The sequence below is a fragment of the Falco biarmicus genome, chromosome 2 (genome assembly GCF_023638135.1).
Source record: "Falco biarmicus isolate bFalBia1 chromosome 2, bFalBia1.pri, whole genome shotgun sequence".
Classification (NCBI taxonomy): Eukaryota; Metazoa; Chordata; class Aves; order Falconiformes; family Falconidae; genus Falco; species Falco biarmicus.
In genome coordinates, this window is record NC_079289.1 from 23,167,501 (window position 1) to 23,284,478 (window position 116,978).

The 116,978-nt window shown below is 48.2% G+C and overlaps 3 protein-coding genes across 4 annotated transcripts; 1 reads left to right on the plus strand and 2 right to left on the minus strand.

Annotated features, from left to right (window-relative positions):
- Positions 1-30,507: 30,507 nt before the first annotated feature.
- On the plus strand, positions 30,508-34,681 carry PDX1 (pancreatic and duodenal homeobox 1). The gene is made up of 2 exons (XM_056329209.1): positions 30,508-30,915; positions 33,963-34,681. Exons 1-2 carry the CDS (start codon positions 30,519-30,521, stop codon positions 34,349-34,351), a joined length of 786 nt encoding a protein of 261 aa, XP_056185184.1. The 5' UTR covers positions 30,508-30,518; the 3' UTR covers positions 34,352-34,681.
- Positions 34,682-35,085: 404 nt separating this feature from the next.
- Positions 35,086-58,787, minus strand: CDX2 (caudal type homeobox 2). Its single transcript, XM_056327743.1, has 5 exons — positions 58,077-58,787; positions 55,709-55,854; positions 55,391-55,552; positions 35,730-35,836; positions 35,086-35,278 (listed from the first exon to the last, which is right to left on the minus strand). The coding sequence occupies exons 1-5, from the start codon at positions 58,567-58,569 to the stop codon at positions 35,086-35,088; spliced, it is 1,101 nt and encodes a 366-aa protein (XP_056183718.1). The 5' UTR covers positions 58,570-58,787.
- Positions 58,788-67,699: 8,912 nt separating this feature from the next.
- FLT3 (fms related receptor tyrosine kinase 3) lies at positions 67,700-114,970 on the minus strand. 2 transcript variants are annotated; one of them, XM_056328903.1, is made up of 24 exons: positions 114,321-114,970; positions 100,610-100,734; positions 98,778-98,980; positions 97,914-97,993; positions 95,503-95,620; positions 93,071-93,207; positions 92,338-92,477; positions 92,103-92,256; positions 87,244-87,409; positions 83,193-83,299; positions 81,949-82,060; positions 80,208-80,386; positions 78,673-78,785; positions 78,445-78,577; positions 78,251-78,355; positions 76,243-76,353; positions 74,043-74,196; positions 73,553-73,683; positions 73,042-73,166; positions 72,554-72,676; positions 71,802-71,913; positions 71,619-71,718; positions 70,186-70,291; positions 67,700-69,200 (listed from the first exon to the last, which is right to left on the minus strand). In XM_056328903.1, the coding sequence occupies exons 1-24, from the start codon at positions 114,373-114,375 to the stop codon at positions 69,078-69,080; spliced, it is 3,012 nt and encodes a 1,003-aa protein (XP_056184878.1). In that variant the 5' UTR covers positions 114,376-114,970; the 3' UTR covers positions 67,700-69,077. The 2 variants fall into 2 exon arrangements, with proteins under 2 accessions (XP_056184878.1, XP_056184877.1); XM_056328902.1 differs by having other exon boundaries at positions 97,878-97,993; positions 114,321-114,969.
- Positions 114,971-116,978: the final 2,008 nt, after the last annotated feature.

Genomic DNA, 116,978 nt, shown 5'->3' on the forward strand with positions numbered 1-116,978 from the left:
TGATCGATCGTGACCTTGTACCCGCAACATTTATCAGCCCCGGAGCCGTGAACTTCAGTTTGCTCGTTTTCCTTGAACGTGGCACCCCTGCCTGCAGCACGGAGGTGCCGCCCGCGAGCGGCCGAGCCCCCCGGGGCTGCCCCGTCCCGTCGGGGCGGCGCGTCCCGTCGGGCCCCGCCGCCGCTTCTCCGGGCATGGCCGGGCGGCCCTCGCGTCTCACACAAACACCCACCCGCTCGCTCCTCTCTGGTAGTATCAGTGGTGACGCCGGAGAGAAAAGTTCATTTGGCTAATTTCACTTCCCTCCCTCCCCCCCCCCCGCCCCTTTTTTTTTTCCCCCCCTTTTTTCCATCATTAAATCTGCACCTGCAATGTCAGGGGGTCAGCAGATAATAAAATGTGGCACCTTTGAAACTGCTCAGCCACGTGAAAACCGCTGTAATTGATCAGATTAATTCCATGAAGCACAAATTATAGGCACAACTGGGTGGGGGGCGAGGGGGGGACCGAGGCAGCCCGGGGGGCAGGGGCAGAGCGAGGCACTGCTCTGGGAAGCTGCAACCGATCTGAGTGCTTTATTTATTTATTTGTAGGCCTGATTTTTACTGGGGGGGGGTGGGGGGTGGGGTGGGGTGGGTGGGCGCGCTTCTGGCCCAGCACTGAGCAAGCGCTTGTATCAGACACCCGTGCACACACACGGAGCCTCCAGCCATTGTGAGCTTTTTTGACCTGATAAATGCGCTTGGCTGGCATCAAATAGTCCAGCTTTGACCGTTCCCATTTAAATATGTGAATTAGTCATGAAGCATGACACAGCTTGGTGAACTTGCTAAATTGCTGGACTCTATAGGAGCAAGGGCGGGGAGGGGGGGGACGGGGACGGGGACGAGACGGCAGAGAAAACCATTCAGGGTCCTGCCTTAGGCAGGGAGGTGAGGGCCGCGGGGCCGCGCAGGGCAGGGCCGGGGCTGCAGAGCGGGTCCCACCCTGACCCCCGGAGCCCTCCCCCCCAGGGCGCTCCCCGGGCCCGGTGTCCCTCTGTGGCCTGAAGGCAGCGTGGCCCGAGGGCCGGCCGGGCTCTGCCCCCGGGAGCGCCCAGGCTTGGGCACCGCCTGCCCTGCCCGTCTCAGGGGCTGCCTCCTCGGGGAAGGTTTCGGACGCGTTCCCCTTCGGGGCTCTTTAGGCGGGGCCGGGGGTGCTCTCAGCCACCACCCCACCCCCGGCGGGACAGAGAGGCGGCACACAGCTCCGAAAGGAGAAGGGTGGGGGTGGGGTGTAAGCAGCCGGTTCCCGGGCAGCACAGAGGTGGAGGCGGCGGGGGAGATGAAGGCCACCCGGAGCGGCGATGGCGCGGCTGCCTGGATCGGACACATCCCCAGCGGCGCCTGCACTGCTTCCCGAGCAGGCGTCACTCCCTGCTCAACAGCCGTGCGACTCCCCCCACCCCCGCGCACCCCCCGCCCTGCCCGCCCCGTCGGGCGGCGGCACCGCACCGCGCCGCCAACCGTGGGGCCGCAGCGCCCCCTGGCGGCAACGGGAGGCTGTGCCGCGCTCCAGGGGCGGCCCCGCAAGGCTGCGGCAGCGCGGGCGCGGCGGGTCCCGCGGCGCGGAGCCACCGCCTCCCTGACGCCCCTTGTCCCCCCGTGGCGCAGGAGCACGCGCACACCGATGCGTGGGCGCTTGTGCGTGGGGCCGCGCGTCAACACGCTGTGAAAACCGCCGCAGGGCAACTTCAAAGCACCGTCAGGTCACACGGGGTTCGCCCTTGGAGGAAAGCCACCAGCCTGTCGTCGGCAGAGTTGAGGGCAGTGAGGTGTGCGCTGCGACACCAGCCAGACAGCGGCTGTCCTCTCTGGTGGCCAAGACAGGCAAGGGCCAGCCCTGCAGATGCCTCGCAGCCCCACCACGGGGTCCTGGGCTGCCGGGGGTCTGTGCCCTGCCAGCTGTGCCCACCCCACGAGCTGCCGTTGGAAGGTTACAAGAAGCTGTAAATAGTGGATCATGCTCCTTCCAGAGGAACCTCCAAGATAAAGTACCGTGATTTGAAAAGCGATGCTTGTCCCTCTGAAGAGGAGCAGGAGACATTCTCCAGCACGTTGTTCTGCAGCAGGGTGGCAAGATTTGTCCTTGGGGTTTAGGTACGAAGGAGTCAGTGCCAGTCATGCTTTTTCCACAGGATGGTTCAAAACTCTCACGTTCCTTCAGGTCCAGGTGCTTTTTCACCAGAAGGATGTGTTACACCTGTGAGCCCGGGCTAACACAGAAGGTAAACTTCTTGTGGCAGGGCAGAAATGTCCACAGGAGGGTTAGGCAGCGTTTAGCTATCAGTCAGGCAGCTCAGTAGGACCAGAAAAGATGGGAGCATCTCTCAGGTCTCATGAAGGTCTCTGTAACAGTGGCCAGGAGGGCTGCTCTGTTCTGTTTTCTCTTTAATTTTGGCTGTTTGACCCTGCATTAACTTAGAAGAGGCTCTGGGAAGACCAGGAGCTGTCTGGGACAGCTGGCAGCTCAGTAGGATCAGTTACTCCCATTTCTTCAGCACGCACAGGAAGTCTCTGGAGCACTTAAGAGTGCTAAGCATTACTACTTAAATCCCACTGAAATCTGGGTTAAGTGTGACCATAGACGTAGCCCTAAATACTGGTAGGCTTAAGGCAAGGCGTAATGCTGCAGCTGAGCATTGCTAGCTGCTGCTGAATCACCATCCCCCTTATCCCTAAAATCAGTGACACTCCAGGGCTGGGTACCTGATCTAATATAAGCTCTATTGAAAAGAGATTAAAGAGCTATCTAGGGCTCTGTTATATATCTGTAAACTATTGGCAAAGCATGGAAGGATGTTAGGGGACAATGGGAGCTGGGGTGATTAATCCTGCAGTAAGAAAGGTGTGAGCATCAGCATAGCCTAGCACACATAATGACTCTGGATAAAGAAGCCACACACCTTATGTGCATGAAGGGGTCGTGATTCAAGAGAGATAGACTGTCTATACTAATATGACATCAAGTCTTCAAAAGTAAAACAACTTCAGAATGCTAAGATTTTCAGACATGCTCAGCGCTGGCCACACTTGAGTTTCAGCAGAATGAACAAAACCTGTGCTGCTTTCTACAGCAGCTGATTGAAAATAAGGCTGGAAAAGGTCAGACAACACTATTTTGAGAGCAGGGCTTAAATCAAAACCAAGCTAATATGCTGCCAATTCATCATTTGTTGTTGTTGTTTCAAAGTTGTTTAGCCTATTTAAACTCAAAGAAATTGTGCCAATGTCCAGACAAACCTATTTGGAAATGAAATGTCAACACAAGGTCTATAACAGGTTGAAATTTAGGGTGGGAGGAAAGAGGAGATTGATTTATTATCTGAATGTGAGTGGAATTTGGCAACTAGAATGGTGTTTGGGGCACACCTAGGACTCATGGTTATTTTGCCCTTCCTCTACCACTGCAGACTTGAAAATCCAAAAAAATAGTTAAGAAGTGACCCCACTGAAGGCTCACCATGATGGATTCACAATAGCTTTGAATGATCCCAGTGGAAGTTTCCCCTCTGGACTCCTGCTCACATACTGAGAGTGGCAGGAAGCTTCCCCCTTATTCCAAATATTTGCTTTATTTCAGAAAACAGCACATTCCAATTTCCCATGGCTTGTTTTATGTAGTTGCCACTTCCCTTGGACTGTGTCCCTGCATGGGACGACCTTTGCCAACTGGCCGATAGCATGTAACCCCTTTTGAGCACACAGCATGCAGAAGAAGGGATGATCTGCCCCTCCTTGCCTTGCAGAGTCTCTGCCATGCCATGACAAGGGTTTCTGAGGCTCTGTGTTCACATGTCCTTCCCCCATGTGCACCCCATGACCATGCAGGCACTGCAGCAGGTTCCCCACTCCACTCTGGAGCTTCTCCCTCTTACTCCACAAAGCAGCCCTCACGAGCTGTCTGATGGTTGAGCACATCTTGGACTTGCTGCATCTCTTACCCCTGCCCCAGCCAGAGCCAACTCTGGTACATCATGGGAAGGGCTGACGAGAGCTGTGGGTCTTGCAACTGTGGGTCAAGCATGTCTGGAGATGCCTGAGAAGACCCCTCCATTCTCTCAAGCTGCTAGTTCATTGCCCTGGTTTCAGCTGGGATAGGATTAGTTTTCCTCTTAGTAGCTTGTGCAGGGCTGTGTTTTGGATTTGACATGAGAACAGTGTTGATAACACACGGATGGTTTTAGTTGTTGCCTGGTAATGTCTATTTTAAGCCAAGGACTTTTCAGTTTCTCAGCCCCGGCCAGTGAGAAGGATGGAGGGGCATGGGAAATTGGGAGGGGACACAGCCAGGGCAGCTGAGCCAAACTACGCAAAGGGATATTCCATACCATAGGATGTCATGCTGAATGTATAAGCTGGGGGAAGAAGAAGAAAGCCAGGGGCAGGGGGACATTTGGCATTGTGGCGTTTGTCTTTCCAAGTAGCCATTAGGCATGCTGGAGCCCGGCTTTCCTGGGGATGGCTGAACACCTGCCTGCCCATGGGCACTGGGGAATGGATTCCTTGTTTTGCTTTGTTTGCGTGCGCGGCTTCTGCTTTACCTGTTGAACTGTCTTTATCTCAGCCCATGAGTTTTCTAACTTTTACTCTTCCGATTCTCTCCCCCATCCCACGGAGGGGGGAGTGAGCGAGCGACTGTGTGGGGCTGAGTTGCCAGCCAGGGTTAAACCACGACATTCATGTGTTCAGGTTTTCCTCCTTGGAAACTTAGGGACCATATAGGCATTCCTTTAAAAAAAAGGAAAATCAAATTTAAAAAAAACCCTGAAATTCCAGTGGATGACCTGAGTCAGAGGCACAGTCCATAGCACACACTGGCTGTGACCTTGTAGCCCTTGTCAAGACCCCAAGGTTAACATGTCCCCATTCAGCACCATCTTTTAATCCAGTGGTCTCCAAATATTTTTGATCACAACCTCCATCAGTAAAAAAATTTTTGAACATGGACTCCCAGTCTTTGTATATTTATTTATGAATTATGTACATGTGCTACTGTATTAATATATTATATATGTTATAAAACATGCACAAAATTAGGAATTAAAAAAGATCAATTAAAGATTAAATTAACACGGCTCTTAAAATTTAATTTTATTTTATTTATTAATGGCACAAAAACCCCTTTTCTTCCCACAACCCAACAGATTCTTTTGCCCACACCCCACTTCAGGTACCACCACTTTAGCCTGTTGTATGTCACTTACAGGACCCCCCACAACCCTGGCACTGATAGCAGAATTGAGGTTCAGGGATCACATGAAATGAAGAGCCATCAGTCTCATGTCCCTTTAGATATGTTTACCTGACACAGCCTGCAGCCAGTTGGCTCAGTTCAGATTCAGTGTATTGTAGTGCAAAGCATGATCCCTGTTTATGGCAGTGGGAATTCATGTACACATCAGTTGTGGGACAGATTCCCAGGATCTCCTCCTCCAGTATGGGATGTCCTAGCATTCATTTGCAAAAGCAAAGGTGCACAAGGATCACAGTGTCATCTTGAGGTGACTACTCAGCCGATGTCAAGAACCAAAAAATCAGGTGTCACATCCATCAGTAGGACCTCTGCTGCCAGGCATGGCCACCTAAGCTCAGGGAATGGCAGTGTTCATAATTTGAGCAACCAACTCTGTCTCTAAGCCTGCTTAGTCTCTATTATTTCCCATCTGGTGACTCACAGAAAACGACATCAAAGTGACAAAGCACTGGTTGGCTCCGGAGGTAATACCATGTATTTAGCCTCTTTAAATTAGGAAATGGCAACAGTGCCACAGGAGCTGTCATTTCTTGTTGTGTTACTGAAGAGGATACAAACCCAAGAATGTTTCACTGTTGTGAAGACAGATGATGGAAATTTGTGGAGATTTCAAGACATGGCAAAGAGCAAGCAAAAACAAACCAGTGCAACTTGGGGTTGGAATGGAGGAGTTTACCATGGCAGTGGGAGGGTGATGGAGGGCACATCTCTGATGCATGGACAGTGAAAAAGGGTACCAGACTTCAGCAGGGTCTAAAAGAACCTGCCACCTGCTACTGGGCATAGGATGAATTTCCAGCAGCTCTATATTTTCAGATTAGGAGAAAATTCTAATCAATTTTCACAGTGTGTTAAGACATACGAGCTCCTGGGATAGAACAGGTACAAGTGGACTTACCAGATTTGGCAAACAGAGCAGTAGTGAGATGTGGAAGAAACTCTGCAAGCCCAGGTAACAGCGTGCTGCCTCTAGAGACTTCAGAGCATCACTTACCATTGTCAGAGAATTTGAAATGATGTGCTGCAGTAATGCCATGTTTTTACAATTGCCATTGTTATAGCTCACCAGCAAAGGAGGTTGTAGGGAACCAGTCCTTTAAAGGTTTCTGTTTCATGAGTTAGGAGGGTCTTAGAAGTTACCTGCTCTGTCAGGAGCATGTCCTAGCATGGTCACTGACTGTGCCTCTGGTGGGGACAGCAGGGCTGGAGCAGAAGCACATGCCTCTGCAGTTCTGAGCCTGGTTGTGCTGTCACTTCTCCCTCTGGGAGGAGGGAAGCTGGGAGAGAGAGGGCTTGGCTGTTTTCGGCTGAAAAGCAGTGAAGAAGGAAAAGATAATAAATTAATTCCCTGGCTTTTCTTTTTTTCACAGGACAAGAGAAAGGCAGTGGAAAGAGCAATCCTAGCCATGAGCCCTGCTGACCAGCACTGGTAGGAGATTCCAGCCTCTCCCTTTCTGTTCCTCTGGAGCAAACACCCCTGTTACGTGTTTTTGTGTTTAGACAGCAGTGCCACACACAACCCCTTCTCCTTACTGACCTCCTGACCTACACTCAGCTGTAGTAGCCTTTTCCTCACTCTGAAATAACTTCATTTAAAACATAGCGATGACACCTGGGCTGTTCTTCACTGGTGCAGAAGTTGTAGGCTGATTTTCAGACTTGTCTGTGAAGCAAAATTTTCCACCCTTTCTCTGGGTCTTTGGATCTTTCACAGAACTATCCTTGTGCTGTAGCAAGGTTGACTTGGATATACTGTACAGCTCCTGAGTTCATTTCCATCTCTGTAGCACTGTGAACTCTGTATACAGCAATTAGCTCATCCCACAGCTTACATGCGTACATTGCTTTGGGCTATTTGAGTTCTGTGTCATATGCATAAGCATCATCCCTACCTCTTGTTCTCCACTGCGTTCATAACCCCTGTTCTTTGTTCATTTGTCAATGCCACTATTTTCGTGCTGAAGTCTCGGAGGCTGGTGGGAATGGCACTGACGTTGGAGAACATTCTTTGGCAGCAAAAGTGCTGGGAAGTTTCTGGGAACAGTGGTGTCCTTGTGTGGCCACCTCCCAATGGATTTGCATGCTGCTATAATGAGGATGAACAATAAGCTGCTGCTTGTCATTAAAAATGTCCTGGGTCCATCCAAGGAGAGAAGATTGGGAAGCAGGCAACCCTGGTAATTTTAACTTCTGCTTTGAACAAGAGAATGAAGAGAAGATAGTTGTCAAAAGACATAAAATTAAAAGAGAACATTCATTGAGTATCCTCTCTCTATAAGCATAAATAGTAGTATTACTACAATAACACTACTGTAGTAGTATTATTCTGCACTGAAGGTCCACGGTTTAGTGGTGGACTTAGAGCTAGGTTAACAGTTGGACTCAATCTTAAAGGTTTTTTCTAACCTAAACGATTCTATGATTATGTGTTCTAAAGATTATAATTAAATAAGCAGTGAATAGCTCATCTTACACAGGCAGGCCTTGGAAAAGCTTGACATAAAAGATCTGCTATAAAACTATGTCAAAGGAAAGGTAACATAAGGAAGCTGTAAGAGATTTGTATCTTAACTATAAAGAAGCTGGATACTTTACTCTGTACCCTGGCCACAGCTGTTTATGTTGCAGTTAACCCACATCTCCAAGCACAGGTTTAGGTGCTCATGTCTGCCCCACCTGATGCAAGAGTATTCACTGCACAGCCCACAACATCACTGTGTCCTCTCTTTTTGCACATGCCAGCTGGTGTCCCTGCAAGGGCATAGCTCACTGTTCTTTGCACTGGGACACTCTTAGACTGGCACAATTAACTGAACCTTCTGTGAAACATTTCTCTCCTTCTACGATGAATTGTGGGAAAATCATGGAAGGTCTCCCACCCCTTGAATGAATCAGCCTGTGCTCATGTAATAAAAGCAGGTGGCTCTGGGCACATTAGCACAAGTGTTTTCACCACTGCAGTCAAGTAAAAAGACTGACACTGGCATAGCAAAGAGCTCTGGAGGGCTGATCAGCCTTCTTGTAATTCTTAACTCAGCAGCGTGATATAAATTGCTAAATACAGGCTAGGGAAAGACCCCTGCTTGGCCACACTACTTAGCTGTTACCTCCTTCCGTGTTGCTGTTGTGGCCCTGCAAAGGGAAAGGTTAGTGCACTGCAGGGTGGGCAACAAGCCATTTGGTGCCATTTGATTTTACCAGATGTCACTCCCTGGCCCTTTTTCATTAAACAGTACAAATATGGTCTTAATCACCCTCGCTGATAGCTACTGCCTTATAGCCCACACTGTCTGTCCTCCCTTTGGCTGGAGGACACATTGACATGGTAGATGAAAGTTTGCTCCTGAACCTCAAAAGTTCGAATTCCCCCTTGATATACAAGTGTAAACACTCTCTGAGGTCAGATTTCTGTTAGCATCATGGACTGTGGATGCAATGATGAAGGGAAAATGATGCTCTAGAGGACCTCCCATGCTGCCGTACACTGTCGTCTTCCAAGCTGTGTTAAATTACTTACTGAAAAACACGCCCCCCTCTTCCACCTCGCCCAAGGCAAGGGCAGTGATGCAAGACCCAAGTTATTCCCAAATGCAGGGCTCGGACCCCGTCCTGCAGTCACATGCACTGTTTAGGGCTGCAGCACACTCCCTGGCAGTTTTGCCCCGTGCCAGCTAGCCTGGACATGGTTCAGAAGCAGCACAGAACTGTTCCCCGTGGCTGCTATGGATGAACGACCCGCTCTGGGGTGGAAAAGACTTTAGTTGTATAAATGTGAGCAGCAGCCCGCCACTCACTTCCCCAGGTCAGACAAGAGATACCGACCCATTTGATTTACTGGTATAGATGTCACCTATGAGTCCCAGTTAAGTCCAGAAGATTCAGAGGACACGTGTTGAGATGGGGTAAGGCATGACTGCAAATTGATAGAGCAATTCTTTATGTTTAAGGTATCTAAGGATGGAGGCTTGCCCCACCTCAGCGTGTTTCTCCTCTCAGCTCTGTGCTCCATCCCCCACAAGTTAGGAGACTTACTAATCATGCTGTGGATGACGAGTCAAAAGCACTCCAACACAGGTCAGTGGAAATGTGCACATATTACTACTGAGCAGGAGTGAAGGTTGAAGCAGCCAAACTAGAAGAAAACAAATGGAACCATCCAGCACACATCTCACTAAAACTTTCAGATGCAGATTGCGTGCCAATAAAGACATCTGAGGCTATAGTCAATACAGATCAAATAACACCACCTTAGATGCCTTTTGTTGGTTGAATCCACCTGGCCTGGTAAATATGCTGTCTTATGTATGCAGTATCACCTTGGCACTAAATGATTTATTGTCCTCTGGGTTTCATTTATAAAACTGACAAAGTCTGGGCTGATAAATGCTGATCTATGTTAAATTCAACCAGCTTATGATAAAAGTTGCTTGCCAAGTGGCGACAGCTGGCCGCCTCAGTAAACACACCATGTAGCTACCTTCACCCCTGAGGAATGTTAATTGCTATTTGATATAATAAAGCATGTTTAAGGTCCAAAGGAAAGAGGCAAGGAGGTTAAACTCAACAGATATATAATGCTACCAGTCATAATATCTATCACTTAAAATTTAGTATCAAGTAGCAAACCAGCTAATACCTGCTTCAGCTAAGCCTGCCAGGGTACTGATAACAGTTGTGAATGGATGTGAGATAATTATGATCATGATGCTGCCAGATTTACAGTACAGCATTGCTGAAGTGTCATCAAGACGGCTGTGGAAGGAAGAAAACATCTTATGCGGAGGTGAGGTCAGTACTGCACTGTACTACTAAGTTCCTCTGGATATGTCTACACTGGCCAAAGCCTGGTTTGAACTGTAGCTCACAGACAGTGCACCCCCATCCCTAGTCCTGGATGTGCTCACCAAATCCGGGCACTGAATGACTCTGTCAGTACTTGATGTTGGTCCATGTTGCAGGCACAAGCACTCTCAGGTCCATGCTGAGAGATGGCAGGAGTTGCAGCTTTTCCTTGCCTTGTCCCACATCTCACTACAAATTTATGCCTGACATGGGCTTCACTCCAGGCAGGTTGGGCCTGGGGCAAGCTGGAGCTTGTGAGTGGACTTGGGTCCATACTCAAGTGCCAAAGGAGTAATGACAAGTAATGTAACTGGGGAAACGCACAGAGCTTGAGAGCACCAAAAGCCATTTCAAACCTGGTATAAAAGTGTGAAGAAGGGCTTGTGTTCAAGAAAGTCTGCCTGTTTCTTCCCAAGGCTTCCACTGGGCTAATTAAAGTCAATGCCTCTCCCACAAAATTTGCCCCATTTACAATACTGAACCTTTGGGCTTGTACAGTGCTAAGAACAACAAGACACTGGAAGCCTTCACTGTAACATAAATCATGAAATAGTAATATATAAAACCATAATGTTGGCATTTCTGGCTCTGGAAAATGTTCATAGTATGATTTATGACCCTTCCTTGCACAGAATAGCAACTATTTTATGAATCAGTAGTTCTGTCAGAGCTCTAATACGATGGCTGTCATTGATTTAAAACAAGCCTTTGCATTACCACCCCATGGCAATCTGGTTGCTGTGAGTAACCTGGATGTTTTCAGGGAACTCGAGTTCCATTTGAACGCTTTTTCCTGGGCTGAAGGAAGGACAAAGGACTATAGGCTGGGATAACATATAAACAACTTGTTTATAAGAATGGGACATGGTAACAACCGAAATATTTCGGAGCCAGTAAGGAGGGCACTTAGTTGCCTAAATCTTAATTCTCAGGGCCATCTTAGATGTCTAAGATACACAAGACATCCACACATGGCTAGCAAAGATAACACAGGTCCTACAGGGAACTGCCCTATTGCAAAGCAATGACTGGAGACCCAGCAGGATATCCCAAAGCAGCCCACACAGCACCTATGTTTAGGCAACTAAATCTCCCACAACCCATTTTGTATTTTTGTGTTGCTTTGTTCTTGCTCAGGCAGATTCCCCCTCCAAAGAGCTGTCCCCTTCCCTTTGCAAGGGCACAATTGAAGCCAGAGTTCTGGGAGCCTGGAGGGATTCAGCGGTTCCGGGTGTGGGAACGGCTGTTCAGCCAGGAGACAGATTGTGTTAACCCCTGCTGAAAAGTCTTCCAGAGCACAGTGGCCTGGCTTGGGAGTGCTCTTTTTCCCTCTGGAGCGGTCCTGTCTGCAATTCATTTAATAGAAGATTCTTCTGTGGTTTTCTTCCAGCCATGCTGTGCAGAGGGTAAATGTGCCTCACACATGTAGGAAGGGACAAACCTGTGTTAGACCCTGCTGAACTTTACTGGAGAAAATGTATTGAATCCTGGGAACAGATGTCACATCTTTTTTCCATTGCCAAACTTCAGGACCAAGAACGGAGCCCTCCCTGGGGCTGTGGGGGGGAGCTGCTCCCCCGCGGGCTCCGTGGGCTGGGGGCACAGCCTGCCCCGCCGGGGGCTGCCCCGCGGGCTGGGGGAGCCGCTGCTGCGGCGCCCGGAGCCCCCCGGCCCCTCCGCACCGCCCGGGGCTGCGGGGCTGCTGCGCTCACACAGTCTCGCTCATTTCTTCAACTGCAATTGCCAAAGATTTTTCCCCCTTCTTAAATGATTCTGTGTTATCACAGAGGGACTAGCTCTGTTGGACATAGGGGAAGCTTCTAGCACCTTCTCACAGAAGCCACTCCCCTACCAAAACTTTGCCACACAAACACAACACAAGTGGGCAATGTCAAACATGACCTATCGGTGGTGGAGTGATCAATAGGCCATCATCTCGTCAAACAATGAACTTCAGTCATATGAATGAGGATCAGAATGAATGGAAACCCCAGCATCCAGGCTATCTTGAAGAGCTAACTTGGTTATCTCCTCTGTTCTCTTAGGAGAGCACTTGGTAACTTTTGGTGTGGATATTTCTTCTGGAGGAAAATAGAAAACACTCACTTGAGAAAGGTTGGAAAGATACAGAAGCTCAGTCCTCCCGCAGCAGGACCTGTTTGATGTGGATGCTGGGACATGTGTGACCATTATGGCTTGAGCTGTGCTTCACACCAGGCCAAGCTTTCAGATAACAGTGGGTGTTCTGAGACCTTGTCCTGTTTGCTGGGAGTTGTTGGCCTGCTGCTGCAGAGCCCTGCAGCCCTCCAGCTGAGGTCATGCCCTGGTGTTGTGCCATCTTTCATAACTGCTGCCTTTTCTGCCTTCAAAGCCCTCCTTAACATCATGGGACTGCACCAGACAACACCACGTAATCAGTCGGCCTGGGGAGAAGACCCCCATGGAGAGAGGTGCAGTAGAAATGTGCCTTCACTAGCCATCTAGCCACAGCCCTGCGCAGCTACTTGCTGGGTGGCTTTTGCCTAGATGACGGCCTTTACTGTTTCAGTAGGAGCCACCACCTTTCGGCACTTTTGAGGACCATAATGTGTTGTGAAGTGACCTCATGCAGAGCAGAGGTCTGAGCTGAGAGCACATTGAGGCAGCCTGTGCCCAGATAGGCACCACTCCAGGTGCCAAAGCCACCCAGCACCCCAGTGCCTCTGCCACAGGAAGAGAAAAACACCATGTGCCTCTGATACAGACAGTTAAGGGGCTGGTGAACAGCCACCACCCCACAGGTTTTCATCTGGATATGTGGATCCAGGATCTTCACCTCAGGAAAGCATTTTGAACCCCTGGTCTGTGTTTCTTTGCACAGCTGCCAGAAATAGCTCTCAGTTTTATCAGAAAAATCACAAACCAAACAAATCCCATGGTAGGAACCAGTGGGGATTTCATACCATGTTATTCCAGGTGCCTACAAGATCTGAGCTAGATGCCCCTGGCTCTTGGGGCAATGGCATTCACCTGAAAATGTCAGGAACTACATCCCTTATGCCTGTTTCTCTCTGTTGATTCTGAAAAGAGCATGAGAAGACTGGATTGTGTACATCTTTTGGCCAGATGAATTGCAACAGATCTATCTGGATAGCTTGTATTGCACCTACTTTCTGGGGCCTACAGCAGCAGATAGATGGATGGGCTCTTTAGGTAGGTAGGTAGACAGATAAGTACTCCAATGTCCTATTTACCTCCTTACTGTTTAGCTATTTTCAAAATATATGTAGGTACACATACACACACATATTTATACATCAGTGATGTGACTATCTGTTGTACAAATACATAATGTTGCAAGTGTAGCTCATTCCTATTTTTCACCAGTTGTGTCATGGAATAACTGACCTGGCTGCTAGAACTAGTGTCTTAATTTTTTCCACAGATGACATTTTCTATATGATGGAATTTTTTAGATTTCATGCTAGCAAAATGCATGGATTTGGACTGAGCTTTGAGAAGCATATTCCACAAATTTCTGCACTGCAGAATAATGCCTGGAGGTCTCTCAGGTCAGGTGACTTCTGGCAAATCTGGCTGGGGACATTGAGACCCTCTGCTCTATACCCCTGGCAAAGATTCTGGAGAAACAGGTGCGTAAAACACCGCCATCAGTCATTCAGTGTGCCTGTGTGGACAGGTGATGACAATGGAGTTGCAGTAAGGAGAGCCACCGAGGTCACACTCCCTTCTTGCCACATTTACTGAAGATGAGAGGCCAAGAGGACCCGTGCAGGCAGCTGATGAGGGGTGCTAGCTCAGCAGCTCCCTCCTGCTCTGAGCATCTGGCTGAAAGCCCTCAACATACCCAACACTATCCTGAGCTCTAACCCGCTTTTTTGATGGCCAGTGAAGGTTTTCCTACTCCAACTGACCTGGGCATGTAGCTCATCTCCTGAAGAAGAAAACTTGAGCAATGGCCCACTCAAGGTGTCTGTCAGGAAGGAAAGCTCATTCCTGCTTGTTCCCGGCTTGTGGTTTGACACTCATCTGCAAGCAAGGACATGGGAGTTTGCTCCCTTTCCAGTTGACCTGCAGACCAAGTGTCCAATGTCCTTGGTAAGTGCTGCAGCCAGCCTCCCCTCTTCAGAGACTATTCCGCTTCAAACACAGCGATGGCAGCTGTGCTGACAGATCCCTGCTGTTCCTTTACGGCATGGCCCAAGCAACTTCCTACTCCATAGGTGTGAGCAGCTGCCTGTGCTGCTGAGCTCACAAGACTCCCTGCCATTTCTGGACAGACCCAAGCCACTCACTAAGAACCATCCCTGAGTATCTCCCTCTCTCCATTGACTCTATAGTAAGTTTAGGTACTTGGAGTGACTCTTCTGGGGCCAGAGCGTCTTCCTCTGAAGTGTTTCTGAAGAAATGAAAGGCCTGCAGTGACCTACGTCCACTGAAAAGTTTCTTCTCTTGCACTGTCATAGCACAGATCAGAATCTTGCCCGTTGGAGATGCCAAGATTCACATGATCTGAGAAGCTACAAAGTCCCAACACTTTCTCCGATTAGTTTAAACTCAAACATCTAGAGGTTTTCACTTAGATTTTACTATCTCTTTTGCTGTTTCAAAGCTTCACTCCATGACATTTCCAAGGAACAAGGAACATCCACATCCTCAGAGCTGTAGGTGTTGCCTTTTGGAGGAAAATGTAATGATATTTTTAGGAGGAAACATTTTCAAAGTGATAGGAGGACAGAAGCAATGCAACATACACAGCCAGGCATGCTTTGGCAAAGACAGAGAGGGAAGATAACTTGTCAGTGTCACCCACTGCCTTGCAAACCCATCACTGTCAAAAGACAGTAGCTAGCAGCATGGCTAGTCCTGCCTAAAGTGGAAAGAAAGAGAATGTGTTTTTAATAGACCTGACGTGTCAGTAGCAACAGTTAAAAGGAAAAAATGAAGTATGCGTGTCCTTCTGTCTTAAAATAGTATCTGCAGGTATCTGCAGGTTGTAGTGCTAGAGAGCAGAAGGTTACAGAAGATGCCATTTTGTCATGACTAGAGAAAGAATTCTTCTGACATCTAAATTTTCAGCTTGGTTTTCTCCTCCCTCTGAAGTTTCAAAAAAAAATTACTGCTATGCACTAATATATGTCACTGATATGGTTGTTCAGAATGGTGCCAGTGGGGTCTAAGCACGATGTAAGGCAACTCACAGTACTCAAAGATAGGGTTGATTACTGTGACCAGCTCACAAAGGCTTGCACAAAATGCTCTGGAAAATTTTTTTTCAATTGAAAATGGGATTCTGGTTACACCTTTTTTTTTGAGAATGTGCTTGCATTTCTATTTCAGGGAAAGCAGTTCCTCTTCTAGTAGACATTTTCAGGTTTTGCTGTTGAGAATCCTGAGCCAAATGCTTCTGGATTGAAAATCTGAGAGCTTGAGGGTTACTTTTTGATGAAAAGAAATAAACATTTTTTAAAGAATAACCACCTTCAAATATTGTGTTCAGAGCTACTGTCTGATCTGATCATCTTACCAGGCTGTTAGGAGGTAAAAATCCCAATCTCTAGTTTGTATATGAAGTTTGTGGGATTTGCAATAGTGTATCATTTAGCAAATAACAGCACCTGGAAAGATTCTTGCACTTGAAATGAGGTGATCTAGGATTTTAGCGTTACTGGAGATGTTTCCATTGTAACAAGTTGTGTATTTTTACATGTTGAAATGGCTCTCCTCAAATGTCTTTAACTGAAAATCACTGACAGTACATCATTTACCTGTCTGTCAGCATCTGACAGTAAAAACATTGCTAATAAGCCAACAAGCATTTTTATACTTCACTGCTCTTTCAGTTAATAATAAGCCAGTCTGGGTCACAATTGTGCAGAGGCCTTGAGGCTCCAAACCCCTAAACTGAAATGGCGGTCACAGAGTTTGCAAGACTGACAGATGAGAGTGAAAGGGATAAGGGAGCACAGAGAAATAATAAGGTAATATTTGTTTTCTGCTTGGAATATTTTTAATTGTCGTTGACCTATTTTCAAGAAGCTGTCCCAATTCACGTCTAGTCCAGGTCTATCCCCTTCCCCCCCTTCCCACCTCATGTGACTTAACCATAAACCTGAGTTTCTGTACATGGAAAAGAGGTCTTGCCCATATCTGAGAAAGGGTTGGCAAGCGCACTTGTCAGGGCTTTGTATGAGGGAAGATGCTTACATACCCTGCTGCCTGCATGTCTTCCTGGAGGGAAGCTGGATCCTGTACAAGGACATGTACCTGCCTGCACCTCCCAGTGTGGACCAGCCCCAGGCACCTACATGAGGCAATTCTGGTCAGACTGATGGTGGTTGAGACCCACCTCTTCTGCCTCTCAGTGACAGTAAGGCAGACACCTCTGGCTGTGCTAGCTACTCTCAGCTCCCCTCACTGCCAGTGGGAGACACCACCTCCTGGTATGTGTTCGTCTGTCCTGTTTGGAATACTGGCTTCACCAGAAGACAGCTGAAACCTAATGGCCCTGTCTACTGTTTATAAAGTGGGTTAGGACGACTAGCTCAGATGGAAAACTGCATACTGGGAATGTTGAGGGATGTGAGGGCATAGAAACAGTCGCACAAGTAAGGTTGAATATCCCCCCTGTTGGGTGTCCACTACCCAGCAGTGGCCAGAAGATGCCTAGGAAAGAGGAGATGAGCAGAATAGCCACCTAGGGATACCCCAGGACACTTTCCTTGGTGTGGGAGCTTCCTTGGCTGCACTGAAATACTTCTTCACTTGACTGTTTGTCCTGGGGAGACCCGCAGTTAGGTAAGATAAATGCCACGCTGAGTTACTTCTGTTGCTTAAAATGTCTGTGCAGCAGGCAGAGAAGCTGGCTGGGGATCTGGGTCAGAGCCTTCTCAGGCAGCAGGGCTTTGAGTCAGCAGTCCCATCTATCCAGAGGGTTTTAGCTCCAGCCCTGCCCCAGTGGCAGGTGGGTTTTGTGTCCTATAACAGGCTCTGGGTCCACCATTATTTTTTTACCGACAATATCTCCTTTTCCAACCCGTTCTTCAGAGTTAAAAATCTCCAGCCCTTCTTTGATTTTTATCTCTCTACTGTCACTGAATGCTTTACAGACTATTTTCCTATAGCACCTCCAGGGTGACCTTCCTATCACCTTCAGACAGGTTGCCCCTTAGTCACACCTCCTGTCCCCACCAGTGCCAGATTTGGCTCAGGTGGCTCTAGAGTGCTCATCTTAAAGACCTTAACTGAGATTTCTGGCCACCAGGCTCATCAGCTGCAGCCTTAACCCCCACTGTTTCTAACATTAGCAACTTCTTTAACAAGTGTCATCGAATTCATGCATCCAGGTACAGTCTTGTCTTTTCTGTACTCATTGAACACTCGGCAAGCAAAATATATCTGTAATGATTAATTACAGTTGTACACAACTTTCAAAGCTTGGATTTATATGTGGGAAAAAAAAAAAAGGCTTGATAGCCTGCAAAATTAAATTTGCCAAGCCTTATACCAAGCACCTTTTCTTTGCCCATAAATGCAAGTTTCATCTTGCTGTCCCAGCCACCGAAAGCTCTAGGGCAGCAGAGTGACTTTGAGCATGGAGATATGCAGCCAAGTAGTTCCCAGCATCACTACTGATTCAGGCAACCAGGGACCACCTTCCTAGTGCTGAGTAACCCTAGCCATACCCAAATCCCTAAGGATATGGCTCTGGTAGTCCCTGTCAAACAAGAACCTACTCACTGGTGATTTTAAAGGTTGCTTTCCTATCTGTGATGATGGAGAGAGTTGCTCACTGTCAGCAGTCTGCTAAAAACCAGCACCTGAGATGGCCACCTATTTACACATGATAGCTGCCCCTCCAAGGGGGCTGCGGTAACGGGTCTTCTTCCCAGCACACCGTGCCAAACCTCCACTAGGAAAGCAGATGGCAAAGAGAGGAAGCTTTGGCTGACTCCAGGAGCATCTTGGACACACCACTCCCTGCTGGGAGTAGGCTGGAGTTTTCATCCAGCTTTGACATCCCAGGCAGAGGCAGCCCCTGCCCTTGGCAGCACTGGGGCTGAGGGCTGCACACTAGTACAAGAGGCAGAGCTCGGCTCTGCCAGCATTCCTACCATGCCCCAGCGAATCAGACGATGCTATATGCATGAGTGAGAGCATGCATGAGAGCCTGCTGCTTGCTGCCTACTCCGTGGGTGCAAGGAAATGTCTATAGGTGAGAAGTAAAGGCTCGGACCACTCTTCAGCCCAAGGCCTTGGCTTGACAGCACATCCCAGAGACAACAGGCACAGGATCTGACCTGGCTGATCACAGCAGACTCTTTTTTACTGCTTGGGAAAAATACCCAACCAACAACAAAAAAACCTCTCTTCAAGGAAATCCAGGAGCAAAGGCTGGTGCATCAACTTGCTCCAAGGACACCTTTCCACAGCAGAATGGACTTGTGCCTGATCCTTGTGCAGGTCAGCCAGTGTTTCTCATGTCCATGCAGGGAAGTCTATGGAAGGAGACCCCCCTCTGTGCCTAGTCACACAGGTACTGTGGGTGCCAGGGTTGGGGGGATGGTATTTGGGAGGAGCCCAGGTTCCTTGGTGGCTTAATTGATTTTAGACAACCTGTGAACTTCTGTGTTGTTTCCTGAAGCAATAAACAGCTCTGTCTTCCCCAACTCTATATATGGAAATGTTCTTTGCCTTCCTTTTTACCCAAGCCACTCCTAAGGCTATGTGTTGCTCACATCCTCCTTCTCCTGCCAGGGCCACATGAGTGAGCCTGTGATTTATGTGCCGTGTCCGGTGGCTGCCTGGCTGTTGCAGGACACAGGCAAGATCTAGGGAGAGGCACGAGGCATGTTATCCCTGATTTCTTTCATCCCATAATGCAGCAGCACTCCCAGAGGGGGTTTACTCCTGGCACAGTAGAGACAGCCACCGCACATGGAAGTTTCTGTACATTGCCCAGCTGTGGACAGATGTTGGGGTGCCAGACAGCTGGTGCAGGCAGGGGACTGCATTATTCAGAAACATCCTGGAGCATGGGAAGAGCTTCCCAGACAACTGGTGACAGAAATCAAAGTAGCTGAAAAGTTGCTATCAGCTGAGAGCTGGCTGTCCCAGGTTGTCTCAGATCAATAGCTACCTGGTGCAATACTAGCTGTGAGCTCTGATGATATGGGATGTTTGCCATGTAACAAATAGAGTGGTTTACTCCAGGGCAGTGACCTAAACGAGGGTCTGAAACAGCAGCTGTTTTTCATAGAACATGCTGCAGGCATCTCCTGTAGCACACAAACACATCTCCTGCAGAGGAGATCCTCCTCCAAGACTCAGTGAGTCGTGAAGGGAAGCTTGTGGCAAACTTGCATGGGACAGCTACATGTCACAGACAGGGAACTTTTCTGACCTTACCCCAAGCACACAAATGTTCTCTAAGGACAGCTGAGCTCAGCATTACCTTGTGAGAACCCTCTTTGCTTCCATAGGCTCAATGGATGAGACTGACACCCTGACTACCGAGCAGCTGACAAATGGAGATTTCATGGGGGCTGAATATATGCCAGTGGCAAGATGGTAAGACATTTGGCCAGCGGGTGCCAGGAGGATGCTCTTTTCTGATGGCAGAGAGGCTAATGCTGGCTGCCTGGTATGGTGTGCCCTCTGTAAGGAGCAGGCAAGAGTTTTGCTTGGCTCTCCTGACACCATGTCGAGCAGCCAGCCTGACTCAGGCTCCAGGCCCAGTCCTGAGTGCCTGTGGGGTGGAAAGCAGGTGAGTGAGGGATATGAGAGTGGCCTGATACACCTCAATATGTGCCTCACCCAGGCGTGTGGAGCAGGGAATGGGAGAATACACACCTTGCACATCGAGGCTTGTGTTTGTACCAGGCTATTGCTGTGACAATGGCAGTATTTAGGAAGGGGTTAAGCACTCTGGGCACAACCTCCTGCCACTTCCTTCCCTCCAAGCGCCAAAGCATGAGAGTGCTACCCATGCCTCTTCATAGCAGATAATACCAAGTTACAACAACAAGACACATAGGCGGGAATTTGCTCAGATAACTACAGATGTCCAAGCCTGAGTTAGCTGGTCTCTTTGCGGCAGGTGAAGATTCATGCACTAAACACGTTGCATCCATCTGCCTGGTGCCCATGTCAAGCCAGCAATTAGCAGAGGCCCTTTGCCTTTCCTGAGCGTGCCTTGAACGTTGTCTCCAAAGGGCTTGGCTGGCTGCCTCATCTGCCCAAGAAGGAAAAACCTAGTGGAAAAAACTTGTGGCTTTGCCATCTGCAGCTGGCGCCCCCCCGGACCCCAGCCCTGTTGCTCCCACCAAGGGGGGGATTAAAACCTTCACAGGTGTGTGCTGGGACCACACACAGACCTAGGCAAAAAAGGAGGCACTGGCAAGGCAGTGTCATGGAGGCAGAGGGACTTTGTGCCAGGATCTGGTTTGAGAGGAGTGACTGAGGTGGGAAGCAGCACGTGGCGCAGGTGAAAACCACTGGATGGCAAGAGGCAGAACGGGCAGTTTTGCTTTGCTGAATACTAATTTGGACTCCTCCTCCCCTTGGACTCACAGATTGTCTAAGTCTATCTTGATAAAAAAGGGATGAGAATCTTGGGTGAAGCCACAGAAAAGGGCACAGAGGGTGTTTGTTGTGTGGCCTCACCTCTGGAAGAGATTGTTTACTTCAACATCCCTTCCAATACTCCTGCTCAGCTCCCACAAGGGCATCAGAGCCCTGGAGACTGCTGACCCCACACGTCATGGCTCCAGAGGGGAAGGAAATCCTTGGACCTGTTTCCACATCCACCCACAGATAATGCTTTATCTTGGGAAAAGTATTAAATCCATCCAGGCTTTGAAAACACAGTGATATCAAATCTGAATTTAAAACAATTTATGCATTGACCATCATAACATTTTAATGGGGGAAAAAATACACAGTTGTTTCAAGCTTGAAGAGTCTAAGTAGTATGGTTTTGTATAAATAGCTGACACGTTATTTGTTTATCAGGCAATCTACTTTTTTATATTGTTTGTCAGGCTATATAATTTTAGGTGAAAGCTTTTTAGCATGCTACACCTGCTAGAAGAACTTCCTTTATGTACAGGTTTCTGCTCCAATGTGCATAGAAAATAGACCAATAATTGCCTTCTTACCCCCTCTTGCACTGCTAACCAAAACCTGGCTACTCCATAAAATTTGACAACCATATTAATGGCGCCGCTGCACAAATGAGTTGAGCACTAAAGTAGCTGATTTCATTTGAGGTTCACAAGAGCGTCATTTAGTTTAAGAGGCCGATTTTGGCAACTGTAGCACTCATTTATTCAATTGGAGGTTTCCTAAGCACAATGGGATGAGCAGTGATCTTTTCATAGGACACCAGCCAAGGGTGGGAGACCTGGAGTCTTTCACTGACATTATTTCCTGGGGCAGGTGCCTTCCTTCCCCTGAGCCTTGATCTGTGCTGGGTCTTTGGACTGGGCATTACTCCAAGAGGAGGCAGTTGGGACCACATAGCCCTGATGGCTGTTGAGCTTCTGAAAGCTTCTTTACTACAGCTTGATATCTCTTTCTTCAGCTGCTATGATGAAATTAGTCTCACCAAGGTTTAATGCCATGTGGCTTTTACTGACTCTGAAAAACTGTTGTAGATGCAAGATAGGAGAACAGCCTTAAATCAAAGGATCCAATGGTAATGCCTGGTTGGAAACCCGGTGGCTTGGTGTTGCTCTGTTGAAGCCCACCACATGGCATTTTAAATTTTAAAACCCAGTGGAGCCTCTCACCACTGGCTCAAGTGTTAATCCGTTCCTTGGCAGAGCAGACACCACCTGTGTCAAGAGTCATCGCAGGGCAGCCAAGGGCTTTTATAAATTCAAATGAACTGAGAGTAACCAGACTGGAATTTCTTCTTCTTCCCTCTGTCTTTCCATATTACTCCAGCTCGACCACCTCTCTAATTCCTTGCTAAGAGTCCAGAGATGCCCTTCCGAGGATCCAATGCCCAATGCATTCCTTACCAGCCAGGAGAGACTCTTCCCATCCAATGCTCCCTCAATGGACAAGACCAATGAGTCTCCTAAATCACACCAAGTATTTTCTGACCACCACTTTTTAAAACCTCCTGTTATTCCTAGGGCTTGGACCAAACACCGAGTTAATGATTACTGGGTGGAGTTTCACTGGTTAGTTTGAGGAAACAGCCTTTTCCAGCCTTCTGGACACCTGAGGCAGGACATTTAATCAATGTCTTTGTCCTTGTCAGCTGATGCATTAAATCAGGTAGTGTTTAGGTACATAAAATCATTCATTTCAAGCTCTGACACTGTGCTTTCCAGTATGCAGGTAAGGAGTGATAAAATCTACATGCATTGTTAAGAGAATGAAAATCTAGTCAAGCTTTCAGTTAAATTTATACCCGTTATGTGTGTACAGTTCATCATCACTCCATAAAGATACTGATTGTTTTTCTGCTCTGCTATGAAATTGTGGGTTTAAACCACAGTTTTTCAAACTTGAAATTTGCAATTTAATTTTTTTAATTTAATTTGCAAATGTTATACAGCTATAAATATATAAGCACTGACCAGAAATAGTATACAAAGATGAGGAAAAAATATATAAATAAGCGACCAGGAAATACTAGATGGAAAGACAATTAAGAAAGTTATGATGGAGAAAGAGAAAGCGAAAGAAAAAGCAAGTGAAAGAGAAAGTGGGGGAAGGGAAGGCAAAGCAAGGCAAGTGCAAGGCAAGGAGCAAGAAAGGCGAGCAGAAGAATGTTGCAGATAAGCGGAAATATTCAAGGCTGCATGGATCCTTAACATGACTAAATTGCACTGCAAGCATTATATTCTAAATAAATAAGCAAACCAATAGATGTTACACTGCACAATATTAAGATTATTTTATAGACACAGGGAAAACAGTGGTCATTGCATGAGCAAATGAGCAATCCATATTGTTTAATTGCTTCTGCTTAGTTTTGTGTTTGTGAATTATCTGTGAGAAAGTTCTAGTTTCGAGAGGTAAAAAGTTTTCAGAGGGCAGATGTCTCTTAGTTTTAAAAATATGGTTTATTTAAATATTGAGAATTCAATCTGTGTTAATAACTGATCGGACATGTAAGGTGTAGATACATTTCTATTACCTTGTTGGACAAACATAAGAATTTGGCCCATTGCAGTGTATTACACAGGCAAGGAAATACAAGCAAGGAAGTTGACTGCAGTTTCAATTGATGCTGCTGTCTGCGTACTCTGTGAGATGGTATTTTCTCTCCTGCCATCCCCGTTTCTTCCCAGGACTCTGATTTATAACATGTTATAGAAAGCCCAGTTAAACCAATTCTGCATTTGTTCTACTTTCTCTCCTGGGAATCCTTGAGTCCAAGACTTATTCACTGCTCAGAGGACAGGACGATGGTTTTCCCACAGGCTCCTTCCTAGCGCTTCCCTCTGTGGGCTCTGACAGGTTCACAGCACCTCCAGGGCTGATGTGATACCAGTTTACAGAAAGTTGAATGAAATCTGGTGCCCTGATTTTCAAATGGTTTTCAATAATCGCATAACCATGTAAATACCTTCTGAAATCCACATTAGATCAAGTGGCATTAAGTTAAAAAGTCTCCAGTAATTCTTAGTGTCTAGTTGAAGTGCTCAGAAGTGCTACTGGACCCACCAGCTGAAGAAAAGCCTGTGTGGGCAGCAGTGGAGGGGGTCAAGACATTTCCAGAGCCCAGTTCTGGTGGCACTGGGTGTTCACAACCAGACTCCTCAAAAGCTTCCCCTTCTTCTGGGAGCACCTCAAGCTGCTGCAGGCCAGTCACCTGGAAAAGCAAGGCATTTGCAGCTGGAAACCCTTTCTGGCAAGTTCAACCCAAAAGATTCATCAGGGTTGTGATCTCCCTTTGGTGAGACCTTCTGGAGCACCCAGCAGAGCTGCTCAGGTCCTGCTTCCCACCTGGGCAGAGGGCTGGTGAGAGCACACCCTCCTCCTCCTCCTCGGGCTCCTACATCCGTGTTTCTCCCTGTGGGCAGGGACAGGGGAGAGGGAAAAGGTCAGGCTGGTGTATTCCTGGGTCTCACCCAGAGCTGAGCTGAGAGCGTGCCCAAATCCAGAAATTCAAACACTTTCCTCTGAAGAGTGAGCATCTTACGTGTCCTCTGCATAAATCACCTTCCTCCTGCATGCTTCCCAGGGCTGGAGGATGGAGCGTTAGGAACATCTGCCAGCTTTTCAACTCCTAGGCTCAAAACCACAACTGCAATGCAGCGAGCTCTTGTTCGGTCTTGAGGCCCGGGGCAGTGATCTGCTTGCTGTGGAAAGAAGTTGTAAAGGGCTTTAGCTGCTAAGAGTTAGGACGTATCAGTGGAGCCTGTGTGATGTGCAGCAGTTCAGAGTTTGGCTAAACGTAGGCAGCTCTGCACAGGAGAAATTGGTCTGGAGGGACATTACTGTTGGACAACATCCCAGCAGGACTTCTAACATGCTTAAATCCAGCAAAGAACCACAGCAGCGAAGAAAACAGGGCAGGAAAATTCTGTGTAGGGTTTTTCTCTCCAGATGTCAGCTATTCCACTCCTCTACTCCAGTTTGGGATCAGCCATATATCCATTGCTCTTGTTTTCAGAGACTTACAGAGGCAGTGACTCCACACCCTCCCCACACAGCCAGTTCCAGTGTGTCAGTGTTTCCCAGATTCATCTTCATGCTGGTCCAAACAATTTTAAGGAAAGTTTCCCTACATGTTTGGTGAGAGGCGGAGATACAGAATGGAAAATTTCAGCCCAAATGGCTGAAATCCGACAAAGTGACAAGGGACAAACAAGAGGAGAGGGCTATGGTGAGAACTGCCAGGTGCCACCTGCATGGCCAGGCTCCAGCTGAGCCCAAAACCTGACCTGCCCCGAAGAGCCTGGGATCTACGGGAAACATCAAGCAGCAAGAGATGTGAGGAGGAGTTGTCTCTGGGTCATAGTTCTGCCCTGAATTCCTCTATCTGTAACTATCTGAATATATATAGAGAGATAGTGATATTTTTTTTCTACTCTTATCTGGTATAATAAACATGAAGTGAAAAACAGAAAGCTGTGGGAGGCAAAGAAACATGAAAATCCTGTGTTTTCAGTGGAAAGGTTCACAGTATTTTGAAGTAATTCCTCAACTCATCTTAAAAAGCAATTAAATTGTGCTTCCCTGGTGCTAGGCAATATTCCTACCAGAAAATGAAATTATGAATCTCAAGGGAGATGGGAAGAAAATTAGAAGGTCTAAAAGAGTAAGTGTGAAAAGGCACTATGCACTTAAGATCCTGTCCTACTCTCAGCCTTTTCCAAAGTAACTTTCCTATATGTTTCCTGGACAAGGTCTTATTCAAGATGGCTTATGTAAACATGTCTTTCTGCAGTTCAGGATGTGTCCCACACCTACAGTGTGAAAAGGCTGATGTGTGGTGGGAAGAGCAAACTGAAGTCGCCATGTGTGAATGCAGAATCACTCAGAGACCAAAAAGGCTTCTTGCCAAGAAAAAAAAAAAGCTGATGAACCAGTGTTACTTTAAGGCAGGTGGAATAGTTCGTGCTCTTGTTTTTATCGTTACTGCTAAGAGGGAAAGACAGCTTTGTTTTCACATGGTTATTGATTATTAACCAGCTTTGTGAAAGGTTACCTTTTTGCTAGATACAGTCATGGGAGGGGGTTAAAAATCAATCCCTGGGAAAGCTCTGTTTCCCAGTCAACTTCTCCTTCTCCGGCTGCTGGCCCTTGCCATGGATACAGTTTCCCTGTGTTGGTTTGAGCACAGCTGGGAGAGGAAAAGAGATTATTTTGAGTATGTTCCACTCACCTTAAATACTTCTTTTCTGTCTAAATGTGGATTGCAGAAAAGCAATTGAGCACTGATAAATCATTAAATGTTATGCAGATACAGAAAATCAAGCCATATCACTACAAGGAAGTGTGATTAATATTCCTTACTATTTTATGCTCTAGTTAGACTGGGAGGTGGGAGGAATGATGAAACTACCATCAGTTATAACGGGAAAGGGAGAAAATTAAGTAGGGGTTCACAAATTATTTGCATTGAAAGGCAAACAAAATGCTACTGCCACCTTTCCTAGGGGGAAAAAAACCTACTGTGTCCAGATGGTTTTACATTTCACTGATCTCAGCAGCCTGCAAAGAAGTCTGTCAGACACTACTGGGGAAGAAGTGGACAAGACTTTCAAAATACAGTGGCTCACATTAAGCTCTTAAATCAGGGGTCCTCAAACTACGGCCTGCGGGCTGGATACGGCCCCCAGGGTCCTCAATCCGGCCCCCGGTATTTACAGAACCCCCTGCCCCCCCCCCCCCCCCCCGCCGGGGGTTGGGGGGGGAAACCAAGCAGCCACAGATGACTGCCTGCCACTGCATCCGCAACGCCACCCCCCTGGTTAAAAAATTTGAGGACCCCTGTCTTAAATTAACCATTTAAAGGTAAGATAATTGAAAACACCACTGGATTTCAAGATGCGTGTTGTATATGTTGGCATACATTTTAAAGCCACATAAATATGACATTAGGTATGTGGCTTTGCTTTCCAGACCCCTGGGCACTCAGACAGATTCGTATTATATTGTAAAGTTTTAGGCTTCATATAATATGGAATAAGAGTTAACTGTGCAGACAATCTCTTCTCTGTCAGGCATACACCAGGCTAGAGGAATATAGTCAGATATAAACAAATCCTTTAAAACCCACTTGATTCTAATACGATAATTCAAGTATTGCAGTGTGGTTATTGTGTGATCTTATTGCAGGATGGCAACAGCTGAGAACCTGCAACATTTGTTACTGGTGCTTGAATATCTGAATTCTTGCACTTGTGTTGAGGATAATTACAACCTGCCTGTTCTACTTAACATTGCTACAATCACCATCATACTTCAGTTACTGATACAGACTCATGGATTAGATTTTGTTTAATCTCTTGGAATAACAAATTTGCTATAAGGATTTACCTTCTAAGTAGATCATCACAGCAACTTTAACGCACCTCAAAGGAGTAAAGTGCCATGAGAGGAAACAACCTAGATCCACCGAGGTTGTTCTCAGCATGAGCTACAGCTGTGTTAGTGGTTGTGTGACTGTGCTCATGAATCAGATACAGTGCAGAGCTGGAAGTGTGAGCTTTCCAGCTCCATGGATGAAGCTGGGTAATTTAAACATGGCAGCCATAAATATCCCCAAGATCTTTAGGGGCTTCTACGGTCTATAAAAACTTCCTACCATAAGTATAGGACCTCCAGCTGAACTGCAGCATACACCCAGCCAGGCTTTAAGGTGAGGGAGAATCTACCCAACCTGCTGTTAATTTGTTGTAGTGTACAAGATGTCCCTTACTTTGCTTTTCTTTGCTTTCAATGCTTAAAACTCTGTTGTACATTTATCAGTGGAAATAAATGTGTTTGTATCAGCTGTCTTCTCTTTCCATGGTTACCTATAGACTGAGGATGGCCAAGTTTCTTGTTACTCCAAGCCTGCCAAAACCACAGACTTGGAGAGGTGGCACAGGGGAAGTTCTCAGCTGGCAGATGACAATGTGTGTGCAGGAGTCCCTGGGCTCACTGTTCAAAGTGTTAGGTGCTTGCTGCTGGCCTGGTAGGATCCACATATGAGCTAGATAGGCAACATCACACCATTTTATTTCTTACATCGTGCCTACCCATCTCAAGGCTCTTCTAGCTGGAGCATTAGGACTGATGAAACGCAGCCAGGTGCAAGGCCAGCAAAGGGTGGCAGTGCCTCATACAGTGGCAGTTAATCTGAGGAACACTTTGCCGCAGAGGGGTGGGAGGCATAAGGTTTACATAAGGTTTTCAGGAGACTTAAAGTGTGGAAGAATCAGCTGAGGACTACAACACCTGCACGGCTCAGGAAATCCCTGGAGCAGAAAATTCTGGGAGTCTTGGAGAAGATCTGTGTGGGGGTTCTCATGTGCACACTCTGCTGCAACTGCCCGAGGCGATTCATGTGGACATAATTTAGGGAAAGGGTAAGGGGTCACTGGACTTTTGCCTTGAGTCAGCACAGCACTGTCTGCAGAGCCTGGTTCTGGGGCAAAGGAAGCCATTCCCATCACTCCCACCTGCCTCCTCCATCACCCGCAGCACAGGGAATCCACAGCTGTGGCGGGGCTCTTCAGCCAGACCTCAGTGACTGCATCCCAGGAAGATGAGGCAGGCAGCAGTGATCCCTGGGCTTGGGCTCCAGCTGGGCTCAGGTCCCCAGCCTGTGGCCCCCCAGCTGCTGGTCACTAGCACCCCCGGGGCCCAGCCAGGGTCACCCGTGCCAGGATGCCCAGTGGGGCCCTTTTCCTGCACTGCAGCTTGCTGCCTTGTTGTTAGCATGGCAAAGCGTCCCTTATCGCTTGCTCACGCAGGCAGAATGGAAGAGAATTAGCTCTAAATTATACGAAATTCATTTGCTTTAGAGGGAGAAGTGTTTGTTCTATTTAGAAATGTTCGTTATAGAAAGAGGACCGCATTAAGACACCAGGTAATGGTCCTCCCTGGAGATGAATCAATTTGCTCTGGGTTTTATGGCCTCATGTTTGTTTGTCCGTGCCCGTGGAAAACCTGGGGCTGTAAATGATCCGGGGAGAAGATCTGTGGGGAAGGGGCTGGGGATGCTAGTCTGGGGTCGGTGCAGAAGGAGTCTCCGGATCAGACACCCATGCCTGCAAGGGACCGCAGGGGAGGCACAGCAGCCCCGTGGGTGCTGGGCCGGGGGTGACCACCGACAAGGGAGCCCGCCTGGCTCAGCGCATCCCCCCCGGCCGCACACCGTCTGGGATCCCCGGGCAGAGTGGTACCCCCCCGGCATGCCAGGGGACAGAGAGGGAGGGCGCTGGGCGGGGGGAGCGCGAGCAGCGGCGATGTCTATCGGTAATTCCTGCTAATAAAATACTTTTTCACTATCCGCACTATAATTGGTTTACAGCCCTTTTTGTTTATTTATCCATAAGAGGTGCTGTTAAATGGCTTGGGAAAGCAATCGCTTAATGGCTCAGTATTGAATCAAAGGCTCAGTGTGCTTTCTGAGGGATGGGGTCCCGCGTGGGTTCAGAGCAGAAACTCATTTAAAATGTCATGATGGGGGTGGGTTTATGATCCCACGGAACGGGCGCGGGAGCCAGGTACCGGGAGCCTCCTGCCCCACCAGCTCAGGGGGTGCACCGCCACCGGCCAAGCCGAGCCGAGCCGAGCCGGGCCGGGTCGAGCCGCCCGCACGCGGGCCCGCCGCGCTGCTCCCTGCGGCCGCCCTAGACGGAGCCGCGGGTGTGTGCCCCGACGGCGAGGCCGGAGCCCCGGTGCCGGGGGAAGGGGCGGCGGGAGGCAGCGGCCCGCGGGCGGGTAGGGAGCGTGCCTGCCCCCCAGGCGGCCAGAGCGGCGGCCGGGCCGGGCGCAGGGAGGCAGGGAAGTGATCTTTGTCCCTTTCGGTAGCTCTCCGCCTCCTCATAGCCTCGTCACCAAGTCAACCGGCACCAGCTCGGAGCAGATTATCTCCGAGGGTCAACACATTGCAGCCCAAGCCGCGGGGAAGGCTCCCAAATTTACCTCTTGGGCAAACAATCTGCTGCCTATCGCTCGCTCTGGTGATAGCATTGTGGTCCCCACCGGCCGCATCCCCACCCCGGGCAGAGGGGGAGCGGGCAGAAAGCCGACCCTCCTTGCCTGCTCCCAGGGCTCGGGCACGCGGGTCCCCCCGAGGGGGCGGCCCCCTGGCGCACCATGTCCGTCTGCGAACACCCGCATCCCTGGCCGAGGTGCCCCCGCAGCCAAAAGTGCCCCGATGTCAAACCCCTCCAGAAGCCGTGTCCCCCTCTCTGCCCGCCCCGCCCCCCCCCCCCCCCGCCCCAAAGGTTTTCCTCTCCGGGCCGTTGCCAAGGCGGGGGGCTGGGGGATGAGCAGCCCGCGGGCAAGCGGGGCGGGAAGCTAAAAAGCGGGTTTAGGGGCCATCCCTCCCGCAGAGCCCGGCACGTCGGGGCAATCCCCCCACCGCCCTGCCCGGCCCCTCAGCCCCTCTCCTCGGGGCTCCTGGCCCAAAAGCAGGGAGCGGCACCCCTTGGCAGGGTCGGGGGGGTCCAGGTCCTGCCCGGCTAAGGCGAACGGGGTCGCGGGGCCGGGGCCACCCCGGGTGGCGCCTTACGGGTCGCGCCCCGCCCAGGAGGGCCGAGGGAGGTCTCACGTGGGGGAGCGGCGCCTATGGGGAGGCGGCGGGGCACGGCGGGGAGGCGAGCTGTCAAAGCGGCATCCCGGGCGCCGGGAGCGGGAGCAGCCCTATGTGTCCCTAAGTTGGAAGACCCCACCCCACCCCGGCCCTGCTCGCCATGAACACCGACGAGCAGTATTACGCCTCGGCGCAGCTCTACAAGGAGTCGTGTGCGTTTCAGAGAGCCCAGGCGCAGGATTACAACCCCAGCCCCCCCGCCTGCCTGTACATGGGCAGGCAGCAGCAGGCTCCTTACCCCAGCGCCTTAGGGGCTCTCGAGCAAGGCAGCCCGCCAGACATTTCACCTTACGAGGTGCCCCCCATCACGGAGGATGCCGGGGTCTCCCACCTTCATCACCATCACCACCACCACCCTCATCTTCCTCCTCCCCACCAAGACACGCTGCCTTTCGCAGACGGGGCGGACACGGGGGCGATAGAGGAGCCCCGAGCGCAGGTGCCTTTCGCCTGGATGAAGTCCACCAAATCGCACGCCTGGAAGGGACAGTGGACCGGTAAGCCCCGCCGCCTCCCTCTGCCTCTGCCCCGCCGCTGCTTTCTCCACCGGCGGTCAGGAGCCCTCCCCTGCACCGGTCCTGCTCCCGCCGCTCGGCTGTAGCGTGGAGGGGTCCTGGAGGGTCGCTGCCCCGGGCCGCTCCTTCCCAGCCCCTCAAAGACCCACTGCTGTGGAGCTGCTACCGTCGGGTTGAACGCTGGGGTGGGAGCCGGCCCTCCGGTCCCCGACGGCGGGCTCGCCACTCCCCGCGCTGCCCAAGCCCTGAGCAACAATTAACGAATTAATTTTCACCAATTAACTAATGGTCGCCAAGTCGGGGCGAGGTGCAAACGCCTGCCGGGCGCGGCTGCCTCGCCGAGCAGGGGGTGGCCGCTCCGCCGGCGCGGTGGGCTCCCCGCGGGGGTCCGCGCAGGGCGAGGCGGGGGGCGCGGAGACCCCGGCGAGGTGGAGCGGGGGGAGGCGGCAGGCAGGGCTACAGGGGCAGGGCACGGCACCAGGTACCCGCCGAACAGCACCCGGTACCCCGAGGCAGCCGAACAGCCCCTCTCCGCTGTCTCTCGGCTCTCCCCGGTGCCCGGGGTGCAGAGCCCCTCTCCCCTTCTGGCCCCTCATTCCCACCCCCTCCTGCTTCCCGGTGGGTTTTAGCCGTAAGTGCACCTTCTCGAGTGAAAACCCAGGGCAGGGGAAACAATGCACAAACGAAACAGAGCTGCCAGCGAGGGGAAGAAACTCTATCTGGGCAAAAAGTTCCGCTGCCCAACAATATTTCTGTCTCTGCCTGCACAATGTTATCGTGTCCTGCGCCTTTGTCACGCCTATACGGCAAATATTATACCAATGGCTTTGTTCAAATAGACAGTTGAAAAAAGGACCGGAGTATTAAAATCACCGCGAAATAGTTTGGGAATTGCACGGAGCAGACGGAGGGGGAAGGCAGGACAGGCGGCGGTGCACGGTCCCCGCGGAGGCGCAGCCGCCGGGAAGGGGAGAGGAGCGCTGCCCCACGCCGCGGGCCCGGCGGCAAACTGAGCCGGAGGGGTGGGCGTGAGTGGGGGGAAAATCAAATCCTTTTCCTTGGGTTGAATAAATTCTGGGAATAAAAAAAGTAAAAGAGAGAAAGGAAAAAAAAAAAAAAAGAAAGAAAAAAAAAGAAGTTAAAGCCAAACTCTAGAACTACCTTTTTTTTTTTCTTCTCTGTCTCCTGTACCCGAGGAATGACAAAACCATCAGCAAAACGAAACTTTTCCCGTAAAGGCCGAAAACTCTTCCCAGTTCTTCCCAGCTCTGCCGGGAGGTCCAGGCGAGGGCCGTGCAGCAGGTGACACGGTGCGTGTCACCGGGCTGCTGCTACCGCGGGTGCGCTGTGCGCGCCCGCGCAGCGAGAGGGGCGCAGCGGTATACATTGCAAACGGTACCGCCTCAGGTTTCATTTTGCATGGAAACCCTTGGGATTTAGGCGTCCGTGGATGCTGCGGGGCTTCGCGTTGTTACCGCCAGGGAAAGGCGCCCAGAGAGGCCGCGGCCGAGCCCGGCCCGGTGCCACCCGCCGTGCCCGGCTGCGGGGGTCGCCGTGCCCGGGGGCTACTGGCCGGCTGCGGGCGCTCGCCCGTCCCGCGGGCCTCCCACCAGCCCCGGCTGCTCCGCCCGCCCGGTAGCACTTGTTTACTCCACCATAACAGAACAACTTTTTCACATCCGTACAGAAACATACCTGTATATACATAGGTTTATACTTGCAAACTTTTTTATGCATATACATGTCTTTTAATATATATTTTAATACATATACACATCGGTGTATCTACATAGGTTTGTATTTATAAACATTTTAATGTATCCATGTATTTTAATATATATTTAAATATATATATATACACACACACAAGTTTATATACATAGGTTTGTATTTATAAACATTATATATATATAAAATCATGGGAATCGGTAGATGAGAGGCGGGAAAGCCCGCGTAGCACCCTTCAAATGGCTGTTTCAACCTGGCTGTTCCAACCACCGCTCCCTGCGGATGGTGCCGCCACCGAACCCGTACCCAGCCGGGCTCCCGGCGCTGCCAGCAGCAGCCGTGGGTTCCAGCGCCCACCCCAGCCCCCTCGCTGCCCCGCCGGTGCCACCCGCGCCCCTGTACCCACGCAGGACGGCAGCTGGGAATGGCGATCCCGACGCTGTTTCCGAGAATGACAAACCCAAGGTCCCACCAACCTGGCGGAACGCAGGGGCTGCGCTTCCGGCCCCGGGGGTCCCGGCGGCCGCGAAAGGGCCCAAGCCTCCGCGAGCCCAGGGCTGCAGGGTGGCGATATCCCGGGAGAAACACCCTAAATCCTGTTCCACTAGGCTTCCCCCCAGCTTTTGGCGGCCTGTGCCGCCGGGTGCCCGCGGCAAGGCCTCGTCGGGGAGAGCCGCCCGCCGTGCCCGGCGCTCCTCGCCGCGCCCCCCGTGGGACCTCGCCGGACCCGCTGCCGGGCTGGCTTCTCCAATGGGTCTTTTACTGGAGAGGTGAGATTTTTTTAAAATTACTTTTTGGCTTTAATTCTGTTTTTTGGTTGCTTGTGCGTGTGTTAGCACACAGAGAACTAATTTTTTTAAATTATTGTTTTGGCTTGAGGTTTCTTTTGTTTTCTAGTTTTTTTCCTTTTTTTCCCTTTTTTTTTTTTTTCTTTTTTTCTTTTTTTTTTTTTTTTTTACACGAATCTGAGCAATTGCCAGGCCCTGGACCCAGGAGTCATTCGGAGCTTTCGGTGACACTCGACCAGTGGCTCTTGAGCATCTCTCCCGGCTCGAGGGATGGCGCTTCCCTGAAAGCTTCGACCAAATTGTTTAAAAGACAAAAATGAATTATTATAGCGTAAAATGGCAGCAGTCGTGACTGCCGCCACCAGCAACGTCTCACTCCGAGGCCACCCCCTCGCCCCGCTTGCTTACCCCCGCGTGTCCTCTGCACCGCGCAGGGGTGCGGGGACATGCCTCCCCCCCCGCAGCCCGAGGGGGCGGCCGGGCGGGCCGGGGCTGACTCTCCCTTCTCTCCAGGGGGGTCCTACGTGGTGGAGCCCGAGGAGAACAAGCGGACGAGGACAGCGTACACCCGGGCGCAGCTGCTGGAGCTGGAAAAGGAGTTTCTCTTTAACAAGTACATCTCCAGGCCGCGGCGGGTGGAGCTGGCTGTCATGTTGAACTTGACCGAGAGGCACATCAAGATCTGGTTCCAGAACCGGCGGATGAAATGGAAGAAGGAAGAAGACAAAAAGCGAGGGGCGGGCAACAGCAATGTCCCCGAGCAAGACTGTGTGGTGTCCTCCGGGGAGCTCCAGGGCAAGGAGGATCTGCAGCCATGCCCGCCTGGGAACCTGCCCTCGGGGGCTTCCAGGGACCTGCTCGCCCCCAGCCTCGCCCCCAGAAGGCAGCAGGACTCTCGGTGAGCCGCGGGGAGCCCCACGCCCCGGGCCGAGGAAGAGGACGGGACCGGGGAGAGAGCCGAGGGGCTGGCGCCGGCCTCCCGCCTCCGTGCCGTGCCGTGCCCGACCCTCGCTCGCCTTCCCCTTGGGAAACTCGGTGCCACCGCTCCGAAACTCCCGTACCGCAAAAATTACACGAAAGGTGTTCAGGCCCCGCCAAGCGAGGCTCGCTGCGGGCCGCAGGGCACCTCTCCCGCTCTCCCCGGGCACCCCGCGCCGCTGCCGACACTACGGGGCAGCTTCCCCCGGGGAAGGCGGGTGTCGGGCGACCACCGACGGTGTGTGCAGCCCTGGGTACACAGAGCCGTCTGGACACCGAAGGAGAAGCGAGTGCACGCCGCCTTACCGCTGACGGCCGCCTCGCCGGGGTGCGGGTCCCACCGTGCCCAGCGCGACACAAGCGCGGACGCGGAACCCAGCGCCCCAGACCGCCCCGAGGCTGACACCCCGCCGGCCCCGTCCCTTCTAGGCCCTTCTGTAGGCTCTACCGAAGGCTGCCCCAGGACTACTTACTCACGTCTTTGGAAACTGGAACCTGGTTTATTTCCTTTTCTTTTGCCTTTGGGAAAAAAAAAAAAGAAAAAAAAAGGAAAAAAAAAGAAAAAAAGGAAAAAAAAAAAAGAAAAAAACCCAAACTAAAACAAAACAAAAGAGCCCGAGTGTCCTGCGGGCAGGATTTGTGTCCCCCGATAACCGGCTCACCGTGACCGGCACAGGTAGCCGGACCCTCCGCCGGGCTCCGCCAGCGCCTGCGGCAGACGCTGCGATGCGGACCGCGGCTCCGCGGCCGTCGGGGCTCCGCGGCGGGGGCTCCGCAGCGCGCAGGGCTGCGCTCGCCTGCCCGACGGGTGGGGGCAAGCCCGGAGATGCGTCAGAAAATCCGCGGGTGATCTCCGGGAAGAGCGCAGAGGCAGATTAGGCTGCGAGCCGAGAGCGGGACGTGTTTTGGGAGGCAGGTCTGGTCCCAGCGACATTTCTCTTTAGGGACGAGCTCCTGCCTCCCTTCCACCTCTTCTACAAGCTCGGACCCTTCCTCGGAGAGAAGCAATTTCCCTGCAGCAGAAGCTCCCGGCCCGGTGCGGCTCTCTGCATTTTTTTTCTCTGCAGACCTGGCTTTACATCCCAGCAGAGGTGGGGGGCCAGCCGGCCCCCGAGGCGCTGCGGTGCCTTTTTCCAGGTGACATTTTTGGGCCCGAGCCCGGCGTGCAAAAGAGCCTGGCTCCTCCGGGCTGGAGCGGGGCGAGGGGGCTGGCCGGGGGCTTCCCTGCGGGGAGCCGGGCAACCAGGGCTCTGCCACCCGCCGTCCCGGAGCCAGCCCGCCTTCCCTGCAGCCGCTGCCCGCCTGTCGCCAGAAACATCTGCCTTGTCGCGACAACGGCGACAGTGGGTATTTTGTACAAGGGAAACGAGCTGTTCAGGCGGCCACCTCGAAGAGGGTCGGAAATTCAGCTGAGTGGGGGAAAAAAAATCACGCTCAAACGAGAAACAGAAAATAGCGGGTGGAAGGAAGCAGGAGCCGATGGGGTTTGCTGTGGGACAGGAGGATCGTCCTCCCCCCCTCGACGGGGAGGCTCCGGACCTGCCCCCGGCAGCTGCAACCCCTCCAGCATCCTTCGAGGACCGCCACAGTCCCTGCCGCGCTGCTGGTCCGGGAGAGCCACGGGAGGGGGAAGAGAAGGAGGAGGGTCTGTGCCCCCCTGGCTAGAGAATGATCCCAGTCCCTCGGTTGAAAGCGAGGGGGAAGAAACGAAGTTAACTTGCCACAGCTCTTTGGGGTTTTCCATTTTACATGAGACTTTAAACAATAAGGTGGAGACTTGAGCCGAAGACGTAATTCGCCTATTGCTTTTCTTTCCTTTGGGGGCATTAAGATGTGTGTGCAAACATGGACATTTCTGGTCATTTATTCCTGCAAGTTGCCTGAGAAATTTATCATCCAAACCTGTATATCCTTATTCATCAAAACGCAGTCAATGAGTGAGAACTTTACCAATGATTATACGAGCAAAATTCAAATAAAACTGTTCTGCTTAAGAAGCAAAGCACCGTATTAATTAAAGTAACATTTCTCAAACTTTTTTGGGTCATAAACCCATTTTTAAACCTCAGCTTTTCTCATCAATATTTATTAGCATCAACCTGTCACTAGTAACACGCAGTGGAACAATTTCTGTGTACTTTTCACAAGGTCTGGCACTGAAATTGCACTATGGGAGCTACTATAAAAATAGATCCAGCTGCAGATATTGTGCTAAGATTCATACAGTGCATTGCCCTGGGTAAACAGCATATCCAGTGGCTGAAATTTTGCCTGTCCTTTCTCTAGTATAACATGTTCGGTTTCGATTTTTTCCATGCTCTGCTGTGAAAACGGAGAAGTTGCAGAACTGATACGAATTGTTTGACCACGGTGCCAAGGTATTTTTATGAGTGGACGTAGAATCAGACCTGCATGGTTTAGTTCTAATGAATGAAGTATTTTTCTTCAAAGAATTGACGTAGTTAATGGGTTTAGCACTTTTACATTTTTTTTCTTTCCTTTTTCATCCTTTTTACAACCACATAAATGGGAAAATTAGCATTACCTGAATCAAGACAGCTTTGGGACCTTGTAAAGGTAAAGGTTCACGGTAACCTTCACCTGGCAGAGCAGCCAGCCCTGCACTGTGCTGGGGAAAGGCAAGGCTGACATGGAGACTTATAAGGCTGCTAGAGTTCTTGTGCCATGTCATTTCACCAAGAACAGTTGTCCAGACTTTTTTGTTGTAAATTTTTCCTAGGAGATACAGTCACTTATGAAATAGTTCATAATTTATATTTAATCACCTTTAACCTTAGGCTAGGGTTAGGGTTTCCACAAGACATTCTAAAAATCCTGGCTTTTAAAACTAGGCAAGAGATTAAAAGCATGATATATCTTTTTATTTCCTTCTCAGGCAATATTCAAGTCACTTAGACATGTATGGGAGAGGTGTGTGCTCAAGAATCATATGAATTCAGTGTTAATTATTTTAAAGGAAAGCTGAGCAAGATTCAGGGTGATTTTTCTCTCCCTTCGGGCAGCTGGCACAGGCATCCACAGCACCAGAAACTATGGAGACATCGGTTCTACCTATAGCTCCAGGGAAAGACAGTGAGGCTGCAGGTCTTGATGCAGCTTTGCACAGGCAACACCTTTACTGCTCCTGCTTTGCTCAGGTACATCCCCTGGTACTGCAGCAAAAGCTTCCTTCTCTGCTTCTGCACCACCGAGATACTGACTGTTATTACATGAAGGACCACGAGGCAGGGAATGTTTAACGCTGCCTTCTTTCTCCAAGCAGGGCTGAGCATCGAATGTGAACAGTGCACAGCTAAGCAAACCCTGGCCAGGAGCTGGGAGCTGCTGTCACACGCAGGCCAGATCCTGCTCCAAAATGATGGTTGGTTTGCTGCTGTCAGAAAAGCTGCATCCAGCAGCCCCTCTTGGGGCTGTGCTACCACCACGCTTTGGCTGAGGCTGGGGCAGAGAAACAGGAGCTCATGCACACCCTGTGCTAACCCTGCTTTACCTCCCATGTACAAGACTATGTCCCAGAACCCTGCAGTGCTGACCATATGAAAGGTAGGCTTGGGAGTCTGTGCTTGCCTCCATCATTAAAAACCCATATATTTGCCTGAAAATCCCTTCAGGTATGAAAAATTATGCCCATAAATCAATTCCGAAAGCAGTGATTTAACCTAAAGTGTGAAAGTCTTTCCAGTCTGACACTGAAGCCTGCTACCTCCCACGCTGTGGTTGCTGCTGCTGCCATGACCACAGCCGAGGAGAGATGTTGCAGGCTGAGAGAAGAAACGTTGCTCTGGAAGGTTTCAGTGCTTTGAAGTGCAACCAGGGATGGAATGACAGCCCTGCAATGACCAGCAAAGCAGGGTCTGTCAGGCTGGACAATGCACCTTACAATCCAGCCTCCACATGGGGCAGAGTTGGCTGGGACTTAAGCGTTATGTTTAGAGTCTTACTTTGGAAATAGAAAAATGTCATTGGGATCCCTTCACTCTTGATGATTTATAGGGTTATTCTTATGAGAGGTTTTCCTATAAGTGTAGGGAACCCACGCACACACGTGGCTTCCAATAATCTGTGACTTTGAAAGGCAGTTCCCTTCCTGCTTTCTTCTACCCCGGACAAGGATAAGAATGACCATATCTTCAAGGATATTTTTATAGCAGTCAGGAACGTGTCTGGTTTAGCACCTAGGGAGGACAATGAAATGTGGAAAATCTGCAGTGTCCATTTTAGTAGTGAATACTACCTACTTTCACTTATCTACTACTTAATTCCATTTACCATTTATCCTCATTGCTGCTGCCCACTGGCTTCCAGCACCCTTTACAGTACCTTTCTGTGCACCTTGCAAGCACTGATGTGCCCCAGCAGCACTTTAGCTGTGAGCACAAAGAATGATGGAGCAAAGAAGTAAGTGCATGGAGGGAAGGCTTCTCCTAGTCTCTGCCTTTCTCTGTCACTTCTCCTCCTACCACTTGTCCTGATATGCAGTTCCTCTGTTCCCCAGTGCTTCTGGGATCACAACACGGGGACAAATAAAACACAGAGAAAATGAGCTGAGTCCTTCTCTTTCCCGAGCATACCTTGGTGATGAGTCAGGCCTGGCCAGCTTCGTTCATGGAGCAGGTAAACCAAACACATGGCTCCTCTACTATTAGGCCTAGTGCACTTGCTGCCTTGTATCAGGGCTTGTTCCAGGAACTGTTTGCTTCCAGCTGTAGCACCGCTGGAAGGAGGAAAGGCTGCAGTTGTGCTGCCTCTGACCGAGGTAACTTTAGGAGGAACCCCATGTCCACAGGAGCCTTGATGCCTGGCTCCATACACCAGGATCCACTGGACAGAAGAGGCAGGTGCCTTGGAAAACAGCCATATTCTTCACTGATGACCCAAAAATTGGGAAGGAAGAAACTTGAAAGATGAGGGTGAGCTGGACCAACAGCTAAGAACAGAAGCGTCTCAAGCAGGTGTAGAGCATCCCACTTGGAAAGCATTGGCAAAGAGAGGGTTTCTAGGCTTCATTTCATGGCAGAGCTGATCTAGCTATGATGAGCTGGTGCCAGTGGCAGCTTTATGTCCTCCCTGTTCTTTGACCCAGAACCAGGGGGAGAAAAGCATCTGCTCAAAGAAGCCTTGGCACAGTATGCTTAAGATTAAAGAGTAAAACACTTTTAGCAGGCTTGGAAAGCAAAGGGTATGATGGTTGTGTCTCCACTTGCAGGGCTAGACTTGATAGTGGAGACTGGAAAAGAGCTGTCTCCATGAGTGACTCGTAGCATGCTGGTATTTTGTTTGAGCAGAGGCCATGTGTGCCATTATATATTTAGCTGTGCCTGTTTTGGACATTCCCTGCAGACCTCAAAGTACTGAGCAGAGGCAGGCAGTGTTTAATGACTTCACCGGCATAAGAAGAAGCCAGAACCAGGAAAGGGAGCTCCCTTCAGAGAGAACAGAGGGCACCCACAAAACCATGCCAGGAGACCAAGCTGTCTCAGGACCAGAGTGGAGCTAGGGGAGGCATACCAGCTCCTGGACTGCACAGAGACCTGTGTTTGAACACCACTTCCCTTGGCCCAAATCCTTCTCCAGAGAAAAGCAAACAGTTACCTGCTGGGAGCCTTAGCTGGGTGCGGCATCGCAGGGCTCCAGAGTCATGTTTGGAACTCAGCCCTTCCTGGAGAGGAGCTTGTACCTCTCTGTAGCAAGCGGTAGTGAAGCTACTGGCTTTTCACTACACTTCAGCACAACTTTTCAGGTTCCCCCTGCTTCAAAATATGTGTCTCTCACTCCCTACCAAGCTTCCAGCAGTGAAAGCTGATCTGTCATCTGGTATGCCCTCTCTCCTTTTCTGCTGCTAACCCTTTGTTGGTGAGTCAGTATTTGGCTAAGGGTGAGACTGTGTGAGGTGACATTGCTCAAGATAAGCCAGCAAAATAGCAAGTCCTGGGTTTTTTAGTCCACTCTGTAAGCTGAATTTTTATCCCAAGAATGAAAATTACCAGAGAAGGGGAAAAGGGGGAACTCCCTTTACTTTTAAGGCATCAAATCCTTTGCTCTGGAATGGATGTGGTAAAACTAGTTGTGACAGTCACAGCTGGTTCCTGAAGTTGTGATTGGAAACCTGCTCATAGCTTCACCCTCTGTTGCCACATCATTGATGGTTTGGTCATATTCATCCCACAGACCTTATTGAGACAGTTTCACTTCAGATAGGAAGAGGTACATCTGATGGCAGGTGTGCAAGACAGCATTTTGAGCTGTGCATGAGATTAAGTGGGCATAAAGGCAGAGAAAAGGACCATAACATGTAGAGCCACATGATCCTTACATGGGAATGAAAGGGATTTCCTAGAAGCATCCCCAAAGGAGCAAAAAGAGAACTGAAACTGGAACCACTGAGGTTTCCACTCTATCCTTCTGCCCAAAGCAGGATCACTCCAGACATGTTGCTCTGTCTTCTTCGCTAAGGCCACACATTCACAAAACCACAGATTTCCCAATCTTCTTCTGTTCCAGTGCATCTTTATTCCTACTATGAGTGCATTTTCCTAACATCCAACCAGTCTCTGTTGCAGTTATAGCTTATGGTTTCTTGTCCTCTGAGCAAGGAGAAGACAGCATATTTCCCTTCTCTTTAAATCAGCATCCCAAGAAGCCAAAGGATAAGATGAATTTTCTAAGCAACTTGTGGCTTATCAGAGACTTATTAAAGACGTGGCAAGAACAGTTTCCCAAGAGCTCAAAAAGCAGAAACTGGAGAGGGTGGGCCTACAGGGCAAGTAGAGGAACAGTGGTGAGAGGCAACACTGTCAACGGCTGGACAGGCAGAAGGATGAGGTGGCACTGAAAACAGGAGGGGTCAGAAGAGGTGCAAGTGAAGGCTGAAGCTATTTGGTTTGTTATGGGAAGAAGCCAGAGGGAGACATTGATGGAGAAGGGTGAAGAAAAGGTAACTGATGTAGTGCCAAGACCTTAACAACTACAGGATTATGACGCCAATGAGCTTATTAGCTGGGAATGCCGTTCTGCTTCTAGGAAACAAGTCATGATATAGAAACCAGGTACTTTGTGTGTTTTACTTAGCTGTTAATTGCAGCTTGCACGTTTCCTGTGGAAGCCTAATCCCCCCCCCGCCCCTCCCCGTGATGTGATGGAGTTTGCTTACCCATCTCCATGTTCCTCCTGGCCCTTACACTAAGGGAAAGTGTTAGGATTCCAGCAGAGATTTGCATTTCTTGCAGTTTCTCTGCACTAGTGATTATCACTGTTAGATGCAGGGTTTGTTCCAACTGTGCCTGGTTGGAAATTTGTCCCTGTACAAATCAGGTACACACAGCTTGCCCAGGGCTCTAAATAAAGCTATTTTTGGCAAAACATCTCATAGACCTGCCCCACAGTTCCTGGGAAAAATCATCCCAATTGGTTTAGATGCAGGCACTGGAAATTGTAAAGAGAACCGCAGAGATGTGGGAGATAAAAATCCATTTGGGGTGGCAGATTTATGTCCTGTTCCAGCTAAGTTCCTTTTGCTCCTATGCCTGCTTTTATCCCATCCTTTCAACTTGGCCCTGAGAAGTGAGGTAAGCCACACACCAGCGCTGCTCATGGAAGATTTGAAAAATCCTGCCCTCCCAGAGGAGTCCCAGCAATTAGATGACAGAGGGCTGGGAGCAGTGATAGCTTGCTGGAAAATCTTAGTGTCCACGCTTCTGCTCCCGATGTGGTCACTAGATATGTCAGGGCTTCATTCTTCACTGGCTATAAACCTGCAAACACCGGGGAGAGGCGGGGGGAGGGGGGAAGAGCAGGGACAGGGTGGCTCAGACGGGGGAGAGCTTTTACAAGTTAAGGTCAGGACGAAGGAAGAGACAAGCTGACACCTGCAGGCCATGACAGCATCAAGCTGGGGAAGTGAGACCGAGGGAGATGTGGGGTTTCTTCTGCATGCTTGTGTGATGCTAGCCTGGCTCTGTGCCTGGTTATGGAGCCAGGACTGGGAGATGGAGGAGGATGCAGCATGAGCTAAAAGCCAGCCAGAGGGAGAGCAACTGGAGAGACAGCACTTCCCTCCATGGCACAGGGAAGGAGCTGGGACTGGGAGCCAGGAAGGTGGCAGAGGAGAAGAGGCACAATTTGCTTTCAAGCCCTCTCTCTCCTTCAGGGCTGCACGGAATGAAGCATGGGCAGAAAGCAGTGATGCAGCTGGAGTAACTGTCAGGCAAGGGCAGAGTTGGGGAGCAGCAATGGATGGGAAGGAGCCAGAAAGCCATCACATCCCAGTCTGTGCATCCAGTGGCATGTCACGTTAGTCTGAAGTGCTAGTGCTTACCTGACAGCCTGTGAAGTGCTTGGAGGGCACTCCCATTCCTCTAAGCCCTCCTAACTCCTCTGCTGGATGTTAGTCATGTTTCTGGCCCAGGGAGACTTCTGCTTAGGGACAAACCCATAAGAGGTAAAAAAAGATGTGTTGGAAGCCTCAGGTACCTTCAGAGCTCCTTGTGGAAAGTGAGGTCAGGGAAGAGGGATGTTTGCTGTGCAGCCTTGAGTTTCCTCCACTGGTGCAGCCTCTGTGTGGGGATTCTGAAAGAGGGAAATGTTGCAACTTCAGCATGCAGGAGTGGGTCTCAAGTCCATGTGTATGAGAAGAAAATGAACTGCCCAATCCTTGCGAGTCCTGTTTTCCAAGCATTTGTGTATATAACCATGATGCTGCACTTCTGACATTTCTTTTTATATTTGGCTTTACAAAGAATCATAGGGCTTATCCTGTATTGCAGAGTGCTGTGAAAAAAACCAAAGGCATTTCTCTGAGGAGTTTATATTTAAATTTGGCCATAAGAGCAGACTGAGAGGAAATACAGTAAGTTTTAGAAACAAGGACATGGCTGCAAGGAGAACTGTCCTGTGCCTGTTGTGGGAGGGCTGCAATGACAAGAAGAAATGTGGATGGACCAGATGCCTTGAGACCCTTCTTTACAGCGAGACAAGTGAGGAACAGTGAAAAGAGTCAGAAGAAATTGCCTCGAGAGGCTGTAAGAGTCTCCCCACTAGACAGTTTGAAAAGCAGATTAGGCGCAGCCCTGTCAGCAATGTCATGACTACAGTCAGTGTAACCAAGGAAAAGGGGCTTGGATGAAGTGAGCCCTTGAAAGTGCTCCAGTTCTATTTTTGAGGAGTCCCTTTGCCATCGCCTTCACTTCCCCTCACCAGTACTGTCCTGTTTGAAACTGGGGTAATACATTTATTTAGTTAGGGCATGTACTAGTTCAGCCCTCTCCTCACTGTCAGTCCCTTGCCTTGCCCTGCTGAAGAACTTCCTTGCCTTGCTTAAGTTTCCTTATGAGGCTCAACACACCTTGGCTGTTGGCCACCTTTGTTTCCCTGATGACACTTCAGCAGATACCCTCCCTTGGCCCGTAATCTCCACATCTTCTGCCATCTCTTACACGGTCCCTGCTGCATCCCAATATGCTCTCTGAAGCCATCATTTACCCAGTGTAGAGAGGCGTCCTGGACGAAATGGGGCTAAGGGGAATTTGATGAAAGAGAGCCTTCAGGCAGGCAGAGACTGTTCCAAGTGAGGGCATGGCAGAGGCGTAAAGCCAAGATCCAGCAAAGGAGGTCTAGGCCATGGTCCAAAGTTAACTGCAGCCAACGGGAGTGATTTGAATGGGATTTGGATCAGACTCTTGGAGGGCAGCTGTGAAGGAGTATACCAGGGCTATAACGTGTGAGGAGATCTGAGGATAGGAAAGTGAGGAGGAGGAGGGATTTATTCAGCCATTCAAGCATGGTTTATGTAGGACGTATAATGGCTTTCTTTAGTGCCACCAGGGCTCTCCAGATGGTGCCACAGACATCTGCAGGTTCTGCTCCATGGGGTTGTGTTTTACATGACAGCAACAGCTGATGTACTGCAACGGCAATAAGTATTTGAAAAAGGAAAAAACCAAATAAACAAAAAAAAATCCCAAAACTGCAGAGGAAGGGGGACAAGTGGAATTGTACTTGGTGCTGCTGTGCTGCTCGGTGGGAAATGGATGCTGAGCAGTTTCAAAACTCCTCCTGTTGATCCCTGGTGGCACAAGCCCGGGGAAGGGAGGGTGGGTGTGCCAACGGGGGCGACTCCTCTCGCGATCAAGGCAACGATGCGGCCCCGAGGAGGTCCCGTGTTCCTGCCAGCTCTGATCCCTGCTGCTCCCTTCTGCAGGAGGGATGCCCATGACAGTGATCCAGCGGCGCACGCTGGGGCTGGCAGAACGCAACCGGGGCCCGTGAGATCCCCTTGCGGAGAGCACCGCTGCCTGCGCCCCGAGCCCGGAGCGGGCGGGGCCGCACCGCCGCGCAACGAGACCCTCGCCGCGCCCGGGCCGCCACCGCCACCGCCACCGCCGGCCGCCTCCCGCGGCGACACTGCCACCTGCCGGCCGCACCGCCACACCGCGGCCCGGCCGGGCCCGCGCTGCCCCGCTGGTAACCAGCGGTCCCGGGCGGCCTGGCTGTCTTTTACTTCCTCCCTCCCTCCCTCCCTCCCTCCCTTTCCTTCTTCTTCCTTTCTTCCTCTCTTCCTTTCTCCCTTCCTGTCTTTCTCTTTTTCTTTCTTTCTTTCTTCCTTCCTTCCTTTCTCTCTTTCTTCCTGCTTTCCTTCCTTTATTGATTTATTTCTTTCTTCCTTCCTCACTTCCTGCCTTTCCTCCTTTTCTTTCTTTCCCTCTCTTGCTACCTTCCTTTCTTCTTTCCTTTCTTTCTTTCTACCTTCCTTCCTTTCCTTCTTTCTTTCTTCCTTCCTTTCTTTCTTCCTTTCCTCCTTCCTTCCCTCCTTCCTTTCCTTTCTTTCCTTCTTTATTTCTTTCTACCTTCCTTTCCTTTCTTTCCTTCTTCCCTCCTTCCTTCCTTTCTTTCCTTTCTTATTCCTTCCTCTCTTCCTTCCTTTCCTTCTTTCTTCCTTTATTTCTTTTTTCCTTTCTTCCTTTCTTCCTTCTTTTCTTCCTTTCCTCCCTTCCTTTCCTTCTTTCCTTCTTTCTTTCCTCCTTCCTTTTCTTCCTTTCTTCCCTCCTCCCTTCCTTTCCTTTCTTTCCTTCTTTCTTTCTTCCTTCTTTTCTTCCTTTCTTCCCTCCTTCCTTCCTTTCCTTTCTTTCCTTCTTTCTTTCCTCCTTCCTTCTTTTCTTCCTTTCTTCCCTCCTTCCTTCCTTTCCTTTCTTTCCTTCTTTCTTTCTTCCTTCCTTCCTTTCCTTTCTACTTCCTTCCCTTCCCTTTCTTCCCTTTCCTTTCTTCTTTCTTTCCTCTTTCCTTCATTCCTTCCTCTCTCTTTCTGTCACTCAGACCCCCCTGACTTACTGCCCAGAACCCACCCACCGGGCAGCTGCAGAGCAGTAGTGTCTCTGCAGGGGGAGAAGTGAAGGAGGCAGGCAAATGGCAAAGCAGAAGAGGGCTGGGCAATGCAGGCAGCGAGCAGAAGGTATTTGCTGAGCAGCGCAGGGACCACAGCTGGATTTTGCTGCAGATTGGAAGTGGCCAGCTGTGGTCCCAGACCTTCCTGATGCAAAAAGCACAGGCTCCTGGAGTGTGGCCCAAGCCCATTCCAGCCCCACAGCACAGAGAAGCTGCAACGAGAACAGTTTTGGCTATGAAGAAGCATGTAGCAATTCTGCTGGAAGCCCTTGCTTCTCACGTTGCTCTTGGTCAGTGTGCCAGCAGGTTGGAGTTGGCAGACGTGTGATGGCAGCTGTCCTCATCCTGCCAATTTAGACCCACCAACTCCACAGGCTCAGTTCTGGGCAACTTCTCGGCAATTACAGCAGAAATCAGTACTATAAGTTCAGCACAGATGGAGCGTCTACCCCAGTTCTGCTGCTTTTGCCTTCCTGCTGAGGAAGTAAACACAAAGGAGTAGATCTCCTGGAACATATGAGTAAGTGTGTTCACATCTCCAGGTATCCAGCACTTCTTTCAAAAGCATGAGAAGGAATGCATTTCCTGAACTGCCTTATGTGACTTCTGACATTCCATCTACACCCATAAGTTGAGCATACACCAGACAACTCCTCAGCGCTGAGGCCAGCTGTCACCAAATGGCCCATATGCAGATAACTTCACCTGTTACCCTCTAGGACAGGCTGGTTGCACCCAAACTGTGTCCCAGGAACAGTCCCTTGCTTGTACTAACTCTCAAACCATGCCCAGGAGTTCCTTGGGCAACCAAGGGCTGGCTGTGGATCATATACTATGCATTTACCAACCCAGCTGGTTAAGCTGCAGTGCCCAGGAATATTTCCTGGCACTTTTGAACTTATTAGGACACATGTAGGAATCCACCCTGACCTTTGCTTCTGTGGCTTATCAAGTGGGCATCTTGATGGCAGCAAGGAAGATTTCTGTCATCTCAGCAGGTTCTGGATGACTTCAGAAAATTTCCATGAGAGTGAAAAGATGCCACAACATTGACCTCGACTCTGTGAGACAAGTACTCTGCTCTCGAGTTTTGATGCCGCAGAGTGCCAGAGCAGTGAGCAGCTGGGAGCCAGCCCGAGAGCCTCTAAACCAGGACTGACTTGAATGGGAAGAGCACTGCTGTAGGGATCTGAGCACGTGCTGACTTGGGAGAAAGTAGTGTCTCATGTCTTTCATAAAATGATATACTCACAAAAGAAAAATATACTGAGCGAGATTAACCATCAGGACTGTTGCTTGAAACATTTAAAGTCAGATAAAACCACATCGCTGATTCCTCCAGCATGAATCATCGGTTTGTGCTGACGTGCTCTTAACAGTTCACACCAGCCCTTGCTTTTCCCTGGGCTGTCAGGAAGGGAGCCGTGGGCTAAGCAGGCTGGGTGGCCACAGAAGGGAGTGGCATTGTGGCCCACGGTGAGGGACCTCTCTGCAAAGCAGCAGTGGCTGCTGGGCTGTCACTCTCTTTTTTTGGTGGGATCTGCAGGCTGCTGTGGTGCATTGACTTATGTCCCTCTCAGCAGAGTCTCCCTTTGCTCTGGACTTCAGAGCAAATCACAGACTGGTCAGGGCTTCCCACTGACCAGAGGGACCTCATGGGGCACAGGCAGCTGCCAGGTCAGAGCAAGTGGCACTACTGCCTGGGCTGCTGCCTGCATGAGCTGGGCCTGGGCTCCATCTCGGCAGGGAGGCAGCAAGTAGCTGAGGGAAGGGGAGCTGGGCATCCCCCTGCCCCCAGGGACACTTGACATTGCAGCCCCAGCTCTTCCCTTTCCTGCAGCAGAAGTGGCCTCACTTGTGGTATTTGAGACAGGAAAATTCCCTCTTGCCTTTTGTTTTTCATTCTACACTTGAATTTTGCTGTCTCATGCGTAAGGGGCTGGCACCAGGATACTGGTGAGATGGCAGCTCCCGGCCCATGGAGGAGATAGGATCACTTCCCTAGGCCAAGAGGGAAGGAGGTGGGTTTTCAGGTGCCCGTGGCAAGATACCTGGGGAGGGATGTGCATGGGAGGAGGCTGAATCCCCCCAGCCCCTGGACCACCATGGACTTCGCTGGGGCTGCTGAGCCCTCGCTGGGGCTGCTGAGCCCTCGCTGTGTCAGCCCTGGCTGCCCCTGCTCAGGCAGCTGCTTTCATTGGACCAATGTCGAGGCTGGTTTTTGAGGCTGTTTTTTTTTCACCCCCGTTCAGGTGCATGAGCCCACAGGCAAAGAGATAACATAGGGCATGTTTTACTGGCAGGAGCCGTCGGCAGAGGCCAAGCCTCTGAGGATGGAAAACACCTTTGAAGCCACAATGGGAGCTTGGAGAGGGAGTGACTGAGAAAGAGAGGTCCAAACGGTTGCTCTGGCTTTGGAAGAGCAAGGTGTTGTTACTGGGAACAGAAAAAGGATCACATTTCTAGATTGAAGACCTGGAGGAAGAAATACACCTCTGATAAGAGAAAGTCGTTTCTTCTTCTGAGTCACTACATTCCTGGGAGTAGTTGTGCAAGATGTTTTTAGAGACCCCTTTTCAGCTCACTGTGGTTACCTCTACATCTACAGATGCACATAAGCATCTTGATGAAGATCAAAGATGATCTAAAAAATGACCATTATCACCAGAGAAACAATATACTGCACTTACTATATATGAAAAATGAGTAGTTTGATTGCTTCCTATTATTGGAATTTATGATTCAAAAAGAAGCACATTTTTACTTTAAACTAGAATAACAATTATTTGGTATTGCTGATAGGAAGTGATTCTCACTGAGAGCTAATGTAAATCCCATCTCATGTTCTTAAATTCTACAAATAAAAATGACAACAACAAAAAAATCCCTAGATTAGATGAGGACTGGAACTTCCCTAAAATGTAGTTGAAAGCTTGGGTTATCTTTAAAATTACTGCAATAGTTAACTGTTACACTGTCACAGCACTCTCCAAACTAGCCAGCTGCAACAAGGTCTTTTACCATCTCATACCAACATACTCTTCATGCCAGCCCCTCTGCTGCCTTCTCCTAGTCTCTCCTCTTCCAGGGCATGTGTTCTCTCTCTGCTTCCTCCTCTCCCTTCCTCAGCTCCTCTCCCTTCCTCAGCTCCTCTCCCTTCCTCAGCTCCTCTCCCTTCCTCAGCTCCTCTCCCTTCCTTGGCTGCCCAACCCCTCAACAGAACCAGCCACAGCTGCACCTTATCTACATCAGCCAACCCACCGCCCCTGAAGCCAGCCCACAGTTGTATATTATCAATGCTAATTAACCCAGCTTCGTTCCTCTACATTACACAGCTCTTTATATCGCTCCTGACAATCTCCATGAGAGGTATTGGCTTATTTTTAAACTGTGGAAAAAGGAAGAAGCATTTTGGATGCTAGTGCCTCTTCACTACTGCTTGATGTAGGAGCTTAAATGCCTTTGGAGGCTCAGGTAGCCTCTGGTGTCCATGTCTTGCCTGTCTTCCACTCAAGATGCCTAAATGCAGAATTGTGATCTTAAAAATCCTGAGACCCACCTGATCAAGAAGGTTGGTGTTCTACAAGGCCTTGCTTACAAGCAAGCCCTTGCTGGAAGCCCTAACTGGCCTTTCTGTACTCGGGGAGGCAAGGGACTAAGCAAGTCTTGTAGCCCTGAGAGATTTTGCTGTCTGCATGGCCAGACCATGGCATGGAAAAATTAGACCACAAGCAATCTCGGTTTCCAGGGCTGAAAGCTCGTCTTATTTACCTGTAGAGGAAGGGACATTCTGCAGTGAGGAGCATCCCTTTCCAAAGAATGCTGCAGATAAGGCAGCTTTTCTGTCACAAAGGTCTTCAGCTTTATGCAAGCTATCTGGAGGATGGGCTGTGACTCTGTGGAAAGCAGCAGGGCGTATCAGGGGAACAGGATCTGACTCAAAAGCAAAACTACATGAGCTTGCGACAGCTGCCAAAAAATAGCTGGCTGACTAAGAGAAGAAGAATGCTGAGAACAGGAAAGGTCCATGTGCTCTTTTTGGCTTGTTCTTTTCTTTTGCAAGAGCAGTACACAAGGGCTTTGTTTCCAACCCTGCCTGTTACAGCTGGGTACCGGAGTGTCAGGAGGCAGATAGTGAATCCAGACATTACATGTGACATCTGTCTAGATGCTTTCAGTCCAGCTCAAGTGCTAGGGATCAGCAGGTTGGAAATGAGCAGTTAGAAGTTTAAATTAAAGGAGGGTAGATTTAGATTAGATATAAGGAAGAAATTTTTTTACAGTGAGGGTGGTGAAACATTGGAACAGGTTGCCCTGAGAGGTGGTAGATGCCACATCCCTGGGAATATTCAAGGCCAGGTTGGATGGTGCTGAGCATCCTGGTCTTGTGGAAGATGGACCTGCTCATTGCAAGGGGGTTGAACTAGATGATCTTTGAAGGTCCCTTCCGATCCAAACTATTCTGTGATTCTATGAAATACGCAAGACCTTTAAGAAAGGGAATGATGCACTTTTAATGATTTGAGGACTTGAATCAAAACCTCTACCTTGACCAATATGTCAGATATTACATTAGATAGTTTATCTATTATAGATAGATAGGTTACATTAGATTTTGCGTTAGGCTAAATTTTATTATAATCAGAGAAAATTAGAAACAAGAGGAAAATTATTCCTGTTACCTGCCAATGGTTAATTGGACTGCGGCCTGCTGAATGCCACAGATCTCTATCTAGACATCCCCGAGAACATGAAATGAGAATCATCCTTGAGTTTTCATCCTCTCTTTTCCCGTATTTCCCATACTTCAAAAACATCTGAAGGGGATCCAGTGGGTGTTGTCCCAAAATAGATGGTACTTCACTTCAGAAATACAGGGCTAGAAAGGGATTCCCCAGTCTCTGACTCCAGTTTCCTGGCAACAAACTATTTGTTTTAGTGAATAGCTCAAATTTTTCCTGCCCCTTTGCAAGCGAGTGTCTGTCCCTGTCTCTCAAAGAAGGTAAGTTTGACTTCTGAAAGTGCCAAAAACTAAGAATGGAATTGCAGACATTGCAGAAGATGATACATTAACTAGAAGAAACTGCCTGTGTTCACCTGAGCCACAGTGTGGCTGAACATGCAGGTGAGAAGGAAGCAGCCCCTCCTCGTCAGCAAGGAGAGGGACAATGTCCTGCTCCACCAAGGAGCTCAGCTAGGGCAAAGCCCAGAGGGCTGCTGAGGCTTCCAGGAGAGTTTGGCCCCATCTGTCCCCAGAGGTTCCTGACACTTCTCTGCTATGGCTTTCCCCCAGTAACCAGAGCTGTTTTGCTAGGGAGCTTCCTAGCATCCATCTCCCTGGCACTTGTCCTCTACTGCACCAGACCACCCATCCCATGACCTCTCATGCCAAGGTGGCCTTGTTTTCTCACTGAGCTACCTGTGCAGCTGGACGTGCCTTCAGAAGACTTGTGTTCTGCTGACTTTCCTCACCGTTTACAAGCTGTTTGCTCCTGGAAGGCCTCCAGCACTGCTTCCCTGGCATCAACTCAACTTTTGCTTTCAGCTGTAACTGCTCTACATTTCAGCACATAGCTCCATTACCCAGGTGGGACTGAAGGAAAGTATTTGGTCATGAATTTTGGCTACGAAGCATTTAATCCAGCAGAGCTGTGCCAACAGAATTGTAAACTCTGTGATTTCCTCTTCCACTCCAGTCACTGATGGAGAGGCAAAGAGAAACCCACAGCCTCACACAGCCCTCTGGAGCCAGGATTTAAGTCACCCATAGGAACCCCTGGCTCAGTTCCTGAAGGATGGGCTCTGCCCTCTCTCAGTCGCCTGGGATGCGTGCTTCCAGCCACTGCTTCACCCACAGATGGAAATGACCTGCCTCACAGAAGCCACTCATGTAGGCAAAAAGCAGGGGGAGAGGGTGGCGTCTGAAGTTGTTACTTACTGCTGATATAAGTTTTGAGGGGTTTTTTTACTTTTTAAAAAACTTACTGTCTTCATATTGCAGATCCAGAGTGCTCAGCTATCAGGCTGAGGATCTATAATGTGCCCCTAGAAGATACTCAAGATCAGAGAAAGCAGACATTTGCTTTACATGTTATCCACACCCTCTGTCTAAGGACCTTACTGTTTACCCACGTTGGGCTGTGACACATAGGGTCACTTCGTGTCCAAAACTCAGAGAGCTTTCTTGAGAAACTTTTCTCTTTAGCTAAGACCTAAGCCAAAAGAAGGGTTCCTAAGTGCTTGTTGTTGCATAGTGACAGGAGCAGGAAAATCTATCAAGAGAAGGAGTGCAGGGAACTGCCACCCTGCTATTTTGGGGCCAAACCTGATTTCCTGGATTTTACCCAGCCTGGACAGAGGGTCTCCAAGGACACCCACTGCAGCCCCTGCCAGGCAAGCAAGGTGCAGTGGCTCTGACCCATTGTACCCTACCAGACTGGCTTGGCTCGCTGCTGTGGGGAGCTCTGGGAGGGATAAAAACACCTGTAGGTTGTGCAGGGGTCACCACAACCAGCTCACCTCTCCCAAATGGTGCTTTTGGTTCGTTGTTGTGGTCCAGCCACTGGACTGATCCAGATGCCTGCAAATATCTCCCTGAATAAACAAGATACCCAGTTTGTGCCTTTTTACACTTCTCCATGGTGCATGAGGAATATAAAGCAAGCTGGAAGGTTGGTGGTTTATTTGTTTGGGGATGGGAGGGGGGAAATGTTTAAAACTGGGTGTGGATATAGTTTGCTTGATTGTTTCCTTTTTACACGAAGAAATTTAAGCTCTGCATTGCCATCGTCAAGAATCTGAGGAGAGCTCAGAAAATGAACATTCACTAGCAAAGAGGGGAAGAGACCTGGAATCGGGGTGTTTAAAATGTGTGGGGTTTGTTTACATGTCTCTAATGAACTTTTTGGAGACAGGAAACTTTTGTGGACATCAAACAGTTCACTTCACTGTGGGCAACTCTCTTTCTCAAAAGTCCTACAGGCAAGAAAGAGAAATTTTGCTATTTTCAGTGTTAAAACCAACGAGGAGCACACTTTCGAGGGGTTACAGGAACTGTCCCCAAAGTTGCCATGCCTGGGCCACTGCCAGGGGTGTCTGTGTGCCACCATTGTGGTGAGGAGTCCCGGGCTCTGAGAGTCCTGTGCCAACCCTGCCCCATGGCATGGAGAAATGCCAGCAAAACCACGCCAAGCAGCACCTCTTATACCCCCCAGATCCTCTGTGATTAATTTACTTATTGATGGTCTTTCATAACTCCGTGGTCATCTTTTTTCGCACTGCCATTAATTATTCCTGGAAGCAAATAAAAGGGCCCACTGATATCTCTCCCTCCCTCTCACTGCAGCCAGCTTTTCCTTAGGGAGAAAAAAGTTGGGCTCGTTTGCAGTGGGACAATGCCGACTTTTGAACCTCTAACCACTAAACAAACAAACCTTGCGCTCTGCTCCACAATCCAAACAGGGTTTATTGACAGGCGTATCGCAGCAACGCGTAGCAGCTCAGGCAGCTGTGGGGTGGGCCGGGGATCAATGCTGCGGGGGTGGCCCCGGGCACCACAGGGCATCCTCGAAGTGATGGCACCACCCGGGGCTGCCCACATCTTGGCTGCTGGCATGGCCACTGTTCCCTCGAGAGCCCTCATGCCCTTCTGGGGAGAGCACAGAGGGAAGAGTGGGTTGTGGTGCCTACAAAAACCCTTTTAACTTGGCCGCCCCTGCTGCAGCTGCTCTCCTCTGGTTTACAGCTGGTGCTGCAGAGCCAAGCCCCTCAGTTCGGTGCTGCTTAGCTTTAGGTGTCCCCAGGGAAGCAGCTTCTCCAGAAAGATCCAAGGACCTAGCAAAGAAGGATGGATCTGACTCCTGCCTCCCTCTGGTCCAGCGTGAACCATGGACATGGGACCCAGCAGGACATGGTGTGCGTCAAGCCCACGTGCAATGAGCGTAACTGCTTGGGAGCTGCACCCATGCCTCCTGGCCAGACCCACTTCAGCAACTGCACCAGACAGAAAATTAAGCAGGTTCCCTGCACTGGAGGTGCTGCCTGTAGCCATGGTCTTCCCGCAGGCTCAGGAGCCCTGGATCAGGTTTGCACAGCCACACATCTGCTGTCAGCCTGTCAGCCAGCAGCCAGCCCCTGGCCCAGCAAGCCATGGAGCTACATGTGGCCAAAATGGCGCATGGAGGCTTTGGGGCTGTGCTCACCATTTCTGGTGCTCACCAAGCTCTTCCAGGCAGAGAGAGCTACCTTGTCTGTGGAGGCAGGCCCTGGCAAACCGATTCTCCCCACACAATCCTGCAGATCCTGCTGATATTTGGGTTTGGCTTTCAGCAAAAACATGAGAAAAGAGTCAGCAAGCAAAACCAAAAGTAAAAGCAAGCAAATGGAATATCCTAAATAAATTTGACCAGAAAACCAGAACACCATGGGGCCAAATGCTAGGAAAGTCAGAAACCCAGATAATGTCTTTGGGGCTGGACAGTGCTCCCATCCCTGGCGAGGCCCAGGCCCACATGAGCTGGCCCCATGCACACCCCAGGGCGCTGGTGGCACGGCCTCGCTTCCCCGTGGGGTTTCTTTCCAGCCATAAGTAGAAGTACACATGGCAAATGGCGAACAGACAGGTGATTTGGCCAAATCAGCTGGACTTCCCTTGTTTTCATCTCTGACTAGGTGAGTCCTTTAGCATCTCTTCCTGGTCCCCACCACCTAGTCAGCATGTGGAAATGAGTCACAACCTGTGCAAGATGGGCTCTGGTACAGCACAGGGCTCTTCCAAGGATTCTGCTCCTGGTGGGTGAAGCCTACGTAAAGCTGATCAAACAAGGAGACCTTGGAAAACTAACTGGAAACAACCTTGAAACAAGGTAAAAACTGTAAGGGGGTGAGAAACAGCACATAATTTAACAGATGGGACACTGCACACACAAGCAAGGCTCCCGCACTCCAGCATGACAGGACACCTTTTTCAGAGGAGACTTCATTCTTCTAATTTTTTCTGTACTGCAACTAATAATCTGGCTGGATGACTGTCAGCACCAGATTTATGGGCTCTTTTACAAGTGTCTAACATTAAGCAATTCACTTCTGAACGTTTAAACAGTGCCTTATCTTGTCTGCTCTGGCCCTTAGGGCAGGATGAACATTTTGCATATTCCTGGTTACAAGAAGAAAATAAAATAAAATATAAAATAAAATAAAAAAATGTCCTTTAATTATTTTTTCTTGTTAAAATTCGTTGTTAGCCCAACAATATTCTAGGGTCTTTCGGACCGATCCCTGAGATTCACCGGGGGTTGACTGGAGGCAGTGCCCCCCTTTTATCTAACAAAATCCAGGGTAAAAAAACCACACCCAAACATAATAATAATAATATTAATAAAGCGATGGCCACGCTTCCCCTGGACGACGAGACACTTACACTGTACATCTGTACACACGGCCGGCCCCGCGGGCGGTGTAGTGCATAGGCGGGGGGGGACCGCTCCCACCGTGCCCCCCCGCCCGGCCCGGCCCGCCGCGCCGCCCCCTCCAGCAGTCCCTGCGCCGCGGTCCCCGGCCGCTGTCACTGCGGGCGGGCGCGCCAGCCCGGCGGCGGCCGCCCCCGCAGTGGGACCCTGCAGCGGGGCGCCGGGGCTGAGGGGCTCCGCGCCGCAGGGCTGCGCCTGCTGCAGCTTCTTCTTGTTGATCTTCCTCTCCTTCGCCCGCCTGTTCTGGAACCAGATTTTCACCTGCAGGGGGGGAGCGAAGGGGAGTGAGGAGGCCGTTTCCTCGGGGACGCCCTCCCTTCCCAGGGGGCCCGCGCATCCCGGCTCCCGCGCATCCCGGCCCCCTGCGCATCCCGGCCCCGCGTGAGTGGCGTGGGGACCACCACTGGTGGGACAGACCTGTCTCTCCGACAGCCCCAGGCTGGAGGCCAGCTCCGCTTTCCTCCTGATGGTGATGTAGCGGCTGTAGTGAAACTCCTTCTCCAGCTCCAGCCGCTGGTGGTCGGTGTACACGACGCGGTACTTGTCTTTCGTCCTGGTTTTAACTGCGGAGAAGAAAACCGGGATTGGGAAAGGTGAAGCCGAAGGGCCTGGGGTGGAGCGCAGCACTCCTCCCGGCGGCTGCGGGGCGAGCAGGATCGGACCTCCCCGGCTTCCTCCTCGCCGCTCCCTGCTCGGGGCTCTACTGAGCCCAGCAGACAGAGGGGAGAGAAGCAGTTCCACAGTTCCCCGGGGACATGGGGCAGAAATCCCAGGCGTGCCGGCTGTAAGGGCGAGCCAGGGGCGGGCTGCCACCCCCTGCCCCGCCACCCCCACGTTGCGCTTGGGACACCTTTGTTGTGCACTTGCTGTTGGCTTTGGGTTTGTTTTACCTTCCTTAACGAGAACAAATTGTTTTACCTTCCTTAACGAGAACAAACTTTTTACAAAGAAGAGGGGAAAGGAGAAGAAAGAAAAGCCCCGTTCGGGGCACGGCGGCTGTGTTTCTAAACGAGAAACACTGATCTAAGGGCGAGAACCGGCAGCGGCCGTCGGGGGCCCGTCGGGGCGCCCGCTCCAGCTGCCCCCGCTTCTGACCCGGCATCGGGGCAGCGACTAAAGCGATTTCTCAGATACCCTGGAAGTGCGATGTGCAACTTTAGCGCTAAAAAAACCCACACATCCCCAAAAAAACAACCAACAAACAAACAAACAAACAAAAACCACCGAAAAAACAATGCCAACGAAACCCGAAGGCGAACGGCAGCGAGCGGTGGACGGGCGTGCATCGCCGCAGCCGGTGACCTCCTTTCTCCCGAGGGTTTCTTGTTTAACTGGTTGTGTCCCCGGCCCTCCCGTTCCCCAGGGAGCCAAGGCGGGGAGCCTCTGCCCTCAAGGTGCTTAATGGCTAGCAGGCTGACTTTGTTCAGGTAAACTCTCGCAAACCACAACAAAAGCACCCTGTAAAGATACAAGCCTGATCAGAGAAAACTCCCCAGAGCTAGTGAATAGGGAACACAATCCCAAACAATGCAGGACAAGGCGATCTTATCAAAGAAAAACCCTTCTCAAAGCCTTAATGACAGCCACATTCTGTTTGAATTACCACTACTGAACAAATGGCGGCAGGCGCTTTCATCCCCCCAGCCCTGCACATTAACATAAACACTGGCTCCAAAGGCAGAATTTGAATGGAGACAAGGGACCGGCCACCACCGCACAAGCCCAAACTGTGGGAACACCACGGGCTGCTGTGGGAAGCGCGACGGGCCTGGGAGAGCTCCACCGCCACCGCCACCCGGGGCGTAGCCGGTGCCAGCGGCCCGCACCGGGGCACCGGGGCTGCTGGCACCGGGGCTTCCCCCGAGGCGCGGCGGCCGCGGGTGAGGCCGGGACCCCCACCCCGCGCCGCCGGGGAGCCCCGCCGGCCCTGCCGGCCGTGGCGCGGGGCAGGGGATGAGAGAGGAACACCAGAAGTCGTTATTTACTGCGGAAGTCGCCACCCTGTTTTTTTGCCCCACTATATATAATTCTAAAAAAAAAAAAAAAAGAAAAAAGAAAAAATCGGCGGCAACAGCCGTGGAAGGCGTATTCCGAAGTGGGGGGACACGCATCTCCCCTGGCAGATGCAGGGGGGAAATAAAAGAGAGGGGCTGCGAGTGTATTAACATCACAAGGGAGCGCGGCGCCGGCCACGGCCCGGCCCGTCCAGGTGCCGGCCTCCCGCCGCCGGGGCACCGGGGGGGGGGGGGGGGGGGAACGCCCTCGCACCTCCCGGCCCCACCGGCACGGCCCGGAGGGCACGGCCCGCGGGGGTCGGCGGGCAGCCGCTCGGGAGGCCTGGCCGCAGGGAGACCTTAATCAAGAGTAGGCGCTCAGTGACTCAGAAACAAATGCGGGGCGACACCGGCCGATGATTTATATGGCTATAATTGGTTATAAAAATCTTCTGAGTGGCTATAAGCGGAGGCGCGGAGCAGCGGCAGGAAGGGCGAGCTCTCGGCATGCGGGCCGTGCCGCCCTGCCCCGCCGAAGCGCGCCCCGGGCACCGGCCCGCCGCGGCCGGCAGCGGCTGCTCCCCGGCGGAGAGCGGCGCCCGGCGCTGCCCGGGGCCGTACCCAGGGCTAAGCCCGGCAGCCCCCGCGGTGCCGAGGCCCGTCCCTCGATCGGGTTTGTTTGGGGCCGGTGCCCGCCCGGCCGCCGCGCTGCCCGACGCACGGGGAGCCGGCGGCGCCCCGGCGGAGCGGTCGGCGGGGCAGCCCCTCGCCCGCCCCCGGCCCGCGCTTACCCTGGCTGCTGAGCGGGGGCTGCGCCGGCTTCCTCATCCACTCGCAGAGGCCGCGGCGCTGCCCGCCGGGGGAGAGCGGCTCGGGGGCGGCGGCGGCGGCGCTGGCGGCGTTGACGGGCTGCATGACCCCGGCGGAGCAGTGGGGCGCGGGGCCGGCGTGGTGGTGGGCGTGCGGGTGGTGGTGGTGGTAGTCGGCGGGGCTGTAGGCCATGGCGGCGGCGGGGGAACCGCCGTTGAGGCCGTGGACGGCGCCGGCGGCCGGCGGCGCCCCTTGTCCGTAGGCGCCCCAGTCGTCGCGGAGCGGGGCGGCGTAGGGCGCGGGCCAGGCCGGGCCGGGGGACTGGGCGCTGTCGAGGTTCACATGGTAGCCGCCGTAGTCCGCGTACTGCGGGGCGCCCACGAAGTTCTGCGCCGCCAGGTTGAGCCCCCCCGAGTGTCGCACCGGGCCGGGGTACATGGGCCCGTCCTTCTCCAGGAGGTAGCTCACGTACATGCTGGAGGGGCCCCGGCGGCGGCTCTCCGCATGCTGCTCGGGGCTCTCGCAGCGGCGCGCCTGCTGCCTGGGGCCGGGCTGCCCGGGGCGGGGAGGGGGCAGGCGGAGGGGCCGCGGCCCCGCGCTGCGCTCCGCGCTCCCGGCTCCCGGTCCGAATCCAATGGCCGGCAGCACTTACATGATTAACGATTGTTTACAAGGCTCTATTAGTAATGGCCCAGACACACCAAAGGCAGGTGACGTGGAGAGGCGCTGGGTATATAGCTACTACCCCTAAAAGACGATTTGCATTTAAAAAGATAAGGAGAGGGCAGCGACCTGATCACAGCTAAATATTCAAGCCTTTATTGTTTAAGAGCTTCCTCCTTCCATTGCAACCTGGTGCACTTTAACCTCCAATCACAGGTTCAAAGGATGAAATCAAGAGACTTGCAAAAGACAGAGAGGGAGATCTAAGGGCGAGGGTGGGAATATGGGAGCCGTGTATCGCGGCCGATCTGTAGGCAGCACTTTAACCAGCTCTTCTCCGTGCTTGGGGCTGGGGGGGGGGGGGGGGGGGGGGGGGAGGAAGGGGCGGAGGAGGAGGGAGTTTTGATTAAAAATCCACAAACCCATTTTGTCGTGGTTGTTCTAAGAAACAAACCCCACCGCAACGGCCTACTGCTTTTTCTAACGCACTTCCCACCCGCTCCCGCTCCCACTCGGTCACGGGCGATGAAGGAGAGGTAAGAGGAGAAATTCCACCCCACCCCACCACCCCCCGAGGGCGCTGCCTCCTTCCCCCCAGCTTGTGCCTACAGAGCTTCGAGGTCAGGCGCTGCCCACCCTCCCCGTCCCAGCCTGGGCCCCGATGCCGGGAAGGGACGAGGACTGGGGGGTGCCTTCGCCTAAAGCACCCGCTGCCCTCTCGTACCCACCGCTGGAGCGAGGCCGCAGCATCTCGCCGCCCGCAGGGGCCTGGGCACCCAGCCAGGGGATGGTTCCCCACCACCACCACGGGGGAACCATCCACGTCCTCCCGGAGCCTGGTACCCCGGGGACGATTCCCTCCCTGCAGCGCGGCCGAGCCCACGGGGAACCCGGCGACTCGCCCCTCCACGCACACTCGGTTTTTCCCACCCCAACGCCTTGGAAACCCTCTGGAAATGCTGGCCCTGGAAGGGCGGCTCTCGGGCAAGCGGCTGCTGGCTCCCCCGGCCCAGCCAGCCCCCTTTGAAGAGGCGACCCCCTCTCAGCTTCCCCCCGCCGCTTTTATGCTTTAACTTTTCACCCTGAGCGGGGACAATGCGAGGCAACGTTTGCATATTTGCATCTTTTCCCATGACACAGCGAGGAAACCTTTCACCCGGCGAGAAAAAATGGAGGGGGACGGGAGCGTCCCCCCGTTTTCCCAGTACATTTGGCCCCGACGGCTCTTCCCGGGCGCTTGGGGCCGGTGCGGCTGGGTCCTGCCGGGTCTCCCCCACTGGCCCCGCGTGTCCCGGGTCTTACGTGAAGGGACCCGGTGGCCGTGTCCCAGGGATATTTTCCCTTCGCTTTCTCTTCGGTTCTGCAGAGTGTGTCCCCCCTGCCTCCCCCGGGCACTGAGACGTGGAGTTTTGCAGCGGAGGGCGGATTTCAGCTCTGCAGAGCCAGATCTCCCCGATCCGCACTCCCCGAAAAATCTCCCTCTCCTTCTCCCCATCGCACCGGGCCCTTTGGTGCTCAGCCTGGGGCTGCCGCGGGTCTGGGCTTTAACGCGAGTGGGAATAATTCAGCGACGTCTCCTAAAGTGTCCGGGAGGGTCCCGTGTCAGTCGCCCTGGGGGACCGGGGCGCTCAAGCGGGGAAGGACCGAGCATCGCTCCCGGGAAAGAGGGAAAGAGACCACGGGCGGTCCCCTCGGAGCCGCCGTGGGTACTCCGGCTGCAAGGAACGGGGTACCCCCACCCTGCACACAGCTGGCAGTGCAATGCCTGCGCCCACACCCGTCACTTGTCGTTCGCGGACTGTCGCTGCCGGCCGCGGTTGCGACCCTTCGATAAGAGCAGCACAACAGCAGGGATGCGGGGACGCCTGCCAGCCGCCTTCTCCGGAGGGGATTTCTCTCCCTGCTGCCCATTCCCACCATGACGCCTTACCCCCGCCCCGCCGGTGGGGTAACGGGGAGAGGGAGCGGGGCTCGCAGCCCCCCGCGCTCTCTGAGGTGGAGACTGAAATGTAATTCTGGAAAACAAATGCTGCGTCCCTTCAATGTAATCGCCTCTCCCGATAAGCACCGACACAGCCATCTAGGCGGATGTGAATTTGATGATGCCATAAACGGAGGAAGGGGCCATTAAAATGACAAAACTCTGAACATACTGTATTACAACGCACCAAAACCCTGACAAACGCCTAACTCGCCCGGTTCGGTGCCTAACGCTCCATCCATGAACCGTGGCAGGCAGGTGGCAGCGCTTTGGGGTGAGACACGACGCCAACCCGAGCTGGCGGGGCTGGGGGCGGGTGAGACCCCCGGGGCTCCGGCGGGGCAGCAGGACAAAGCTCCCGGGCAACACCGCCCCGAGCCCGCTCGGCTCCGCAGCGAGGGCGCCGCTCCGCTGTCCGCTGCGGGGCCGGCCCGGCTCTGCCTGGGCCCGTCGGACAGCCATCCCAGCCGCCCCCCCGAGCACCAGGGCTGTGCAAACCGGGCCCTGCCAGCTGTCCCCAGCCGGGGGGACGAAGCCCGCTTCCCCCGCGGAGAGGTGCCCCGCAGCACCCGCCGCCGCACGGCTGCCCCTCGCTCCCGGCCCGCGCAGCGACCTGCCCGGCTGCTGGGGCGGGGGGCGGCTCTGGACCTCTGGGACCCTCATGTCTTACAATAAGAGGGATCCCGGGCCGCGCACACCCCGAGTCTGCGTGCCTGGGTTCTGGTCGGTCTTCCCTTCGCTGCGACTGGGGCAGGGGTTGTCTTCCCTCCGGCCCTCCCCAGCGATCGGGGCTTCACGAGGGGACTGGGGCTCTAGAGGGGGTCTCTCTCTCGGCCAGGTTTCCCCCCTTTTCCACCCGGCCTCCTGGAGGCAGGTTTCCCAAGCTGGCCCTGGCAGTCGCCCGCCCCTTCCCTGCCTCCGTCTCGGGTCTTCCCGCAGACCCCGGCACACAGCCGCGGGAGAGAAGCGGGGACCCCGGGACGGGAGCCCGGGACCGGAGGGCGGGCAAAGCCCTGATCTCTCCCTCTTTGCTTCTTTCGTTTCTTTCCTATTTCGTTAGATCATGAGCGGGGAAATGCGACCTAATGCCTCTCAAACCGACAAGTGCCTGATCGGGGACACTGTTTGCAGGGGAATATCTTTTTGACTCCCGCCCCCCGCCATGCTGACCCCCGTATTTTCACCGAAGGGCTGTTTCACCCGGGGCTCTGGCCGGACTCCCGCCTTTCTCCTTCAGCCCTAGCCTTACTTCTTGGGATGAAGAAATAATTTCCCAGGGGATCCGCCAGTCCCGGGAGGAGTCAGGTCAGAGGCACGATGGTGTGAGAAACGCCGGGGACAGGGCGCTGCCGCCCGCCACCGGCCACCCACCGCCGGCCGCCCGCTGCCGGCCCCTCGGCCCCCTGAGAGGCGGCGGCCGGTGCCCGGGTCCGGAGCGGACACCTCTCTTCGGAGCCAGCGCTCGTCGTCGCCTCGGGCCCTGGGGCCGGGGCGGACTGGGGGGTAAGGGGGCGGGCAGCACCGTGCAGGGACCCCCGTCCCTCACCAGAAATGTTCCCGTAAGCCCCGGGAAGGGCTGAGTGCCGCGCCCCCACCGCGCCCCTTCCTCCACCAACTGCTCCCGCTTGACGGGACTCTTGCGGGGATGCGGATTCATCTTCTTTATTTCTAATCGTTTTCTGGTTTGAAGAATTTATTTTTCTGTCACTTAGAAGTTCAGGGTGGAGTGGGGGGGATCTTCCCCTCTTCCCCTACCTTAACGACACGGAACCAGGAGCTTTGTTTGCAAGGTTAAAAAAAACCCAACAAAAAAACAAAAAAAACCCAACAAAAAAACCTGATTGAAAGCTCTTTGGTGGCCGAGGACAGAGAAGAGAAGGAGGAATCGTGTGTTAGTCCGACCTGTGGAATTTATGACTCCCCCTAAGCACAGACATGATAAGGACTTAGAAAACATCTTGGATCTTTTCAAGCCGGCAGCCCCCGAGGCTTTGATGTAGATTGCGTTGCAGAATAACCCAATACTTTTATCGTGGGGTTGATACTCGGCTTGTTTAAGCACATGCCTCTAGGAGCGGGTTAGATGCTCAGCGCTCGCTCCCGAGCGAATTTGCGTTGCTGGGAAGGAAGCAGGGACAGGGGAGGGGGGTGGCACCTTGTGCCAGGCTGGGGACCCGCCGTCCTGCCAGCCCCGGCCAGCTTGGCCTCTTCGCACAGGTGCCGTTGGGCCTGAGCTCGCATCGCCCCCGCTCCCCTCCGGGAAACAGGAACGTAAGCAGAGAAAGGGGTGGAAAAAGCCGGAAAGAGGGATGGAAAAAGCTGTCCCAGGGGCCAGCCCCTCCCGGAGAGCTGCTCGGTGTGGCAGGGGGGACCAAAGGCTGACCCCTGCCTCGCTGCACGGGCTGGGCATTGCTCTGTTCCTGTGGAAGTCCCTGGTGCGCTGCGACCGGAGACCCCGGGACACCTGGATTTCTTATTTTTTCGAAGTATCTTTTTGAAATGGCAAGGGGAAGAGAAGCCGCCATGCACGTTCTGCCCGGTCGCCGCCGGCACGTCCCGCCTGGTGAGGCCAGGGCCTGATCCGGCCACGGGAGCCGTGAGTCACCGGGCAGCGCACACCCGCGGGGCGGCCCCGACGGCGGGGGCCCGGCGTGCGGGACGGCGGCGGACCCGCTCCCGGGGAGGGAGCCCAGGGCTCGGCTGTTATCGCCCCCTGCCCCCCGAGGACACCCCGCCCGCCCCTGTACGGACGCTCCCTGGAGCACGCAGGGCCGTTGTTATCTTCCCCGCCCCCGGCGGCACCTGGCGTGGGGGATGTCGTGGGAGCACGGTGCTCCCCAGCCGCTTTTGGCTTTGCAGCAAAGCACAGCTGGGCCGGGCTGGGCACCTCGAGGCAGGGATGTCTTCCAGCCCCCAGCCCTCACCCAGCACCATGCCGCTCCTGGGGAAACCACAAGCCCTGGCCCAGCTGGCAGGACGGTGCCCTTCACGCACGCATTGACCCCCATGCCAAGCAAAACATCAAATTCCAGCTACCAAATGGTTTGCAGGCATTTGCCACCAGTGAGTCCATGGACTATCCCCCTTCCCCCTGCCCCAGGGGCAATATAAGGGCTGATGTCCTCATTGCGTTCCTCACTGATTCATTTCCTACATCTCCTGGCTTTGAAATACAACCTTGGCAGGGAGGTGATTCAGGGCCGGTGGCCGTGTCCTCCCACACGTCCCAGCAGTGCTAGTCCTGCTGATTTATCCTGTTCCCAGGCCTTCCATGGCAAGATGCTATGGGGTGACTGCCCCACACCGCCATCTCCCCTCAGCCCGTGATCCATGGCAGGCCCAATCCAGCAAGCCTCTTCAGTCAGCAGAGGCACGGGGTCAATCTGGCCCATGTATACCGTTTGTTGTTTGTGAGGCCGAAGGTTTTGAAGGCTGTAACTGTACACATCCCTGTGGGGCTGTGGTATTTTGTGGATAGCATTTCATGGTAGGCAATGTGGGAGTCCAAGGCAGACAGCTGTCAAGCACTTCCTTGGCCTGGCAGGGAGCAGGTCAAGCCTCCCACATGGAACTTTTCCTTATTGTGGGGCTCTAAGAAGACAGGAGAAGATGCATCTTTCTCCACGGGCAAACCTATTCCCTCCAAAACAAACAAAAACCTCAGTCCTTTTGGCTCCAAGGAGAAACTGGTGCCTGACTGCTTTCCACCAGCTCCCATTTTCTCCCAGCTGTCTTCTTCTAGTTCCTGGGAGGGGGGAGGAATCTCGCCACATTTTTTCTGGTCTGAACAGAGGCCCCGAAAGGAGTGAAAGGCAGGGCCAGGCTGGGATCTCGGGGGCAGGCTCCCAGCCGCGGCCCACAGCGCCCTCCTCTGGCCGCTCAGCTCCTGGGGACCAGCCCCGGCTCGACGGGTTCCGTCCCGGTTTAGCTCCGCAGCCCCTCTGCACCCAGGACATCGTCAGGCACAGGAGGCTTGTCCAAAGGAATTCCCGGTCCGCATCAGGTAGGTTGTCACTTCTCCAGGAGAAATATGGTGGAAACTAGAGCTTGGCACCTCCTTCTTTTTAGGATCTGAAGCCTCCAACCCTCTTCTGAGGATGGGGATGTCATAGCACTGGTGGGACCAGAGGGCTGTCATTAGAAGAATTCTGGGCTTTCTTCGGCTGGAAGACAGTGATGTCCCCACAGCATAGGGCATGGAGGGAGGGGAACCCTAGTGCAGAAGGGAAAAGGCACCTCTGGGCTCATACGGACAGCCACAGCTGAGTGCCAAAGCTTAGCTGCAGTGCAAAGTAGATGTATATAAGATGAGTAAGTAGGAGTAGGTAGCACATGACAGGAAGAGGGGGCCACTGTCAGCATCTCCCATGGGTTTTCATCCTAACTAAGTGGTATCTAAATAAACTTAATTCCATCCCAGTCTTCATGTGCCTCTGTGAAGCTGGCCACAGGAGCACAACCACTTCTCCACCTCTCTCCAGGACACAAGTCTTCAAAATTCCTTCTCAGCTGAGATCTGATCCAGACTGTACCCCAAGGCACCTACACTGCTGCTAGGGGTGTTGCTGTATCAGTTTTCCAGCACAGCCTTAAACCCCTAAATTTTAATATTGCAGTGACCTCTAAGGCAGGATCCCTGACCTGAACAGCCACCCTTGTTTATCTCATCCCCGGGAAGCATGTGAGGAAGCACGAATGCAGTCCAGGTCTCGGACAACTGGCTGGAAGGGGCTCCTTCTGCACCACCCCACAGCACTGGGATGCTCACGAAGGGAGATAAGGAGCTTGGGCTCAGGCCTCACCTCTTTCTGAAGTTATTTGTGGTCTCCTCAAGCACAGGTCTGGGTGGGTCTTTTTGTGCCTTTTTTTAAAGCTGGTTTGCTTTGCAGGGCCTAATTAATTAGCCATTGATGAGGGAGGGAAAGAGGCAATGATTCACTAGCCCAGCAGTGCATTTAGCTGGGAAGCTGTGCCACTGAGTACTTCGTCTAGTTCAGTGTCTGGGAGAAGGCGGCTAAGATCTGATGTGGCCAGCTGCATGGAGCATGACCTAATCCAGTCATCTTCAGCCTGCGCCCCCAAAATACTTTCCAGCAGAAGTGTGGCATCTTAAAAAGTAAACTATCTGCAGATAGCTCTGTAGCAAATACGACCTTGGATTTCTCCATCCCCTTTCACAGATCCCTCCGTGAACATGTGGACAGACAACCACTGCTAGTCTGCATGGCAGGGTCACTTCTGTCCCCCTCTTCTGGTTCAACTCACGATTAGCCTCAGCTTCTGCCGGAGGGACCTCAGGGAGCCCATCCCAGGTACCCCAAACCCGAGGGTGAGATGTGTTGGAGAAGCACCTCCACTTTCTCTTGAACTGGACAGAGAAGGGGCTTTTGTTTGTTTGGTTGGTTTTTGGCGTCCGCTGCCTGTGACACACGGGCACAGTAGTTTGGGAGAACGCACCGCGGGCGGGGGCTGCCCGCTACCTGGCTCAGCCCCTCAGTGCTGCGTTTTGGCTGTGGGTTCCCTTTGCCCGGCCCCATCGCCCCCAGCCCGGCCCCCGGCCCCCGGCCCGGCAGCGGGCGGCACCGCAACGCGGGGGCCGAGCGCCCCCCAGTGCCGGCTGCGGCGGCGGGGCCGTGCGGGGCAGCTCCCTCCGCCGGCGGGCTGCAGGCTCCCCCCGGTGCCGGCTGCGGCGGCGGAGCCGTGTGGGGCCGTACGGAGCTGTGCGGGGGCCGTGCGGGGCTGTGCGGAGCCGTGCGGGGCAGCTCCCCCGGCCGGCGGGCTGCAGGCTCCCCCCGGTGCCGGCTGCGGCGGCGGAGCCCTGCGGGGCCGTGCGGGGCCGCCCGGGGCAGCTCCCCCCGCCGGCGGGCTGCAGGATCCCCCCGGTGCCGGTTTTGGCAGGGAAAAGGGAAAAACAATCGGTGCCAGTTCCTCATCTTTCAGTTCGGGGCGCCGGGTATTCCTGCCTTGCCCTTTCCTCAGTGCTAACGGGGAGAGCGCGGTGCCCTTTGCCATTCAGCGCTTTTTATTGCCCTCAAGCCCTTCTGCTCCTCCGCCCGGTTTAATGATTGCTGAGCCTTTGTCAGTCTCGGCCTGGCTTGAAGCATCTGGCTTAGACTAATGGCATCTCTGCTGGAGGTCTTCAAACAAGGTTAACCCTCTCCGGTCACTTCAGGGGGAATTCAGCGCTTTCTCCAGAGAACCTGCTCCTGGAGGCACAGACCAGGGGTCTGGATCCTAACGAGAGAAATGTGGGCATTTTCCTCTAAGAACTGTGAAACAGCTCCTGAAACAGCATGGGCTGTGGCTCTGCACACACCTCAGGAATGGACCAGCACCTTGCGAAGTTCTGTTGGAAGCATCCTGGAAAGGGAATGTTGCTCCTAAAAGGTACCGTTCTTCACTGAATACCTCCTGTAGCTTTGTTCCATCCCTCTCTGCTGTGTGGAGAAGCAGATGCACAGCGACATGTCCGGCTCGCACAGGAGGGTCTCCCTCCTAACTGTACTTCCTCGCACACAGTCGTGTTGCCTGAGCTGCTTTTCATGTGTGCATCATGTGGAGTTTGTGTTCGCTCCAGGCTCTCTCTCTGCCTTTACATTCCCAAGTCTCAGCTCAGTGGCAATGATGGGGCCAGATGACCTCTGTCCACTCCTTTTTTAATCTTGTGGAAAAACATTTGACGCAACTCCCTGGCATGTTGTAAAACACATGGGATTCCCTTCTGCTCGTCTATGAGCCAAGTTCACATCTGCTTAGCTTCCAGGGCCAGCTAGGCTTGGATGCATCCATCGCAGCATTAAGCTCCTCTAGCTCTGAAGGCTGAAAACTCCTGCCCACACAAGACATTCGGCTCCTGCTTTCCAGCTGGTTCAGGCTGTGTGTTAATAGTGACATCTTGCTGCCGAACAATTTGAAATTGTGTTATGAGTTTGTTAAAAGTCATATCTATTTTCCAGAAAATGCAATGTTAAAGTTTTATTTTTGCCTTTATATTTCCAAATTATTCTTCAGCAGTTTATATCTGATTAAAAAAATCAATGATTCCTTGCTAATTCGACAATGTTAACAAAAATAGGCAAATCATAATCATTGCATTACAACATTAATTATTTTCAGACAATGTTAGTAAAGAGCAGCTTAATTTATGTGATAGCATATTCTATCCAAACCGTTATTCATTTATAACACTTGCCACTGGAAATCCTAACTGCAGTTAGCATCTTGTAAAATGTAAAAGAGAAGAAAACCATTAATTCACATATTGTCAACTTGATTCACCGTGATGTAGACAGACATATCCCGTTAAGTCATTATGAAAGCCGCATTTATGAATCCCCACACCTCACAGTGAAAATAAGCATGTCTTTTTATCTATATTAAAACTCCAGCAAGCATCAGGTTATTGTCCTGGGCATCTGGGAGAAAATTGAAGAGACATACTCTCATTTTCTTGCAGCAGGGTTCATACACCCAGGCTAACTTCTGGGAATAGGAAGCGATGATATTACACTCCTAAATTGCTACGGAAGATAATTTCTTCAAAATTAAACATTTCTATTTGCTATCAAAACACATAAAGCCCAAAGAATGGAATTATTGGTAACTCAGTTGAAGTGAGACTTCCAGTTGGAGACAGCCACCTGGATTTCTGGATTTCTAGACCAGGGAGGCAGAAGGTCATCTCCAAATATCACTCCTTCTGCTTGTTTTCAATGCTTATTTTAGGTAGGAAGGAATCACTCGCTGTAAATGAACTCACCTGAACTGGACACCTATCAGGAACTTCACAGCAATTGAGATGTCTGGGATAAGACAGTTATACACACTCAAATTTATAGTTCTGTGTAAAACAAGGCTGCTATTTTAAAATCTGGGGATTTAAAGTTGGCTACTTTTTTTCCAACACTTACTGACAGCTGGAGCTGAAGATGTGAGTAGCGCTTCTGGAAATCACACCAGTTCTCTCTAGATGCATAGGCTGTGCTTGTAAACGTTGACTAAACCCCCATGGATTTTCTTGTATTTGTTTGAAATATGGCAAGAACATTCTGAATTCAATGCATTGGCTAGACACTATTTACATAAAACCAGGAAAAGAGACATCCAGTTGTAGAGATGCAGTGAAATGACCATTGCTTTTGTCTTGCAATAGAAGCATTTGCTGAATTCAAAGAAACGAATTGTGTCTTCTCCTCAAAGTAACATAAACATGGACTGGCTCATAAGAAATGTGAACAGAGCAGCAGTTTCTTTTCTTAGTGGTGGTTTAAAACATTTATGCTACATGGAGTTTATGAAAATACTGAGACCAAATCCATAACCCAGATTATTTTTCAACCTAAGAGTCTTCATGCTGGAGCACAGCTGTAGATGGCAGAGATTCCTCATCCCTGCTTACACATGGTTTAGTTTTGATGCTGGAACTGTGTGTAGGAATATTTTTCTTCATATTCTGGTAAACCTAGAATTGGGAAGCGGAAATAAAAGATATCTTTTGTTATCATACTTTGAAAACTGCTTTTCTCCCTGTGAAGCAGGCTCTTGTAAGGCACAGCCCACCTCCTCTTGAGGGAGAATCACACTCATGTCTGCCCATTTACTTCCCACTGACTCCAGAGGGAGTCCAGGCAACTACCTATGTGAAATGGATTTTATCCAGCCAAAAAGAGCTGGGTTGAGGAGGGGCACTGGACTGCAAAGGAGCATTTTTATTTTTTTTTTCTAGCTACAGTGCTTTGAAGTTGCTCATTAGTTTGCTTCTATGCTCAGCAGCTTCTGCCAGGCTAACAGCCTGCAGAGAGGCAAGAGTCATTTTTTGGCTATGGCTCTCCACATCCCAAAAGGTTTGCAGAGACACTGTATTGGGAAACAGTGCGTCTAGCCCAGAGGGATACACAGGTAGGAATTGGTAGTTTAGAAAGAAGTTGCTTATTTTTCCTGAGGAAGAGAACACAGTCTGGTAAGGATGGAATATGACTTCCTCAGATGCTGTTTATTATTTTGGCCTTTGAAGATGACATATGGTCCGCTGTCTGTGAGGACATGGCAGCACATACCTATGGTGGCCCCCCCATGAAATGCCTGGCAGGTGGCCCAGGCTCAGCTATCAGCATCACCAAAGCCAACTGCACTGGCTCCTGCACAACGGAAGCACATTGCTACAGCACAGGCTGAGAGATTTCAGCCTTACAGAGTCCTGGTGCAAGCAGTGGGAGGAAAGAAATGCTCATCAGGGAGGTCAGGATTCCTTCTAATGGCAGAAAAAAAATCTCCAAACTCTTACACTGGTCCATGGGCAACGTATTCATAGCACAGTGGTGCATGTGAATAGAAACCAGAAGACTACTTCTCAGCTCATGGTGATCCATGTGGCTACATACACACAAAAAAAACCCAACCCAAAAACCCCCAACCAACAAATTTTTCTTCTCTTTGTGTTTACTTACAGCTCCTTCTGCCTTAGCCAGCTGACAGGCAAGAGAGGAAACCAGCCAAGAAAAAGAGGGTCTTTTCCTGGAGTCAAGGGCCCAACAAGATTGCATCACGCGATAGCTGCAGGAGCAAAGAGGTGATACAGAAAACGTGTTAGCAGTTGGATTCTCTGTAAGTGACTACATGGAAGTGGAGAATTTAGATGGGAATCACAGGGCACCAGAATGCTTTTACAGAAAGAGGCCAGATTTAGCATGTTGCATCAGAGAAAAAGATATAGAAAGATAAGGATAAAGGGTGAAATGCAGAACATGGCTTTACCAGAGTCCTTAGTTAAACCCTCCTTATAGGATTGTGGCCAGAATTTTACCCTGGCTGGCTCATACTGGCACACTAATCTTGTTTTCCAGCTTCCATACCATACAGAAAACGGTAGGCAGACAATTCCTGTCTGTTTCTGGGGCTGAACTTTCTCCTTGTGGACTCTCTAGTTTTGAGGACACTTTTCACGGAAATTCTTTTTATGTAATTTGACATCACAAAAATATTTCTGAAGTTAAAAAACCACCTTCAAGATTTTGCAGTTTCATCAAGGACCAGTGCAGCACCTCCCTGCTAAAGTCACTTGCAAACTTACTAAGTCAAAAGGTTCTCTGATATTTATAAGCCCTACAGCAATCTTTCGTGGGTCAATCTGTCAGATTCACCTGTACCTTTAATGCCATTACAGTTGTTACATGGAGAGGATAAAAACAGTGTAGTTTCATAGCAAGGCACCGAGTCCCTAGATCATGTATGAAATGTTTGCCAGAAGAGCTCAGACAACCCAAAGCCCTTCCCTTTCCTCCAAGCTCCAGGTCTCACGGTTCTCCATCATCTTCTCTTCTCCTGTCCCCTGGAGTCCACCTCTATCCAGACTCCTCCCAGGCACAGAGGCATAGGCTGAAAATCATGTATGAGAGTGCAGGAATAGCTCCCGCCAACTCTTCCTTAGCAGGGTTTTTCTCTATAAGGAACCCTAGCCTCCTGGAACTGAATCAAACATGCTAAAGCTCAATTAATAATAATAAAAACATTTTAAAAATGTCACCAAAGATTTAGTTAATATCCAAAATGAATATGGTATAACATACTTCTTGCAAAAATAAAAAAATGAAAGAAAAAAATAGGTCTGTGATCTGAGAACGAGAAGTGCCCTGGGAAAGGAAGGCACAATTAAAGATAATAAACTAGTCCTTTCAAACACACATAACCTTTAGTATTGATCACTTCTGCTTTAGGACAAAACCTGCAGGATCAAGCAGTCTATTTCAGAGTTAGAGGAAGTACTCACCTTTTGCAACTTTTTTTGAGCAAAGTACAGTGTACAATAAATAAAAGATCAAACAAACAGTGACCTAGTAAATATAAATTCCCATGCTGTGCATTACTCAGGAAATACACTTACACATCTTTTGTAGCATAGTACGGTTGGTCCATTTTAAATCCACTTTGTATTAATTTGTAGAAGTTCGTATCAACCTGAATGCCAGGGTAGGGATTTACACCTGTGGAAAATATTGGAAAATACGTGTTAATTTGGAAGCTGCCGAAACAAAGCACTGCTCGTTTGTTGCATTACAGAACGTACCCAAAGAGAATATTTCCCATAGTAATATTCCATAAGACCAGACATCACTCTTCATTGTGTACGTCCTCTCGAACAAGCTTTCAGGAGCCATCCATTTAACTGGTAAACGAGCCTGTAGAGAGAGGGGGAAAGGAGACCAGGTCATGCTATGACACAGGCTTTCTGGGTGACTCACTGTAGTTCTCACTGCTTGAGTAGGATCAGTTCATGTTTGATGTGTGAAAAGCTGGGCTTCTCTTAGCCCCTTTAAATTTCCCTTATGGAGACAAATAGGCACTTCTAAGGAGCCAATTAATCTCATCCATTTTAGATGACTATTTAAGGAAGAGATGAACTCAGCCCTGGAAGAGCCTTCTTCCCTCCTCTGACTTCCAAAGTGACCAGCCTAGATGGAGATGCCCACACCACACTTCTTCATATAGCCAGAGGACCTGGTGTACCCTCACACATATGCTATTGTCCCTATGCTATTATTGTCTCTAACAGTAAACAATTCCTAGCACTTCCATCGATGGGTTTCAGTGTGCTTTAGTAAGGACACGGGTACCATCTCATTTACAGTACTAGCTTGATTAGGTTAATTATAAGGTAAGGATTTGCATTTGCCAGGGGCAGGAAAAAGTGAGATTTCTGCATAGTCTGTACAGATATCTATAAAGCTAACAAGGAATCTGAAAATGAAAAGTTTCACTTTCTTGGTTCCTTATCATTCTTACAACGATATGAAAAACAGAGAGCACTCAGGAACTTACATTGCCCCTGACGATGTAGTTGGAGTCCTTCACTACATCTCTGGCCAGGCCAAAGTCACAAATTTTCACCACTTTTCCATGGGTCACTAATATATTCCGGGCAGCAAGGTCTCTGTGAATGCACTTAGAAGGAAAGGAAGGATTAACACTCTGCAGCATTTGGTGTCGGAAGAAGATAGTCCCCTTGTCTCAGGCACAGCTCTCTGAACTGGTGCCTCCTTCCACTTAAAAAGTGTGGAGAATGGGCAAGCTGGACAGACCCTGGTTGCTTGTGGCAAGGGGACGGGGACAGGGACAGGGCAGGCAGAAGTGTGCAGCACAGCCACTTCTTACTCGGGGTCATGCCTAAAGTTGCAATCCAGTCTTTGCTGTAAAGCCAGGGAAGGAGGTATAGTTCAAGCCTGCCACTGAGTGTCTCTGTTCTTCAGTCTGCCTTCTATAGACTGACCTATTTTCACTGTCTTTTCTATCTAAACCCTTCCCCATACCGATTTGGACTCAAGGAACTCCATTCCTTTGGCAATTTGATAAGAGAAGCAGAGAAGGTCTTCAAAAGTAAGCACATTGAAATCCTCTTCTTCGTCCATCTGTCTGCTTGCATGCTTAATTTTATCTGTAAAAAATAACCAAAAGTATGAGTTTTCCATGGGCTTCCTCACTCTTTGATTAATTCCACTGACTGTTGTAAGGATTTTCACATGCCTCTACCAAGAACAACATCACAAAGAGCATCCACCTTTTGCACCCTTTTCCCAGACACAAGATAAAGGAACAAGCATTTTCATTCTCAAATATTATGTGTAGCATGACCAGAAACATAAGCCTCTGGTCTTAAGTGTTGTTGAATCCTTTTCCAGCAAAATTCCTGCCAGGAGGGGGAAGAGAGACATATGATAGAAAGGGGCCTCCTGTGTCACTAAATCTAGTCTAGTTAGGTCAATAATGTAATAAACACAAAAATAACAGATTCGCCAGAGATAAAAGGAGTTAGCTTCTAACCTTCCTCAGAACACAGCACTATCCTTTTTGATCCAGATGTCACATTTACATTCTGACTTCTCTGCATGACCTCAAATTCATCCTCTCTGCACAGAGTCATATTCACACTGTACTTCGGGTGAGTTCCTTTCCTGGAATGGGTGACACATTTTCAAAGGTTACACATGGTGTATCACATAACCTCCTGCACGTAAACCCTTTTGCAGTGAAAAAGCATGATCAGTTATTGCTATCAAAAATCTGGGTGCAGAGATGAGTCTTCTCAAAACTGGGAAGAGAAACAAGAGGTTGTTTGCGTTTTGCAGTCCGTTGTGAAGAACATAAGGAGAAGCAAATCTCAGTTCCTCCTCAGTCAGTCATTGCTTCTTAAAGTATGTGAAGGCATATTCTCAAGAATTCAATAATTTCTTCAGTTTACAGCACAGCTGAGAATGCAGCTTAAAAAAAAGACGGGAGCTTTATAAAGTATTAAACTCACCAAATGCTTTACCTGGAATTTTTGTTCAAATGGATATTGTGGTAAAAGCTGAAGTTGTGATCTTTAAAAATATCTGTCAGTGTCCAGTGAAACTTCTCTCTCTTGCTCCTTAAGTAGTTCAGAAGATCACCATAGCAACAGTATTCAAATATCAAGTAGATTGGTCCTGAAATAGTTGGAAATGTAAATGTCTCCTGCTATCTATAACACCTTCCCCATTAAAGCCCTAATGATGCCTCCTCTTCTCCCAGGATTAATCTGCATTAAACATTCCAAGCATCATCCTTCCTGGGTAGATAACCTGTACTGATAGGCAGGTAACGTTTACGGACTGTAATGACTAATGTCCTGTTGGAAAGTCTGTGTAGCTGATTGTTCCCTGTGGTGCATCTCCCAAGGTGGATTGCACCTATGAAGGCACAAAGATCCTTCCCCATACCAGTGGCACTGGGGAGGACAGCACAGGCCACGAAGATGCAACATATTGTCTAAACCATACATGGTTCAAGCAAAAGATGACCCTGCTAATTATCTTCATGGTGTAAATTGGTATCCTTTGACCTATGCTCTTCCATTTATCAGCACTACCTTCATGCTTTAGAAATACCCCTTTTTTTTTCCCCGTGGAGGCCACCTGTAACCCAAGTGTACTGGCAGAGGGGACCTATAGGAGGGAAAGACCTTGCAAGGGGATGTGTCTGAGTGGAGCACTGCTCAGGCTACTTTCTCAAGGAAGGAAAAATACCTCCAACTCCTGACCCAGGCAGGGTCAGAGACGAGCCACAACAAGCCATCAGGAGCAGAATGAATGGCCCAGGAGCTCAGAGTGGTCATGCATCACCCCTGTGAAGTCTTACACTGGCATCACCACTTCTGGCTCAGAAAGACTGACTACAAATTTGCAAACATTTCTGCCAGAAGACCCCTGTCAAGCAAGGTAGGGCACATGGAAAAAGCCTGTAAGGTCTCTCAGAGAGTGGATGTGAATGTCTTGAGAACCATGCAAATGCTTCGGAACATGGGACTTACATAAGGCTGGAAGTGTTCCTGCCCTACCCCACCAGACTAAACAGGTTCTTCCTTGCAGGTCTCCTGCCTATACCATCACATCTTGCCAAATTTTTCAGAAGGCAGTGGCAGCCTGTATAGTTTCAAATCAGCTAAAGCCACCACTAATAATCTATTTCTCTACTTTCCCCTTACACCTCAAATGTATTTGCGTGACAGTATTGGTGTTGATGCAAACTGGGGAAATGAGTTAACTGTCCTCTTTGGTCTTTCTGATAAAATAAATATCTGTGGCAGAAAATCTGTTAAGTTTTTTAGTGGCAGATGTTACAATTCATGATATGAACAAATGCTGGGTAAAGCCCTGCCCTTTCCGCAAGGTGATCTGTGCTTTAGCCTCTCTTCAGCCGCTCCTGTTCACTGTTGCACTTGGCCAGAGAAGGAGTTCTTGGGACAAGAACATCTGTGTACATTGCCTCAATGATAACATGAGTCACACAATAATTAATTAGTGATAATATCTTGCCACTTTCATCTTAGCCCATCTTTGCTTAGTTCTTTCCACCTGCAGTTTACTTTCACATTCAGTTCTTTAAAAAGCTGTCCTTCATTTTTATTCACTTCTTTCTTTTCTTTGGGTGTCCCTCCCACCCCTCCTCTTTTCCAGTTTCTTTTCTTTCCTGTCTAGTTTTGAGTCGTTCTTCCCTTTCTTTCTACAACTTCACTGTTCGGTAAGCCACATGATTTAAAAAAACCCCACCTCTATAATTTCTTATGTGAACATAATCATGTGGATACAAAAGTACCTTACACCAGATAAGTTATTGCTTTTCACATAATAAACTGGCCCATATTAGTGCCATCACCACTATAATAGTAAAACCTCTTCTATAGAAGGGCTGTTGTTTCACTTCATGCAAGTACAATTAGAAAGGAACCATTTCTGTAGACATGCATGGCTTTAACTTTGCTTTCAGTTCATCTTCATCTTATTTTGGGTCAGCAGAGAACAGCAAAATTGATTGTGCAAAGACAGGATTCAGAGATGCAGAAAGAAACAGCAGCCTAAAGAACAGGTGACTAATTATGGCCTGAATGTTTTTAATACTGCTTTTAATGATCAATTTTTGATACTTCTTTTCTGTTCAGGAGTCCTCATTAGTCTGAAGGTTTTAATTGGTACCTTTCCACAATTACAAGTTACCTGACATGGTACAAGCTCCTAGTAGGTTCACAATATTTTCATGGCTTCCAATGTGAGTCATCATTTTCAGCTCAGACATCAGAGCATCTTTTTCTGAAGCATCAGGTTTTTCTGTAAAAGTAATAACACAGGTTGGGAAATCTCCAGCAAAGAAATAAAAATGTAAATGGTTGCGATCCTTTGTTACATGCAAGTCTTAATTTCAAATTAGTTGGACTGACATTATGTTTGAGAACATCCTAAAAAATCGTTGTACAGTATAAAAAGATTTAGCCAAAGGTGGACACTAAATGTGTGTGTGAGTGTGGATCATTTGAATGCTTGGGAAAGCAGTCATAAAATGTTAATATTTTTCATTCTTGGGCTGGCAAGGAATGACAGCAGTGTATTAAGGTGTTCACAAGCACAGAAAAAAATGGCAGTCAATCCTGTTGGAGAGAAATGCCGAAAGAAAAAAGATGTCTTAACACGCATATGGCATGCAACCAGCTGCAATCCAATAGCTAAAAGGGCCACCCTGTTTCAGTAATAGCTTTAGGCTTGTTTTTCAACAAGCATTTAGTCCTCCTGATCTCAGTGAACTGGGGACATGAACGAAAATGATCAAGTTGAATTTCCATAAAGACAACCACAAAGGAGCGGACCAAGGAAACATAAAGCTGATGCACATATGCAAATAGGGGATGAAGAGCTGGATGGCAGCGCTGGCAAGAAGGGGCTGTGTGGGCACACAGGTGAGCAGAGTGCTGGTGCTGCAGCTGATGTGAAGCTCATCTTGTTATGCAAAAGGTGGGTGAGGTGGGTGTTGGTCTTTTCTTCCACATGACAAGTGACAGAACAAGAGGAAACAGCCTCAAGTTGCACCAGGGGAGGTTCAGATTGGATATTAGGAAAAACTTCTTTGCCAGAAGGGTTGTCAAGTACTGGAACAGGCTGCCCAGGGAGGTGATAGAGTCACCATCCCTGGAGGTACTTAAAAGATGTGTAGATGTGGTGCTTAGGGACACAGTAGGGCCTGTAGTGATGGGGCAAAGGGTAATGGTTTTAAACTAAAAGAGGGCAGATTTAGATTAGATGTCAAGAAGAAATTCTTTCCTGTGAGGGTGGTGAGGCACTGGCACAGGTTGCCCAGAGCAGCTGTGGCTGCCCCATCCCTGGCAGTGCTCAAGGCCAGGCTGGATGGGGCTGTGAGCAGCCTGGTCTGGTGGGAGGTGTCCCTGCCCATGACAAGGGATTTGGAACTAGATGATCTTTAAGGTCCCTTCTGACCCAAACTTTCTATGATTCTATTGTTTAGTGGTGGACTTGGCAGTGTTAGGTTAATGGTTGGGCTTGATGATCTTAAAGGTCTTTTCCAACCAAGATGTATCTATGATTCTATGAACAGGGTTGAGGTACCTGGGACCCAGTAGTGCAACCTCCTCCTCTGCTTGCTGCCAGGGTGGCTTGCTCCTGGGCGCTACCTTTATGAGGAGTCAAGACAGTTTGGAGAGGCCAGAGCAAAGCAGCAAGGAGTATTAGAGGTTAAGGAGGATGGAAAGAAATCATTTTGTGTCACCAAGACTACGGGAAGAGGTATTGGAAGTTTTGTGAACAAGATAGCTCAGACATAGGAGGCAAAGGGAGTGCAACAGCTAGACAGCACTACGAGAAAAACGGGACCTTAAACCAAAGACAACAGAGTCACCAATGCAACCTGCAGGCTAATCTGCACTTCGAATTTGCATTCATCCTCCTTAGAGCAGAGCAGCTCCATCCCTCCATGCACAATGTAGACTTCTCTGGTGTGTAGGACAAAATGCAACATGCTGCTGGAAGAAGGCACTTCAGTAACACCTTTCCAAACTGAAACAGGGTTTTGAAAGCATTTTGGAAGGATTTTGAAACCAAGCATTCATCAGGTGTAACTGCTAAAAGTTTGTATGTAAAGGGATTTCCAACACTGCTTCTGCTTTGGTGCTTCTAGAAAACATTGCTGCTTGTGAGAGTCATCCAGTGTTTATTGTACCTTGTAGCATTTTGACTGCAACCTGGACTGAGTCTCCTGCATTGCTAATTCCATAAGCTGTCGCATTCACCACCTTCCCAAAAGCCCCAGAACCAAGGACCTGTCCTACAAGACACAATACATCAATATTATTTGCAGCTGGTACAGCACAGGGTACTACTCCAGCACTGGGGTCTGCCTTATGGACTGCTCACCAAATTCCAGATTTTCCCTGGGAAATTCCCATTTGAGATCATATTCAAATTCTCTGAAGTCGATGTAGATGTACTCATTATCGGATGGGCCTATCATCTGTATCATTTGCAACTGGCTTTCGTATCTATATTGCTTTGAAAGAAAAAAGACAGTGGAATAAGTCTTAGAGAAGAAGAAACAGCCTGGTAGGAACAGAGGAAGGGGTAGGTATTTATGTTTGCTTTTACCTTTTTGTATTTATGAGAAATGAACACAAACAAAAACATGATCAAAGGGAGGAAAAATCCAGCAGAGACATAGAACGCAGCATTGTCCAGGGGCGAAGAAACAGCTCCTGCAACTTTAAAAGATACATATTACTACCCAGCAAATCAGTGCTTATGTATACAGCTAGAGGTGCAAGGATGACCCATGGTGGCTGGGTCAGTTCTGCCAGTTTGCAGCCCTTTCATGCCTGAGCCTCCTCTGCACAGAGTGAGATGGAGCCACACGCAAAGCAAGGAGCTGGTCAGGAGACACTAAGTGCTGGGTTATTCTGACATCTGTTTTCATTCAAAAAAAAAGCTACACCAATTCATAAGTCTAAGTGCACAGAGGTGTTGGTGTGATCCATGGATTGGACTTTGTGAGCATAAACAGGAATAAACAATTCATCCCCTCTCCCTGTGCCTTTCCCCAGGTGATGTATGTTAGGTACCAAAGTACCTGTTACCAGCGGGCAGACTGTACATAACCTGCTTGGAGCACTGCTCTGCTGCTCAGCCAAGAACTCTCTTAACGAGTCAAGACCATACTATAAGGTACCAGTGGATAGGTGGACATTACATGAGACCTACTCTCATATTCTGGTAGTGTCTAAGAGCGTAAGTATTATGCTTACTTTCTATTGTAATTTCAACATAAATAAACTCTATCACCTCTCACAGCTTCTGCCAGATGTAGACAAAAGCACCAAACAGCTTGCTCATCCATGACAAAGGAAATCTCTGTACTGCAGATATCTGTGGGCTTCAAAACACTTTCCCAGTGCCACAGCATGTTCTCTGTAACAGAAATGCTTTCCCCTATGGTATGTATATACTGTTACAAGTATAAAGTGCATGGGCAAATAATTGTATTGACTTTCTTGTTCAATAAGGAAAGAATCTCTCATGCCCTTGACAAGGAGGCTGCACAGCAGTTCCCAAACCAGGGCTTAGCCTTCTGCCACCTGCCTACACCAGTTTAAGCGTACTTAAAGTGAGTACTCCCCTAGTACTCACTCCTGCTTCCCAGACTGACCCCTGAGTGGGTCTGTTGGCTCAGCCATGCTCATGTCTGGGTGCACAATGGCCTCCATGGGATGAGAGGAGCTCCCATGGGCATTTCTGGCAGCACCACAGTGATGTCCAGGAGAGGAACAAGAGCCAGCACCTGCCATCAGCTACCAAAGTGGCTTCAGCTCTTCCCAAAGCTGATGTCTCCAGGTTTCAGGTACGAATCACTAAGACAAAATAAAAAAGCAGACCCCAACATTGCCATGGTTCCATCCTGCACTTCCTACTTGTGTGATGTTTCTGCTAATTTTAATGAGGGAGGCCCCTGCTTTGGGACCAGGGAAGAGAGACACGTCTTCCCTTCACCCACCATTTCCCACACTGTGCTTGTGTTTTACCTGCAATGCATTGCACGGTCAGCCATTTAGCCAGATAAAAAATACCATAAGTTCTACCATGCCAGCTTTAATTGAGAAAACCTGTGCTAAAACACTGGCTTGTGGTACCTGACAGGTTAATGAAACTTTTTTCGCAGGCTGAACCAGCAGAATTGTTTGCACAGCACTCCACAGAGAAGGTTGTTGTTGTCTCCTTTACATCTAGAGCGCTGCTTGAAATCCATGACCCCAGGGATCTCCTCTCTGGCAAGAAGTTGTGAATCCCCTCAGTGATTTCTTCTGTACAGCTGAAAAAGAAAGCAGACCAGTTTTCATACTGGGCTCACAGTGGCATTTTCCAGGGCAGAAGGTGGGATGTTTCAAAACAAGTCTTATGTCTGTGTTGGAAGGGAGGGGGGTGTAGGTGGGCTTGTTTTTTATTTCTCATTGTTAGAGTGAGGCTTCAGAGCAGTTTGCCAGTCTCATTTTTTGGTGATGGACATGGCAGGGTCAGCGGGGGGTGAACTGATCTCCCCACTTGTTATGCGGGGCTCAGTCCCACTCTCCACTGGTGCCCTGGCAGGGCACCTGCACCCCCTGATGTCCAGGACCTCCACCAGTTTCACGGCTGACACGACCTCCCACTACCACATCTATTCCCACTGGTTTCAGCTTTACCTCAAACACTCAAACTACTGAGCAGCTCCAAACGAGCCGCTGCTAAAACAATAAATACAAAATGAACCCACAGTGAAAGGTCTAATTCCTTTCCCTGAAGGTACGTGATTTCAGCCATGAAGTCTCTCTCACTCAAGATGGAGAGCATCCACCCTCTATTAATGACTTATTTAAGACCTGATATGTAGAAAGAGGTCTGCATTATACTCGAGGGAAAATAAGCCCACACAGAGATAATTTTGACTTTTAGCTTTTCTATCATTCATCAACTTACTGCCTAATTTACTGTTCACATAAATAAATGAGGAGGTAAGTAAATAAATAAAATTTATTCAGCTCTACACATAGCACCAGCTTCTACATGTGGAAATTTCCAAGAAAAGAAATGTCACAGCATTTTCATCCCAGAAAGCTGATTTAAGGAGTGTTTTAAACTCACTAACTGGATGTTTTCTTTCTTGTTCCATTTCTGCACAAACAGATTGATGTTAGGCAGTCTTTCCAGAAGTATGGATAAGAAAGTCACATAGACATTTTTTTAAGTCTAGTTAAAATGCTTAGAGCTTTATCCACGGCCTTCCAGAAGATAATTTGATCTAGTACTCTTCTGCACCATGGGATTATTAGTTTTTTGGCATACTTAAATAAAAACTGCCAAGGTCATACAACAGCTCAAAGCTGTTTCAGCATCTCTTGAAATTTTAGGGCCTGACTCATTGCCCTAAATAAATAGAGGAAATGGGAACACTCTCACTAACTTTACTGGAAACACCCTCGTTGACTTTACTGGCTTTGGTAACAGGTCACTATAACAGCGGTATTAACCAAAGCTTAACCAATTAATCAAGCCCATGTTAACCAATGCGTTTCCTGAATCCCTCTAACTTTGACAGGCCAAGAGAAAAACTTAGATGGAACTTTGCAGCTACCTAATGGTTGATATAGACCCAGTGAAGTTTATTTCAGTCTGAGATACACATCTTTATAGACTTCATTTGATGCCAATAAAAAAATGGAAAAAAACTTTCCATAGTTTTGGGGATCCATTTCCCTGGAGTGGGCCCCCATGTCCCCTTGTACAGATGGTCAAGGGTGTATTTTACATTTAGTTTGTTACAGGCTAGTCTTCATTTAACCAAGAATAGCTCAGCTATAGCCTTTGCAATGAATAAAAGAGGGGGAAAATTATTACTTAGATGAGTTCAGCTCTGGACAGTTCCTCCAGACCCAGGATGAAGAAGGATAACTGTCAGCAATGCAGGAGATCTGCTTGAACAACATCTGCATTGTTATTTCAGGCTTTCCTGTAACAAGACAACACAAGATGGTTTCTGACAGCACTTCAGTGACCAAAACCTTTACATTTATGTGGCAATGCTACATCTGCTGAGACCAAGGTCTGCTTCTGTGTTTTCAAAATAACCCACGCACATGTCACTGTGATAGCCGGGTGCAGCCCTCAGTCCTCCTCCTTCCTCCAGCCCCGCACCTTGGTTCTGTGGGATGGCAGTGTGGGCAAGGCAAGGGGAGCAGCCACTTCTCTGTTCAGGCACAGGCAGACCAAAACAGTGGCAGAGCTGAAATTAGAAGTCTTGACTTCTGCTTTCCTGACTTGGAGCAAGAAGTCAGCCCTAGGACTCTCCTGATGCCCCAGTTCTGGGCATCTGGCACGTACGAGATGTGCACTGAGGATCCTTGTATAAATAATACACAATAAATAATGCTCCCTGACCTAGACCAGGGGTGAGATGCTGCAGTGATGTGGCAGAACTGAGATTACTGAGAGCATCTGGCAAGTGCATGTGTAAATCATGGGCAGGGGTGTATGACACGCAGCAGCCCCAACATATATGTTATGTATGGGCCTCCTTACTAACTACATTAACTCACAAATACTATTAGGAGAAAAAAAGAAAGAAAGAAACACACCAGAGAAAGCTAACACCTACTGAGGGCAAGTGTTTCCTCTCACTGTGTATCTTGTGTGGTCTCTACAGGAGTCACATATATTCCAGCTCTACAGAGTTTGAACAGTCACTGTGTTTTACTGATTCCTATGCTTTGTGATTTTCTTAAGAAGTATTAATTTCCTGACTATATGACTGATTTCTCTTATTCTGCCCTCTGTTTATGGCAGACTAAAGGGAAGAGAAAAAAATTAATAACTTCCTCCTCCTTCCTCTGTTCTCCATCCGTGACCAACACAAGAAATACGGCCCACAAGCAGCCGGCATCCTTCTCTGACCCTGTGCCTGGATTTCAGTAGTGTAGTGCAGTGTCAAGAGAATCACATTTTTGCCTTGTGCTCCTCCATTTATAACAATAAATCTATGTAAATGAAATGCAGAATATCAAAGGAAAAGCAACATATCTCCATTTATATCAGTGGCAAAATTGCAGACTTCACCAAATCTTCACAGGGGTTTTCTCACTTACTTCTCACATACAGAGTGAATTTTTTTGTCATGACCGTATCATCATTTTCAGCATAAAATACATATATCCCAGACTGATGCTGGTGGTCACAGAATCTTGATGAAATGCTGTGTAGCAAAGGAGAGATGGTAAAAGGACAAAAGACTGATTTAAAAAAGATTTTAAGTGTAGTCATGACATATATATGTTTGAAACAATTCAACACCATCTAATGAGGAACCCAAATGATATTAGTTTTGCTTAGAGAATATAAACCACAGAATGTAACTGAATTGATGAGAGGATATTTTTTCTGTCAGTATTGATTTCATTCTGCAATTTTTCTCATAGTTCCTGGAGTGCATGTGGGCTGTCAGGCTGTGATTTTGTTACCAATCCATTGGAAGACAAGGTATATAACACATCCTGGCACAGATGTTAAGATCGGCAAAGGATAGGATTTGCTATTCTCCAAAGGATTTTGATGGGAGTGTCTATTTGATATGATAAACAGTATCAGGAAATAACAATGACAGGTAGGATCATATGAGATAAACCTCTCCAAATGGAAAGATCTGAAGGAAACTCAGAAATGAGATCATCATCATCAGTTCACTGTCAATGAGACAAAGCACCAACCGTCAAGACATTTCTGCAGGAGGAAGGCCAGCCTTCCACTAATACTTGTGGCCTTTGGTCCAAGGGATGGCAGCAGCCAAGACCCAAACCGTGCAGGAGATGGCTTGTGACAATGGAGATGGTGGGGGAGGGCTCTAACAAGTCCCTGGACAGAAGCTAACAGGAAGGATGGCAGAGACTTAGAGATTCATGCATGACTGACCTGATGAGTAATTTTTTTTGGTTTACGGGACACAGGATGAGGTAGTGAGAAGGGAATAGATCACCTTAGAGAGATGGCATCCTATTTCCGTCTCTTTGACTAGGTTATTGTTGTCAGGAGGATTGCCAGTTCTAAATGGCAGCTATTGCAGTTTATCATCATTAGAAAAGCACTTCAGAAAATCTGTTAGGTTTAGTTGCTGGCATTTTGGGGACAGATGTGCTGGCTGATTACACAAGGATAACTGGGTAGGAGGGCCCCAGCTCAGTTTTAGTGGTAAAGGCAAGCAGATATATCAGGGAGCTTGAAGCAGAGAGAAAAACAACGGCTCATACCAGCAATTTGCAAAGTAAGAGAAAGCAGTAACGAGCTTGAAATCTAGACAACTAAAATCCAGGTACTTCTCATTAAGCAAGATATATAGAAAGGAACCCAGTATCACCTTACAATTCTAAACCAGGAAAAGTCATTGAAACCTTCTGACTGATTTTGCCTTCTGACTAACACAACACCTCCATATACTTACTGACTTTCAAGTGTCTTAATCTGAAATGGTCTTTAAGACATATCCCTGAACTCAGAGAGGTTTTAAAATCAGATCCCTTTTAAGCTGCCTCAAAATGGATACTGAAGGTAGGAGGAACCACAAATCATTCGTTGCTTTTGAAATCCTAGGTCTACAGGGTTAAATCCTAATGAAATAATGAGAAAATAATTTAAAAAGAATGTCTTTGATACCTGAAAATATAAGGGGATGGGAAATAAATATTAAAAATTTTACAGGAGTTATTCTGTGTATGAAAACTCATTTGCTCTTAGGAGGGAAGTGAAAATCAGCAGTGTGCTAAAACAGAGAGACGAGAAAAGCAAATAGAAAATGGAAATTCAGAAGGAATGTCTGAAAACGCTTCAGGGCAGTGACAGGAGAGATGAATCCTTGGGACTTGATATCAAAAGCTAAAGAAGAGGACAGTTAATTATAACATTTAATACAATCTATAATCAGAAGGAACAACTTGATAAGGAAATGGCAGAAATAAAAAAAAGAGAAAAAACAGGAAATGAAAAAGGATATGAAAGGAATAAAGTAGAAGTGTTGGGAGATGGGATTACACAGAAGTCAACTAAAATACGCAAATTTAGACTCATAATACGTTAAGACGTGATTAACTTTTTTGTTTTGTTTCTGCTTTAAAAATCACATTGAAATCTGCGGTGCTACAGCTTGCAGGCAGAATCTCCTGACCTCTGTACCCCTGGCTGCTTCTGGAGGCTTCAAACTGAATGAAATATCTACCCTTACTCTTCTTCCTCAGGTGAGATGTGTCTATCCAGTGCTAGTATTCAATCAAAACTGGATAGTGGTGGAGGATGTTTGTGCAGAAGAATGTACTTGTCAGATGAAATAATTACCAAATTAATGTATTTTTGTCTCAATTATATTTTTCATAAAATAAATAGGATGATAAACATGAAGTGTAACTACCTACATTAAATATTATTTTTTTTAAAAAAAGTATTTCATCGACAGGGCAGTCAGAGGGGTGGCTCAGTTATCTCTGAAGCAGCCTCCAGGCCAAGCTCCAGGGATGCTGGGGGTGGTGATGTGGCTGTGGTCACGGCTGTGGCAGTGGCCAGCCCAGGATGTGCCCGCTGCTCCAGGGGCACAGGCTGGACTTTTCCCTGTCCAGCAGGTGGTGGTCAGCCCTCAGCAACCCCCCCTCGTGCGCTGCAAAGGCTATCTGAAGTGACTCACAAATCCCAGGCCACCAGCAGCTGCACCTTACCGATTAATGAGGGTTACCTAAGCTATTTCAAGAGTTCTCAAAATTGTTATTGTTGGCCCAGTCCCTAGCACCTTCTTATCTGGATTGAGTTTGCACCAGCTGTCAATCATCCAAGCGAAAATGACTCCTGGAGAAAGATCCGTCCCAGCTGCAAAGCAAATCAGCTCAGCATTATCAGCTGGAGGGAGGTACCTATTGGGCAAGGATGAGCAAGTGTTTGTGGCTGTCCCCTGAGACCTCCTGAGACCTCATTTCCAAAACCAGTCTTGACCACAAAGAACAGATCTGCCTAGCCCATGTCATGCATTGCAGATTAGTCACCAACACCCACCCGACACTATCAAAGTTTGCTGACAGCCCTCACTTTATCAGCAGGGACAGAGTTCCTGTGACCATTGCCAGGAGATGACAATTTACTGATCTGAACGGAGCTGTCTCTGAACCTTGTGAAGGTCTGACTCCAATATACTACCTGATGCAGATGAAAAGGCCAGTCTGTTGCAAGAGATGACTTGACAAGCTAACAGATAAAATCATGTACCAAAATACTAAAGGAAAGAAATCATAAGAAGCATAATCCAGGCTAAGACACAGTTCTATGCAGATGCTGAGAGGTTTTAAGAATATGCAAAAAAAACAGTGCAGCCACTTTAACTCCTGCCTAGGTCCTGCTTAGTTTTACGGCTAAAACTTTAAAAGAGCAGCTTGACTTTATTTTCATTGAGGTGAATAAAAGCTGTTACCTTGAAAGCCATGGGACCACTCTGAAAGAAACTCTGAAGGAAATTAGATAAAGTTATCAAGAAATTAGAAAGCCTAGGGAATGGAGAAAACATTAGCCTTAAAGAGAACTCATGCCAGAACTTCATTGTAGGAAATAACAAAAAAGGTAGATAACTAACAGGTTTATTCAAAAACATGTTTTTCAGCAGCAGAAGAATACATGACCTGGGTAATGAGCAGAACGGTATGTTTCTGTGGCACAGTCAAAGAGATCTAGCAGTGGCCTGGGAAACTATAGAGCCCTGGGCTTGATTTGAGCAGTTTGAAAGACACTGGGAACATCATCAAGAAGAGGATGACAGAAGGGGACATGTAGAACTTGTGGTCCAGTGTAAGAACTACAACAGATCTGTAACTGAGAAATAACATTAGAGAGAAAGGGAATGGCAAAGTGCATGTAAACTAAGGGGTTGCCAGATGCATAACTTACCAAAAGGTTCATTATAACATGGAAAATACAGTGATTCTACAAGTTATCTACATTAATTGCTGTTGAAAGCCAAAATAATGTTTGAGTGCCTTTTGTCAACACACCTTTATCACGTGGCCCATCCACATTTTAAAAACACAAAGAGAGTACAAAACATGGACAGTAAGCAGTTCAAATGAGATACAAAGAAGAAACATTATTATATCAAATTATTGCAAAAAATTCAAGTACCTGCGTCCATCCATGCTGTAACTTTGTTTACATGGAAATGTTTTTTGGGAAAACAGCCACATGCATCTAACTGGTGGATAAGCTGTAAAGTTAACTTCGAAGCAAAACTCTTCCTCACCAATTTCAAAATCTTCTTTAGAGTCGGTTATATTTATAAAACCCTTTTCTAAAAAAAAAAAATAAAATTAAAAATTATATTATGTTACAAAGGCTGTACTGCTTACTGAAGGAATTTTGATGCCTGTATGTTTTTTGTTTTGGTTATTGCAAGCAAAAAAAAAGCACCATGTCACATCACAGAAGGCATCCTTTTAATCAAAATAAGATAACACTTCAAAATAGTATTGAAATGGTGTCATTGTGTTCAGCTGTAGAAGAATTATCTGAGCCTGCTGAAGATGCATATTTGGTCAGACCAGAGCCCTTCCAAAATAGTCTGACATTTCTCCCCAAGCTGTCCTACAGAACCACAAGGCCAACAATGTCATTATTTATTTGGTTTGTTTTAGGTGTGTGTTCCAGGCATTACAGCTGCATCTCCTGGCTTTCCTCTAACAGGGAACAAAACCAGGTGGCAACACCAGCACAGATATTGGTAGCAGTTTTTTCTCCTTCCCTGACATGAGCTGAAGATTTTGCAAATGAGACTTGAAGCTGCTTCTTTATTTCTCCATCTAAATTAGACATATTTGATGCAAGACAACAGCAACATGAAAAAATGTTTTGAAGATCTGTGTGAAACATGAGCTGCTGGTACTTGCTCTGCTAGGGTAGGATTAATTTCACCTACTGGAGCTGTCTGAAGTTCAGTGACCCACCTAAGCTACTTGCTTAGACCTCTGATAAACTCAGTGGAATGAGACAGGCATGTCCAGATGTAACCCATCCTATAACAGAAGATAACAAAGATGTACTGAACTGCTTATGGACATATCTGTTTTTTGACACTGACTACTGAAGGAACCAAAGTCATTGCTGGGGCTAAATGTCTCATGATGAGAAATGAATCCCACCCAAAGAAACCGAACAGCGGACACATGTGGGAAGAGGCTGTTCTAAAGGCATCAGTGGGGCTAGAATAAGCTCTGCAAAAATCACAGAATCATATACAGTGGAAGACATCTCTGGAGATGTCTAGTCCAGCTCCTGCTCAGAGCAGGCCTAACTAGATGAGGTTGCTCAGAGCCATGTCCAGCTGAGTTTGGGTATCTCCGAGGATGTAGACTCTGCAAAATCTGGGAAACTTGTGCCAGTGTTTAACCAGCCACATGGTGACAAAACTGCACTGCAGAAGTATTGCTGGGCTGGGTTTCTCCTTTTGAGTGTTTTTCTTATGGTTGTAACCCTACATTCTCCTTGGCATGTGTTATCTCTGTCTAGCTTACAGGTTTAAAAAAATACTATCTGGAAACTCCCACATAAACCACAAAAATGTCAGTATTTTAAAACAAGAAGCGATTCCTTTCATGACTGTTCTCCTACTTTTTAATATTAAAGGCTTATTGGTTTCATAAATTGGATCTTCATCTTCTTTGAATGATCTTTCGACCTTATCCTTCTGGGCAGCATGTCATCTCTGGATGTACTGTTACCAACACCACCAGCCAAGAGGAAAGGCTTTTTCCAGAGTGCACGCAAGGACCTTGGAGCAGGGTATGTCGTTTCTCTGGAAAACAACTCAGAGAAAGTAGTTTCTTTTTTGAAGGAGAAGGAAAATAGCACATTATTGCTTGGCTTATAATTTTTTGGCAGGTTTAAGTGTATTTCTGCCAGAGAAACAATGAAGATGATTATTGAGTAATGACAGAGAGATGAGATGAAATTCTTGAGGCTCATATCAAAGCTTTCAAGTCTCTGTATTTATCCCATTTGTTTATTTGTTGTTTTAAACCTAAGGTGTTGCAAAATAGCTTGCATATTCCTGAATCAAGGTTGCATAGCGCTAAAAATTCTTTATTCAGCACTGGGGGAAATTGAGCGTAAGAACTGCAGAAACAAAGAGCCTTGCAGCTGCCGTTGTTGGCATGATCTCTGTTATGTTTTAAAGTGGCCTAAGCACCTCACCAGACCTGACCAGATACACAAGATGGGATACATTGGTGAAGTATCAATTAGCAAAGAGCAAACCAGAGCTGTCTGGCTGCAAGGCATTATTAGAAATTCGTAGACTATTCATCGATGTAGTCATGCTAGCCAGGCTCCCCAGGCAACGTGGTATGTGCCAACCAGATCAGTCTTCTCTTGGTTAAATTACGTCACAACCATTCCCAGTGTGTAGCCACAGATGCTGACTCATGCACAGTGACAGTTTAAAGGCAGGATGCTGATCATTTCAGAAACTGCTACTCTGTGACACGGACCACTGAGTGAACTGTATATCTGTATCACTGCCGAAATGGAACCTGGCATGCTATCACAAATTCACACCAACAATGGCTGTCATGAATACATTAGGCTAAAGGCTGGGGTGGATCAGAAATACAGGATGTTCCTCTATAAACTTGGAGAGAGAAGCATGGCTGTTAGCTAGGTATGGCAACATCCCCCCACTTTAATCCATCATGTAGGTAAATGAATAGATTTTTTTTCATCAGAAGAACCAATGAGCTCTCAGAAGTTTTGGTGGCATAAGGGGTATTAAAGAAGTGTGCAGACAATCATTGTAGCCTGGCATAACCCAGTCAAAAAATACCCCACTCAGAAATACATCTTTCCAGAGACAGTGACTCAAGTATCCCGTTACTGTGACACATACTCACACCTGATAATTTATGGATCCAAGAAGCCACTATTTCTGAACTGGGCACCAGTACTGAGAAAGAAGCAGATCTTGCTTTACCTCTACACTACCCCTCACCCCTACCTTTCTATTTGCTAAGGTATGTGTAGAAAAAATGCCCAGGTGCTGCACTCAGTTATTGTAACTGATGAGAGAACTTCCTGCTCAGTGGTAGGCAAGAGCTGAGAAGAGGATATTGCACTGGGAAAGTAATTTCTGAAGAGATGGGTAAGTGTTCTCTCTTCCTACTATTCCTACAGCCTGGGTGTTTTAAACGCTGAGAGCAACTACGTCTAAGGTCAAATGTGTGGTGAGTGCTTCAGAAAGCCTTGTTCTCAGGGCTACAGACTCCATCTCCAGGTACACCAGGCAGAAAACTACACCCGGTGCCTAATCCAGCAGCATGGTCCTAACTACGGCTTTCCTTTTTATGCCTTATTTCCAGAGTTATGCCTATTCATATATTATTTCCATCTGAGAAAAAAGGTTTTCAGTTGAGGCTGTTCTGGACTAACTTCCAATACCATTGGCTTCTAAATCAACATGCTGCTTAAGCAGAATGAGGTTTCCTTTGGTATGCTTTTGATTTTTAAAAAATTCAGGCCTTGCGTAGCTGGGTGTTAGGAGGATGGTTCCCTTCAGCACCTGGAAAGCAGGAGACACCCAGAACAACCAAGAATGCTGGAGCAGCTGTCGCTCTAGTTCCAGTTTTTCCTTCAGATCCATCACAGCTGCAGCAGCACTACTGCATGGCACTTTGCCAGCTGTGTCAACACTTGCTATTCTTTGTCTCTCTGGGGCTTACATTCTCCGTTAATGTAAAACTTTTTATTTCTTTTCTGCTACCAGTTCCACAGGTTTTGGAGCTAAAATTCTTCCCTAGATTTACTTTTCCATAAAAAAATTTGGTGAACCCAACTGGCCACATGTCAGTCATTCCCTCGCCGTAAGAGAAGAAACGGTCATTTCTCATTTGTTCTGGGTTTTGGGTGGGAGAGGTGACTACCAAGAACCTTCCAACTATTTGACTCCTTCCTGTTAGACCCAGGTCAGGCCTGGTACAGATTTTGTATCTGGTTTTTTTCTGTATAAGAGCACTAAAAGGTACCATAAAAAACAGTGGAGCAGATGCCACGAGAACCTCTGCCTTACCTCCCCACATCCAAAGGAGCACCAAAGGTGGGGTGGAGGTGCCGTAGGTAAGTGGAAGGAAGATGCAGTGGGAGCAAGTGGTGAGGAGGAGACTGGGGCCATGGCTACAGCTTTTCAAAACCTATACTGGGGTCACAGCAGGACATTTCTCCCTCACATTAGCTGAAACCGGTCACTGGTCATTCCAGACTTTGGCCAAACTAATACATGGAGCATTAACAGCTGAACACGTGGGTAGGCTGTGCAGTTTATGCTCTTGGCTGGCTCCAGAAACAGTGTTCTACCTCCAGCTGTTTGTATGCACTCTGCAGCTGCCTGCGCCCGAGTTGGTGGCACAGAGAAGGGCTACTCAACTACACTACCCCCCCTGCCAGGAAGGCCCTCTGGGGACCTGAGAGCTTTGTGTCCCCACAAAAAGCTGCTATGACAAAAAGTCACACTGGCTGAGAGTCTCTTACAAGAACATGAGATGAATCCCAGCTTGTGTTTCTAGAGATACCATTGAAACAATCATGTAGACAAAATCTCTGAACAGTATAATGTCATTTCAATTCTAAAAGCACTGCCTTTTAATGGGACTTATTTGAAAAGCAATATAAAGAAAAGGTTAATTATCTTCAGATACCAGAATGACTCAGTTCAGATTAGTCTCTTGGCTCTCCTGGACTGCCAGTAAGTACAAACAGACTTTTTCCTTAGGAAAGGAATAATAAACATATGCTGCACAGAATCATGGAATCATAGAATCATTTAGGTTGGAAAAGACCCTTAAGGTCATCGGGTCCAGCCATTAATCTAACACTGACAAGTCCACCACTAAACCATGTCCCTAAGTGCCAAATCTACAGGTCTGCAAGCAAAGAGCTGCCACGTGGAAAACAAAGTAAAACAACTGAGGGACAACATTAACACCAGGGGTTAGAATTACCTAAAACTGTAACCAAAGCAGTTTGATTCGGATGAACGGTAGAGGAACAGGTATAATGTCCACTATCACTTCTTCCTGCTGCTGAAGCAAACACATACTGGATCCGAATTGCCGAGAGATCTGTTTGATATTCTAATCCTTCAAACTGGCGATCCTAGTTTTCAACAGAGATTCCCATTTAATCAGTTGATAGTGCCCAACATTACATATTTTAAAATACACCGCGTCTTCTCACCTGCTCAACTTCTTTTTTTTCAAAAGCTAATTTTATTCTGAATTTATAATTATGGTGAACAGCTCTGCATCTGATCAGCAATGGTTCCCCAACTTTAAGAAGTAATTCAGGTAAAGGCGCTGCTTGTCTTTCATTTAAATCTACAAAATCAAAACATAGTCACTGAAACAACTGTCACTTTGCCCGGAAAAATGTTTGGTTAGATCTACATTTTTTCTGCTAACGCTGTATAGACATCCATTAATACGATAATTAGAATTTGGGACGATTACTCACTAATCATGAAGTTTGTAAATTTATTTGATCTAGATGTCTCAAACCAAATTTTGTCATAATTTACAGGGTATCTATAGGGCACAGAGCTTAGCTCAGGTAGGTTTATTTAAAAAAACAAAGAAACCGGAATTTATATATTAATTTATAATTATTCATGTTTATATATTTGAGAACACTTGGAAAGAGTGTTTCCATGCAACACGGTCCTAAAAGCATGAAGACAAAGTTGATGAATGCTTAGCAAACATAGAAGGGTAAGACATTTTTTCCAGAGACAACAAGTAGCTATTAGAATTAAGTTTTAAACATGTGACAGAGCAATCGTGTTCACTGTTAGATTTGTTCCAGTGATTGAAAACAAGCAGCTTAGCCCAGAAAGCGTACTCAGATGAGAAGTGCAACTAACTTCAGTGGCAGGACCCAGCTTGCGTATAAGTAAACCTTAGAGGGAAGTTACCTATTGTAAAGAGGCTGGTGCATTCTCTGCCCAGGTCATTAGCAGCGCAGCACCATATATAAGTTTGAAATAATTCATGTTGTACCTTCTGTATGCCATCTATTTCCCCAGTTTCTTCATGCATTTTATCAGGGCAACTGCAATTACAAGCACAATTATTCATTGACTTATTTGGTTAACCACAAGCAAATAAATCTGACAAATATCCAAGCCATGAGAATATGCTAACAATAGTGGGAAAACTTGATCTTACATAGCTGAATAAAAAGGAACTAGGAAAGGTGAAGATAAGAAAATAAAAATGTCACAGCCTAGGCAGAAATATGAGCTTAAATGACCTGAATATGCTCAAACTGGCTCATAGATAGGTAATGCTGTGACTAAAATCTGAAAAAGGGTGAAATCATAGAGGCTGAGCTTTCACACCACGTCTCAGAATTCCTGGTGGTGGGAGCGGCTGCAAATCCAGTGGCTGTTATGAGACCCAGGTCTGAAACTGCCGTGCTGCAGAGAAAGGCATTATTCCTGCTGTTAATAGAATCAACTTTATATATAAGTAGAATGGAAAAAAAAAAGTTTAGCTCAGAAAATTATGATCCCTTATAGTATTTTCCCAGCTCTAATGCTTCAGGTGAGGTCCCTGGTGACTGGAAAAAAGGAAACATTGCACTCATTTTTAAAAAGGGTAGAAAGACGGCTCCTGGGAAGTACTGATGTGTCAGCTTCACCTCGGTACCTGGGAAGATCATGGAACAGCTCCTCCTAGAAGCTACGCTAAGGCATATGGAGGACAGCGAGGAGATCTGCAGCATGGCTTCACCAAGGGTAAGTCCTGCCTGACCAAGCTAGTGGCCTTCTATAATGGAGTGACTACATCAGTGGACAAGGGAAGAGCTACAGATGTCATCTATCTGGGCTTCTGTGAGGCCTTTAACACAGTCTCCCCCAACATCCTTCGCTCTAAATGGGAGAGACGTGGATTTGATGGGTGGACCGTTCAGTGGATGAGAAATTGGTTGGATGGTTGCATCCAGAGGGTTGTGGTCAACAGCTCAATGTCCAGATGGAGTCTGGTGACAAGTGGTGTCCCTCAAGGGTCTGTACTGGGACCAGTACTGTTTAAGATCTTCATCAATGACATAGACAGTGGGATTGTGTGCACCTTCAGCAAGTCTGCAGATGACGCCAAGCTGAGTGGTGCCGTTGACATGCCTGAGGGCTGGGATGCCATCCAGAGGGACCTGGACAAGCTTGAGAAGTGGGCCCATGTGAACATCATGAGGTTCAACAAAGACAAGTGCAAGGTCCTTGTACCTGGGTCCAGGCAGCCCCCAGTATCAATACAAGCTGGGGGATGAAGGGATTGAGAGCAGCCCTGCGGAGGACTTGGGGGTGCTGGTGGATGAAAAGCTGGACGTGAGCTGACAATGTGTGCTCGCAGCCCAGGAGGCCAACCAAATCCTGGGCTGTATCAAAAGCAGCCTGGCCAGCAGGTTGAGGGAGGTGATTCTGCCCCTCCACTCTGGTGAGACCCCACCTGGAGCGCTGTGTTCAGCTCTGGGGTCCTCAGCACAGGAAAGACATGGACCTGTTGGAGCAGGTCCAGAGCATGGCTACAAAAATGGAGGACTGGAGCACCTCTCCTATGAAGACAGGCTGAGAGAGTTGGGGTCATTCAGCCTGGAGAAGAGAAGGCTCTAGGATCACCTTAGAGCAGCCTTCCAGCACGTACAGGGGGGTTATAAGAAAGATGGGGACAAACTTTTTAGCAGGGCCTGTTGTAATAGGACAAGGGGTGATGGTTTTAAAATAAAAGAGGGTAGATTCAGACTAGATATAAGGAAGAAAATTTTTACAATGAGGGCGGTGAAACATTGGAACAGGTTGCTCAAAGCCGTGGTAGATGCCCCATCCCTGGAAACATACAAGGCCAGGTTGGACAGGGCTCTGAGAAACCTGATCTAGCTGAAAATGTCCCTGCTCATTGCAGGGCAGGGTGGACTAGATGACCTTTAAAGGTCCTTCTAACCCAAACCATTCTATGATTCTATGATTCATATTTCCAAAAAATGTGAAAAACTAGAAGGAGACAAGATACATTTGATTTGCTCTTGTGACATCAAAATACTAGAATCTGGAATAACTTTTTTCAAGCTAAGAGTTGAAAATTTCCAAAAAAGCACAACAGCCAAAATTTCTAGGAAAAATGTGTTGCAGCATCTAAAAGTGGATCATGCAGACACAGGTTTTCAACCAGCATGTGGGTGTGCAACCCAGCAGAGCCCGTCTCCAAAAATTGTGACCCAAAAGCTCTTCGGTTATCTCCCCAGCTTACTAGGCACAGCAAGCAGTACAAAGCCTCCCCCTTCCTCCTCAGAAGGTAGTAAACCTTCAGTCTCGAAATTCAACATGCATATAAACATACACCATACCTCCTTTCAGGTGTTTTGCAAAATATCCACTCCACAGAGGGCTGCGGGTAGCTCTCAGATAGGCATTCAATAGCATTTGATTTTTCCCTTTTCCTGAAACAGGGTTTGCCTGGTTTCTCTGTTAAAAATCATGCAAATGTTTAAGAATGCTGAAATAATTTTGAAACAGCGTTTTGCTCATTTCATAATACATGAAGTTACGGAGCTGTAATTTGTTTCAGGAGGTTTCAGCACTGAGGGAATAGAAAATTACTCTGCCCTAGAGATATTGTGGGTTGGTCTCATGAGTTTTTCAGCCTTAATTGCTAAATGTACAGCTTCCCTGTATCAAAAGCCTGCCTCCATACACCAGAGGATAAGCTTGAAACTGATTTTGAAGGGTGTTAATTTGCTGTGGTTGCTATTCATTTCACTGGGCAGGAGCACAGATACCTTTCGAAATCACATCCCAAGCCCATGGCCTTTGGTGAAGTATCTGTTGGGACGACAGCTATACAAAATGGGATAGCTGCATGTTACTCAGCCAGATCGGATACAGATCGGATGGAAAAACAACGGGTGGTAATGACTTCTGATAACCAGCAGACTTTATCCTGTATCTGTAACCCAAGGGGAAAAAGGTTCCTAGGCAGCTCCCAGCCCACTGAACCCATCAGGCGCAGACTTGAACTAAGCACAAAAATTTAATGTATTAAGACTGCTAAAGATCTCACTCAAAATGAAAAGCACTGAGTCTGGTTTTAGGTCATCTTACAATGAAATTACAGCTTCCACACAGAACAGTGAAATTTTCTTTAGAGTCATACTTCCATTGCCTGCAAGGTGACAGGCTAAGGTGAAACTAATACTTTTGGATTTCTAATTTCTTTCTTCATTTATCTCGTATAAGCTGGGCCTAGAAGTGTTTTTTTTTTCACCTACAGAGATTCACATCTTAGTCGAAGGATTCACATCTAGCCTGGCAGATTTTATGAGAGATGTAATTATTATATTAGATTTACAGAAGCAAAGAGAATGCAATCCAAGCACTTGATATGGAAAAGATCTTTATCAAGACTGTTCTGAACTACTTGTGCTTGCACATGTACTAACATTTTTTACCTCTAAAGCCTAATTGATATATAGAGAAGATAATTTTAATTAAAGATTTAATAGCCTGTCCCCTCAATGAAGCTGTTATAATTTTAATTGAGATATGCAATAGGCCTTCAAATAAAACAAGGAGAGACTGGAGGTGACACTTCTGACACCTGAGAAAGAAAAAAAGTAAAAAAGAAGAAATGCTTTAAAAACAAAGAGGGAACAAAAATTGTTGATTAGTCACAGTTTATTAAAAACAAGAAGAACAGTGATGCTTGTTAAACCTGTCTTTAGAAGGGTTTGCCAGTCTTTTAGGTGCTTGGGTTGATGTTTTGCCTTCCTTTCTTTGAAATTTATTTTTCATTTTTTAATTTTATCTTTAAATTTGGCCCTTTTCAGACAAAATAATATAGTATTTCTCTTCTGTTAAAAAAAGTCATGTCAATGTAGGTCTTTTTTTTTAAAAGACATTCTTGGACATCCCTACTTAGAAACAGAAGGTTGAACTTTATTGCAGCAGTTGCCTTTGCAGCAGAGATGTCCCTTGGGTGATCCTTGAGAAAATTCAATCAAATCTGCTTCTACTGTGAGCCTTTCAGAAAGCTGCGTCTTGCGGGTGCTCTGTCATGAGCATTTAACAGCAGTTAAAATCTCAGCTTCTCTGGCACCCTTGTACTGAGCAGCTGCAGTACTGATGGATTTTACCCTGAAACCCAACAGACAGGTAAAGGCTGGCACAGAGAAGAGGGACCTTCTCTTTCCCCTTCCCTCAGTAGTGTCTCTTGCTGCTCAAGAACTGCAAAAGGAAAAGCTGTGCAGAGAGCCAGGGGCAGGCATGGGCAGAGACGTGGCTGTGGGTCAGTGTGACTTTGGAGTGCCAGAGACCGGAATATAAAAGGGACATCCTGATCTGCTCCAGAGAACAGCCCAGCTGGCAACACCAAGAATAAATGGGTTAAGATGCAAGGAAACAAATCTAGCCCACAAAAAAGCCACAAAAGCCACCCTCAGTTTGTCCCTTTTGGCACAGAGGGGAACCTCTCACAGTGCAGAAGAGAGCTGTCATGCATTTACATCTTTATTTGTTCATTTTCATAGTTTATTGACTAGCAAAAGCTAACTGTCAGGCAGTCTGTGGTTTTGACTTCAGCCTCTGAGGACAGCTCCAAGTCCTATTCAAATATAGGAACACGCTTGAAATGCAGGATGCGAGAGCTTCAATACTTTTGGTGAATTTGAGCCTCTCCCCCCGACCCTATTGATGGAGTGACCCCTTCCATCGGAGATATACTTACTTCTGATGAGAACAGGCACAACTACTGTATAATTACCAGTTTTACTTATGACCGAGAGGGTGTAATTTCCAGCTTGTGCTTCTTTTATTTGGGAAAAAGCCAAAGACGTAACATATCTATAAAACAGAAAGCAAAGCTGTATTTGTTATCTAGAAGGTAATATGCAGCACACACAATAAAACGTTAGCTCTTTAGCTCTTGCAAAACCCCTTCAGAGATACTAGTATCCATTATTTACACAGCACCCTTCAGCCTAAAGTGTTTTCATCATGTATCTTCCTAAACAAGCAGCACACAGGAACTTAACAACCACAGGTACCACACACTTAATGCTGAGGGTTGGGAAGGATGGACTTCTTGAGCCTAAGAGAGCTGGGGAGGTCCACAGCGAAGTGCTTTACCTACATCCCCATCCTGCATGTTTTGCAGGGGGAGGCAATAATCCAGGCTCAGGCTGCAGCCCAGGTTTGGCTGTGAGAATTGGGATGCTGTTGCTGCTGTTGTTTTAGATCTGCAGTGTAACCCTGCCAAGTCATATAATTCTTCATGCCTTAGTTTCTTTGACTATAAAATCACAATTTTGCCTCACATGAGCACTACAAAGCTTGAATTGATGTGTCAGAAAGTCCCCGGAGACCCTTATGTATGATGCTATAAAATTTAAAAGAACAAGCTTATTTCAAACTATTATTGGCTTTAAGATTCATATGTATACATGTGTCTAAACGACAATCAGCAATGTGCTGCCAGGTAACAACATTTAAGAAAGGTTTGAAGATTTAAAAAGATAATGCACAACATGAAATCAAACAGAAGCACTGTTACAGAAAATATTCCATTTGCACCCTAAAATAAATGATCTCTTACAGGATATTTGATCCAGTACATCACTTGACTTACCGATTCTCTGAGTCCAAGGAAAGTTTACAGGCTTTGCTCTCTTTAAAGAACCAAAAACAGGAAATGATCTTTGAAATGTTCATTATTACTCTTAATTCAATATCTTCAAACACGTTGACTTCCACATTTTTGGTTGGTTCATAGATGTTCCCTGTTCCTTGAGAATTTAAGTAACACCCAAGGTCTTCCAGATTGTTAGAAATCTGCAATGCAGGAGGACAGATTGTTATAAATTTATTAGCAATTAGTTTTACTTGCTTTTTTTGCACTCAAATATTTTAAAGGATGCTTTTCTGGAAAAGCGTTCACAACTTAATAATGCATCACAATGACCAAATATGAATTCAAATTATACTGAAATAACACCTTCATCTTACCTTCATTTTGTTTGGTTTAGGTTTTTTTTTTTTTTCATTTCAACTTTTGGACTGATTCATAAATAAGTTGAATTCTACTGCACGAGGAAACACTATAGGGTTACTGTTGAATTAGTCAATTCTGTTCTCTAGACAGACATCACAGAACAATTTTAGCCAGAAACATGATAATGTCCTGTAATGATATAGACTATTTTTTACTCTCATTTTTGTTTTCTTTCAAGTAGAACCATAGGAAGACAGAATTATAATACTACTTTTCTGTTTGCAACCTCAACATAAAGGCAGGGTCAGAATTTTTTCTCCTTTTTTAGCATCCTACTGCTTGTCACAGCATCATCTGGCTAGACTGCTCCTCAACTTTTTGGGGGCTTTACTAGGTAAGGAACATTTGGGCTGGGCACCTTCACACCTTTCATTTCTTTACCACTGCAAACGGCTAAAAGAGCACCAGAAACAGAAAGAGAATATTCCACAGTCATTCTGAAAGCCACTGACAGATTTAGTGCGTCTCTAAGTTTAGCTGCAGCAAAAAGATGGCAAGCAAATAGCTGCATCTGAAGAGTAGTCCTAAATGTCTCACTTGCTTTGATGGGTGAAATTTACCTGGCGTAAGTTTATGAAGGGATGGAGTTCATCGCATCCTTTGCCCTGCACTGTGCTTGACCAGTTTGTTCTTCTTATTCCTTGCTCCTTCTTTTTTCCTTCACTTGATCTGAGAAGTATCTACAGATGACAGCCATACTCTGCCTTGTCAGATACAAGGACAGCACAGCTTTGGCTGGTATACCTTCATGTCTTATCTGAATTATTGATTTATTTGTCCAGGAATTAAAAAGATTTCATAAGACTATCTTGAAACAAGAACCCTCAGGAAATATTTTAATCGCAGGTCTCAGCTGCTTTATAACCTAGTTGTACACCACCTCTTCTTGGCCATCTGCCATTCTGAGTCAGAAGAGAAGGAACAAAAATTCATATTTGATTCCTTATCCAGCTTTGGTGTCTCAGTCAAGACTTGGACCCAGCAGGGATTTTGGGCTTTGGTGGTGGGAACAGAGAGTGGTACAGCTTCCCCATGGGTTCCAGCAGTCGTGGCACACACACACCATGGCAGGCCACCAGTTCACACCATGGCCTTGGCAATCCGTCTTAAGGGCATGTAGTTTTTTAAAATGATACACTTCAAGCAATATTCAGGCATGCTGATGTGAGACAGCATCAGGGAAGCAATTGAAGTTCATTTTTAGAGAAAACTGGTACTTATTTGTTTACAGTTTCAAAGTATGATTGTGATATGTATTTCTCTCTAATTTTCTGTATTCGGCCTAATCTTGGTTATTCTGACTGTGACATCCCCACAGCCTAAAGGTTGAGGGTGTTGTAAACTTCTGGGAAGGCATTTCTGGAATGGATAGGAATATTTTATAAGCAACTTGTTCTTTGTTAAATTACCTTAGAAGATACCAATGTCTCTGGTGTTCCTGAACCTTCATCCTTCTGGCTGATAAACACACACATAATCTCAGATCTATTTTGCTTCATTGCAGAAGTGAAAGTAACTGCTGTCATAACAAGAACTGTAACACAGAAATAGAAAACAGATGTAATCATGTCTAGATCTCTGCTCAGGAATAATAATTTTAGTAAAAATAAAATACAGCAACTCTGTAGAAAGATTACATCTTTTTAAAAAAGGCAAAAGGAATATGCAGATTTATCATGTGCATTTGCAAACTGCATTTGTGTATTGAAGCTGAGTGGAAGCACTATTTGGAAAACCTTTCAAAAGCACAGATACATCACACTTTAGAAGTATGCCACATAAAATTGCAGAAAATGTCTAAAGACAAAAGCACTTACGTGTTATGAAGGCTTCTTTAGAAACCACATTATAAAACACAGGCTCCCTCTTGCAGATCACTTCTGCATCAGTGTGTCTGAAAAAGCCCTGCAGCACCAAACCCTGCAGCCACAGGTGCTTGCCTGTGGTGAGCCAGATGATGACCATGCACCATCCCTTCCATAGGCACGAAGGTGGTGTCCAAGTCAGAAACACTCCGCCAGAACCTCTCGCTCCTGCTCACAGCAATGGCAAAATAAAGTCCTCCAGCTTGCCTTTAAAGACCACGCTCAGCACACCCAAGGACTCAAGATCTAGTCTTCCCTTTCCCTTCTCTCCAGGACAGGCTGTATTTGACCTGACAAATTGGACACTCTCCCGAGCCATCCTGGAGTGGGTTTGTGCCCCCCAGCAGCTTGCAAGTGAGGTCCAGGTTAGATACTTCTTCCCTTGAGCTGCCATTCACAGGCTTGTGCTCTTTCCCCTCTAGGAAGCAAACAAAGCAGTGGTTGCCACTATTTTGAGGAAAGCAGGTGTGGAAAGTGGAGGTCTAGGAAGAATAAGCCCATGGCTTTCTCCTGCCTTCTCCTTTCTCCATACTGCCCTGGTTGTCATGCCCCAGGAGCCTATACAGCCAGAGTAGGTCACTTGCCAGGTCCCAGTCCTGGCAAGAGTAGCAAATGTCATTTCTCCTTATGCATAAGGAGAAGTGTGGGAAAGCTTCTGGTACCTCAAAGGCATCATCTCTCTGGAATGCTTCATATGAGCTTTTCTGTAGGGAGTGCAGCTTGAAAAGTCACCTTTCAGCCTTAAAGCAGCCATACAGTAACCATGTTCCCATCACTGCACATAAACAAGATACACAGAAATAAGACTGCAAAACTGGCAGGGTGAAATGTACCCGATTTCCATTAAGTCCCTAAAGCCAGCCCTCAACAGAACAAATAAGCACTGAATCATAAAGTAACATCTCTCTCCTGGTGACCTGGGAAATTTTTGCCCTCAAGTCTTGGTTTTTTGCTTTGCTTTATTTTTTTGCTTCTCCCCCCCACCCCCTTTCAGCTCCTGAGATGGTTGAACATAAAGAAAAGTGCAGAGCTGAAAGGAGGATAAAGGCAAATATATCAGGAAGTGCTTGAAAGATGAATGTAATGAGACTTTCTGCAGGTGATGGAAGGAGCAAAACTGGAAGAAGGAAGAAAGAAGTAAAAGTAGCTGCCGTCTCCTCTTTGACATTTGTGCCTTCTGCAGCTGCCTGAGCTCTAAGCTGGCAACACTTTGACAACCTCTTCTTAGCCCTCTAGGCAAACGTGGGTTAAGACTGAGTCATTCGGACACTGAACATACACTTCATTTTGGGTGCCACCTTTCCACAGTATACACAGACAATGGCCTGCTTTTGCAGACCTCTGAGGCAGATCTTGTCCATCTGCCTGTCATCCCTAAGAAAGGTGCACAGGACTTCTTTGTGGAGACACGTACCTCCCTCTGATAGCTATAAAGATAATGTTGGCACTTCTTGAGATGATGAGTGCCAGAGGGTAACTGAAAGGCAGGTATGCATTAGGTATCTATACCAAGCATGGCGAATTCATCCCCATTGATGCAACCCAGCTTTCCAGCCCTCCCACTAGCCTTTCACCAAGTCCTTCTCTGCTTACCTGTCTCCACTTCTGTTCATTGGCCACTTTACCTTTCACCCTTTTCAAACCAGAGACCATCTGACTGTCTCACAGCCAGGGGCTTAGGCATAGGAACCCACCTATATCCACTGATCTGCAAGACATAACAGCTGAAACCACTTGAAAATATGACCTCAAAAGTTCAACTCATTGACCTGTTGAGCATCCCCTTGCTTCAGCTTTCTGATCTGCAAATAATTTTAGCTTCTGATTGTACAAGCCCAGCCAATTTATCCCTGGCATTACTCTGCTTTGCTCACATTGCCCTGTTAGGAGGATGCCTAACACCGCAGTAGGCAAGAGAAAGGTTTAATTAAACACCAACAGGGAAAAGATTTCTGGCTAAAAGTTAGGCAGAAGCAGTCAGATGTAGCGACCAGACTGTGAGCAAGACATGCAAACAAGGTGTCTGATGAACTGGAACTGCATCTGTAAGGGACGGTATGTGGGAGCATATGCTGGAAGAGGGAGTAGTAAGCACCCTGACACCCTCATGTGTAAGAGAAAACGGGACTCCTTGTCCTGTTAACTGCTAGAGCTTGTCACTTCTGTCCCCTACGTTTATTCCTGTGAAATCCAGAAAGTTTTTTTTTTGGGTAAGAAAGGATATTTTGAACCTGAGGTGATTCCAGCTGCTTTACAGTGAGAAGAAATGAGTGATGTGATAGCCAGGAGTATTTACACGACATGGAATGGCTTAAACTAGCGTAGGTCTTAGAGAAATACATTACATTGAAAAAATAGAAAATGAAAGCATGAATGAGCCTTTCAGAAGAAGCAGAATCAAGGAAAAACATTGGGAAAATGGTAATGCTCTGATTCACTGCCTTGATCTTTCAGCTTCTAGCTGGCCTCTCCAGGGACTGCTATTGTGGTCTGCATGTCAGTCATCCTCCCAAAAGCCCAAAATAAGCACTGGGTAAGGAATATCAAATATGTAGCATGTGTAATCATACCGTGTACTGACAAACTGTGGTGAAGCTGGAATGGAAATAAATTGCTGCCTCTGAACAATGTTTGTTTATGCCTGCTTTCCATCTTCATTATCTTTTTATAGGCTATAAAAAAATAAATGCAGTAGGAGAAATCCTGTTCTCACTGCAGTCAGACAAACCTCTAGCTGCCATAAATGGAGCCAGGATTTCATCATGATGTGTAGGCACATACAGGGGGAAATGCCTGTACAAGTCAAGAAGTGGGCTTACATGTTACAGTGCTGAGAAGAAAGGATTGAATCTACTGGGGAGGTATCAAACCAAGAAGCTATCACATGGTTCTCCTAATGAAACTGCTTAGGAAATTTAATTTTCAAATGGGGCATGACTAAAGTAGCCTTTGGAAAACTGGGAAAGCCACTCCAAAATATGCTGAAAGTCTGAGTTCATCAATAGCTGAGGAACTGGAACACTGCGAAGGATGAAGAGAAAACCTTTCTCTTCATACCAAGGGATGCATCTTGTGTTTGTGTTCTGCTCAGGATGACTAGTATTTTACACAGCGGTTAGGCCTTTCCTAGACATGGAACAATCTTCCACTCTGCTTTACAGCTCAGGATACTTACATAAAGCCAACTGTGTTTTGCTTCTTAATTTGTCTTCTGAACTCTTTTCTGGGTGACACTCTCTGGATCAACTTTCCAAAATTTTCTTCCTGATCAGAGAAGGTAGGTGTTCTCTGACCCAAAGCCCAGTGCTTACTTTGGGCTTTTGGGAGGATGACTGACATGCAGACCACAATAGCAGTCCCTGGAGAGGCCAGCTAGAAGCTGAAAGATCAAGGCAGTGAATCAGAGCATTACCATTTTCCCAATGTTTTTCCTTGATTCTGCTTCTTCTGAAAGGCTCATTCATGCTTTCATTTTCTTTTTTTCAATGTAATGTATTTCTCTAAGACCTACACAAGATCAGAAAAGGAAGAGCCTTTTCTCCAGGAAAGCTATAATTCTTCCACAGTCATGTGCTGCCAGGAACAAATTTGTAATAGTGGTGACATGGATAAGCCTAATATGTATGCATTAACTCTTAAAAAATCCACACCTTTGCCTGTGGCTGCCTTTTTCTCAAATCACCCTTGAAGTGGTGGATCCTGAAGTGAGAATTTTACTCAATATAAATATGGCAAAAATCAGAAGGAGACAGGATAGGTAGAAAGAACCTTTTACCCATATCTTATTTCTCTCCCATCAAACTTAACTTTCCTCCTTCCCCATCTTTTACCACATCTTCCTGCCTCAGTATCTTCACCCTTTCAGCTTAAATAACTCCTAGCTTCCAAAAAAATGCGACCTGTGAGTTCCCTCTCTCATGATGATGGGGCCAGAGATACTGCTTCATGTTGCAGAGTAATAAACACGTTAGAACAAGGTTTACCAAGCAAGGTGGGTGACAAGATGCCTCTGTTGCAGCTCATGCTAATTGTGACCAGTTGTAAGGGGTATGTCTAGGTCAGGACCAGTCATTTATCTGGTCTTACCAGTTAATTACAACCAACATTAATTGATTTAATTATTCACAGTGACGTTCAAGCATGATTGAGATTTGAGGCAGAAAAAAAAAGCCTGTAGAGTGTGGTGGCTCTTCAGGAGGGTTTAGTGGAAGGGCACAAAGAAACTCTAGGCTTGAATCGCTAAGCAGGAAAGTGGCGAGAAGAAGGGAGTAGGGGAGGCCTCGCAATTTCGGAAAGTGCTTAATTAGGCTCTACGTGCCAAGTCAAAAAGTAATGATGAGAAGTGACATTGATATTATGCTGCATGAAGGAATGTTACTGTCACCTGCCAGTCTTGTTTGCCATTGCCTGCAACCCTCCACCTGGAGGATTTTTCCACCTGGATCTGCACATGTACACCCCCCCCCCCCCGCCCTTTTACCCCCTGGGGCCGTCCAGGCAATGCCGTTACATCCTGGTTCTTCCCGGCGCTCTTCCGCCCGAGAGAGGCGTCTCCGAGCACCGGGACCGAGAGCTGCCAACGCCAACGCTACAGCGGGGAGGGCCCCGGGGGAGGGCAGGCAGCGGCCGCCAGGGGGCGTCGCCGCCCCGCGCAGCCCAGCACAGCCCGCGCAGCCCAGGGCAGCCCGCACAGCCCGGCACAGCCCCGCACAGCCCCGCACAGCCCCGCGCATCCCGCACAGCCCCGCACAGCCCGGCACAGCTCCGCACAGCCCCGCACAGCTCCGCACAGCCCCGCACAGCCCGGCACAGCTCCGCACAGCCCCGCACAGCCCCGCACAGCCCCGCGCATCCCGCACAGCCCCGCACAGCCCGGCACAGCTCCGCACAGCCCGGCACAGCCCCGCACAGCCCCGCACAGCCCCGCGCATCCTGCACAGCCCCGCGCATCTCGCACAGCCCCCGCACAGCCCCGCACAGCCCCGCACAGCCCCGTGCATCCCGCACAGCCCCGCGCAGACCGGCACAGCTCCGCACAGCCCCGCGTATCCTGCACAGCCCCGCGCAGCCCGGCACAGCTCCGCACAGCCCCGCACAGCCCCGTGCATCCCGCACAGCTCCGCACAGCCCCGTGCATCCCGCACAGCCCCGTACAGCTCCGCGCAGCTCCGCGCAGCCCTGCACAGCCCTGCACAGCCCCGCACAGCCCCGCACAGCCCCGCGCATCCCCGCACAGCCCCGCACAGCCCCGCGCATCCCTCACAGCCCCGCGCATCTCGCACAGCTCCGCACAGCCCCGCACAGCCCGCGCAGCCCCGCACAGCCTGCACAGCCCCGCACAGTGCCGCGCAGCCCCACGCATCCCGCACAGCCCCGCACAGCCTCGCGCAGCCCGGCACAGCCCGCACAGCCCCACGCATCCCGCACAGCCCGGCACAGCCCGCGCAGCCCCCCCAGCTCCCCCGGCTCAGTGCTCCGCGGGGGCTGGCCACGCCGCCCTCCCGAAGCCCGGGGGTATTTTCCCAGCTGGTAACGGGCTCGGCCAGTTGTGGCTCCTGTTTCCTTGTGAAGGAGCTGCCCTGCAGGTTTTTATTCTTAGGAAATGAAATGTGAAACAAAAAAATTACTTGTAAATTCTTTCATACATTAAGGAAATCATTGATGAAGATATCTGATTTTTTTTTCCCCTCTCTTTTCTTCCACAGGGTCTCCAGCAAATATTTCCTGATCTTCTATGTAAAGACAGAAAGCTTAAAAATACCGACCCTTTCTAGGGTAGCCGGTAGCATGCTGTCCTTGCATGGCTCAGACAGGATTCTGACTCAGTACTATAATTTTGAAAATATGACAAAAAAAACCCAAGTATTTTTTGCACAAGAACAACTCATGCATATACATTAAAAACTTCCAACTCAGCGGAATATCTTCAAGTAGGTGGTGCCCCTATTCATTATAGAGGTCTCAATAGTGTTTCTTCTAATGAAATACTAAACCAGAACTTGTCACTGTGAATAACCATTTCTAATTCAGCCAGTGAAAGTGCCAGAAAAGGGTTCTGCTGATTGATAACTTACTCACTCAATGTCAGCTTCTGTAGTAGAACTACACTGCCTCTGTCTAAGAAATTTGCTTACCTAGTCCTTCCAAATCTAATCTATGCCTGAATCTACAAGATCTCCTTTTAAAGTATGAAAAAGAAAGAAGTTCGTTCAATCTGCCTCGGGAATGTCATTGCCAAGACCCACCTACTCCAACATAGTTTGCCACATGCAGCAGAGAAGACTGTCTGCAAATTAATTTTCTGTATTTTTGATTTTCTCATCTTTTCCTCAGCTCTCCATTTTCAGGTCCCAGATGAAAACAGCTGCAAGAAATTTACTGTTCCACATTTTCTTTTTATAAACCTAATGACTTGGCCACCATTTCCAAGAATTTGTCCTCTCTCTTGTTATGTCCTAACATAGTTTTGGTGCAGATTTCAGCAAACTTCACCTTTTGGACAAAATTACACCATTCAGTGCTAATATCTTTCTTCCTGGAGTAGGACAGTCAGCAGCCCTGCCTACAGTTCATTGCAGCCAGCTTAGAAATTATGCAGAGATTTTAACAAAGAATAGTTGAGATGACTGAAGATTTAAAATAAGTTATCACACTGAGGATGCCTTTTGCACTCCCTTGCCAGAGAACCACACAAAACCTCCTCCAACAAAACAGGTAACTGGGAGTCAGCAGAGCTACTCCTGGTTTCTTACTGATTACTTACAGGTAAGTTTGCTTCAGTGTCTTGTGTAGTAAAAATAAGCTAATGATGACATGAAGTGCAGGCGTATTTTTCACATGATACTACTACATATCCAACTTCACTGACTACTTTTGCCATTTATTCTGTTGCAGCCTGATATCCAAATCATGCTCTGTGATTCATGTTGTGATTTCAGCATTCACTTAAGCCAGGATGAGTAACAATCCAGTTTGACTTATTTATATATTTCTACCACGTTTCAGACCAGCCCTCTTGCATACATGGGACTTGCTGTTCCTCCGGGAATGAGCTGCTGTTAGTGAGGGATTATGTACAGTTACGAGCAGCCCAACCCCTTTAGCTGTTGCAGGCTTCTTTGCTGAATACGAACTGGCCCTAGCACCACGTTGCTCCTTAATTTGTAGATTTGCTTTGAAATCACCTTCCTGAGCTTTCAGTCTATGTCAGTAACTCAGGTTTTATCTGAAAAAAAATTCTTAGCATGACTTAGCTGCTGAAGACTGAAGCAAGCAAGACATTTAGCTCTGTTATCTCTCTGTCCTGCCTCTTCTGTTTTTTGTTTACCTGGGCTTGGGTGAGAAAGGACTGCAGGGGTGTATTCAAACCCTTATTTGCCTTTCATTTCACTAAGGTAACTTTCCATCTACCTTCCCTGTGAGTCCGAGATAAAGGCGCTGCTCAAAGAGCTGAGCTGTTATTTTGTTTGTTATTATTCACTTTGTCTGCTTTGCATGGGACTAGCTGAATGAATGACAGCCCTTCCACAGCCCCCCCAGGTTGTGATCCCATGGTGACTTCTCTGCTGAGGCTGGTGCTCACTGGGAGCTCATGGAAATCCCTGTTGCTCTACCCACAGTTTGGGCCATCCCAGCCACTTGTGGTCCGGTTTATAAAGAATAACTGGGACTGCTGAGGACACCCCTTTTTGGGAAGTGGCTGAAAAGTGGCTGAAAAAGCAGTGAACCTCAGCTACCATGGCAACCTCCCTTTCTGAGGAACAGCCTACACTGTGGCTGGTTCTTCTTCTGCTTCTTGCCCACATCTTCCGTCCTCTCAAGGGAGCTGCTTCTTGGCTCCCTCATCACCCAAACCTTTCCACCCCACTAAGTATGGTGAACTATCCTGGGCCACATTAGGAGGTGTTTTGCCAGCAGGTAGAGGTCCTTCCCCTCTACTCAGCACTGGTGAGGACACATCTGCTGCTCTGTGTCCTGTTGAGGGCTCCTCAGTATGAAAGAGACATGGACATACTGGAGAAAGTCCAGCAAAGGGCCACAAAGATGATGAAGGGACTGGAGCATCTCTCCTATGAGGAAAGGCTGAGGGAGCTGGGACTCTTCAGTCAGCAGAAGAGAAGACTCAGGGAGACCTTATCAATGTGTATAAATTCCTGAAGGGAGGTTGCAAAGAGGATGAAGCCAGGCTTTTTTCAGTGGCGCCCGGTGACAGGACCAGAGGCAATGAGTACAAACTTTTTCACCATGTGGGTGACTGAGCACTGGCACAGATTGCCCAGAGAGGTGGTGGTCTCCACCCTCAGAGATATTTAAAAGCTGCTTGGACAGGGTCCTGGGTAGCTGGGTCTCGGTGGCTCTGCTCGAGCAGGGAGGTTGGACCAGATGACCTCTAGAAGTCCCTTCCCACCTCAAGCTTTCTGTGATTCTGTGAGCAAAGGAACAATTCCATGGGCAAAAAAGTGCTGGTGCAATGCACTGCAGAGGCCCCCTATGAACCAGAAAGTGGCATAGGGTTGTCCTTATTCTTGGCTGTTCTCTAGAGGATATTTGCCTGTGGGAATGGCAGGTTTTTGCCATTAAAAAGCTGGATAGACAACCCTGAAGCAAAGCAAACAGTTATGTCTCATCTAATGATGTAAGTTTGTTTTAACTGTTTTTTTTTTTTTAAACTGCTCTGTGTTTAAGTACTCCAGTCTTATTACCTGACACACTTTGGCACTTCTACTGACATCAGTAGAATTACTAACTTCTTGCAAGCAACAGTGACTTTATTTAAGTACCTAAAGGTAAAGGTATGAGATTCCTGGCATCTCATCAACAAGGAGAAAAGGATCTGCCCAAAAGAGAAACGAAAATAGAAGATGGCAGATAATGAAATGATACTATTTGTCACCCTAGTATTGTAAAACTTCCCTTTTAAATGAAAACAACAGTTTCCACAATTGACTGTAGTATATTGTCCTTCCTTTCCTGGAAAAGGGGGTGAGGAGGGAACACAGAAGGCCTGCATTGTGTGTGTGGGAAGGATGGACAGAAAGAGGCAGAGTGGGAGAGAATGGTTTTGCTACAAAATATGAAAAGATTAAAATGAATACAAGGTATTTGGTAAACATAATAGTTGGTATTTGGTACCACATTTGGAAAAAATAAACAAAAAATAAATTCCAGGTTTTGTTATTTGTATCATTATGAGGTTAGGGTTAAAAACCAGCTGCAATTCCCAAGCACTTGTACAAACATAAAATCCAACATACTCCTTAAAGAGCACTTTGTAACAACAAAACACTTTTCAAACCAGCCCCTGTACCTCACCCTTTAGAAATCTTATCTACACAATTAAACCTAGACTACAAAGAAAGGAGTGAATAATGTCTTACTTTTACAACAATAACAGAGCTAAATATCCAGGCAATAAGCTACCTTTTCTGTCTGTTTACCCTGTTCATTTTTTTCAGAAGTTTTTTAAGTAAACATCTTCGAAAAATTAGAGAGCCTTCCTTTGGATGGGAAAGAGGCACACAATGTTTATCCAGCTATTTGCTTTGTTATCATCTTATTTCTCATGAAATACAGAGGAGGAAAGAAGAGTCTATCCTTCAAACACACCAGCAATTTTTAGGGTATTACCTATGTTTGAAGGGTTACAGATTCCTTAAGGAAGCATTTTGCATCACGTTTCAGTTTAGAGTCCTATAGCATCTTCTTAAACGTATTTCTATTAACAGCAGTAGGGTTAAGCTGTATGGGAGATAAGGTCTTCCTGCCTATTAGAGAAATGCTGCTGTTTGTTGGCTCTAGACTGATTTTTTTTGGTCCCTATTTTCCTTTTCAAAGTGTGTGATCACTTGGATTAAATAGTCCTTGTCCTTTTCTAATGTTGCTATAAAAAAATGGAATTGCTTTCCATCTTCGTTGGTCATCCACTCCTGCTCATCCACACGTTTGCTCTGTAAATGTTTCACTCTCCGATTTAATTTCCACTGCTGTTTGCTGGACCTTTTCATCCCTGCCTTTCACAGCCAACATCTCCATGAAGATTTTCAGAAAACCTAACTCAATCACCCAAACCAGTTTCTTGGTTAACAGAGTATAACTTTGTGCTATGAAGTTGCAGGTCTTTTGAAAGCTACATTTTCAGAAACCTGTGAACAAGAGATGCTCTGTGCTATATTATTTTGGGGTCATTATGGGAAGGGCTCTCAAAGGAGATGCTGCAGAAAGACAGGATGCCCACAGCTCTGCTCCGCTGGCAAACCTGACTCTGCTGAGCCGCAGCAGCACACCCACTCACCGCTGGGCAGAAGTGTGGGGTAGCCCTGGCAGCTGGGCTGCACTCTGGGCATTTCCCAGCTTCTCAGTAGCTTGAAATATAGGTACCCTGAGGAATTTTCTGGAGAAAAGAGGGGGAAAGGAAACAGGGACAAACCTCAAAAGAAAAGAAAAACCACCCATAGTTTTAAGTTGCATTTACTTCCATTAGAAAATAACTCCTTTGTTGCACAAGGCTTTCACCTTCAGGAATCTTCACCCCAGAAGTGATACCTTGTCTTCCAATCCATGCAATACATGGTGATGGATGACCATGACAATATGTTTTGCTGGGCACAACCATTTCCCTGAGTAAGCAGACCATGTACTGGTCTTATCCAGCACTCACAGTCGGCTTGCACCCAGATTTTTGCATGTTTTGTGAAAGAGACTGTAGTCAGGATCAAACTTGATTCCCCCTGGGGTGCTCATTGATTTCACCTTCCTACCAGCGGCAGGGCTCAGCGCCTGAACTTGCTCTGGAATGTTTGTCAGCTGGTTTGTCAGAGAGAAGTCAGTGTATTGCTGGGAGGTGCACAGATCCTGCAGGCAGCTGGGTCCCAAGCATTTCTGGGGTTCTCCTTAAAAAGCAGAAGTGTGCTGGCTCATCTCATATTTACTTGGGTCTCTGCTGTAGGAATGTAATGGACACTTGTATATTCTGGGGGTGGGGTTCACCAGTATTGTACCATAGTTTTTGTGCAATCAGACACACCATAATCTAATCCAGAGCTTGTTAGGGCCTGAGTTAGAAGTCCTTGCTCATATAAAATTTCCTCTCATTTGCCAGCCACAGGGAGATCTCAGTCAGCATCTCACAGCTTCATTTCTCTCATGTGCCCTGAAACTGTGGGTTTCATGAACAGCTCTCAGTAACAGTGGATGCAACAAAACCAAAGGGAGCAAGAGTGGCTGTCAATGGAAGACTTCCCCTAACGAGAAAGGTCACCGAAAGTCTCTGTTCATCACAAAATTCTCCAATCTGTAAAACAGGAAACTACTACTGCCTTAGCTCCCAGGCCCCATTCACCCTCCCACTTCTTCCATTAACACAAGGCTAATTGCATGTGAGATAATATTCTCTTTAACACAAGCTCTTGCTTGGGATGACAAGAAAAAGATAAGAAGATGAAGAACCGGAATAGTGCTTTTAATGTATATAGCTGTATTTACATATATCTATTGTATTGCATGTATTGTTTTCTTAAGTTTCTGGGATTACATTTCTTGCTGCTGGGAAGCATTTATTTCCAGCAAGTAATACGGGCAAGATGCTTTTTCTTTCCTGCAACTTTTGCAGTTCTGAGCCTATAATTTAAAAACAGACCTGGTGCCTTAAGTCTACAGATACTGTGGAGATTCTCCTCTAGGGGTTATTGTAGTTTAGCTTTTCTTTGCTGGTTAAGAGCTGCAGTTTCTGATGATTCTGGTTCATCATATGGATACAGTCTGTTATCTGCACAATTTATTACTAGGCTTTATCTCTAGACAACAGATAGATTCTTAAAGGAAACACACATTTTAAAGAAATCACTTACAATTATTTAAATGCTTAGTATTTCTTACATCAAAATTGCTTTTAAAGAGTGACCTGCTAGAAAGAGATGTATGGAACTAGGAGTTCTCAGGATTTCTGCTGTCAGCTATGCCTCTCACCCTTCAAATCCTAGCCAGTTTGTAAGCCCAAAAGTATTTGCCCCCCTATAACAGCTATCCTTACAAGAAGCAACACTGCTTCCCTATATACCTCACCTTGACTACATAATATCTCAACCAAAAGAACATCAGTCCTCCTGGAGGATAATTGCATCTTGGGGCTCTCAACACCTTTTGCTTGCTCTCTGCAGAACTGTCTCTTAGCCACACTGAAGTCCATGCCTTGCAGGGACCTTCGGGTACCATCACTTCCTAGATGCTAGTAATTTTTATTTACTTTGTTATGCAGCCTGCAAGACTAGCAAAACTCAGTCAAGAAGAAAACACAGAAATCCCTCTTCGGCAGGGTTTGCTTAGTAGTAATATCAGCAGTCATGCAAAGTAGGAGATCATAAAATACTCATTTTCATTTTTCCTCCACCTTCTCTTCAAATAGCTCACGTAGACTTTCAACCATGAATGAATAATATCTAACAATTGTGCTTTGAAGTAAATATTATTATCCCTGTATATGGAGCTGAAAATAGACCTCAGGTTGTTAAGTAACTTTCCCAGGCATGCATCAGAACCACGTCAATCAGGAAAAAAAAGAGCTTTTTTTTTTCCCCAGTTCTGGATTTTGAATCAGCAAGATCATGTTTGGTAGGAGCTAGACATTTATTTTAGAGTTAGAAAAAAATAGTTTCAGGCACTTGAGATGGAAGCAAATGTGATTTCCTTTTCTCTTGACAGTTAAATGTTGGGAGGATTTTCAGTAGAGGAAATCAGGCTTTAAAACCTCAAAATCTGCACTCTACCAAAACAAAGGCACTTTCTAGATACTGGTATCATGCTGCCTTCTACTTAGATCGTTGAACAACAACAACAAAACCTGGTAAGAAACAGATACCTTGTTATATTTTGCTCTACCAAGGTATCTGATTCACACGCTATTTACATCGGAAACCACAGATGTATCATTTAAATTGATCAGGTCAAGCATTAGCACCAGGAAACACATTTGGATCAGGAAAAAGAAAACAAAAAATCAGTATACTTGAATACTTTTTTTTGCCCTGAGCATGAAATGTGTCAGGTGCCACCACAGCAAAAGTCAGGCTGGGCTGGGAGAGAACGGGTGATGGGAGAGGCAAAAGCATCCCCAGAGGAGAGAAGGAAGGTGCGACAGAATGTGGAAGACAATGAATGGATAAGAAGTCAAAGGAAAAGAAAGGAAAGATGTGAAGGGATGCAGTGAGAGACTGGGAAATGGAAAGCAACGGGCCCGAGGAGCAGCGTGAGCAGAGCTTACCTGCTAGCCCAAAGGAGGTTGCAGCGGGGCGGCTGCGGGGCCAGCCCGCTGCCATGGCTGGTGATGCCCTGCAGTCCCCTCGCCCCTGTGAGTGAAACTGAGCCGTGCAGGTGGTTGCCTTCAAGGGTGCACGTCACTGCCCACAGTGAAACCACTTCTTCAAAAGTGAGGGCCTGAGCCCCAAGCCTGAAGGAAACGGCTGCGGGACGGGAGAAGAAGGGGCCTCTCTGGGGGTCGGGGAGCGTCTTCCTTCTGTCGGAGGATGCCTCCACCAAGCTGAGCAGCTGCCTCCGCTCCAGCTGCTCAGTCCTCGCCCGGTTCTTTAGCCCTTCCCTCACATTTCTACAAAAACATATTTTCTTGTGTAAATTTGGTGCTTGGGTAAATTCAGTGCAGCTGACTTTTTGCTGTCTCACCTCAATTCTGATTTTCGAAGCAGTTATGGTTTCTGCTTTCATGCACTGGCAGTCTGTGTAATTTCTCTGGGTATCAACGAGGGGAAGAGCAAGCGACACTGACAAGCTTAAAGAACTCAAAAAAAAAAAAATCCAAATGAAGTTACCCTGCCGCATCTGTTCTCGCGGGCCAAAGGAGGTTTCCCATGCTGGGTGAGTGCTCGGTCTGCTGGTGACATAGGACCTGCTGTGGTCACCTCTGAGAGCCCAGGGGGCTGCCACCCAGACGGGGAGCGGGCTGGCAGCGTGGGGCTGTTTACACCGGGGAGAACAGGGAACTAGCACTGTCTGCATGAAGGTTCAAACCAAGCTACAGCTGCTTGAAGCTGTTTCGCAGATGACTTGGCGAGGGGATAAAAATAAAGGCCTCCAGGCTCACCCTCAGGTGTAAGCCCCTAGGGACACAGTCCCTCTTCCCTCAGCCTGTCCCTGCTCACCACCTTCCTCCAAAGGAGCACTCCAGGACCTGCCTCCTCATTGCCTCCCAGTCACTGGTGTGTGAAGGGTAGAACTAGCTCAGCCGTGGCTGGCGTTGCTCACCTCAGCGAGGGTCCCTGGTTTGTACCAGAACAGGACAGGACATTGCGGAGGGGCAGGCAGATCTCCCTGGCTTCCACAGCCATGTGTTGCAGGCCCCAGGCAGAGAGTGTATCCAGTTCTAAGGGATAAGCCGGAGCATCTCCCTCAGGATCCCCCAGGATATGCTGGGGGATTTTCATTATTCATTCAGCTGTTATGTTTTATATATGAGGTTACATTTTATTATATTATTCATTCAGTTGTTATATTTTTACTTGCTAGAGACTAAGCACCTATTCTGCAATTTTACAGAACCTGGACAAAAAGAATCCCTAAGTAAATAAATTTCATGTCAGTGAGGTGTTCTCAGAAACCTGCCAGAGATATCTAGATGTTTTAATTTTGTATTGATACCTGGTGAATAGCTTTGTTTGCATTAGGGAAGATTAAATAAAAATACAGATGGACCAGAAGCAGACAGACATATCATAGGTAAAAGAAGCCACAGAAGATGTCCCAGAGGTAATTGCAGGAGCAGGGGGAAATAGCATTGAGGCCAGCATCGTTAGCGAAGATGAGCACGTGATGTCTCTGAAGACTGCCTTAGAAATAGAGGCTGAGGCAATAGCACTGCAGTCTGGTGCTGAAGACAAGTTTGTATGTGATGCAGTACAAAGGAAGGGGCTGAAATGGTATGAAAATTAGGGAGGTACACATCTGCAAGGATGCAAAGACTGGGAAAGGAAGTAGAGTATTCCACAGATCTTAGAGAAATCATTGCAAGCAGGAAAATGCCATGCTAGCAACAAGCTTTCCTGACTGGCGGGTTGCTTTTTTTCCCACAGCCCTCACTGATACACAGTACCAGCATGGCTGAGGTTGGAAGACACCTTTGGAGATCACCACGCTCAAAACATGATCAGGTAGCACAGTTTGCCTCAGAGCACATCCAGTAGGGTTTTAAATATCTCCAGGGATGGAGAGTCCACAACTTCTCCAGGCAATCTGCTCAGCACTCAACCACGCTCACAGTAAAAGAAGTGTTCACTTATGTTCAGAGGGAACCTCCTGTGTTTCAGTTTGTGCCCATTGCCTCTGGTCCTGACACTGGGTACCACAGAAAGAAGTCTGGCTCCCCCATCAGATTTTTATACACATTGATAAGTTCTACCCAGGGCTTCTCTTCTCTAGGCTAAACAGTCCCAGCTCTTTCACCCCTTCTTGTATGTCAAATACTCCAATCCCTTATTGTCTTCATGGCTCTTCACTGGACTCATTTCAGGAAGTCCATGTCTGTCTTGCACTTTCCTGTGTCCCTTTCCATACCACACCTATGTGCAGGTTTTGTCCTCAGAAACCAGGGGGTAGACAGTTTCTGCTTCTGTTCTGAAACTGCCAGACATCTACCCTAGCCACTTACTGCTCGTGGGTGGCCAAGTGGCATGGCAATCACCTGTCGTGAATACTTACATATATACTAAACTAGTGGATGCCTGTCTTTTGAGTCCTTTGTTTTAAAATTCGTGAGCAAAGTGCTTTGTTTTCACTTGCATCTGATGCATTCAGCACTGGAAGCTGCTAGGATTCCATTGAAGATTTTTGCCTTTTTGCAGTTCAGACAAGGAAAAACTAGCATGAACTTCCTTAAACATGAGAACCCATCGCTGGTGATTCAGCTGATCTG

Coding starts and splice junctions, on each gene's coding strand:
- PDX1 (XM_056329209.1), top strand. CDS start 30,519: ATGAACACCGACGAGCAGTATTACGCCTCGGCGCAGCTCTACAAGGAG. Junction 30,916..33,962: donor CTGGAAGGGACAGTGGACCG/GTAAGCCCCGCC, acceptor CCTTCTCTCCAG/GGGGGTCCTACGTGGTGGAG.
- CDX2 (XM_056327743.1), bottom strand. CDS start 58,569: ATGTACGTGAGCTACCTCCTGGAGAAGGACGGGCCCATGTACCCCGGC. Junction 55,855..58,076: donor GCCCCCGCTCAGCAGCCAGG/GTAAGCGCGGGC, acceptor TCTTCTCCGCAG/TTAAAACCAGGACGAAAGAC. Junction 35,279..35,729: donor GCAGATGTTTCTGGCGACAG/GCGGGCAGCGGC, acceptor CTCTTCCCGGAG/ATCACCCGCGGATTTTCTGA.
- FLT3 (XM_056328902.1), bottom strand. CDS start 114,375: ATGGCAGCGGGCTGGCCCCGCAGCCGCCCCGCTGCAACCTCCTTTGGG. Junction 92,478..93,070: donor CACCAGCCTCTTTACAATAG/GTAACTTCCCTC, acceptor TTGATTTTGTAG/ATTTAAATGAAAGACAAGCA. Junction 80,387..81,948: donor CCAGAGCTGAACTCATCTAA/GTAATAATTTTC, acceptor TTTCTTTTTCAG/CTGTACAGAAGAAATCACTG.